Source organism: Eucyclogobius newberryi, unplaced genomic scaffold (assembly GCF_026437365.1).
Source record: "Eucyclogobius newberryi isolate DKJ021-1_F unplaced genomic scaffold, fEucNew1.0.hap1 SCAF_8, whole genome shotgun sequence".
Lineage (NCBI taxonomy): Eukaryota > Metazoa > Chordata > Actinopteri > Gobiiformes > Gobiidae > Eucyclogobius > Eucyclogobius newberryi.
In genome coordinates, this window is record NW_027316500.1 from 21590554 (window position 1) to 21721953 (window position 131400).

At 40.2% G+C, this 131400-nt stretch overlaps 9 protein-coding genes across 11 annotated transcripts; 4 read left to right on the forward strand and 5 right to left on the reverse strand.

Annotated features, from left to right (window-relative positions):
• Positions 1-3105: 3105 nt before the first annotated feature.
• dachc (dachshund c) lies at positions 3106-26909 on the reverse strand. 2 transcript variants are annotated; one of them, XM_072436733.1, is made up of 11 exons: positions 26300-26909; positions 18267-18376; positions 15405-15512; positions 11938-12116; positions 10783-10903; positions 10575-10697; positions 7324-7520; positions 6328-6475; positions 5022-5150; positions 4738-4842; positions 3106-3590 (listed from the first exon to the last, which is right to left on the reverse strand). In XM_072436733.1, exons 1-11 carry the CDS (start codon positions 26884-26886, stop codon positions 3553-3555), a joined length of 1845 nt encoding a protein of 614 aa, XP_072292834.1. In that variant the 5' UTR covers positions 26887-26909; the 3' UTR covers positions 3106-3552. The 2 variants fall into 2 exon arrangements, with proteins under 2 accessions (XP_072292834.1, XP_072292833.1); XM_072436732.1 differs by having other exon boundaries at positions 6328-6478.
• A 5715-nt stretch (positions 26910-32624) lies between these two features.
• On the reverse strand, positions 32625-34190 carry mzt1 (mitotic spindle organizing protein 1). The gene is made up of 3 exons (XM_072437437.1): positions 33885-34190; positions 33393-33538; positions 32625-32860 (listed from the first exon to the last, which is right to left on the reverse strand). The coding sequence occupies exons 1-3, from the start codon at positions 33934-33936 to the stop codon at positions 32837-32839; spliced, it is 222 nt and encodes a 73-aa protein (XP_072293538.1). The 5' UTR covers positions 33937-34190; the 3' UTR covers positions 32625-32836.
• Positions 34191-34250: 60 nt separating this feature from the next.
• On the forward strand, positions 34251-37050 carry bora (bora aurora kinase A activator). Its single transcript, XM_072437436.1, has 12 exons — positions 34251-34336; positions 34553-34696; positions 34781-34887; positions 34961-35006; positions 35080-35158; positions 35245-35289; positions 35387-35443; positions 35515-35789; positions 35879-36041; positions 36124-36656; positions 36773-36913; positions 36973-37050. Exons 2-12 carry the CDS (start codon positions 34553-34555, stop codon positions 36991-36993), a joined length of 1611 nt encoding a protein of 536 aa, XP_072293537.1. The 5' UTR covers positions 34251-34336; the 3' UTR covers positions 36994-37050.
• Positions 37051-38073: 1023 nt separating this feature from the next.
• Positions 38074-43107, reverse strand: dis3 (DIS3 exosome endoribonuclease and 3'-5' exoribonuclease). The gene is made up of 21 exons (XM_072436707.1): positions 42811-43107; positions 42092-42249; positions 41813-42009; positions 41667-41740; positions 41411-41575; positions 41167-41331; positions 40969-41082; positions 40764-40901; positions 40549-40695; positions 40358-40474; positions 40161-40262; positions 40020-40084; positions 39858-39942; positions 39620-39747; positions 39468-39554; positions 39207-39363; positions 38926-39140; positions 38682-38850; positions 38445-38603; positions 38252-38374; positions 38074-38181 (listed from the first exon to the last, which is right to left on the reverse strand). The coding sequence occupies exons 1-21, from the start codon at positions 43027-43029 to the stop codon at positions 38113-38115; spliced, it is 2853 nt and encodes a 950-aa protein (XP_072292808.1). The 5' UTR covers positions 43030-43107; the 3' UTR covers positions 38074-38112.
• A 571-nt stretch (positions 43108-43678) lies between these two features.
• Positions 43679-59305, forward strand: pibf1 (progesterone immunomodulatory binding factor 1). Of its 2 annotated transcripts, XM_072437044.1 has the most exons (18): positions 43679-44022; positions 44130-44230; positions 44352-44550; positions 44623-44742; positions 44819-44952; positions 45038-45146; positions 45224-45343; positions 45420-45481; positions 45786-45911; positions 48925-49023; positions 52176-52341; positions 52791-52941; positions 53053-53143; positions 53520-53622; positions 56611-56741; positions 57834-57918; positions 58642-58812; positions 59251-59305. In XM_072437044.1, the coding sequence occupies exons 1-18, from the start codon at positions 43756-43758 to the stop codon at positions 59302-59304; spliced, it is 2289 nt and encodes a 762-aa protein (XP_072293145.1). In that variant the 5' UTR covers positions 43679-43755; the 3' UTR covers position 59305. The 2 variants fall into 2 exon arrangements, with proteins under 2 accessions (XP_072293145.1, XP_072293146.1); XM_072437045.1 differs by lacking the exons at positions 56611-56741; positions 57834-57918; positions 58642-58812; positions 59251-59305 and adding an exon at positions 54675-54751.
• Positions 59306-60145: 840 nt separating this feature from the next.
• klf5a (Kruppel like factor 5a) lies at positions 60146-67875 on the forward strand. The gene is made up of 4 exons (XM_072436577.1): positions 60146-60578; positions 61635-62658; positions 63675-63734; positions 65934-67875. The coding sequence occupies exons 1-4, from the start codon at positions 60177-60179 to the stop codon at positions 66110-66112; spliced, it is 1665 nt and encodes a 554-aa protein (XP_072292678.1). The 5' UTR covers positions 60146-60176; the 3' UTR covers positions 66113-67875.
• Positions 67876-84805: 16930 nt separating this feature from the next.
• pgbd5 (piggyBac transposable element derived 5) lies at positions 84806-104581 on the reverse strand. The gene is made up of 7 exons (XM_072437075.1): positions 103998-104581; positions 96871-97301; positions 95054-95188; positions 88726-88900; positions 87081-87278; positions 85767-85872; positions 84806-85504 (listed from the first exon to the last, which is right to left on the reverse strand). The coding sequence occupies exons 1-7, from the start codon at positions 104323-104325 to the stop codon at positions 85309-85311; spliced, it is 1569 nt and encodes a 522-aa protein (XP_072293176.1). The 5' UTR covers positions 104326-104581; the 3' UTR covers positions 84806-85308.
• Positions 104582-105206: 625 nt separating this feature from the next.
• cog2 (component of oligomeric golgi complex 2) lies at positions 105207-110302 on the forward strand. Its single transcript, XM_072436932.1, has 18 exons — positions 105207-105378; positions 105765-105926; positions 106416-106481; positions 106555-106635; positions 106723-106826; positions 107095-107203; positions 107333-107512; positions 107586-107710; positions 107782-107908; positions 107991-108130; positions 108447-108508; positions 108584-108735; positions 108821-109006; positions 109099-109171; positions 109350-109492; positions 109608-109747; positions 109821-110004; positions 110102-110302. Exons 1-18 carry the CDS (start codon positions 105322-105324, stop codon positions 110195-110197), a joined length of 2187 nt encoding a protein of 728 aa, XP_072293033.1. The 5' UTR covers positions 105207-105321; the 3' UTR covers positions 110198-110302.
• A 567-nt stretch (positions 110303-110869) lies between these two features.
• On the reverse strand, positions 110870-113386 carry agt (angiotensinogen). The gene is made up of 6 exons (XM_072436656.1): positions 112943-113386; positions 112294-112657; positions 111795-111919; positions 111573-111721; positions 111333-111489; positions 110870-111265 (listed from the first exon to the last, which is right to left on the reverse strand). Exons 1-6 carry the CDS (start codon positions 113345-113347, stop codon positions 111089-111091), a joined length of 1377 nt encoding a protein of 458 aa, XP_072292757.1. The 5' UTR covers positions 113348-113386; the 3' UTR covers positions 110870-111088.
• Between the last annotated feature and the right edge of the window lie 18014 nt (positions 113387-131400).

The following is a 131400-nucleotide window of genomic DNA, read 5'->3' on the forward strand; positions in this document are numbered from 1 at the left end:
TGCACCTTCATTTTATGCACTTATTGTCCCTCCATCATGTTCCAACAAATTGCACAACTTGTCCCTCTTTTTCTCCTTTTTAATTAAAGTTGTAATTGCGTATAATTCTTGGCATGGCAGTCCCAAAACATTGGCTAAAATAAAAAAATAAAAAATGGTCGTAGTTATTTTTTAACTGAAACATGTGTCCTTATTGCCAGTGATGGAAAGTAATGAAGTCTCAAAGTAAAAGTACTGTACTTACAGTAGTAAAGTGTTAGTTATCTATAATCTTTACTCAAGGCAATTATACAGTAGATAAGTTTACTTCACAGCATTTTAGATGAGGTAGTACTTTCTACTCTACAACATTATAGTAATGTTTGACTTTTCAATCCGTTTCAAAAAAAAATTGAAAAGGATTGAAAAGTCAAACATGACTGTACTTTCTGTTTGGTTTGAGGGGTCTTTTTTCAGCATGTTTATGGCGGCATCCTCCATAAAAGTTTTGTGTTCAAGTCTTTGCTTTGAGCAAACAAATATATACACAGTACATATAGAGTCGAGAAACAATAAGAAATTGATCCAGTCCGGACAATTCTGCATCAAGATCTTCACAGATCAATCTTATCAAAAATCAGTTGTGGAAAGTAAGCAAAATTACTGTACTTCAAGTCCTGGCTTTGAGCAAACAAAAAGCTATACATAAAAATGACCAGGACAATGAAGCTATTGATTCAGTTGTTAATGAAAATATGTGTGATATGTGTAAAAGTATTTTCAAGTAGATTATTTTATGTTGTATTTTACCTAAGTATTTATTTGCTGCCGTATCTGCACTTTTACTTAAGTAACAAAATAGAGAACACCATCCACCCCTGTAAAAAATCTGCTTAAGTAGATTTGTATATGTCCATTCTACTTTTACTTTTGCTTGAGTCATTGTTGCTCCTGTATCTGTACAGCAACAACATTGAATACTCTTTCCACCCCAGCTTCCACAGTGGGCTTGCATCTCCACAAACCTGACTCTAACATGGCCTGCAGGAGCTTCTTGCTCGTTTCCATGGAAATGTTGTTCCCTTGGTTATAATATTCCACAGTATATAAGACATTCCATGGAGAAGGTGTTGGAAAGAATGTTACCAAGTAAGTATGGTTTTAACTTATGTGACAGCTTCAGGAAGTTAAATACAGTTCGGGCAGTACTTAGGAAATAGGAATGTTCAGTTCTCTTCCACCACTTAATATAACTCGCATTAATGGCAATAATGTAATGCAACAGTTAGACGTTTCTTATTCTTATTCTTTGTGAGCTCATATATATACTATAATAATAAACACTCGACGCACCCCTGGAATTAGGGTTTGTCTGGTGACTGCTGTAAAAATGATTTAAGATAAGTTCAAATGTGGTGTATTTTTGACAGTCACCCAGTCAACAGACAATCTCAAAAAGCGAAGCGTTTGTAAATTCTCAAAAGCCTATTAGGTCAATGTGTCATAAACAATCCAGTACATTCAACTTGTAAAAACTGGACCTGATAATTGTGCTTTGGACCTTGAGCAGGATGAGACTACACAAAGTCCAGATGAATGGGTTTTCACTGTGGTTCTTTGATATTATGCACACCGTGTCATATTTTGTCAATGTCCTGACCTCCTTTTCGGAGGCCTTGCTTTGTCCTACACCACAAGCTGCCAGCTTTAGTCACATCAAACCATGTGTATACCTTCCTCTCAGTGTGTTATTACTCTAGAGGCAATTGATCCAATGCTTATGTTACCACCAAATACATTTGAAAAGATATGGTGAACAGCTGCCTAATAGTGTTGCTTTTCCTCATCATGTAAGGATGCAGTGGTGTGTTAGTTCCCATTGGTTAGTTCCCAGCCATTAGGTCTATTTGGCCACCCGTGGTCAGATGTGACTGCAAAGCAGAACTCAGGAACAGCTTGCTAATTGTGTTTCAGACCATCTCTGTCACTGATGTAGGAGTAAGGTCTAAAAAGGTTGCTTTGCCCCTGTTCTCAATCAAAGATAATCAGATTAAACAGCACAAAGATGTGTGTGTGTGTGTGTGTGTACTTACCAATAAAGAGACTCCAGATTTGGAGACAGCCTTGACTCCTGCTGTTTGCTTTGTTCATTAAGAGGAGATGAGCAGATGGTTTGCTGGTCTGTTGTGCAGTGCACACATACGGGTTCACACAAATGCACATACACACATGCATGCTCCGTCCTGTCACCTTAGCTTTGTCCTCCATTTATCTTTTCCATTACACATCGCTCGGCAGGACAATGCAACTCTGTGAGTTGTGAGGCAAATGTGCGTGCGGGTGTGACAAGAGAAAGAAAGATACAAGCAAGCGTGAAAGAGTAGCACAGTGCTGAATGAAGTCACAAACCTTTTTAGTCGGGACAGCACTGAGGTGGTCATCTGAAAGCTGATGGCTCATTCTCACATTCATTTATGTGAATCATTGCTATTCAGGTGTCAGCCATCCTCAATTTCAGGAAGAATTGCATGCAACAAAGGTATTGTTTTATTCCTGCATCAATGCTTATCAGCCAGAGTCCAGGAAATGGCACATTGCATTTTTAGACAAGCTCCCATTCCAATCTGTCTATACAAATCACTCACTTTGGAAAATGTAATGCTTATTGAGAGTAAATAATATGTATAGACTTAACTAACCCACAAGTTTTGGTCCAATTATAACTTATATGTACAAATGGCATTTTATAATAATTTTGCACTAATGTACGTTTTCTTAACTGACCATTTGCATTTAGCTGTTTGTGAAATTGTGAAAAAGGGGCCACACACAGCAAAAAGAGCCCATCACACAGAGAGATAGTGCATTGTCAACATGTTTCTCTAAAGGACATCTAGCATGTGACCCTTCTGGCCTCCTCCTGTCTGTGTGTCAATACTTACGTGTATGCTTTGGAGATGCAGCTAGAATCAATGACACATCTCCCGCTACACTCACAAGTGTAGCCAGCGTGTGCGTAAACAGTCTTTCTCATCTCAAGAGATTTAATATTAAGCTAAACATTTAATAATGTTCTAAATAAACATATTAAACGATTTTGATGAATTAAAAAAGCACAGACACAAGTTCATAAAAAGGATTTGTATTTTTGTATTGTCAAACTGCACTACTGCATAACATTCACAATACAAGTCATTTACTGACTGTACAACATGCCGTTATATTCATGATAACAAAAATTGATGACTATATATGTACACGACTCTTGTTACAAGTTATATTTATTAACTGCGTCCAGATAAACAGCACTGACAGAAAACAACTATGTTCATCTTTTCTACTGTAGGATCAGAAAACGTGATTGAAAAGAAACACATTGACCCACATCAGAATACTGTTCTCACTACAGTAGAGATCCAGTGATAAATGTAATAAATTAAACAAGAAAAACAGGAATGTCACCCTTAAATTGTAGAGGATGAAAGTGGTCATCAAATGCCTGTCAAAGGTGTTTGCTTTGTAAAAGACTGTAAAAGTCTGCTGGATAGTCCTCTCCGTTCATCCACGAGGCGTTCAGTACATCGCAGTTGTCTGAAGGAACACTCTGCCTTCTGAAACACACAGAAAAAAGATCAGTTAAAAAGTGCGTCTATGTATAGAGTCTGTAAAAATCTGAGAGGTCAAGTTGAAGATGAAGTTGAACCATAGATCATACAGCCATGATTAGTGAAGAACTGGGAATTGTGCTTTGGGCTCAGATCCATGTTTTTTCGATAAAACTTCCTGGCACAAAGGAATTGCTTCCTGCCCTGCTGTCTGACAGACAATCCCCCTTTAAATGATTTATTACTGGGTGTTAATTATGCAAATGATGTCCAAACAAACTCGTCATGAGGACAATTAAGACAGCCGTTAATTAGTGGCCAGTTCTTTTCTTGCTTCACTGACATTCAATTAAAAATTGCCTTTGAACAAGCAAGCTCTCTGGTAAGGTGGTCCTGGAGCGGCGCAGAGCCGAGGAGGGGTTGGACTATGTACTCATTTAATGGAAGCGGGCGAGAGATCATGTGCATTTCTATTTTTGTCTATTAAAACATTTTACTCATTAATCTATCACTCTGAAGACAACATTGCTGGCAGAAATAAATAAATTAAATGCCCATCTCCATTAAAGCAGCAGCCTCACTGAACTGCATCACGCTTCATTTAATTTTGGTCAATTTCTGAGGTGCGGCCTCCCTGAGAAATCTTTGAAAACCCTTCCAGTACACTGGTCAGTTAAGCATCAAATGCAGAAAGCAGGTGAAATCCTCAAATGTGTTGTTAGAGCCCAGTTGATTAGAGCCAAATAAAAACCACTGAAAGATAAAAACACACCATGCTCTTAATTTAGGGAAAACCCCGTAACCTAAGCTGGTCATGTATTCACAAAAGCAAAGTTAATAAGTTAATAATTCCCAAAGTTCAGAGGGGAGGAAAGGCTGAGATTGCAGATGCTTTGAGAAATCTGCCAGAACCACAATTTCAGCAAATGCTGAAATTGCTAATCTTTTAAATCCGGTTTACAATGTCCAAGAGCACATAAAAATGTAAAATTGTCTCTATAACTTGGATTTGTCTTTTATTTTGCTCTAAACCAAATTGAATCCGAGAGTGCTTTTGCAGCAGCAGCGATTCCAGATTAGAAATAAAACACTACATTGAAAGTAAGTGCGGTTGTTGTGCTGTATGCTTTGTTAGTTGGCCAGACAGCTGTACCTTGTGCTGTTGCCTTAGTGTCCAGCCTGTTGTCATCATGTTTGCTCCCTTCCACGTCCTGGGTCACAGACTCTGAGTGGGGAGGGGCCGCTGATGATTGATGGCCTGTAGTTTGGTCATTAATTCATAAAGACACTTAATTAGAGGCTAATGGACAGTCGAGCCTGTGTTGTACTCAAGGCATGGTGACATTTAATATGAAAATGAGAATACCGCTTGTGCTTGGTGAGTTACGGCTGAAACAAATAAGTCTTGATGTGTTTACAAAGAGATGATGTGTGTACCTGAGAGTGTGGGGGCGCTGTGGAGCAGGCTGTGCTCCACCTGGTCCCGCAGTTTCACCTCCTCCTCCAAGGCTTCCTGTAGTCGCCTCTTACTCCTCTTCTCCTTCTTTAGACGCTTTTGAATCATGACTGGAAAGAGAAAAGACTTTTATGACTTCTCATGTTTGAAGTGGGCTTTGTCTGAACTGAAATAGCTTTTATTGTAAAAATCCTTGTAATGTATTTAAGTTGCCCATTCATCAGATCACTTTGTTTATTACATTTTCTTGGATACCCAAAGAGTAATCCAACACAATAATCCACAATCGTTTAATTTTGCATTCATATTTATTCATTTTAAAATATTCATTCTATTTTATTCAGGCTTCTTATTTTAAACATTTAGACAGACAGATAAATAAAACTTTAGGAATATCATAAAAAAATTACTTTAAATACAAATATTTGTATTGCTGTCTGGCTTGTATACCAAGCAAAAACACTACCATTAGAATTATTTGTACAGAAAAGTTATAGTCAATTACAGTCATAAGAATTGTATTATCATTTTAAATTTTAACAATATTTCAAATGCAAATATATAGATGTGTACAGTAGGAAATGGCGGAATGAGTTGGTCTATGACTCCATAAATACATTGCTTTGAACATTAGCACAAATTGAATGCTGCTAATAAATAAGTCATAGCAGATGTGAAGCTTAAACATCAGCGCTCTGTCGCCTCTGTCTAATGCAGAATGCCCTTCACAGAGACCTTGGAGAGTTTCCAAGTATTGATGCAGCCAACAGTGTGTAAAATCAGCATATTTCTTGAAAAGTAAAACTTGCCACATGCATAGATAATGTGCATTTCACATGAGCAGACATACATTTTTTATTTAGACTTTGATTTAAAATATCATAGAGGAATAACAGTAATGCTTATGTTACACATCCTATATGACACAAACTTGATTTACGTGGTACTACACTGCCAACTATGGTCTAATTCTCGCCTGCTAAAGCCTTTCAGGAATAATATACAGTAGTTGTCTTCACTTCCTTATCTGATTTTCTTGCTTTTAGAAGTCCTTGAAGCTTGATGGAGGATTAGGTGAAGCTATACAGCAAAAGTGTCAAGACTTTTTTATGTGAAAATCAATACAATGTCAGTGTGTATAGTAAGTCCACACCCATGAAGAGAAATCTAATGCCGTGGGTGGACTTGAATACAAGTTTTTTGTTATGTTTTTTTAAAAAAGAGGAAACAAATGAATGCAACAAAGCAATCAATAGATAAAATGAGTTGTGGTGTTGCGTCTGTTACCTCGGTTCTTTTGCTCGACGCTCAGCTGCCTCTCCAACGTCTCCCTCAGCTCTCGCTCTCGGACCAGCTCCATCTTCAGCTCTGTCCGCTCCAGCTGGTCCTGCTTCTCCTGCGCCCGGGCGTTCTCTATGGCAACCCTCAACAGACCCTGCTTGGAGACACACAGGCGGGCACACGTCAACAGGTCACACACCAGACCCAGGCTGGGCTCACGGGTCATGGTCATGGATACTGGACTGGACTGGAGTTCAAATTTGAAGTTTTTCAATGTTCACCACCATTTCAAAGCTGTGGTTCCATGTTTGATTCAAATGATAAATTAATTTAAATTGTATTTTTTGATATTTTATTTCTACTTTTACGACCTTTTGACGAAATTTCTACTAGCTTCTTTCATTATTGCGTAGCGCATTTAGAAAACGACTGCAAGTAAGGGCAGTTACTTTCTATTTTATTTTTATTTTATACATTTCTGTATTCAAACACACACACACAAATAAAACAATAAATAAAGAGAGAGTGAAAGGCAAAATCCAAAAGAAAATCAGCATCTTAAAGAAAAATACAAAAAAACTAAATGTAAGTCATAAGGCATATGTAAGACATATGTCTCGTCCTGTATCTGTCCCGTCTGTCTCAGTTTAATTGTCCATGTTCAGGTCCAAGGGGTTACTTTCTATATCAACACCAATTATCATTTTATGGCTGCATATTAAATTATGGAGTGACCCATAAAGAAGAAAACAAATCATTTGTTGGTAATTTATAGCAGCAAGGACATACAACTCCCTCTATTGAAAATAAAGCAGGGACTGGTTTCATTGTACCTAAAAAAAACAAAGACTAGATATACAATTTGAGAAGCAGGTCAGCACATACCCAGCCCAATTACTGCTTGTCCCTGACTGGTTTAATATTTACCATTTTGGGAATCCCATAGGGTGGTTTTCAGTTCACGTGGAGCATTATCAAAATAAAACCCTGGCAGAGACTCACCTGGATGTTGGTGAGCAGGGTCTCTATGGAGGACAGGCCTTCAGGGAAGATGAAGGGAGCGTGGTGGAACCCTGCAGAGAGCTTCTGTCCTGCAGGGTAAGAGAGGCGCTCACAGCCCTCCCTGCCCAATGGGGGTTTCTGGTACACTTGTCTGTCACAGACTTCCCTGGTCGTCTGAACAGCCAAGGAGCTGTTATCTGCAGGGTGTAGAAGACGACACATGGAGTGAAGCCAGTCAATATTCCCGGGGCCATATCGGTTTTAAAGGTCTACTTCCTCATCTGTCTGTTTTAATAAGCACAATGACGAGCAAAGACACAGAGCATAACTACAGCACACATTTTCGATCTTATACTTAAACCGGAAATGTAGGTGGTTAGTATTATAGTAGAATATTGACACCGGTTTAATTGTGCATTGAAAATGTAATACGTTTTGAGCGAATCGAAAACAATTCTACACAAGAGGTTATCAAAAGGACAGTGTTTTTCAGGTCAAGGCGTTTAGGGTTTCAGACACAAACCTGAGGGAATATACCAACAACCAAATCCAAAGAAACATAACGATGAAAGATTAGTACTGGGTGGTTATATGGTATGTAATAAATAATGAATTATCATAGTTTGGAATATTTATAAATCCAGAGAGGGAATGCTCATATATTTAGTGGTAGTGTGGACACAAACCTGTAAATTATTCTGGAAAATGCTTAATGAAGCAACACCAAAAGCAATTTTTATTTTTGATAGTGTACTAAAAATTTTGCACTGAGGCATTTTTTGTCATGCAGTCCATTGAGCACAAAACAAATAGATGTTAACACAAATTGTCCCACATGCCTGCGAGTGTACAAACACCAGACTTCTAGTTTGGGGCTCTGTAAATGTGGTTAGCCTTTATTAGATGGCACTTTGCCTATTGATAATGCATCACAGCTTGACATGTCCCATAAAAACAGCTAAGAAGCTGCATTATGGATGACCATCTGTTTGTAAACCTGAGAACTGTGTGTTCCTGCTTTGTGCCGGTGAGGCAGATGAAGATTAGCCGTTTTGTGCTTTTTTTTACTTCACCAAGCAGTTGCTCACTTTATGCGCTCACTGTCATCCGAGCCACTGAGGACGAAGATGTCCTGGGAGCCCGGTGGTTATTGGAGCAGAGACAACTGTGAACGTGCGATGTGATATCTGGCACTTTTCTCTGTCTGTGACAAATGACAGTGTTTTCTCTACTTAGCTGACCACAGCATCTTCTGCTCCAAATCCAGCCACCTCCCTTTTTCTGCCTCGGCCTCATGTCTTGGCAACTGTCACATTCAAGGTGTTTCACAGATGAGAAGCAATGCCCCCCTCTCCTCCACTTTCTCCCTCTTTCTTGCTAAAAGCATTGCTCTGTAGAGAAAGGTAATTAGCAGGTGCTGGCGAACTCAGCGGAGGGCATCCAACTACACTCCTGTGGCTCACATACAGATACACACACATCCACAGCCGTTAAAGTGCGCAGTCAGCAGCGTGGGCTCCCCAGGCTCCTTGGATGTGACTGATCCTTTATTGAGTTACTGTTTTACGCCTACTTTACCTCACATTCACACACACACACACATTTTGGCATGGGCACGCACACACATGGCTGCCAGCTTGTTTGATCATTTACCCATCTCCCTAACCAAGGTCACTGTCTGTTTTTCTCTTTTCTCCCAACTTCATCTCTCTTTTCCCTCTACCCCACGTCCCCAGGGCTAATGAACTTCACCATGTGAAGACTGCCAGTCAGCGGAAGAGGGGAGGAGGGAGAGAAATGGAGAGAGACAGAGGGAGAATAAAATTCTGCTGATGTTTGGTTAATGGGAGTGAGGTGTCAGGGATGGCCTCTGATCTCTGCTGCATGGATACATTGTTCAAAGACCACTGAAACAGCACACACAGCCAAAACGGCCTCACACACACGTACATGCACTTAGAGATTATCATACAACAGATTGACAGAATGACAGCGCTGAGGTCCTCTTTGAAACTCAGGGATGAACCTGAGCAACCGTGTTCTAGGTCAAACACAAAAGCAAGCAATCCAGCAAATGTACATGTATTTCATTTGCATGCAGGGAAATCAATTGGAAATCAATTGCATAAATGCAGTGTGTGATGCATGGCATTCACGTCGCCGATGCCATCACTGCTTTGTCAATATGTTCACAGATACCTGACAGCATCTGAAACTTTACCTGTGCTGCTTTGTGATTTTAGATTCGATTACTGAATAATGCCATTCAGTAGAAGAATACATTTACACACGCGCGTGCATATACATACAAACTCTCTCTTACTCGCTGCTCTCTCGTGCTGTAGATTTCTGCTGACTGTTTGTCCTTGAGCAGTCCTCATTAAGCTAATGCAAACCTCCCTGACAGAGAGAACCAAACAACTGACGTTGCAGCGCCGTGGCAACGCGGGCCCTAACGACAGGGAGGTGGTCGTTATGCAGATGAGGTCCAGCTGAGAGTGCGGGAGGCCGCCTGGCTCGTTAGGCCGCGGCCCGGCAAATGGCTCACTAATGTAACACTGCTTCCTGGTCTAATGGAGCCCTGTTTTCCAGAATTATTTGTTTTTGCTCACAGCGGGACACCGAGGGGAACACCTACAGCGAGCAGGAGTGAAAGAGCAGAACCGCCCGAGAAGTCGAATCCTTATCGACTTGTTACTGAATTATTTCTCTCTTGTCAACCTATTAGGAGCCCTTTCTCAACTACTACACAGTGTTAGTGAGACTGGAGCAGACTGAGACCTGAGGACAGCACTTCTCAGTTTGTCTGTTAGAGAGTCCCTTTTGGGTTGTAAATATATTGTACATAGGATCATAAACTGGATATGTTCTTGCACTGAAAATAGTTTATATACTAAGTGGGTGAGAAAGGAGAACAAAAGCCGAGACCTGCACTGTGCCCACTGCCATGAATATAGATGAATAAGAAATAACCATGAAAAGGTCTGTGTTACAACTATAACAATGAGTTGTAATTTAAAATTAAAATTACTTTTGGATGGAAGTCGAAGCGTCTGGATATTAACCCTTTTTACTTTGGGCCAGTCCTGGATGAATGAAGGATTACTCTGACTTGTAATTTAAGTATTTTTTAATAACATACATACTGTAACATGCTTGTTCTTGTACTGGTGAGCTTAATCCCCAGTAATGTAATTTATTATTAATTACTGACCAAAAGCCATGTTTGTTGAGCTGAGTGCACATCTCACCTCTGTCAATGTGGCTCCTCTTGTTCTCTTTGCTGTAATCCAGTGAAGAGTCCATGTCTCTAGTGCCCACACTGGGCGAATGTCCCAACACTCCATGACTTGATAAACCATCATGAAGTGAGTCTATAAATGGTATAAGGAATAAACAATTTGTTAAAATCACTATTATAAATTTACAACAAAGAACTCACTTGATTATTAGACATACGTGAGATTTCTAGATTGCGTTCTGTGTGACAGGGTGAACTTGACACACTGCTGCTGTGATTGGATGACATCTGACCTTCCTCCAATGAGGGGGAGGGAGAGGGGCTATCACGCATTCGCTCCTGTGAACCACAAGAAAAAACAAAAACAAACATTGAAGTCAACCGGATAAAAGCATTGTGGGGTGTGTTCCAGGGGAAATAATGCAAATAAAGTTTGTTCTGCAGTTCTAAGTCATGCATCCTAAAAACAATGGCCTGCATCGTTATTATTATGAAGCAGTTACCAGTAATTTCCGGTGCCAACTTTTGGCAAGACTACGCAGTGGAAATATACTTTGATCAAACATTTTCTTTTAAAGTAATAACCAATTAAAGGTGGTATGGACGATTTTTTTCAGCAAATTTTTTATCATATTTCCTCGTGGCGTGGAATCAATCATAAAACGCACCTACCGCTCACCTGCAGCCGCGTCAGGTTCGTCCCCACGATTCCGCGTGCCTAAGCGCATGGATCTATCATAATATAGTTCCCTCAGTGTACGGGGCAAAATGAAGACGGAGAAAGACAGTTCGAGCTGACGCAGAAGTGGACAGAAATCTACGGGAGACGAGCGATGCGCTCCGTTGCACTAATAAACAAACGCACGTGTGTGTTGTATCAGTCCGCACGGGGGAGTGCGCATGCGCACTTCCGCCTGCGTTCTCAAATCGCCGAAAAATCGTCCATACCGCCTTTAAGTTTATTTTAGTTAACCTGCTCTTTATTCTATCCATATGCTGCATTTTACATACAAATATTCATAGTCCATGTGTACATTAAGAAAATCAGAGCCACTTATTGTACATAATAGTGTAGTAGCCTTGCATTTTTGCTCTATTTTAAAGCGGCTACACTTGTTTTATATTTAGTTTTTCTGTTTTTCATAAAATTAAATAAAATCTGTACAGATATGTTGTAAAAGCAGTTCTTAGAGATGTTGCTCAGTGACATGATCTGTACAGACAGTTACTGTGAAAGTTTCAGGACATGTACAACCAATCAATCATATCTGTATAATGGTTGGCCCATTTTGGCCAATTAAAAATGTCAGACTTCTAGCCAAATCTTGTGGCCAGTGGTCAGCTCCCGTGGGCTGATGGGAGTCGGAGTTCACCTTAATGACAGAGGTGGGAGCCCTGTTTGGGGCCTTGGCATGGAGCTGTGCCACGTTGGCGATGCTGGCCAGAGTGCTCAGTCGGTTCATCTGGCCCATCGCCATGGAAACGGAGGCCGGCGCCAGGCTGGCAGGGATCAGAGGATGTGACATCATCATGAAAGGTAGCTGGTCAAGAACTAGAGGGAAACAGCATAAAAGTGGAGGTTAGAGTCAATAGAGTCAAAGGTCAGAGGAGCCACAGCAGGAGGATGCTAAACAGTGTATTCACGTTGAATTAATCCTCAGTCCCGCTGCTCTTTCGTGTGTGCTGAAATCAAGGCTGAGTCTCTCTTGACTAACCAGATATTGTGCATTAACAGGATTTCTCTGTGATGATGCTTGTTATCCAAAGCCCAAAAAATATTATAGAGTATATGCGAGTATGCAAGTTTATTAAAAGAAGCGATAGAAAGAGGACGTCACTGGTGGAGTTTTTTGAAGGTGGTGGTAATGAAAACTTTTAAAAGTGACTTCAAGTTTCAATTTAAAAAATGTGATTCTTTTTACCTGGCTCTCAAACCTGAGTTACTTCTCAGTGCCCTGGAGTTTCTGACAATAATCCAACACATTTTCTATCAAACCAAACCCTTATTATCTTGGACAATCTGTTGTTCTCACTACTATCTTAAGACATCCAACCACTATCTTTAAAGAAAATCCTTCCGCTCAACAGCACCCCAGTGGGTTGTTTCGGTCCCTCTATTCATGAAACAAACAATCCTGTTGAGGGGGGATAAAATGACATAAATATTTATCATTTAATAAAAGGAAAAACAAAAACAAAAGAAACACAGGGAGGAAGTGGAACAAAAGAAGCTGATGGCAGACCTGGTGCTGGGCCAGCAATGCATGCCGGGTAATTATAAACACAAAGGCAAAAATCTTGGACTCTATTCCGCACAATTGTCACATATAATAGCACGAGTGGATAGAAACAAAAAAGGCTATCCAACGAAAGGAGATTACGAAATAAACCAAATAAAGGAGGAAAGAAAAGAAAGAGAGACATTAAAAGGAGAGAGAAGTGTGAAATAAAGGGAGAGGCGTTGACTTTACGAGTTGGGTTCGCTGGACATATGTGCGGTGCTTTGTGCATTTGTCAGATTAGTCCCTCACTTGCCCAGAGCAGAAACCAATCCAAACAAAAGATCTGTGTGAATAGAGCTAAATAACCAGATGCTCCAACAATCAACTTGAGCCAACTCCAAATATTAAGCCTTGGTTGGGACCCAGCGCTCCATTTGTCACCGCCCCCACCTACCTCGTCCATAATTTCATTTTCTTGCTGATGTTCCTTAACCCCCCTCACCCTAGTTCTCACTTTCTCTGCCCTCCCATCACTCTCTCTTATATTTCATTAAAAACATCAAAAATCAAAGTGCCTCTCTTATGTTTATCCAAACAAACCATTACTGTAAACAAACAGTTACTGTAAATTTCCCAGAAGATCTTGTTAAATGCAGAAATGGCTGCTGCCCGCTCTTCCCCGGCCCATAAGGTGTCACACTCAGCATTTGTGAGTGTGTACGTGTGTGTAATCTGAGATTGTCTTTGTAGTGGTTAAAGCGCTGCTAGGCCCTATCCTTCCCATAAGGCTGTGGGTGGCAGTATGGAAAGAACTCATTGTGCATGTATGTGTATGGAGCTGATGCATGTGCACAGTGTGTGTGTGTGTGTGTGTGTGTGTGTGTGTGTGTATGTGTGTGTGTGTGTGTGTGTGTGGTTGTACGCCTGTGTGTGTGTGTTTCCACTTGACTCTATCATTAACAGTGATTAAGCTTTACAGGTTTATAATAGCTGGTGGTAACCATGCCACCTAACTGCACACAGATGCAGACAGTTGTAACTCAGTGCGCGGGATGGTAAACAGTGCTTGAAGCCATACTTTGGATGTAGTCAAATTAAGCAATAGTCTGTACAGTACACACATTGTCAAGAGAATTCCTCTACTTCAGAATAAATTAAGGATAATTAATATTACAAATAAGAGTGGAATCTTTTTAAAAGTAAAAAACAATTAGGCTACTGACAGAAACTGTTATCATGTTTAAATTAATTTAGCAACAAATTTAATTAGTTAGCATTTACAAATATTTGCATACCTTTGAAATTACAATGTTTACAATGTTTAAATGTATTAACATTACGGATGGCTTAGAAAAACATCATCTGTATTTACAAAAACATCATCTGTATTTACACATAAATAGGGCCACATCACACCAAAGAGCTTACCACATGCACCAGGACAGGTTTTGATTCCTGGCTCGCACTCCTTTGGTCCTTCCACTTCAAAAAATGATTTCAGTAGCAAACCAAAGAAGGAGGAGGAGGAGCTCTGCACTAAGGACAGTTTCTTCTCTTTCAACCTTGCGGTACATATAATGACTGTGTCCCAGGTTGATAGTGTATTCCGCCCAGACCTCCATAAGCCCTGTCATCTGTCTAAACACACTGATGTCGCTTTAACCTGTCGATAACAGTGGGGGTGGCGGTTCTCGTTTGTTTGTGTGGGTGTGTGCATGTGCATGTGTGCGTGTGTGCGTGTCCGTTCCGCCATCGATTGTCCGGCGTTTGTCGTTTGCATTCAGGATAGTGAATTAGAGAGAAGACTATTGATTTGGCTTTAGCCTCTCATCTTATTCATCTCTCTATCATCCCTGTACCCTTGCTTTTTGCCTACTGGTGCTCCACTTTTGCTGGCCAGGATCGTTGCAGTGAAGAAGAACAGTTTTTCGTTCCATATGACTACAAAACATTTTACCAAACGCCAAAGAGGATTCGGTTTCCAAATTAGGCGATTCTTTGCTTTCCAGGGACAGATTTTGGAAAAGTGATAATTGAAAGTTTGACAGCAAGGCATCTTCTCACTCCACTGCCCATTATTGGCTTTTTACTGACATTGAGAGCACATTAAACTCTACAACGCCGAGGTTCTCTTCCTGTAAATTCGGATCTCAGGTTACGCAGTATTACTACTTTATGATTTGTTGAACATGAGAAACAGAAGTGGATGGCATCTGGGCTATGTACGGCAATGTCAAATCCTTTTCAAAAGATGCAAATCACTACCGGCATGTTATAAAACGTTGCTTAGTTGCATGCTCCTGTCAGTAATTTCAATGATAATTAAATTGATGGTCCAAACATCCATGCTTAATTTGTTTTTGTAATCCAGTTGCTGTTAAAAATTCAAATGTGTATGTATTAATCTTTTGGAATGGCAAAGACACGTTAAAGCACAATGCAAAAAGCAACCAGGCCAGAAGAATTGAACAGAAGTGACATCATATCCTGGTTTGAATTGTTGTGGTTCAGCCAGGTGCTAGTATTGACACTGCATCAAGCAACAATTGTCAGTTCATTTTATATACCATTGGTGTGCATTTCCTTTTTTTTAGGACGCTTAATGGGCCGAGACTTACTCATTCCATGGTTGTGATCGCCGTTCTCCCCGTTTAGCCCGCCGTGCTGGTGGTTACTGTGGAAACCCATCGCTTCTAACTTGATCTTTTTGGCCAGGGCAGACAGATCTGAGGAGGACGGACACAGAAGAGTAAGTCGGACATAAAAAGACAAGAAAAATGAGAGGAAGGGAAAAAGAGAGAAAAGGAGGGATCAATAAGAGGCAGATCAATGGCCCCGGTGGAGGATTAGAGCAGTGGGTAGGCAGGAGGTTGTCATGGGAAGACAGAGGCCGGCCATTCATTCTGACTGCACCGCTGCACCGGCCATTTAGTCTGCCAGCGAATCAGCAGTGATAGGAACAAGCCAAGACATTCATCTCTCCCACACAGGGACATCGGAGCCCACAGCACAGCATGACACACACAGGCAGGCTCCACCTCGTACTCCTGAACCACTTCTGTATCGCTGCAAATTAAAAGACAAATACTCTCTAATGGAGGTTCTGCACTTTGAGAAATGTGATGTGTGCCCGATTTTCTATTAATTTGTGCCTTGAACCTGAGAAGGTAGTTTGACCCTCAGCGCAATCCTTAAAGCTCCCTCTTGCCTCAGAAAATTAAACTGATACAGACAAACACAGTGAATTATTAAAGTCTGACGGACTGAGCTCTTGAACAAACGCAGCGCAGGGAAAGCAAACAAACTCTCTTAATTTCCTGATAGTGGATCATAAACATTTGTGATTTTTTTTTGTATATATAACCTGCGAGTCTGGCCTGTCTGTAGCTGCCTGTGGCATAGACAACCACAACAAATTGTTTCTTTTCTTTCTCATCTTCTCAACTCCTCACTGCTGCTCTGCGCCCATCCCCTCTCCTTACTTTACCTTTTCAAATGTCAGCATCACAGCAGGACATAAGTCACCGCGTTGTGTGTGTGCGTGAGCTTGTGTGAGTGAAAAAGCGACTAAGGAGGATCACATCAAAGATTTTTCCTGCCTTTTACGCCCAAATGTCCTCCCTCTGCCTGTCTCTTCCTCTCCTCTCATGTGGCCAGTTCTAATCAGTGGCGCTGACATTGCCGCCGTGCCCTCTCCTTTGGTGGAAAAAGACTCTTTTCCCACTGAGAAAGATGCTCTTGAACGCACAACACACACGCATACGCACGCACTCAAGCACCTTTGAACAGTGAGAGGAAACGGAGGCTAATAGAAAATGGCTTCTTTTGAGGCGGGGAATGAAAAGATCAGGTTGCAGTGAAGAGCACAAAGCCAAGGGCAACTTTGAGAGCAGTAAGGTGCCAACAATTACTTTTCTCCCTTTTTTTTTTGAAACACACCCAAATCTAACACACACAAAACATGACAGGCACTCTGCTTACACCCGGGTACACTGCTGTTTGTGACACGGAAGAGCGGCCAGGGGGAGCGAGTGTTGCTACAAAGTCAAAATGTAAAAACTCAAATTACCAAAATAACAGGAAACTTTTCATGCACTTCATCTTTAGACTTTATACATCACCCCGGAGGTTTCAAAGGTCTCTGAAATCTGTTATTGATGCAACAGACCACTTTACATGAGTTCTTCAAGATAAAACCCCTAAGCTTGCAAGTTATGAGTAGTTTTGCATGTGTCAGCACTATGTATGCTAATTTTATTAATCAGCACGCAGGTTACCTCCCAGAACTACGCCTCCCTGTGCCTCCTTATATCGATGATGAGTAAAGATGCAGTTTCATGGAAATCAGGGGGAAAATGCCCAATCATGTACCTACAGTATTCAGGACGGGTGATCTATTATTTCAAAGAAGAATAGTGTGATTAAACTGCTTAGTTGGCAGTAAAGTTTATGAGTGTCGTTAAACTTAATTTTTTAGTGTTTTGGTCTAGCTGAGATTATGGTTTCAATCAAGCTCAAATCAAGATTTATTTGTAGAGCACCATTCATACAAAAGGTGCCTTCCAGCCATAAAAACACATAAAAACCAATGTACAAAATAACTCACGATACAAAGAATAAAAGCATAATTAGTCACATTAAAAAGTATTTGAAAGAGTAAAATGGTGATAACATTCCCTTAAGTAAATAAATAAATACATTTTGTGTGAACTTCATATTTATGATGTGTGCTTAGACAAGACAATTCACCTGCCTTGCTTGTGCATGACTGTGGTGTGAGTGGTTAGGGTGGTAAATGGTGTGGATTGGCAGTTTCTCTTCTGTCAGTCTACCTTAAGGCAGCAGTGGCGATGGAGCTCAACAGTGACCGCCCACAGCTTGGTTTCAGAAGTACATTTTCCATTCATTTTTCCCATAGGGATTAAAAAAGAAAATCATATTAAACGTTTGAAAGCTTGCTTGAGGCTAATCAGCTACGTAGTAAGTAATGAGCGCAAGACCTATCATTTTATATAAAATCTGTTTCTGAAACTTTATAAACCACAAAGTTATTTAAATATTTTGTTCAACAATTTTGCAGAAAAGTTGTACATGTATTTTTTTAAACAACCGCGTTATTGAAATTATTTACCACATTTCTGCTTAGACTCCATCATGCCTTTTAACTCTTAATATTTGAATTTTTATAAATCCCTATGGCAAAAACGAACGGGATATTGACTGACAGAACCACGTCATTTTACAAAATTATAAAATTCTTAGAATACAATACAATGTGTCCCGTTTTCATAAACCTTTGGCTTTCCCGTTGATTTTTATTAGGCCTTGTGAAAACTCCTGTAAATTCAGGAGATCAAAGAACAACAGAACTTTTTTTTTTTAAGTAAAATTTTATTAAGAGGCCTGCCTTCATGCATTTATTATCGCACGTATAAATATGGTATTGTTTTTTTCTGTACAGTTTAAGAGTGGGTGGTCACCTGCAGGAGGCATGATCCCCGCGTGCATCAGCCCACTGTGAGACAGCATGTGGTGGGTCCCGCCCTCTGTCACACTCTGGAGCCTCTTGGGCGGTCGTCCGGGCCTTGAGCTGCAAATCCAAACACAAACTTACAGTCATTAGGTGGTTTTATACTTGTCTCTCACGCTGCGACTCAAATGGGAGGCCTTTATAGTAGTCGCAGACCCCACTGTCCTTCACTTAGTAAAACCTCTGATCTTGCTCTGGCAAAACAGTGAAACCTGAGCGTCTCCGGGAAGGCTGCTGTAGTGCAAATCTGACCTCCCTGTGGATACGAGCAAGCAAAAAAGGAGTTTCCCTGTGGCATCAATAAAGCACCTCATTACTGTTCAGCTTACTCATTCATTTGTTTGCTTATTAAATGTGTTTGCCCTCCTCCCTTACCGCTCCAACTTCATCTGCTCATTCAATCCCCCCATTTTCCAGCCGTGTCACAAATGTCTCCCCCCGATAACGCCGGACGACTAGCAGGCAGACTCACATGGTTTGATTGAGGCGGGCACGCTCAATCAATCGTGTAGGAAGTATGTGAAAAGCTGTCAGACATCACATGGGCTCTGACTAAACGGTGTGAATGTCCTGACAGGGGGAATGACACGGGCCACATCAGGCTTAATGACAAGCAGCACCGCTCATCTCCAACTCCTACCACTCTGACATGGGAGATACAAGAGTGCGCGCTGTTCAAGTGTGGCAGAACGGAGTGAGGGCGTGGAGGAGAAGAAGTTGAGGGAAGGTAAAAGATACGGGGAAAAGTGTACAAAAAAAGAGGGGGAGATAGACTAGCAGTAGCAGCTTCCTAGCGTGGGGTGTCTTTGAGCAGATTTTAATTAGAATCTAATCCAGCCGTCATTAAGGCCCCATAAACGAAGCTGTCAGTCAGGAGATTAATGGCGCCTCATTTGCATATTGCATATAATTCATCAATTACCCAGCAGAAAGGACCAATCCCCTGTTGACACACCCACCGGCTGAGAGAGGGGGAAGATGGGAAGAGACAAAAAATAAGAGAGCGAGAGATTGTGTAGCGACTAACTGCGTGAGAAAAAACAGGTAGCGTCGTGAGCGTGTGTGTGTGTGTGTGTGTATGAAGTGTTCAAAGGTTAATTTGATGAGCCGATGAGCTCCACAGTTCCTGCCCTCGGTTTTAATGAGTTGTTATTATTGTCTCTTATTATGGGCCCAGACCGACTGGGATGTGACAGCTGACATCAGATATCACGCACACGCCGGCACACGCGCACAGGTAGGCTCACTCACCGACAGTGGGGAGTGAGGAGGGTTATGGTAAGGGGATTATACTATATGTGTGTGCAAGTCTGAGTGATGGAGAACATACTAAACATTTTTGTGATCCAAACAGCAGATGCATTTTTAAAAAACTGGTTAGAGATATTACTACACACACATGCAAGTTTTTTGACAAGGTCGGTTGTCAGTTGTCAAAAGTATTGGAAAACTAACATCGAAATCAGATACTAATTTGATCAAGTATCGACATTAACGGGACAAAATGACCTCAAAAAATGACCTTTTTTGAACAGTTGTGGAATGATTTTGATTACCATCTTATCAGAAAATACCTCAGACTTTAATAAAGAACGCATTATTATTTTGTGTTACAGAAATGTCAGCCAATTGTTAAAACCTTGACCTAAAAAGAAGCATTTTTATTCATTGTGGTATCGAAATTGGACTAAAGAATCGAGAATATTTCTTATTATCAAATAAGCAAAGGCGGTTAGCGCTCTTGCCTCCCAAGAAGGAGATCGTGGGTTCGATTCCCGGACCAGACCAACATCACATGATCTCTCTGGGTGGAGTTTGCATGTTCTCCCCGTGTTACCGTGGGTTCTCTCCGGGTTCTCCGGCTCTTCCCACCGTCCAAAGACCTGCATGTGTTAGGCAAAATTGGTGACTCTAAATTGGCCCTAGTGAATGAATGTGAGCGTGAACTGTCTGTAATGTCTATGTCTCTGTGTTGGCCCTGCGACAAGTTGGCCACTGTCCAGGGTGTACCCCGCCTAAGGCCCGAAGTCACTGGGATAGGCTCCAGTCACTCGCGACCCCGAAAGGGAACAAGCGGTAGAAAATGGATGGATGGATGGATCAAAATCAAGTTTGGAATTCTAGTATTGTGACAGCACTTGGGCTCTAAATAAAAACATTAAGAGATGACCTGGGTGAATCTTTGCCTTTTATTACAATAGATTGGGGCCTATTCTTGCATCTTGGAGCCTGAATCAAAGTCTAAAGTGAAGAATGGTCCGTTAGTTACCGGGCCAACTAAACATACATGCAGCAATCAACTCAAGCTAGGTTGAAAAAAGCAAAAGCTTGAACAATCCCCCAAAGAAGAACGCCTCGATTTAGGACTATCAAGAGTCGCACTAAGCAACAGCGAGTTAGAATGCCTTTCTTTTTGAGTTATAATTGAAGTCCAAGCAAAACAAATGCACAATTATTCACGGGAGGGTTGAGTAATGATTTGTAGACATGGTAAATTAGTTAAAATAGCATGTTACAAAATTTTACATAAAAAAATATGAATACTGTGTCTGCAATAAACAATTAACAATAATGATGTCATAATTTTACTTTTGTTGCAGAGCTGCCCGGTGGTGGAGTGTTTAAGGTGAGTGAGTTTGAATCCCAGCGCTGACAATTTGCTTTATGTCCTCCCTTCTCTTGCTTCCCCATTTCACGCTAAAAATCTGCCTTATCTAAGAAAACATGTGAGCAAAAAAAAAAATCCTTAAAGCAATAAATATTGTATGCATATATAGCAAATACAATTTTAAATGTAAAAACATTTACAAATAAAAATAAATATTTGTTCAATTAACAGAATTCAACCCTGAGTAAAAAATAAAACAAATCTTCAGTTTCCGTGTTTGGGCCCCTACCTCATGCCATTTACTGTAGCACCCTGCGCTTAACAAAAGCAGGAAATGTATTTTAGGCCTTGAACTTTGAAGATGAATTCCTTCGCAACTGATTTTGAAAGACATATTAACACAAATGGAAGAGCAAATAGCAGCAGGGGAAATAAAACACACAGAGACCAAAGAGCGTGGTCGCATTTTTCCCTTTTTTTTACTGCTGCCACTTCCCTTTTCCTCACTGCTGTTTATTTGCGCACACTAATTAATGGCCTATGTACGCACTTGTGTGTCTTAAACGATGTGCGCCTTTGTATGTGCTACATTTTAGGGGGCATTAAGATCTCAAACCCCATTTTGTGTTTAGTCTGCAAGTGTGTTGATACATCAAAGTGACCCATGGAGGGAGGTCCATGTGTGTTTTTGTGCATGTGAGCGCACTTTTGGCTTATGTGTGTACGTGCGTGTGTGTGTGTAAGTGTGTGTTTGTGTGTGTGTGTGTGTGTGTGTGTGTGTGTGTGTGCGAGGGGTTGGAGAGCACCGGTTCCCTGAGGTAGGATTAATGAAAAAGCCTTTCATGGAAAAGTCATCAAGCTGAGGGGATGGAATGAGGGAGAGGAGGGGGGAGAGAAAAAACAGTGCATTGTGTGTCTGTGTGTAAGGTGTGTGTAAGGGGGGGTGGCTTATGACCTCTTTGTCTCAAACTTTAATTAAAATCTCACCCAGACGTCCTCCCTCATGCCAACGCTTAGGCCACACAAACACTCACTCATACACACATCTTTTTTTTTTTTTTTTTTCTTTTTTTACGGAGAGGTACATTGCGTTCGGCCCCTACCACTTTTACCACTTACCTGAAACACAAAACGCTAAACACGGCAGCTGAAGCTTAGCGCAGGTGGAAGAGAAACAAAACAGAGCAAAGATGACAGATCTCTCTCTTGGCCGCTAACACACACGCACACAGGAGGGGAGCAGAAAAGTCATGAAAGAAGAGGAAGTGTTACAGTCAAAACAGTGGAACAGCTACTGGCTTGGAGGGACTGAGGTGCTGATAGGTAGCAGCTGTGTGTTTGTGTGCAAGAAGAGGAAAAAAAAATTAGAAGGGGGTTGTTTGGGAGACTAGCTCAAACAAGATTTTGTTTGGAATATATTAGCAGCGGTTTACAGCTCCCTCGCTCCCACCCTTTCAATCTGTGTTTATCAGCCGGGTTTGTATTCGCCGTCACGGTCCGGTTTGATAAATCATATGGCTGTTGCTTTAGCGCAGGGAAGACTTATGCTGCTGGTTACAAAAGTCAGGCAAAGATTGATGTTGTGATCTTCTCCTTAAATTGGGGGCTGAAAAAAACCTTCATGCAGCGTTTGTTACTAGAAGAGGCTTGCGTGATGTCATGACAGAAGAAGGCAGCTTGGACGCACACACTTTTCACACACGCACTTTCAAAGCCAGACTCTCAGACAGGACGTTTGATCATGGCAAGAATCTGATCTCCTCAACTGATACGGCCGCGCATTCCTCTCCCACATTCCAGGGTCAGGACGGTGTCTACACGCATGTAGGTGTGTGTGTGTGTGTGTTGTGTGTGCGGTGTGTGTGTGTTCCATTTGGACATGTCATAAAGGGGACAGGGAAGCCCGCACCATCTCATCGTTTCTCTATAAAACATCAAAAGAGAGCAAAGGTTAAAGTTGAGCTAATGACCCCACCCTTACAAAGCACTCCCCCCTCCCATCCCTAAATGCTTAACTTTGACAGTGACTTATGGTGCTTGCGGTGATGGGACATAGCTTTAGGGGAGTCTACCTTCCCACACAAGCAGACCACGGCCCACCGCTGCCAGCTTCCAAAACGTTGAAGGTTTGCCACAGAGAAAGACAAAGAGCGAGCTATGGTTGCACTCGGTGGGCCACTCGGTCTCATTTATCACTAACCAGTTGGAATCTGCAAAGTTTTTGTGTTTGTTTTACACCTGCTGTCATCTTGGCTTTGAAGTCTCATGACAAAAAGCTTTCTTGTGGAGTGTCTGAGGACGCAGGTGTAATTCTTCGAAAAAAGAGCTGTCTTAATATGATTGTAAGATAAAGAGATATAGCCAATGTATTGATGCAAATATCGTTATTGGCTGATATGGAAAATTCCCCTCTGCGCTGATGTTTTTTTTTTTTGTCATTCATATTTGTTAGTTTGTATTTATAAAATCCCTGATAAATAATGTTGACATTATTTCAAAAGTGAAAGCACTGATATAACGGCAAAAATCGGTTATCGGCCAAAACGAAAAGTCAGATATTATAGAAATTGGCGGCTTTTGTGCAACTTTCAAGAGAGAATTGTGCATTAACAAAATCCTTTTTTCAATAGTTTATTCAAGCTAACGAGGTCACAGTTCTGAGAGAGAAACGTTGCACCTGAATTTGCACGAAAAGAAGCCTCCTCTTTTATTGCAGGGTTTGGACCATTGCAATTGATAACGTTAAAACACAATACGCATTTATCCGTTAAAACAAGCGGTGTGCTACTTTTCAGTGCGGTCAAAGCAAACGCTATTCACAAGTGCAGACGTGCTTTGTCGTGCGGTAATGAGAGATGTTACCGCTATGCTACATTACACAGGTTTTGCGTAACACCCAGGTTGACATTTCTGAACTTGACACAAATAAATAAGTGCGTATAATGGGGATGTATGCGTTTGACCCAGGGACTTTTGATGTGTGTAACATTACATAAAATGAAACTGTTCCTTTGTGAGGGGGAAAGAAAAGGACAACGTATCAGGTTGCCTCCTACACGTCATGTTCTCTTTGTGAAACTAATGTCATTTTGAAGCAAAGGCAGAAACACACAGGCGTGACCAGGGAATCTTTCCGCCCAGTTGTCTGTGTGTGAGACTGTGTATTTGTAGTAAGTGTGTATGTACCAACACCTATGAATGAGTTATAACTAGGTTTGGCCAAAAGTCAGTGCTCTGTGTGACTTTGAAGGGCTAAGAGAAAGACAAAAGAAGAAAATATGTTGAACAAAGGCTGTTTATAAAAAAAATTCTACTGAAAATGGATGTACAATAGAAAACAATGAGAAACTTGTAAAGCGTCTTTTTGGTCATGTTAAAATAGTTGACAAGGCTGTTATTTCTGCTCTATCCTGTCTGTCTGACTGTACTGGGCTGGAAAATAATAAGTGATGGCTGTCTTAATGAGTAACAAAACCCTGAGTGGGCCTTGGTGCTGTCAAAGAGCTGCAACGTCATATTCTGGAGATGTTCTTGAAACTTTTATAGCTTTTGTTGTCCCCTGTTCCAAATTTAACCACTGCCATCTTGTAGTCCTGAGCCCGAGTATCAGTATGTTTTTGAACCCACAGACTTTTTTCAGAATTGAGCTGACAGTTAAGAATTGCAGTGAACTGGAAGTGCCTGAGCCACACATAAAGTGATGTTTTCAGATCTCATTAACTAAAGCTGTTTGTGTGTAGTGTGGATAATTAGAGGCGGCAGAGGCTGTGTATTTCTCTGGTTGTGTTACAACATTCCCATTAACACCTGATCACAAGAAATCCCCCAAGCTCCCAGAAGATGCATCTGGATTTCTTCTTGGTTAGAGGCTCTCAAGTGCTTGAGTGCAGGTGTTAATCCGTTCAACAACTTGATTCTAACAATAGCATGTTTCTCTATGCTGCAATTTAGCTTGTGACAGCTTTAAACACAGTCCCGCTTTTAGGATTTAAACGTAATGAAGCCAAACATTAAGGCTACAAGCAGTAAATGCATCAAGTCGTCTTGAAAAAGTTTCTATTGTTTTTTGTCTCAAGTTGTTTTGGGTAGACATCTTGACAAATCCTCTATCTGCGTTAAATGACAGGTGTAAATTGGATTATTCATGCTCTAAGGAGCAGGGATTAACTATCAAACAATAAATTCCCCAAACTGATGGGGCTAATCCACACTTGTTGTGTATTAAAACTCATGCTGTTCTGAGCATGTGGCTTGCACATCATTCGTCTGAAGCGCCAGGAAACCACATCCCCGCCAATTTAGCTCCTTTATCCAAACATCTATGGCGCATTGGATTGATGACCCATGTAGTTGGTCACCATCAGAGTGCTGCAAAACAGCTCATTTACATAATCGTATCATAAATACTGAGAATTCATTTAATCATCTTCTCTGTTCTGATGCTCAGGGCTAAAGAGTGTTGATATGATAAGACAGCGAGTTATTAAGGAAGGAGAGAGAGAAGAGAGTGCAAGGATCAGTGAGTGAGTGAGTGAGTGAGCTTGTCCTGATTTAAGCTGCCGCTTGGGGCCAAATGAAAATTAATTAATTTCTGTGAAGAATCAATTTCTCAGAATGACAGTGTCAGATTCAATGTGTGCCCACGAGTGTGTGTGTGTGACATCTACAGTGTGTAAGAGAAAGATATTAGAGCCTATGATAACATGACTAGCTTTGAAAAGAGCTTTTTATTGGGATTACTAAAATTCATTATCATCAACATCATCATAGCAATCCAATAATCACCATCTGATTAAATGGGAATTATCAGACCCTGATAAAAAATAATTGAATTAAAAACTGTGTTGGTGTTAGATGATTTACAGGAAGGCACTTTAGGCAGTAAAAGTCACAGTTCACTTCAGGAATTTTAGTTTGTCCACCATATGCAACTTTTGTCTATGCATTGCACTAATTGTCAAATAATTTATATTGACTAACTTCGGAGAAAAAAAGCTGATCCATAAAAGCTGTAGTAAATGCTAAATAACAAACCAAATATCATCACTTTTAAGATGCAAACTATATCAGGCAAGTTAGAAAGCCTGTATAAATAATTAATGCAAAACGTCTATAAGTAAGCTATAGCCTGTGGCCAAAGTAAATTGTAACTTTAAAAACTTTGGTGAGTAAGTACAGTTTACTTGCTATAGTGGCTCTAAGTGGCTCTACACACACACGCGTCTGTCTGCCCGGTACAGCGGCTGAGAGCGGCCCCGCTGCTCCCGCTGCCCCCGCTGTTCCCATCCGCAGCCAGCGCACAACAGCTGCACTTTCTGCAGCTGGACTCAAACTTTCCCGCCGCCTCTCGCGGCTCCGTCCCGCGCCGCACTCACCTGGCGTTAGTGCAGTCGTTGTAGAGCGTCTCGAAATCGTGTCTGGAGATGAGTTTGCAGCGGTTCACCCCGGGCTGAATTGCCCCGAGCCCCCGCAGCACCCGCACCTGCTCCACGTTGCACACCACGGGCGTGATGTCCAGTCTCTTCAGCTTCGTGTAGACGGTGTGGAGCCCGCCGACCAGGTGCTTGAGAAACACGTCAAACGCTTGTGGCAGACAAATGAGCTCCGTGTCTTTCACCGTAAAAGAGGCGATTTTGACCCCCTTCACCTCCACCAGTTTGCACTCGTTGTTCTGCGGCGTGCTCTCCACCGGCGAGGGGGTCGCGTACACCGGTTTGCCGCCGCTGGACAGGGACAGCCCCGCCGTTTTCAGCGCAGATCCATTCGGGAGTAAAAGCTCTGCTGCGCGGAAGGAGTGAAGAAGCGCCGGGTGAGGCACGGGAGGAGCCGGGGACGAGGCGGCAGAAGTGGCGGCAGGTGGCGGAGAGTTGGTGGCCGGAGACACTGAACTCGGTGTCGGGTGGTGACCGAGCGGTGCAGCCGGTAGAAGAGCCGGGGCCGCGGGAGAGGCCATGGTAGTCATAGTCAAAGAATAAGCTTTCAACAACAACAAAAACAAGTCAACTTTAGAGTCAACAGTGTCTAAAGTAAGTTTTCCTAACAAGTGTTGCTGTGTGGCCGGAATGAGCCGCGCATCGAGGAGGTGAAAGGAGACAAGGAGAAGACACGGATGGCGCGTGTGAGTGAGACACAGATCACATAGTTGGATGTGAATGAGAGAGGCTCCGGCTGGAGATGAGACTGTCACATTATCATAAGAGGAGGAGCCCGCCATGTTCCTGGAGAGAGAGGGGGAGAGAGTTCAGATTAGCCTATATAAAGTTTAGATAAGCCTATTTATGAACGCCTAACCAGATATACATGTTTCTTATAGTGTTGGTGTGGGGATAATCATGTCTTCTCCATAACACTCTTGATAAGTAGGCTGCTCAAATCCTACGACTTCTGCATAGACTTACTCAAATATGTCATTAATTCAGCATATTTAACACTTAATAAGTAGGCTGCTCAAATCCTACGACTTCTGCATAGACTTACTCAAATATGTCATTAATTCAGCATATTTAACACTTAATAAGTAGGCTGATAAAATCCTACAACTTCTACATAGACTTACTCAAATATTTCATTAATTCAGCATATTTAACTCTCTTAATAAGTAGGCTGCTAAAATCCTACGACTTCTGCATAGACTTACTCAAATATTTCATTAATTCAGCATATTTAATAACACTCTTGATAAGTAGGCTGCTAAAATCCTACAACTTTTACATAGACTTACTCAAATATTTCATTAATTCAGCATATTTAACACTTAATAAGTAGGCTGCTAAAATCCTACGACTTCTACATAGACTTACTCAAATATGTCATTACTTCAGCATATTTAACACTTAATAAGTAGGCTGCTAAAATCCTACAACCTTTACATAGACTTACTCAAATATTTAATTAATTCAGCATATTTAACTCTCTTAATAAGTAGGCTGCTAAAATCCTACAACTTCTACATTGACATAGTCAATTTTTTCATTAATTCAGCATTATTTGCTTCTTAATTACAAATGTGAAAATGGTTTCATTTTGTAATGCAGTTTCACAGAGCATGGAAATGAAACAGTGATTACCACAATAAGACCATATAAATAGGCGTATTGTTAACCATGCACTACTCAGCAGGATCAGTCACTGCAATGCAATCATTCTAGGCCATGGACTATTAAAGACACTCGGGGCAATAACCTTGGTTTGACAAATTGACCCCTTTACCTGTTCTGTGTAGCCCTTCTCACACTGCCACTGTCATTTACATATGGAGCTTGCAGTCCTCTCAAAGTGGCTTTCACGGAACATTGTGCTGATAATGATCTCGGTCATGAGGGAGAGAGAGACACAGATCTCCAGAGACCACCTCACCATAAGACAAGGGGGAAGAGGATAAAACTCAGACTGTACTTCAACTCAAAGACTTTAACACTCCCTGCCACCCCACCCCCTCGCCCCAATAAGCCCTCTTGTGTTTTTTAATTGGCAGAAATTAATCTTTAGGATGTAGATGGTAGATTTACATTCATTAAAAGTCAAGAGAGGAAGCCAGGCTTGATGCTAATCAAATCTGCTTAATTATGCTTAACATGAGTATCTCCAGGGGAAGAGAGAGAGGGGGAGAGAGATAGCTAACTCGAACTTTTTACTTTTTGCCTTTGATAACTCCTGCTGAGTATGGCCTTTTCCGTGCCAAAAAGAAATGTCACGACTCTCTTTGTACATCTGTGGAAAACACCCCAATAAAGCCATCAATGTTGACTAAAACCTATTGTTGCCAGGACACCGCTAAGTGTTTAGTGAATGTAAAATGTTTAGTGTTTGATCTAATAGATGGGTTAAAAATATGAAAGTGCACAAGAGCCAGTTTAGAAGTGTAGCAGGATACCCTGGTGGGAAGTGACTTTGTCTCACAACAGGAAGGTCACTGGTTTAATTCATATTGCAGCCATTGTACCTTTACTCCACTAAATGAAACAATGAGCTTCCCTCTATCATTAAGTATTAAAACATACACATGCAGCAGGAGAGAGGAAACCAGTTGAGGAGTTTAATTTCACAACATATTATGGTAGTCAAGCCTGTTGAAATGCTGGGCAGCTCAACAGTACTCTGCAAACATATGTTTTATATCTATTTTGATTCCTCTAAATGCCCCAGTACATGGTAATTCTTCAGTTTTAACCTCCAACATTTGCTTCATGTTGTTATCTCAGCCAGAAGTGATTTTTAGTAAGCTGTGGTGGACCGTGCTTGTCTTTCTGAACACTACATTTTCAACTGAAATACCAAACGAGCCTCTTTTCAAATGCTATTTTGCTGGGGTTGAATCTTTTTACAGTAATTTTGATTCTAATTGAACGTACTAAAAGAACAGACTGGCGCATTTGCAGTAGCAACATTTCTGGTGCAATCTTCCAATTTTAAAAGCTTGTCCTCCATATTAGCTGTTATGAGTCAATGAGACAAAGCTAATATGCATGTTGTGTTGTTGTTTGAAAGCCAAGATCTTGGTCCTTTCCACATGTCTCTTTTGGCCACAGAGCAGCAGAAGCATGAGGGGAATGTGTAGGTGGCTAGATCAGCCGATGAAGTGTAAATACCACTCAATCTGTTCTCATTAGAGGAGTAAAAACGAACGAATCACTTCGGCTCTATTAAAAATGCCCCAGGGCCTTAGTGGATTGTCCTTGTGTGTATTTGCATGTGTACAAGTCTGTGTGAGACAGAGAGAGGGGGTGACAGGATGATGTTTTGGCATTTGTGCCAGTGAATGGGATCTAAAATGCCACCACCATCATTGCTGCTTAATTCCCAGATACACACTGTTAATCTGAACAGACAATCCATTCCGACAGCCACTGTTATGATTCAAATCAACTCAGAGTGAAGTGTGTGCAGTGCTGAGTGAGAGAGGATGTCATTGTATTTTGGTTTGTGATTAGGTGTCTATGGATGTTTGACCAAGATATCACACATCCACTGCACATTCTCCTATGATAATGTGGATTGATTATGGATATGATAATGAGAGGCCGGCGCGGCGTCGCGACCTTCACAAGGTCTAATTGAAACAAGCGTTGGTCCTCCGAAGCACTTATCAAGTCACACAGCACATCATTAATCACTGAGAATACAAGCTGTCAGTGAACACACATGCAACACACACACACACACACACACACACACACACACACACACCATATTTTCAGTTTTTACAGCAAATACACACATACTGTCTCTCTCTCTTTCTCTTACATACACACACACACAATACAAGCTGTCACCGCAATATGCCTGGCATTGTCTTCTTTTAAAGAGAGTGGACAGCTAGTCCACCCTCTATCTCTATTTACTTCTTTAAGAAAAGTTGAGTAACAAACAGGCTATTGCAGTTTAAAGGGGGAACAAGAAAGGCAATGTTAAAAGAACTCAAACAAAAATGAACAGCTGTTCACTTTACACAAACCCATTTGAGATTGAATTAGTGCAAGTTGTTTTACTACCTGCTTTTATTAGAAGACAATTTAACACCCAAATTTGATTTCAGTGTCTGATTAAGGCAGCATATGGTCTGTACCTGTTAAACACAACATGTTCAACACCAACTTAACGCCTCACTGAACCACTCAAATAAACTAATAAGCACAATATCTTATTAGTCATTACATAGTCCAACACACAAAGGTCCAATCTGATAAAAGGTACCGGTACGTTCATTATCATCCAGGGGAAAGCACTAGGGAGAAGGCACACGCTCGGTCGATGCCATCAACAACTTTGTTAATTGTTATTCAATTAACTGCTTTTGTTAATGAAACCAATTAATATTTTCCATATATATCATTATTATGCATGCAGAAGATGGCTAATTACATCTGTAAATCAATCAATTCTAAATTAATCAGTTTGGAAAATGTCCAAAACCAACAAAGTCACTAAGACTTTGAAGACTTTTTTTTTGATTGCCAAACCATTATCTTGTCTAATGATTGTTAACGATCCTTTAAAGAGTTTACGATCCAATTTCCTTGCTATGAATTTAATTGGTACCTAAATAGTATAATCTTAAGTGTGATCTGTATTTAATCAAGGGTGCAATATTGCTGTAAACTCTAACAAGGTCATGTAACTCCTCTCAGGACAAATAGAGCCAGTGAAGCCTTACATTGATGCTGCTGATGAGGCCCAGATAACCTCAGTGTTAGAAATATGAAAACAAAAGTGTACTTCTTAAACAGTGCACAGGGAGGTTGAGGTACATGGTTATATACAGCTGTGCCCATAATTGGGTTACCTTCTTAGAATACACCAGTGCCCACTAATCAGTCTAATTATTTTAGTAAAGCGTATTCCTCACACCTGCAAAACAAGAACCTTTCACTTTTAAATGAGAATGCCCTCATTTATCAGAAAAATAATCCAGAGGCCGGATAATTATCAGACGTACAAACACAAACACCTTTAGAAGTTTGATGTGAGGATGTACTCCTTAAGTTGATACGGTCATGTGACCTGACCAGTGGCCTAGTTGAGCACTCTTAGATGTTTATGCATATGTGGACGCTAATCTCTCAGTCAGGACTATGGGATTTGGGAATATTTTGTTTAACAGAGATCAAAGTAACAGGGTAAGATCAGGAGAAACCCTTCAGACACATCAAACAGAGAGCAATACGTCCCACACCCACAGTAGCCAATCAAGCCATGCATAACTCTTGTTTTCTTTGTAACAGAAAAAAGATTCTCCATGTGGGTCTCTTTCCATCATCGTGTCAGTTCACCCCCCACATAGGGCCCAGAATTGTTTCGGCTTTACAGGCTATCAAGTAGAGCCACTGCTGCAGCGTGTCTGTATGCCTCTCATAGATGGAGAACATGATGCTGGTATTGAGGAACAGAAAGATAGTGTGTTAGGAGATCAAAGGAGCAGTACAGAGATTTCAACTCTGGATCTGTCAGTCAAGAAGTGGAAAGACAAAGCAGAGGAAGACAGAAGTGCTTACACACACATACCCTCCTGCTCACTTTGGGCTTTCTCTGTATCTCTGAGGGCGAGGTGTTGTTAAAGGGCTTAAGGGCTACTCATTTGCAGACATCTACACTGGCTTACACCTACATGCATTGAAGAGCAGGCACACAAACACTGACAGTCCACAGCACAAGATGAGAGGTCGTTTCAGGCCCGAGCAGAGGCCTATGGAGGGATGTTCTGTGCTCTCAGCATTTTGCCTCGTCTACAAGATGAATAGAGCCATTTTACAGACAGTGGAGAAACAAAACAATGTTCTGTGTGGTTGGATTTGTGATGAACGGTCTCCATTTCTGGTTGATCAAAGGCATACATTTTTTGGCAAGTGTGCAATATCATAAAAAATGGCAAATTATGTTCTATAAAATAAGGGGAAAAGTCTATGCTGAGAGGATACTGTGGGGGTTGTGGATCTTGCAAAGGGACATGTACCAACTGTTAATAAAGGAAAACCAATTCTGGTAATGACAATTCTCCGAGGCCATAACATTACATTAGTCATTTATGAGTGAAAATAGATTTAGTTAACTCATCATTTTTGATAAAATCTCATAATAAGTTCTATTTAATAATTAAAAGTACATCCACACAGGCAGATAGTTTGAAGGAAGAGCAGTTGATCAAAGAATGAAACAGCACCATCTTGTGGGCATTTACTGTTATGTTTTAATATGACAAAATAGTATTTTTTTTGTCAACTGAAAAATAGTAAACACACAATTTAAGATGAAAAGTCAGAGGCAGAATGTGATGCAACACCAATACAATTTGTCATAAGTAAATCCTGTATGTGGTCCAAGAATAAACCAAGGTTTTTACTCATAAGGGGGTCAAAATAAACATCATCTATAAAATATAGGTTCCATTTGAGATGAAAAGTAATCTCTTCTTTTCTTCAGCTTGCACAGTTTTCTGAAGTCTAAAACATAAAAACAATAATTAATACACAATAACAAATCAATATTTTCAGCTAAAATGGGTCTTGAGCAATGCATAAAACTTCATATAGCAAACATCAAGAAAACATTTACGCTGGAAGCTAAATGTCACGGGCACAACAGCATGTAATGCAGGAAATCAGGATTAAAGCATAAACAACCATCATAATCATTGATGGTATTGTGAAGCACTGGCTTCATGCACTTCAAAAATCTAAGTATCAGATCATTGAAATGGCATGTAAACAGCCACATCTGAGAGTGATCTGATTTCTTTCTAATTTTTGCACATTTTGTTCATATGTTTATTAGTAAAATAGAGAAAGGGCACTACTAAAGTGGCAAAGACAAGACAGATGAATTAAAGATAAAATGTAAATAATTTAAAGTATGTCGTAAAAACTTTACATTGACTTTCAAATGCTACTATAATGATTGACTTTGACCCTGATGTTCTTCTACTTTGGATGAAAACGATCTACCACCTTATTTTTAAATGCAGTGTCCATTCACCTTTAGAGATTCTGATGCTTTACGCAGTTCTTTTATCACCGAGGCCAGCGCTTCTGGGTTAATTCCCTGTTCACATAGACGAACACATATGGACAGAGACTCCATGTCCAAACCTGTGTTCAACAACCTGGACATCTCCAGTAGAACTGTAGGGGAAAATAGTACATTATTGATATTAACTGGTGAAGGAAAATAAACATTATTTTACCTTACACTTCACATAACAGGATTTTTCAGGGATGGGTGGCACTGAGTCATAAAGCTTGAGTTGTACTTAGTTATATCTCTATCTACACTAAAATGTACTATTTATTTTAAAGTCACAGAATAAGACTCTTATTTCAATGAAATAACTGGCTATTCTTTCCTCTCAAGTTTAGAGAGGGTAACATGTACCTAGTTCTACTTTGCATGCTATGGTCTATTCTGTCCTTTCCCATCTTTGGAAATGTCCACATTAAATAATAATAATAATATAGTAAGCTTGCTCACCATCCATGGTCTCTCGCACTGCGTTCAGGTTGGCATTGGCTGCACTTGCCATTGAAGAAGCTATGAGGCTAACGTTATATCGTTAGCTTTAACTATCTAAAGATGAATGCCTTAGAAATGGAGGAGAAAACCTGTACATTTAATCACATACAGAGTTTACTTGTCTTATTTGCTTTGCCGTTAATTTGTCATATTGCTAACCGACATTTTACAACATAATTTTGCTTAATTAACTGTTCTGTTCGCAAACCTTTTAGCTGCAAAACACAAAGCAGTTGCCATGCGCCGGATATTACGTAAGAGACGGGGCGTCATTTCTGATTGGCTTACGCACATTTCACGCGTCCATTTGATTGGCTGATCTGCGCTGTGGGCCAAATTGAATTGAACGTTTGCTTTTGCGGCTGCTCTGACTCTTTCTCTGACCAGTGTTTTAGCTCTACCAGGCAAATGTAAGTACAAGTTACACTCGTTACAACAACTTAAATTGTCATTGTCAAAATACGGCGCATTGTGTGTGGTTGCTTTGTCAAAGTATGTAGTATAACGTAAGTTGGGCCATTGCTTGCCGTGCGTCGTCAAGACAAGCCTCTCAAGCTAAACAAGGCGGAAGCCAAACAGCTCCTTTTTTATGTGGTTTATGTAGCTTAACGTTTTTGTGTGCTCAGATGGGGGACCATGTGCATATCACGCCAGAGACTCCGGGAAGACCCTCAATAAGAAATCCTTTTGAAAGTCCTAATGATTACCATCATCTCCGAGAACCCGTTGTTCCCAGCCCATCCGTGTTTCAATCTAAAACCTGTAAAGCCGTAAGTATGAACACACCTTTAACAGTATCCTTTCCCTCTGGCTTTTTCGTTGTTAAATGGTAGTACTTGCTTCCTCCTTTCTAGACGCCTCCCAAATTCACCTGGGCAATTGAAGATATGGCTAGTCTTTTTCCTGTTCATATAGACCAGGATGAAATTCAGAGGCAGTCTTTCTACCTCAGCCAGACAAGGTATGTCAATACACGAAATTACTTCAAGATCTCAATGTAATTGGTTGTAATGTTTCCATAATTTCCTTTCTAGGACGGACTCGGACATTGAGCAAAAGTGTCAAAATGCCATTGACCATGTATGTTTTATAATTACACCTTCTTAAATTATTTTGCTAGCATGCATTTTATATTTTTTCCCTTTCTCTCTAGTTTTTTACTAAAGGATCTATCGTTCCCTCACCCTGGGCTGCACCAGAATCACGAAAAGTCAGTCCCTTCTGTAAGAAAAGTAAGTTTGTTTCAATATTGTTCTCTGGCACACAACTTATTGGGGGCAAGTGGAATAAGTGTTTGTCACCGATTTTATGTTTGAAGGTACTGTGTCTCCTCTGATCGCTGAAAACCTAGGGAAGATATCAGGTTGATATACTTAAGTCATTTTTGCAATTTTAGTTTTCTTTGTTTACAGACTTCTGTTTACAGACTTCTGTTTATAACTTATCTTGGCTTTTTACAGTTGGATGCCAGACTATACTCTCATTGCCATTGGCCTTTGATTTGGAAAAAGTACTTGGTGAGTTTTGACAACCGAAATGGGGTCACCAATTATTTCAGTTGCATTACTTTACTTTTTACGTACCACAGGGGAATACTACCGATACGAAGAACCATCTGATACTGTACCGGAGAGCCTTAGTTCCTCATCTTTGAGACGAAAACTTTTTCTTGATGGCCAAGGCAGTGGCTCTGATAGCTCCACACCTCCAAGCCCTGTAAGAGGCTTTTCAGAGCACCACAGGCTACAGGCAGATGCCACAGGCGGAGCTACGGAGGACTTGCACATTCCTAAAAGAGAAACCACTTACTCCATTTTCTCTTCTCCCATGTCTTGTGGCATTCAATCTGCAACTCCCTCTACGGTAGAAAGCTACAGTGACATGTTTTTTTTTCTGTGGGTTCTGTTTTCTAAAAGTTGTCTGCTTGTTTTTTTTTTTTTTTTTTTTAATAGGGTCAGTTTTCGTCTAGCCCAATCCAAAATGGCTGTTTCCGAGACTGCAGTATTGGTAGCATGAATAGTCCTGTTTTCCCTGATAGATCTTCTTCAGCTCGCTTTGCTTCACCCATCATTTCCCCTATTTTTATACAAGCTTCATGCACACCGATTGCTTCAAGTAATTAATGCCTTTTGCATCCTTCAAAGATTGTACAAAACCGTTGGCAATGTGATATTTCTTCTTTGTTTCTTGTTTATAGAAAACAAGCTACCAACAAGTTTGACTCCACTAGATGTTCCTCTGGATGGTGATGTCACTTCAGGCATTGAAAGCCCGATTGTGGAGGGATGTTCCCCTATTCATAATGGTTCTCCACTCCAACTCAACTACCATGAGGCCAAAAACTATTCCAGATTGAAACTAAGAAATAAAGTTGGATTTTGGGCTTCACCTCCACCAATATCCCCTATCCTGAACCCGAGGCTCCAGGACGGCCAAGAGCTTGAGGACCTTCAACCCCTAACATCAATGGATTTGGATCCAGTGTCTCCACGGACTGCTTTTAAAGACTCTGAAGCAATTGATGATAATAATTTAAAGCCTTTGATGATGGAAGAGGTTGGAAGAAAAGACATTGAGGGGAGATTAGATAAAGAGGAACATGAATCCGAAGGGGCAGAAGAGCGCCTAACCAGCTCTCGTATGGGAAATGTGTCTGCAGGAGAGGGCTCGCAAACATTTATGTCCCTTTTGACAGAGGGAAGCAGCATACGCTATGAGTCAAGCATGCAGGTTAGTCATACTGTTGGTTCTGTAGTATTAGAACGTTTCTGTTTTTAAACAGGGCTTAAATGTGTCACTGCTCCACACTGCAAAAGAAAACTGTAAAATGAATTTGTCTATTGTAGGTGGACAGTGGTTACAACACTACTTCAGCTGGCACTGGCAGTTTTATAGATGGACTTGGTTCAGAGTGCAATGGCAAAGAGTCTTTCACCTCACATATGTCAGAAGATGCCTTTCAACTTACAAGACAAACTAAACCAAAGGTTAGTCCTCAACATTTTCTTTGTCATTTCTGTCATTAACTATTTACTGTTTTTTACAGATGTTTTATCCCTACCATTGACGTTTTTATGGACATAATTGTCAAAAGCTGACTGAACAAGATTATTATTTTTTTTGCATCAATCTAATTTTACTCAGTTTTTATGAACTTGAAACGGAGCAAGTGACAACTTGGCCAAACAAATATAATTGTGTATAATTATGTTAAATTTGTTATGATGTAAAAATCTTGTTTACACAATTTTTCTACTGTAATCGGTTTAAAACATACTTGAATATGGTATTTTGCTGTGGCATTAATTTTGAATTGATAGTTAAAACTTATCTAAATCATAATGTATTTATATTTTTTACACCTTTTATCATGATTTTGATTTCCTTATACTAATGTTTAAAGGTAGAATGGACGATTTTTTTTCTCAGTCTCATTTTCCCGTGGCGTGGACAGCCGATTAGTCCTACCACCTATCAATCATAGAACGCACCTACGGCTCACCTGATGCCTCGTTCTGGCTCATCCCCAGTAAAGCGGATCTATGGATTTATCATAATATAGTTCCCTCCGTGTACAGGACAAAATTAAGACAGAGAAAGACTGTTCGAGCTGGCTCAGAAGAGACGGAAATCTACAGAAATGGTTTTGTCTTTAGGATTTTTTGTTTATAAGAGATCTTCTGAGTGTTTTTCAAACTTCCTATAAGTTATGTTCTTTTCTTCTGTCGCTACCTCTGTATCTGCCTGCGTTGCATCAATGAAATTTCTTAAACACGTCCAGCTGCGAGGCGTTTTTGTGCGTCCGCACGGGGGGAGTGAGCATGCAAACTTCCGCTTGAGTGCTCAAATCGGCAAAAAATCGTCCATTACACCTTAAGAATTGCTCTGAAACTTTTTTGATGGTGATGGTTATTTATTCAAGTGGGGCGAGTGAATGCCACTTAATAAAAATGCTGATTGAGCCATTGTTATACATTTGTACTTTACTGTGAGCTGAATACTTGTCAGAATTAAAGTGACTTGGAAGGTTGAGTCTTGAATAAATTCAGTTATGCCTGATCCATTAGTGTAGTAAGAAAATCTGCACTACAAATATAGATATATAAAAAAAAAAAACGTATCTAAAACCAGTATCTTAAATGCATTGTCAAATAAAAAAACAAGAGGAATGTGGTGGGGGTTTTCTCTAGCAATCAATTTTAGATTTCTTGGCTAGTGGCTCAGGATCCTCAGCTAGAACGCTCACGCCAGGAATCTGAAGAAATACAGACGATAATTATAAATCAATGTTAAGTACATAAATTGGGTTAAGTTTTTAAACATACCACAGGATCTAACAGTGCCATTCGGATCTTTTGGTGCTGGATATTGGAAGCATCAAGGCTGATTGTCACCTTCACCTTATCGAAAATGTGAAATGTATGCTGCAACACTGTCAGAGTAGGACCCTAAAAAGAGGGACGTTATTACTCAAATACTACATTTGAAGGAATAAATTAATGCATTAAATATTCATACCTCTTCGTCAAAAACAAGGTTTGGACTGGTTTTGTTTCTACTCTCAAAGAAAACTGTTCCCTCTAATCCAAACTTGGGGATGAGTACAATGATTGCATTTTTTCTCACAAATAGAACAAAGCCCTCCTCGTTTAATACACCTCGACTTTTGAAGAACAGCTGAAAAAGGATCAATATAAGAATACCGTAGTCATTTTATTTGACATTAAAGACAAAAAGAAGCCTGATCATTGGTACCTGTGTGTGGAACGCCACTGAAGCCCTCTGTGCATACTGAGACATTTTGTGTCTGTAGTTGAGGTTGTTGCAAAGAGCTGACTGCTTATGCTTATCCATTAAATCCGAATAGGTGCTATCTGCTCCAATAGCCACAGCAAGAAGGCGGTGTACTATAATATCAGAGTACCTTGGTTTGTGGAGAATCTGATTATTATTAGCACACAAAAACACCACACAATAGATGTCTGTTGGTATGCGTTACCTTCTAATGGGAGATGTGAAGTGTGTGTAGATTGGTGAAGCAAGACCGTAGTGATGGAAATCACTGTCCATGCCGGAACAAAAATAGACAGCCTGCATCATACACCTGGTAGCCAAGATTCGCAACAGTGTGTTGAAGTATGGAAAGTTGTCCACTCGGGCTACATCAAGGGAGTCAGCCAATGCTTTTGCTGAATCTGTGTGGATATCAACATTCTGTGGAAGGAAAACCAAAAAAGTAAAGAGTGCTCATAAGCTTCATTGTGAGTAAGACTTGTTCACCTTCGACTTGGCTGCCTTTATGAGAATGTCATAGTTTGAAGGCGGGGGTGCAGGGTGCTTCCTCAGCAAGGCACACTCTGGAAACTCATCATAGATCTTTTGAGCAACCGAAATGTTAGCCAACAACATAAATTCTTCTACCATTGAATTGGTTTCCCTAATGAGAATATGAACAGATAAAAAGAAGACATACGGTTACATACAGCTTAGTGGTATGCAACAAATGGATGTATCGAAACGTAGTTATCAAAAGTTACTAACATTAGTTCTTTAGTCTGGAGATCAATAGGGTCATGAGTTTCACTGTCTATGTGGAAACGAACCTCCAATGATGACAGAGTAAGAGCCCTTTAAAACAAAACAAAAATTATAAGGTTATAGTTTTTATGACATGATACTATTAATATATTTACCCGTTATCTATTCTTTGTCGCTTTAAAATTTTGGCAAGTTTGTTGAGACCCCGCAGACTCTTAGTTATGTCATCATTCATAGTTGTATCATCGATCCTCATCTGGGCTTCTGCATATGTCAAAGATGCCTAAGTGAAAATGAAAGAAAAAACATTAAGCAATGAATTCACCTTAAATCATTTTCACATTGGGACATTTCATGTTTTATGTTGCATTCTTCGTTAATTGCACATTTTACCTTGGAGTTAATAATACTTTTTGTAAAGCGAGTCTTCACTATTTCAGCACTGTTGTTCATTTCCCATATGCAAGAAAATGCTAATCTAGAAACATAGGAACAAAAAAAGCTTAGTTTTGACATAGACCTACAGTAGACTAGAACGTGTGGTCAATACCCTACCTCTCAACATTTGAGCGCAAAGAACAAAGATTTGAACTCAGTAACTCAGGAACCATGTCTATTCTCTGTTGAAAAAAAGAACAGTAATATATTTCATTCAAAAGTAATATTTATTTTCAAGCTGAACTGTGAAGCTCCTACCTTTCCACACAAGTAGACAGTCGTCCCTCTGTTGGCTGCTTCTTGATCCATAGCATTGCCAGGTCTGATGAAGTGGCTCACATCAGCTATATGGACACCAACCTAAATGCACACGGGGAAAGAACATTTTAAATCCCAATGTGTAATCAGGACCTCAAATATGTAATGTCTAAACAAAAGCATGTTTGTGTTGACACCTCTAAGTTTCCATTGTCCAGTTCTCTGCAGTGAAGAGCATCATCAATGTCAGTACATCCAGGAGGATCCACACTGCACACAGTCAGCTCTCTTAGGTCTTCTCTCTTTGCTACATCCTACCATATACATGTGTATAAAAACAATTATCAGTCCAGAAATAAACACAACTGGCTTGTTGGTGGGGCCTTACCTCCGGTGTGATGCACCATGGCATCTTGGGAAGAAAACTGAGCACAGCTTGGGAAAAGGCCTGGTGTGGTACATCATGTTCAAGTAGAAGCACTTCTTGCTCAGTTTCCTTATCGCCTGCACCACCCAGGCTGCGTACAAAATGACCCTAGCACCAAGACATCGTAAGCTTAAGTGATCAGCACACCAATTAGTATTATACAGGGAATTACTTACATTTGGATATCTAGAGTCTTTGGGCCAGCCATCAATGGCAACCATGATTCTCTGCCCCGCCAGTGTGGATGATTGTCGTGTTTCTATGCGAATACGTGGAATACGTCTGTCAGCAGGAGTGAAAAGGTGTCTTGTTGACTAAATTGAAAATAGAGAATGTTATCCACAGTAACATATACAAGTAGGTATTATAACAGTGTTTTACCTCTTTTATTTGAGAAACATTAAGCATCCCACAGAAAGGCCTCCAGCTTCTTTTGATGATCCCAATCACTTTTCCAGTTGGTTTTTTGGCTGATTCAGCTGCTGATGTTTTCAACTATTCAAATGCATACTTTTAGCTTTAGTAACATTTAATAAAACATTTAATCTCAGTCCTTATTAAATCTGCAAGAAAACATACCGCTTTCTCTTCGTCCTCCTCTTCACCAGCCGCATCCTTTGCTGTGCCTTCATCTTGAAGCACAATTGAAGATGGAGCCACCCACTTGTCCCGTGGCAAAAGTTGCACAGCGACAACATCTTGGTGCACTGCTCTATTAAGATTTGTGAGGCCCTGGAGAAGAACCTGTAAGTGAATAGGTTAATATTTAAGCAGATTTCAACTATTTAATTAATTTAAAACGGCATGGATTTTGTGCACTTACCTCTGTACTTTCCTCTCCTTCTCCATGGACAAAGACTGTGCCCTCCAGGTAGTTGTCCCTACTGGCCCGAAAGGTTCCTTGAAGAAAGGCACCAGCCTTGATGCCTACTTGGATCTTGGACAGTGGAAGATGTTCGGGGAATAACACTTTCTTTGAGATGTCATTCTTGGATGATACAAATAATAATTAGCTGAATAATACCACCAAACCCATACAAACCATTTGTCCATTTGTGACACTAAATAAAAGTGTTTACCTTTTCATCGTTGGTCAATGCCAAGCGATCTACAAGCTCAGGATTTGCAATAAGACTCTTGATATAATCCTCACCTACATAATAAATCAGTCATTATAGGGTAGTGGTATGCATGCAGCATTTAAAAAACAACAACAACAACTTACATTTCAAAACTAGAAGTCCCATTTCTTTTGCCTTTTGCTTATTTCCCTGGTCGTCTGTGAGGAGGACCACCTCCAGTCCGTCCGAAGTAGACTTGAATGGCTTAAAGTGTTCACTGTACCATTTTGCAGCAACACGGATTGCCCTGTCATTTCGGTCATTTGCACTCTCTCCTGGCTCACGTTCAATAAATGTTTCCCTAGGAAAAGTAATAAATAGAATTTAACAAGTAGTGCGTTAGGTGAACTATGCACTTGATTCAGGAGGTCAGTTGTGTCTACCTGTGATGTTCATTAGTAAAAGTGTAGAAATGCTTCTCTTTCTCATGCATCATGTCCTTAACCCGTTTATAGATTGGAGCACTGCGGTGACGGACCTCCTGCAGTACAGTCTGTAGTATGATGACATTACGGATTATAGGATCCTCCAACACATCAATCTGCAAGAAAAATGTCACAGACTTCGATGTGGGAATGTGCCCTCTAACATTTACTCAAAGTTACATTTCCTTACTCTTACTAAAAGTTGTGGTCACTCTTCCTACTGGGAAGTGTCAAGTCTACAAATTATAGTGTATTTGGCACATTCCTTTAGAAAAGTATTAGTTTTAATCCTTTTTGTAATACAGCCTTTGAAATTGTAGTAGTTTCCCCAAATACAGCTCAACTTTTACTTACATAATATAAATATAATTATCAAAATGTTTAAGATAAGATAAGATAAGATAAGATATTCCTTTATTGTCCCACATGGGGAAATTTCATTGGTGCAACGCAGGTAGATACAGAGGTAGATACAGAAGAACAGATCACTTATAGGAAGTCTGAAAAACACTTTCAGTAGAAGATCTCCTATAAATAAATAAAAACTCCCATAGACAAATAAATAAATAAATACATAAATACCATTGCATGTGATCACGACAGTAATTGCACATGAATATGTGTCACGACAGCACATAGATTGCACATGAATTTTACATGAATTGCACATTACTTACTTGATGCAGTACCACATTGGTGTCAGGAATCAAATAGTGTGGGCATGAGCAAAGATTGCTCTCAATACAAACATCCCTCTGCAGTACTGTGGTCTCCTGTTTGCACTCGGAACATATTTCACTACCACACCAAATATCATCTCTCAAATAATGTTCACGCACTATTTTCACCACACCACCCGACCGCGTTTTCTTAACAAACGTTTTAGACTTCAGCATGTTGAAAACCAAATCGTAAGAAGTAAAATACAATGTCTGACTCTACATGTGCCAGAGTTAGCGGGGATCCATGTGTAAACTATAAGCGACTCCCGTTGGTCGAGAATTCTCTTTCACGGAGTTAAAAAAGAAAGCTTCCGATCAATGTGTCTATGGCATTAAGACAGATGTAACCCGCATACACAATGGATAAAACCTACATAGGTGCGAATTGATACCAAATAAAAAACTAAATGTATTGTAAAAAGAATATCTATTAAGGCAAATAGTGCTAAAGCAAAAGTTCAGCCCCGGAATAGTTTATGGTTGTCCATTCTTTCCTGCAGGGTTAAAATTATTTTGGAGGGCCATGTTAATTCTACACTGCCACCATGCGCCCGGGAGTTTAAACTACACCACTTTGTCATTTCTCACATGTTGAGATCATGGATATGTGAGCGGTGTAAGTGTAGTACCTCATCATTTCACCAGAGGCGCCCTAAAGGAAATCTTCACCTCTCCACTGCTTGTTGTTATCGCTACAGCGGCGGGCTGCTCGACCCTTGAAGCGGGACCCTCAAAAACCTCTTGCCTTCGTTGTGTTTTTGTCAGCGTAGTTGTGTTTGAATGCACATATTTTCTCCGCTCTCTGATGCGACGCTACTATTGACGCTTTCAGATACAGCCACGATAGAAACTAAACTACATCTAGCTGTGTAAAGGAGACTTGTGGATAAGGGGTTCAAGATGCCGCCTAAGAAGCATCACTTAAAGCCAAAAGGAGCGAATGCGTCCAGCTCGCTAGACCTGGAGTCGGAGGACATCAGCCTGGAGACCACCGTCCCTACAGCCGAGGAGGTGTCCTCCTCCGACGAGGTGCGTGACGGGTCTCAGAGGGTCACCCGTCAGCTGCTGGAGAGGAAGGAGCTCCTGCACAACCTCCAGCTGCTTAAGATAGAGCTGTCCCAGAAAAACCTGCTCCTGGACAACATGAAAGCTGACCACATGACTAAGGTAAGCAAAGCACAACTAATGGCTTGTCGTGACCTTTCCTTTTGGTCACGTTTCCATCGTCCATAGTCACAATTTGTATGGAAGTTGTGTTATTGTATTTTCCCTAGGTTGAAGAATTGGAGGAGAGACTCAATGACACGCTACATCAGAAACAAATGTTGACCCTTAGACTGGACAGTCAGCTGAAACTTGCTCAAGAGGAACGCAAGTAATATTATGACTGATTTGTTAAAATAATACATTACACCTAGTGCTTTATTATGTTCATTATTGTTCTGCAAGCAATGTAGAAATGAGTTTAAGTGCATTTATGTGACATTGTTTTCCAGGAAGCAGCAGGTTTTGCGTAAGCAGGAGATGGAGACCATCACGCTGAGGCAGAAGCAGCTGGAGGAGACCAACAGGCAGCTGTGTGACAAAGCTGGAGAGCTGCGTCGCTCTCTTAGAAGTCTGGATATTTCCCAGGACAGATACCAGGAGCTAAAGGATTTACCAGAAGACAAACTGACCATACAGGAATATGTTTCTGTAAGATCAACGTCCAGACATAGAATATAACCATTTTTAAATTCCCAACACTAAAACCACACTGTGCTTTAGGTTCTTTTCTATGAAGTGGTGAGTCCTCTGCGGACTCAGGTGACAGAGCTCACTTTAAAAAATACATCTTTAAGTGAAGAGCTTGATATACATCGAACACAGATGAAGTCAATGATGGAGGTAACAAACATTATTGAATGACTCCAAATTAACTGACTGAAAACATGTGCTTTGGGTTGTTTGTGATTGCACTTAGAGCTATGAAGAGGAACGACGTCTTCGAGCAGAGCTTGAGGTAAGATGCCAAAAACTCACTCTTGATTTGGCTGACACAAAACAACTCATTCAGGAAGGAGACTACCGCAGGGAAAACTACCCCACTATTAGACGGTGTGTGGATCTTCAAAGTAGATTTGTTAAGTTTCATGTGTTCATATTTTTTTTAATTATTTTTTTTTAATTTAAACTATTTTAGGGAGCGTGACCACTTGGATGTAGAGTTGAAAGAGTTGAAGAGAAGATATGAGAGCCTTGATTTAACGCATACTGCTCTTAACAGAGAGAGGAACACACTTGGCAAAGAGGTAGTACACTGATTAATGTGGTTTATTCATTTCAGTATAATGACCTTATTTTGTCTCTTATTTTCTTTTTCCTGCAGGTGGCGACATTGCAACAGTCAGTGACCCTGCTGCAGAAGGACAAAGAGTACTTACACAGGCAGAACATGGAGTTGAGTGTCCGCTGTGCGCATGAGGAGGATCGTCTGGAGAGGCTGCAGGTTTGATCAGACATAAATACAAGGCTTGCACTGATTGGCTTGATTACATATTCTAACATGACACTGTGAACTGCAGGTACAGTTGGAAGACTCGAAAAAGGCCAGAGAGGAGGCCTACGAGAAATATGTGACATCGAGGTTTGACTTCAAACTCTTGTATAACATTCACTCATAAAAAAAAAAAATAGAAACTTTTTCAAACTCAATATCACTAATTGAAACGGAAACATTTTACAAAAAACATCACCAAGCACCCTTTATAAAATGTAAATGTTTAGCATAAATATTCTACTCTATTGAATTGGGAAATAGCCGTCTTTCTCTCTGTCCAACTTGCTGTAGCTGATGAGACGTACAGCAGTGGACATAATGTGACTATTATGAAGTTTGCCAGCTATAATATTGTGTTCACTAACCCAATATGTGTATTTGTCTGTTCAAGAGACCATTACAAGTCTGAATATGAGACCAGATTGAGAGAAGAGCTGGAGAACATCAGGCTCAAAACTGGAAATGAAATAGATAATCTACAGAGAGCCTCCAGGGAGATGTATGAACGAGAGAACAGGTAACAACTAAATATTCAGTTTCATAAATATTTCTTTGGTGTGATCGCTCATTTGTCCTGGAGTGTTCCATTATAGAAATTCAGTAAAATGCAGTTGTATCGTCTGGACTCTGTTCCAAGAGTCATTCTCAATCTACAAATCGAGTCTGGGAACTATATCCTGCTTTTATATCCTACTCTGTGTAAACCCTGCCCATCGGGCGGGACCTCCTGATAAAGGGAGTTTTTAGTTTAACTTGAGAGGCTCTTTGTTTACTAACTGCCCTGTATTGGAATCTAAATCCTATTGTAACATGACATTCACTCCCTCCTGACGCTTTTCACTGAGTACCTGATTAGCATCAGAATGCGCTGGGTCTCTCCCGCTCCAGGGTTTCAAAACACTATTATATACAACCGGAAGGTTGAATCTTAAACCTCCATTTCGGATTAAAGAAGGATTCTTTTAGCAAAGATTGCCTCCTTAACTCCTTTCAAACCATCTTTTCTCCCTGCTTAGAATCTGCACTTAAATCTTCAGTTGATTGGTTTGTGGCTTTAGCCACGATGCACGGCGCTCTGTGGTCCTGAATTTGGATATCTTCTGTGCTGATGAAGCCTCTTGTGAAGTGGCTATCTCACTTATCTACCGCTCTTTACTGCATTGGATAGAATACACTACATTGCTCTGTTTTTGTGTCTGCATCTGGAACACTGGACCAGCTCTATACTCTCAATCGGGTGCTCGAGGGTTCATGGGAGTTTGCCCAACCAGTCCACATGTGCTGTGTGGATCTGGAGAAGGCTTTTGACCGTGTCCCGCGGGGTGTCCTTTGGGGGGTGCTCCGGGAGTACGGGGTCCGGGGCCCTTTGCTCTGGTATGACCGGAGCAGGAGCTGTGTTCGCATTGCCGGCAGTAAGTCAGAGGACATGGTTCCCAACCGGAAAAAAGTTGGCTTGCCCTCTCCAAGTTGGTGGGGAGTCGTTACTTCAAGTGGAGTAGTTCAAATATCTCAGGGTCTTGTTCACGAGTGAGGGAAGGATGGAGCGTGAGATTGACAGGCGGATCGGTGCAGCTGCTGCAGTGGACTGTTCTGGTAAAGAAGGAGCTGAGTCGAAAGACAAAGCTCTCGATTTACGAGATCTACGTTCCTACCCTCACCTATGGCCATGAGCTATGACCAAAAGTACAAGATTGCAGATACAAGCGGTCGAAATGAGTTTCCTCCGCAGGGTGGCTGGGCGTAGAGATGGGGTGAGGAGCTCAGTCACACAGGAGGCGCACGTAGTAGAGCCATTGCTCCTCCACGTCGAGATGAACCAGCTGACTTGGCTCGGGCATCTGTTCCGGATGCTTCTTGTTTCGGGCATGTCCCACCGGAAAGAGGGACTATGTTTCTCGGCTGGCCTGAGGAGGAGTTGGAAGAAGTGTCTGGGGAGGGGGAAGTCTGGGATGGATTCCCTGCTTAGACTTTTGTCTTAAGTGTTGCCTGGTTTGAAGTAAAAATGAATTTTTTGTTGCCTAAAACTTCTTTGCAGTTTATCCGACAGTCCTGAGACATGAGGGATAGAGACACCATTTCTTCTTAGTTCTGCTTCCCTTTTGTCCCCTTTGTCCTGCTTTTTGGTTCTCTCCACTTTGTTGGAATGCTCTCTCACAGGCTGACATTCCAAACGTGTTTTTCCTTTTTCTTCTTGCCCTCAGAGCTGGTGGGCACTTGTTGTAATGTCTTGATCACTCCCAGCTTATGCTACAGTGGGTGGTTTGAGCTAAAGAGCAGGTACTGATCAGTGTGTGTAGGTTTCCTACATACTTCTATTTGGAGTTCCTGATAGTGGAACAATCAAGAAAGGCCAAGTGGTATTTGGGTCCAACGCATTGATATGCTCTGAGAAAGTTTCCAGCTCTTGTTTCTTGATTGTCACAAATGTGTCATCCACTTAACGATACCAAAGACTTGGATCAATGCCTGAAAAGAAGGTCAGAATCAAAATCAGAAAAGGTTTATTCCCACTGCCAATGAACAGAATTCACAAACTTAGGAACTTGCTTTGGTAATTTGGTGCAACATAAAACAATGAACAATAATAAAACAACCTATATAAAGTCAAAAAGAAAAACAATTTATATCAGCTATAGGATAAAAATAGGCTTACCATGTACACAAAATCTACAGTTGAATTTACAGATGTAAATAAAGTGAACAGTGCAGTGAGCGATTGATTCAATTATAGTGAAAGGGGCAAGTGTTAAGAAGTGTTCATGAGTCCAACGGCAGAGGGAAAGAAACTGTTCTTGTGGCGGAAGGTTCTGGTCCGGATGGACCGTAGCCTCCTGCCTGAGGGGAGCGGCTCAAATAGTCAGTGTCCAGGGTGAGAAGGGCTCTGATCCGTGAGGATGGACTCAATGATGGTCATGTAGAACTCAGACCCAGTGCCTTCTTCTCAAAATTCTCCATGTACAAGTTGGCCACTATGGGAGAGCCCATGGCACAGCCGTGAATCTGTCTGTCCCCGGAATTAAAGTACCGGTAAGTGGTGTTAAGATGGATGTCTAGTAGTTTGCAGATATGTTCAGGTGTCAGTTTGGTCCTTTCCTGCAAGGAGTTTTCCTGCAGTCTGGTCCTCACCGCTGCTACTGCCTCAGAAGTCTGGATGCAGGTGAAAAGGGACACAACATCATATGAAACAATTAGGTCATCTGGGTCCATTTGGAGATGTTTCACTTCGCCCACAATATTCTGTGTGTTTTCCACATGATGTTCTGAGTTCCCCGTTAATGGTGCCAAGATGGTTGTTAAATGCTTGGCCACATTGTATGCGATGAATCTGTGCTGCACACAATGGGTCTGAGTAGAACATTCCCTTTGTGGATTTTAGGACGTTCCAGGAGTCCCCAGACTCAATTCGCAGATTGAGAATGACTTGGATAAGAGTCAAAACATTTTGCTTTTCTCAGAGTCCAGATGATGCAACTGAATTGTTTCTATAATAAATACTTCTTGTTATAATTTGAGGTATATGTTTTATATAGGAACCTGCGTGAAGCTAGGGACATTGCAGTGCTGGAGAGAGACCGAGCGATGGCAGCTGAGAGAGAAACCCAGTCCAGACACGACCAGCTGCTGGAGCAGTGAGTTTTGTTTATTAGAATAAAATGGCACACACATCTTCTCAATTCAGTTTACATACCACAATGACAGACACAGGAACCCAAGTTATGGTTATGTATTTTTTTCAGATTTAAGAATAATGAATGTTTTGTTGTCTGACAATAAATTTTAACACCTAAAACCATGATAAAAGAGAAGCTATGTTATCACCTCATGTTGATAAAAATAAATAATAAACTAAAACTTCTGCTTTGTGGGAAATGCCTGTAAAACCTTATTTACTAAGTCTGCTCTTGATTTGAAGAAGTGATTTTAACTCTCACTAGAGCATATCATAGACTGAGCTCCTCGTAAGTGTCTACTGAAGCAAATTTATTCCATATTCCACATAACAGCCATAACAGAATAAATATAGAAACACTTGTCAACACACTGCATAGCTCTAGACCGGACCTCTCATGCCTTTTCAACTCATATTAAAAATGTGCAACACAAGGTTTTTTCTTGATAATTAAGTCTAATGTTGTGATCATGATCCAGTTAATGGCAAACAGCCCCAGGAGCCGCATCGTTACCTGTTTAACCTGTATATTGAGTGCATACTGTTCTTTGCTTTGATGTGTGAGGACCAATGTTTCTGAAAGTGCACACTGTCACATGAGGTCCGGGTCATTTACGGTGGTCCAACAAACACCTTCAGGCTTTGGCATTTAGATACACCTACACATTCAGTCAAACTAGTTATTAGTGGTTTATTCTATCTTTTTAAAAGGATCACTTCCTGGTCTAGTTTAGATAGTTTGACATTGTGCAGTGAAAGTAATTGTAGCATCACCTTTCATCAACTCTGGATTTTCCTGTTATTGTAGATAAGTCTTTTTGTATATTCCTAAAATAATCTTTGAACTCCAGACCTTGCCCGATAAATAAATCACCGACGAGCGATGCCAAGCTTAAATGTTTAGATGCTTTGCTTGCACTTGTGGGGACACGAGTCTCACTATGTTGATTGAACACTTTATGGTTCATTCTGGGACATTTAATTTGGCCTAGAACTGTCCACGTTTTATTTATTATTCTTGTGAAATATACACGATACATTCTTGTAGCTGTGGTTTTGCACCCTTTACTGTGTTGTAATGAATGGGACAGGGGATTGCTTAAAGTTCAGAGGTCATGGGATCGGGTTAAAGGTTTGTTTGCAACCTGCTGGTGTCAATGACCCCTCTGGTTGCTTGAGTACAAAGAAATTGTAGGTATTTTAACACAAATCGAAACAAATGCAGTTAAAATGTTAACGTTTAGCTGCCAAAGTTTCTTGTCTATGCTCCAGGCTCTGAATATTGCCTGGAAATGTGCCTCTGGGTCACTCTATTAAATAAGTTTCACCTCTTGCTTAAAAATTGCAACAGAAATATCATAATGCTAAACTTTCTCTGGATACAACTAATTTAGAATCCCTTTTACCAGGTTGAACTTTTGCTAGGCTTTGTTTTTTTTTTACATAGAAAATATTTTAATTCCAACAATTGCATCGTTTTCACATACTATTCACATATTTTCAATCATTTTTCGGTGTCTGACCCCTCAGTTAGCAGCAGTATGTTCTTGTCCCGAGTTACTACTCACTTGACATGCCGGTCATTTCTCTAGATCCAAACCACCAGCTGTTGGTCTTTCCAGGCTGAATCTCCCTTGCACTCTCTCCACTGCGATCACATTCCCGCTCTGTGTCGCATCACAAGCCAGCAACGACAGATGCTAGCCACAAGCCCTTAACCCCTAACCCCATGTAGGTCCCTATTTTTGGGGCAAAGAATGAAGTGGACAAGCCTGAAATGGCGTCAGATTATTCCACCAATAAATGCCAAAATAAATTTCAGGACTTTGTTGGTTAAAATAAGACCTTTTTTTAACTATGTTTTGCATGAATTCAAACTATTCTGCGAAAATCTTTTTAGATCTCGCTGGTAAATAGAGCTAATGTATGTAATGTAATGTAAAGTAACCAAATGTATACGGAGTTCCTACTGATATCGTCACCCATTTTATGACTCTGAATGGGGGAAAAACTCAATGGTTTAAGTGTTAACACTGTAGTTTCTTGAGAACAGAAGCCCCTGCTAATAAAAGAGGGTCTAAACTGCGGCCCATGTGTACATGTCTATCACAGTGAGCGCACAGCTTAGGACTGCGCTCTATGGATGATGAAATCCTATCAGGTCAGTTGTAATCGAGAATTATTAATATTATCCAGCAATGTATCAGCTCCATCGAGTGTGTGTTTCTGTTTGTTCGCTTGCTTGAGAGCTGCCTGAGGAGGACCAGGAGATCATGAATAATTTGGCTTGTTAATTTCAGAAATCCTTCAATTATTAATAGACTTTTAAATGTGAGTATAGAGAATCTCAGATATCTAGTATATCTAGAATGTTGCATTGAATTCAAATAAAAAGCTATATTTCATGTGTGTCAAACTCACACTGGGACATATTTGTAATTTGTCATAGTGTTTTTATGTCACTGTGATTGTAAAACCAGACATTTAGACAAGTGACTAATGAAAGAAAACCAAAACTAAAGTAAATTCCTCCAGATGACAGTATATGCTAATGTTATTTAGGTTTGTGTTTTTTGTTCTCGTTCCCTTCTTCCCAAGACGTTTCGCTTTATGTGTACGCCTCTTCAATCTGACGTAGTGCTTTTATCTTTAATGACTTAATTCCTGAGGATGAACACTGTTCTCTAACTGCCAAATGGGATGATCTGAAGTTGCGCAGGAACGAACATTGCTATGAGCACCATTTGAAAATATTTAAGACTTGGCTTTCCTGCTCTTTCCTGCGCTGCGCTGTCACTAAACAAACCCTTAAATTGTTCATTGCACAATGTACACTCAATTATCACTTCCTAGTTTTTTTTGGCATGCAATTAACCACAAAATCAAATTTAATATGTTTGGGAAAAAATGTTGGAGCATTTATTGGAAACCGCCAAACATGCCTGAGCCCAACCAATGCCTAAAGCTGAGTTTAGGTTTTGTAAAGTTGAAGATCAGGATTTCTCAAGTGATAACATCACTCTAAACCATCACAGGCCCGGAGAAGTTTAACCTAATCATCAGTATCTGCTTAATATTTATTGAGCTGTGGCTTTGTTTTGATCTGTCCAGGTTCAGACAGTTGCAGCTGGGAACTGACAACCGAGTGGCAGAGCTGTCTAGTCAGGCCAAACTTCATTCCTTTGAGGCTGAGCGTGCTGAGATGGTCAAAGAGGAGACGGCAAAGGCCCTGGCCCAGTGTCAGGTGGAGTGTGAGAAACTGCAGAAGAAACTGGAGGTACGAAGAGCTTTACATCAGTAACAGATTTCATTATACAGAATTGGGGCTTGTTTACGCACATTACAGAAGGAGTTTGGCATGTATTTTGAGTGGGTTACTTGCAGATTACTTGTAACACCAACTGCGATGCTTATTTGACCACCGGATCGTAGGTTCCCACTGGTTCATGCTTTAGCACAGAGAAGTACTTGTTTGATTACTGGAAAACCACTCATGCTCACAACACGCCGAAACATGTGTTTTCGGTCACTTCTCTACGGCTGGGAAACAAACTTGGAGCACGTTACGTTCCCCGTTACTCGCATAAAGTAATTTGCATACTCTACGCTTGATCATCGATCATTTAACTTCGAGGCACCCCAGTATCATTTCAATAATTTAAAATGATGGATATAAAAAAAATATTGTGTGCTATTTTAATTGTATGCGGGTCACTCTCTGGTCAGGTCCTGACTCAGGAGTTTTACCGGCTGCAGACGTCCTCAGAGAAGCGGGTGACAGAGCTGCAGGCGCAGGCGACGGAGCAGGCCGCGAGGCTGGAGACCTACGAGAGGCTGGAGCAGGAGCTGGACCAGGTCACCATGCAGGCGGCTGAGAGTACGCATTGTTTCATCACAGCATCACACATTACCAAAGCGGCAAGCTGAACTCACTTTGAATCATTTTTATAATTATGATTAAGTATATGGATGATGATTGTGCTTCCAGTTGAGAATGAAGAAGAGGCTGAGAGAGTTCTATTTTCCTACGGCTACGGTGCCAATGTCCCCACAACAGCAAAGAGAAGGCTAAAACAGAGGTACGTTTTTATTTCCTTTAATTTTAACAATACCATACAGAGTAAACGGTGATTTAAATGCTTTATAGTTTGAACCTTTCCTCCAGCACATAATGTGTTGTCATGATCCAGACACCTATACCACCTGTACTGCTGGATTCTCTTCAAATACATTCATATAAAGCAAGCCAAAGTAAAGGTAGTACAGTAGTTTTCTCCATAAACATAAACTTATTTTGTAGATGGATGAGTTTATACATATGTGGTGCCAAAGTGTTACCTCAGCACATTCATATTGTGGAAACACGAGTGAAGAATTAACTTGTGTGCACTTGTTGATGTTACGGTGTTTTGGAAATCGTTGTTTTATTATTTTATTTATGTTGCTGTCGTGCAGCGTTCACTTAGCCCGCAGGGTGCTGCAGCTCGAGAGGCAGAACACTGCACTGAGAAGAGAGATGGACTCAAACAGGACACATGCGGGGCAAATGACTGACGAGGTAAACACAGACACATGGAGATGGGCAATATATGTCTGAATGATAATGTCAAAATAGTTGGTAGTAGTATTTTCTTTATAATGTGAAAACTGTTGATATTTCTCTGCTTTTGTGGTTTTCTCATTTACAATCACAATACTAGAACATCTCCTAAGACATTTACATGTAGCACATTTGGATGGCTTCTAAATGGATCTTTTTGGTATCGAGAGGAAGAAAAGATATTTAAATGTGTGTCAATACTGCATACTCCCACAGACAAACATACAATTAAGACCTGTAACACATACTGTGCAAGCCTTTTCTCGCCATAGAAAATCATAGGCTTCATTCATTGCAATTTCCAGATTTTATCATGGACTTTCATCCAGATGTCTCTTGACTCCATTTCTGCTGGTTTGGAACTGGCACGAGTACACCAGCCCCTTCAGGCTCAACTAAAATATTGCATGACTCAGTTAAGCTATAACATTTATCCACTATTTTAGCAGCACAGATTACAGTTATTTCCCAGCTTCTATCAGAGCTGATATGATATATTTCAACAAACACAAAAAAATATAATTACCACAGAGTCATGCTGCTCCTCCGTCACGAGCCACCCACCTTCTCACACAACATCTGGCTGCTACAACCATCTATTCAATTGTAGAGTTGTTGTTTTTTTTTTCTACTTCTTACATAATTTTATGTTGGTACAGTTTGTGAACACTTCATTAGAGACGCTTGAAGAATTGTTGCTGCAGGAATCACCAGCCATGGACGCTTTGTCTGTTTAACAATAATTCCGGCCTGGGCTTTTCACAGAATCTGACAGTTTGTTAGGAGTAGCCTGAAGAGAGTGAAGGCTTTACATGAGACGGAAGACAGGGTGCCCTCTCAGTACTTGTCACACATGTTGACACAGGAGATACAGTGCCAGAAACCGTGACGGCCATGCTCTTCAATCATCCCAACTGCTCGCTTCCACCAGTCGCCAAGCCTTTTGTTTTGTTGTCATACCACGTGCGCTCGCTGAGACTTCAATGATAGGAGTTCACGTTTTTCTCCAGTCACATGTACGGCACTCGTGTGAAAATCTGCCAGCGAGGATTCAGGTTGGATGACTGGCACGTCGGGCGGCCACTGTGTTTACTACTGCGACTACTACAGTGCATTGCAACGACAGTGATTGTGAAAGACCAGAGAAGGAAAAACTGGTCAGATCAAAGACCTCGTAAGCCAGGTATTCAACTGTCAGCTGTGATTGACTGGCACTTGTCTGAATTCCTCATGATTCACAGAGTATGAAAAGAAAAGGAGTGAAGAAAAAAAATAAAATACACATCCCATTCACAGAGGGCATGGGTGTTAACCACTTACACGCCCACGCAGATATTCTGACTAACTATTGTCCTGCAGCTCCCACCCAGCCGTGCGCGCTGCTTTGGAGCTGTAAAATGGGATTAATGTGTAACCGGCTCTTTTTATATATTATCCAACGATTCTAACATGATATTGTGCAACTGTACGGACGTCCGGTGTAAAATAAACTTAAAAACATTAATTCATAATTCAGATTAGCATATCATACAGCTTTCTTCATATTCAATGTAAAGAGAATGTAATTTATTTGTATGTTTAGTAAATTGATTTGAAAACAGAAGTTGATGCCATGCAATTTGTTCATGACATAATACTAATAATAATCTAACTATCATAACTACTATATAATCTTATTTGATTGTTATGATATATTCAGCCAAAATCAGATAATGTCCAAAGTCAAGAGATTTGTAGAAGTGTTGCAATACAATCATTACCTAGAAACATGGCAAAAATCATGATTACAATTACTTGGTTCCTAACTGAAATATATAAACATATAAACATCTAGACAGTCAGAATTTACCTGTAGAGAAAGTATAGCCCTACTATAATGTATTAGTAATATTTTGAGACATTGTGCCACTAGATATGAAAAGTGGCTTTGCTCCAGGTTTTGAGAGGCCGAGCGCACACACACACACACACACACACACACACACAGCATTGAACAGAAGCTATTTACATTTTGATTACAACATTTTGAGGCATCACTTGTAAACTGTATTCCTCAGTGTTGCTCTAGCTTACTTTTCTTCCACCCACTTGACATAGTTTGTTACTAGGGATGTCACAAAAGCAAATGTATTGTTACAATTAATGTGTGAAAAAATGTTATTATGATTAACAGTGAAATTGTTCATTTTATTGTATTGCTTTTGTCTAACAATACCATTCCTTTGAGTCCAGCTTTAAGAAATTTTACTTTATGAATGGAAAAAAAACGTATGACAAAACTAACCAAATAAAAAATGTAAATTAAACATTTTATAATGTATACTTTAATTTGAATTCATTTGAACAAGTCGTGCACATTTTTATCTCATCTCAGTCAGTCAAGTGTTATGTCATTTCAGCCACTGCTCTCTTTCTCAGTTGGTGAAAAATCTGCACATCTTCTTCTTTTTACGGGGACCAAAGAATAAGAGCACATGACCCTGATTTTAATATTGAGTTTAAGATATTAATGTTTGTTTTTAATTGTTTTCAATTTAACACACTTTTTACATCCATCACCTCATATTTTCATTTGAATTAGTTTTATTTATTTATTTTTACTTTATGGTTTAGCTTCATCTTTTTATTTGGCTGTTTTGTTGTTGTTTTAGGACTAGATTAAATTGGACACTTTTATAGTTTTTTTTTATTGTAACTTCTCTGTGCAGAACTTTGGAAACGTTTATTAAATGAAAAGGATTTGTATGTGAACATTTACCCCTCAGTGACGCAAACCAAGTTCACCTTAAACAAAAGCACATCAGGTCTCCTGCATGTGAGGCAGGAACTGTATGTCTGATTCTGAGCAGTTATTAAAATGTTTTGTGTGCTAGTGTTCTTAGTTGTTCAGGTATCATAATGACTAGTGTAATTGTTTGTGAACTGTGTGTACATTTTACATTTCAGCTTTTGGCAGCCAACCAGCTTTTAGAGCAGACGCAGCAGCCCTACAGCTACTTGATCGAGACGGTGAAACAGCGCGAGGCTCAAATCAGCACTTTGAAGGAACGCGTGGCGTCACTTGAAGACAATGTCAAGTACGAACACTAGAAATAAATCAGTTATGAGCGAACGCTGAACTTAAATGACATAGCAGTGCTTCTTGACTGGCATCCTGTCACGCATTGCAAAACCACCTCTGATTCAACTAAACATCAAGCAGAACACCCTGAGGCATCTTTGCCTTTACCTTATCTAACATAGTGGCAACCAAACTGTCAGCATAGTTCAGCGGGCTCAGTGTCCAGAGAGACTGAACCCTTCTAAATATATTTGTAAGAGAAACTGTATTGAAAGGGTGGGAAAATAAGCACATACGAGTTTTTCAATGCGTCACTTCTGTTTTTCAATGCTGACCTAAACCTCTGATTCCCACTTCAACTTACTCTGGGAAACTGACACATGGCAGGTTTTCTCTTGCTGCTCGGCACTCACCCGAGGCTTTTAAAATGTCATATTTTTCAAACTTGCCATCCGACTCTTCCACCAGCTAGAATGTGGACTGTCATGACTTACAATTCAGATACAACAAAGCTCAAAATATTGAAATTAGTTCTTCAATAGGTACAAAGACCCATAACAAGTATTTGGATACAGTAAATCGGAGGTGGTTGCTAGCATTAGACTTTTAAAGCTCTGATGCAATATTTACAGAATCATAATGAGCACCTGTGTCTAAGGTTACAAGACCCATGGGTTTATAGCCTTTTCTTGAGTGCTCAGTTAAATCTTAGATGACTACACAGCTGTTATTTTAAGATTTGCAAGACGATTTGCTTGTGAGAACCCCACTACACGCTCCTGCTTGTACTCCTGCTGCCTGTAAGAACAATACAGTGGAAGGAAGGAGTTACTAATCCGATTGATAAACATTTGGAAAGGTTGAATAGCTGTTTTTTATTTTAAAGTTACATAAACTATCTGCACTTTTGAGTCCACCAGGGGATCTGATATTAAACACACACACGTAAACTTGTGAACACGTATTTGCTGAAGCTTTTCTCTTCCACAGACAACAACAGAAAAATAAGCAGAACCTGTACTGTATTATTAAACTGGCTATTGTCCAAATTGAATATGTTTGTTAAACTTCTTATTTTAATTGTGTTCATGCTATTCTCTTCCTCTAGCTCTCTTCGGAAAGAAAGGTCTTCATTGCAACAGGTGAAAAACAACATGGCTGCTGATCTGGAGCGACTCCTCAATCATCGAGAGGTACATGTGCACGTGTTGGCAGGGCAATGTTTCTTTAGTTTCTGTTCCATTGTGTAGTATTATAGTCTCTGTTTTTAATACACCCTGACTGGCCCAGTCTGTTGGACTGTTTAAATGGTAAGAAGCCGGTACATCCAGCTCAGCCTGTCTAGAGAATTAAAAGATTAATTGGCAAAACCAACATGTCACAGCATATGTCCACAACTTTTGCTGTTCACCTACTCGTATCTAGTATTTTATATAGTGTTTGAATACCCACATTAGGTTATTGCACATGTGTTGCACTGTTTCCCTGAAGATTGTATGGGTGCATGCGTGCGTGAGTGAGTGTGTGTGTGTGTGTGTGTCCACGAGCCCCAGAGCCAGCCGTTTGCTGCATGAAGTATGTGTCCTGTCACAGACAGCTGTTGCTCAGCCTGGCTGGTTGAGATGCCAGGGCTGTGTGTGTGTGTGAGCTTAGGCGTGTGCGTGCCTGCGTGTGTGAGACATGCCGGGGCTCATGTCCTCAGGGCTGATAAATAGAACCGTGAAATGGCCCAGAGTCCTCTGCCCTGCTGCCACCCCAACAGACCCTGAGCTTGTCGAGCTCATCTGGAATCTCTTGAGCTGAAATGTAGAGCTATAACTTTGTAAATATTCTGGCATATTCATTTGCTTTCTAACTGTGTCATCCTGAGTGCAGTGGCATTCAGCAATAAAGTTTATGTTGTGGTTTTTCTGCAGGAGTTAGCTGTAATGAAGCAGGTCCTGATCAGCATGCAGTCTGGACAAAAAGAGGAGTTAAACATGTTGACAGCAGACAAAGCGGTCATCAGAAGTAAAGGTCCGCACCAGGCCAAAGACTTGAGCAGAACAGAGGACGAGTCGCCTCACAAACCCAAACCTACAGTCTTTGTAAGTGTGTCCTGACAACACCCTCACATGAGTCACTGCACTTGAACCTGCCTCCACCAAGTTTAGACAAAGAGCGCTTGGCAGGACATTCAGTGCAGTTGATAAATAGCTTTTTGTTGTTCCCTTTATTGGTTGCATGATATTAATTTCTACTGCAGCTAACAAAGCCCAAACATGAAGTTAACCCTGACCCTTTGGAGAATAATCATATTTTGTATTAATAATTGCATTCCTTGTGCTGCCTGGTGGTAGAGTTGTCTAAGCAGCAGCACTTATGCCAGGCGCTGTAAGTCTGCCCTCAGCGTTTTGTTTGGTTCCCTGATCTGACAATTTGCTGAATGTACTCCCTGCTCTCGCCCCTATTATACTCTATACTGTTGTGTTCAATAAAGCGTACAGTAAAAAATTAAATAATTGCATTCCTTTTTTTAATTTCAGACCAAGAAAGAAGCCCCTGGATGGTACGCCAAAACAAAGCAGAAACATAAATAATCTAATGTGTGCATTGTTTACATGAGATTCTTTTGACATTATTTATATTGTTTTGTACCTGTAAATGCATTTTGGGATGATAAAATGATAAACATACTTTAGTTGTTGAGTGATTTATATTTTTATTAAGTGAGAATGTTGAAATGAACTGGTCACAACACAAGGTACACAGTTTTCACTAACAAACAGCCCAAGAATTCCTGACTCTTGGCAGTTATGTCTTTTATTAGGCCTGTATCATTAGAATCTCATTTTGTACAAATTTACAAGTATGCTTTTGCCTGCAGACAAATGCTTGCACGCATCACAGACTCTTTGCACAAGTCAAAACTTGGCTTAGTAGTAGTCTTATCTTTATTTCTGTATTTTGCACTTTAATATCATTAGCAAAATATTCAATTAAATAATGTGTTTGATATTTGTACACCTTTGAGCGTGTATTTGCCTGGTTGTATGGTAATAAAAAAAGGAACCCTGCTGTGACATTTTACACACCACTGACTCCTCATTCAAACGAACTCCTGTTAAATGACTGAATTTATTTTTAGTGGCATTGGGGCAAATAGAGAGGATAGGAACGGGAGAAATATGTGACCAGTAGCTTGTTAAATCTTAAAGTTATGCTACACCTTGAAGCTATTGTCCATTCATTGAAACTGATTTGTAATTCAAACCTATGCTTTCACTGTCCAAACGAGTGTCTCTTTTACAGACAAAACCTTGATTAAAAAAAAAAAATATGAACGCAATAATGGACAAATATTCCCCATGCATCTTTATTAACCTTGACTGCGGTCTGCGTGCTTTGCGCACACTTCACGGCGCAGCTCGTGCGTTCAGATGGCGCGTAGGGCGGTGGCCGGGGTGAATGAATGATCAAAGGTTTTCAAGATTCAGGAGGCGGTGCGCGCGCTGTATTTACTCTGTCCCGCCCCGCCCTGCAACATGACATAGAAAACTGCAAGGAGCCAGTGGACGCTCATGAAACAAGTGGAAGGAGATGTAGCAGGCAGCCGCAGCCGCACGACCCGTCTCTGAGCGTTCACCTCTGCACCCGGAGCATCACCAATTCCCCCCCCCCCCAGACTCCCCGAGGCTCATTTGTGCTGCGTCGGAGCTTCATGGCCGCGACACTGACGATGAACGGCGGCGGGGGGCAGGAGGAGCCCTTCTACACGCTGCAAAAGTCCGGTCTCCCGGCGGGTTTTTCCCTGGAGGACTCGGCGCTGTTCGGCCTGGACGCGGACAAGAGCGGACACAACGACTACTCTCAGGTACGTGTGCGGGGGGATTGAGGGGTCTCCAGCGGGAGCCGGTGGTACACTGTGTATCTCTGTGTGAATGGGCGTGGCAGACGTGCTTGTTTTGGCCTTTTTAATCAATCGGTGAAAGATGCGTGATTACTACTTTGTCTTGAGATCGTATTGAAAGAAACGCGCGGGTGTTGGCGGCGGTGGCGCGCGCGGCTCAGCCCGTAGACGCATTCTTCAGCGCGTGTTTGCGTCCCGATGCCAGTTGCTCCAGCAGTTGTTGGGCTCTTTTTGGCGTCCGATCTGACTATCATACCATGCTGACAGCAACTGACTCCGCAGCCCCCGGATTCAAAGCTCCCTCCCTGGCTCAGTAGTCCAGAAAACTTGTCAAGTCCATGAGGAGGGAGGTCTAAACAGCTGTTCGGATCAGGAGGCTAGAAATAACCCGGGTCCCTCAGTGCTCCTGCTGCTGGTGCTGCTGCTGCTGCTGCTGCAGGCGGGAGGCAAGGGTGTTTCCCCACTGCCTTTCATGTTACACTGCCAGCCTCTGCTGCTGCTGCTGCTGGAGGCCTGAAAACTTTTGGTGCCCGGTCACGTCCCTGTTCTCTTCCTTTCCTACTATAAGTCTATCTCTAAAAAAAAATACACATGTTGTGAATGTTGCATGTTTGCATTTGGATTCTGTAGTCATAGTCATATCCTGTCAGAGCTTTCAGAGAGATGAAAGACTAGCACCGTTGCCATTGATACCAACAATTCAAAGCAAAATATTATTGAATGGGCAAAAGTTCTCAAAGAATCAACTATACTCAGGAAGCTGAAACCCATGAATAAGATACACCAACTCTCATTCAGTGTTTTTGTTTTTAATCATTTGCGGTTCATCCCTTGCTTCATGCTGGTTCTGAGATGACCTCGCAGTCAGAAAGGGAATGTGGCAAGGTCTTATCGATGACCACTCGATAAATGTTTGTGCGGTGACCGGATTATCAAACCTGTCTTCTTTAAACTGAGCTCTGAGCAGTTTGCTGGCTTGTGATGAAACATAAACTATTAAGAATGTGTTTTTATCCACAGACAAAGTGTGAACTGGACCGATATCTCGCCTTCCTTCAGCCGTCAGGAGAGAGCCAGCAAAAGCCCAACCGAGAGCCCATGTCTGGGATGGACCAGTTCTTCAGTGACGATCAGACCGGCGCTCCCTACACCCTCAACATGAATCTGTATCTCCAGGACGTTGCCTATTTGAGGATGGGCTTGTGTCAGCAGGTACGGCTGCCTCAGGACCACTCCACTGTGCCCCATATCAAAACGGAGCCCACCGCCCAGTGCTTCTCTGCCCACCTTCCACCTCAATGCTCCAGCGCCAATAGTAGCTGCAGCCCCGGACATGCTGGCAGCGGGATGACTATGGACATGTCAGGTTTACCGGACTTTAGTGTTTTTAACAACACTCGAAATGGTTGCAACAGTTCAGGCTCAGAGGTGTTTATTAAACAAGAAATGCCCCCTCAATTTGAACAACACGCACTTCACGACGGCGGCAGCTCCTTGTTTCAGCTTCTGAACACCGGCTTGGAACATCACCATGGAAACATTATGGATCATCATCATTCTCAGATGCCCACAGGACCATCACCTATTCAGACAGCTTACCATGAAGAGCAGACAACGAAGCCTGCCTATTGTGGCCTTAACAACGGGTCATACACATGTCCTGGCGCCCACACACACACCCGTTTTCTGCCACCGCAACCAGCCTACCTGCCCCCCTCCCCACCCAGCTCTGAGCCTGGCAGTCCTGACCGACAGAAAGAGTTGCTCCACACATTGTCTCCCCCTCCATCATACGCTGCCTCCATCGCCTCCAAATTGGCAGGAAGCAGCCCCGGCCTGGGCCACAGCCCCGGTCTGGGCCACAGCCCCGGCCCTAACCTGCCCCTGCCCCATCACTCTCCTGTCCCTGGGCCAGCTTCATCAGGAGTCCCCCAAGCCCCGCAAGCCACACCAGCGCCATCTCAGACCACCATGCCGGTCAGATATAACCGGCGGAACAACCCTGATCTTGAAAAAAGGAGAATTCACCATTGTGATTACCCAGGTATGCTCTAATAAAAATGTTCAGTGCAGTTCATTAAGTCACATTCTAACTCATCCACCTGTATCTAACACAAGAGACATTTATGGGTTTATTATGAGGAATTTTAGTAAATTCTATCAAATTTTGATAACGCATACATTTGATAGCACCTTCCTTATGTTTTTCAAATTAGAAGTTCTTTTTCGTTTTTCTCCAAACTGCATTATGTTGCGTGCCAGAGATATTGCTGAAGGTGGAACATGGCACATCCAACTTTATTTTGCCATTGGGAGATTGAGTCAATGCCTTAAAATTAAAACTCTGCTTGCAGAACGACATTGATATATTGCGTAAATGAGACCAATAGTTTTGGTTGGCACCACTTGTGTACGTGCATGCAATGTGTTTGTGTTAATTAGATAGTCCTGTATCTCAGCCCAAGCTTCGATACCTAGATACTTATTAGATGCGTTTAACCTGATTGTGACCGACTGAAATCAGAGACACTTTCTGCCGGAAGTCATTTGAGCGGTTTCCCACACACATTTGCAAAGGGCTCCCTTGAATTTGCATTTTTTTAAAGCAAATGAAAGGGTTTATTTTGCCAAGCTCGCTCAAAAGCTACAACTAAATCTCCTTTTTAGCATTATGATGTGCAGCTACTTGTAGGATATGTAATGTCAACTAGCCTGCAGCAGCGTGTAAACTGGGATTTAGTGGAGCCTCTTCCTACATGTCTGCACTTGCTAACCTTAGGATGTGTTCCCCAATTTAATATTTATTCAAAGCAATGACCTCATCAGAGCATGGTACATGTATTTGTTGAATTATTTGTCCCGAACACAAGCATTTTTACAAATATATGGAGCGTAGAATATTTAGAGGATCATTTTTCACTCGAAATGCAAAATGACCTCTGTTCTTCATTAGCCCACATTTCTCTCATTCCACAGCTCAGTGTCTTGGTTATTTCATATCTTGCACATAGATTATGAGTTACTCTCAGTAAGAATGTGTTTGTGTTTATCTGTCGTCAGGCTGCAAGAAGGTTTACACCAAGTCTTCTCATCTGAAAGCTCACCTCAGAACACACACAGGTAAGTAAGACACTGCAATTTGTGTCGCTTTTTAAAAATGGACTCGTTAAGAAACGTCCGCTAGACTTGTATTTCCATATCTGTACTGGCACTGTGTTGCTAGGCAGAGTGTTGTGTTCTTGGCATGTGTGTGTAAATGTATCCTACCTCATTCCCATCCTCTGCCCAATATACTATTCCATTAAAACAGGTGGAAGTAACACACTTCTGCCAGAGGGATGACTCTCTGGGTATGTGGTGACTGTGAGACGTGTGGCACCACCTCTCATGGGATAGTAGTTAACACTTTCCACATGAATGTTGAAATCTCCTCATTCTTTTCAATTACACACTTGTGCTACACCCATGTTTACAGACATGGGACCAATTCAGGTTTACTTTATTTCGATTTCTCTTTCTTTCTAAACGAGTCCTCGCTTAGAGCAGCTAACACAACAAAGATGGCGTTGATATCTCCACATTCCTCCCAACTTGCTCTTATTAGTCCACAACTTGGTGTCTTCAAGTGTGGGTGTGCGTGCTTAGCATCTATCTATTGAAAAACATGACATGCCAATTACAAATGGCGTCATCCATGCTGCAGGCTGATTGTGGTTATTGCAGTTATTACAGCCCACAAGACAAGAACATAACACGTAAAGAGATGTGAGCAGTGCAGGCATCAATATCAATCAGCTTGTTCTCTTGTATTGTTGTCTCCTTTCTCCCGGTGTGTCGTGTGCCCCCCACCTCGAGTCGCGCCCCGGTCCACTCTTTCTATCTTTGTCTGCTCCCGTCTTTCTCTTTTTCTTCACATTGAGCCGCTCAGAAGCACACACACACTCGTCCGCGCACACACACACACACGCACACTCTTCCGCGCACACACACACACACGCACACTCGTCCGCACACACACACTCGTCCGCACACACACACTCGTCCGCACACACACACTCGTCCGCACACACCCACTCGTCCGCACACACACACTCGTCCGCACACACACACTCGTCCGCACACACACACTCGTCCGCACACACCCACTCGTCCGCACACACACACTCGTCCGCACACACACACACTCGTCCGCACACACACACACTCGTCCGCACACACACACTCGTCCGCACACACACACTCGTCCGCACACACCCACTCGTCCGCACACACACACTCGTCCGCACACACACACTCGTCCGCACACACACACACTCGTCCGCACACACCCACTCGTCCGCACACACACACTCGTCTGCACACACCTGTCAGTAATCTGTGTGAGATGATTCCTAATGCATTTGCGCCCGGTGGGAGTTCCCACTCTAATCTCCATCAACATCCATTACCCTGATTATGTGTGTGCGGCGAGCGTGTGCCTACGCCACTTTGAGTGTGTTGTAAAAAAACAAGCACTCCTCCCTTTCATTCTTCAGTCTGCCCTCTTCTGTGTTGTTTGGTTTACCTCTTAATACTAAGAATTTGTCGCAACTTGATTTCTTTGTAACATTTACAAATTGTCATAGTTGTCCTATTTGCAAATAATTTGCTTTGGCAATGTTTGCATAGATCCTTCATCAAAGTAAGAGTAAATATTACTCATTATTCAAATAGTGTGCTTATTAAACAGCTAGAGGTGACATCGTCTTGTATATAGTGATAGGCTTCACTTTGTTTTCCAAAGTCAAAGTAATGAACTGTGCAAACTGTTTTTGACATATTTTTGTTGGCAGAAGTTTGACAAACATATTTCATAAATGACTAGATTCAGTTTGAAGGCTGCTTAGCAAAGCCCGTAGATGAGCAAGTCTTAAAGGCTGGAAACACTTTTTAGCTGGAGCTTCAGATTGCTGAGATGACAAAGTGACAGAGAAACATATTTCATCCGCTTTAAAAAATAATATTCTGGAAGACAAGACTGACATGCTTGACGAGTCGTTCGTGGGAACCTCTGTGCAGTGTTGCTGCATGTGCACAGGTTGACAGCCTGCGACGGCCTTTATGAATGTTGTTAATAGACTGGATCTTTCAGATAAGCCTGTTTTCCCTGTTCCTCCACCCAAATGTATGAATCATTGTTGACTTGAGGAGTTTGAGTGCTTTAATAATGATCTGCTGCTCATTGGCATTCCTCGTATCATTACTCCTGTCATTACAAATATAACAGTGTAACTGTTATTTGAGAATAATAGTCTCCTTGTTGTGTTTCTTGTTTTGCAGGTGAGAAGCCATACAGGTGCACATGGGACAGTTGTGACTGGCGCTTTGCTCGCTCGGACGAACTCACGCGCCATTACAGGAAACACACGGGCGCCAAACCCTTCCAGTGTGCCGTGTGCTCGCGCTCCTTCTCCCGCTCGGACCACCTCGCCCTCCACATGAAGAGGCACCAGAACTAGTGTTGTTCAGCGTACAAACACAATGTTACTGACAACACCACCTCTGGTGCTGCTATCATCATACTAGAACTGTTGATCTTAATCCAAAATGGAAGTTTAGAAACAACGATAATGGCCATATTGACTTGACTCGGCTATTAATTAATTTGTAGATGCATTTGCTTTCGCAATAGTACCAGAAAGACGAAGCAAACTGTATCACCAAATGTCTCCATAGACTGTTTTTTTATGACTGGAATAAAAGCACTTAGATTATTTGTATATTTTAATTTTGATCAGGCGTTTTTTATTTTTTTTATATATAAATATATTAAACTATCAAGACTAGCAAAACCAAATCTTTGTTTACTTCAGGTTTGTTAGTTTGTTTAAATAACTGGAAAATTCACATGTCTACATTTTCCTTTGGTTTGCACTAAAAATCTGTAATTACATAAGGCCTCGTTGATGAAAGATCATTATCACTACCGGACTGAATTTCACAAGAGCACTCAAATCACCCAACGGCAGAAATAAATCACTGTTCTCATATTAAAAATTTAAGGCTTAGATACTCAGGAGAGACGGGGAACGAGTCGGGAGAGGGGAGAGCTCCAAGTGGGAAAGATTTTTTTTATTTTAGATGGATCTGAGGATGACTGAGAAGCAAGTCTGAAAGCGAGGGAGAAGGTTGTTAAGAGCAGCAATTAGCAATTAATTATTTACTTTGTCTTGCAATGGATGTCCACGCAGGGAAAATGTTAGTGGAATCCATAAACATACAGACTTCCAACCATTGATATAATCATATCTCAAAAAATCACTCGGATATAATACATTTCTACATGACAATACTCTACAGTTCTTCGTTCTACCTACAGATTATGTCTGCATTTATTGCTGTTAATTGAATTGTTGAAGTTTAATGTGGTAAGTTGGTAATGATTATGTTTAATGCAATGTGGAAGTCTCTCTCCAATCTCCTGTTAATATGCAGAGTTCATTAAGAAATGGACTGTATTTAAAGAAAATACTAGTGTACCTTTTAATGTAATTTTTTTTTTTTCTTCTTTCTTTTAAACCAAAGTATCATCTCACGCATCAAGAATGTTAAGTGCCTCCCGTGTTTCTGTTGAGTCGTAGCAGATTTGAGAGGATTAAAAAAATGTGGTGCTGTAAAGTGGGGGCTATAGGTTATTCACTCATTCTGGTTCAGACGTGGCACAATTTGTTGACATTTCATTGCATTTCTTAGATAACGTAGAGAAAACTGACTCTGTCTACTAAGTTGTATTGGGTTTGTGTGGGCCAATCTGAAATGGACAGCTGATTGTGTTGTTTGGGTCCCCATTAAACTGTACATGTTCTTTCACTGCAGGTAGTATAAAGACAATATCGCACTGTAATGTTAAATGATAAATCTGATTATTTATTTGATAGTGTAGAAGTGGGGGTGCTTCAGTTCCACTGTCTTTCTCCCCAGCAAAAAATGCCTTAATGTAAATATATGCACTGTAAATACAAGTTTTTGTTCAAGCTCTTTTGTTATTTGATTTTGTAAACAAAAGGGCAAATGTTGAAACTGCCCTGCATCCAAAAATTTGAGCCCTATTTTGTCTTTTTCTTGTCTAAACTATTTTGATGCCATTGAATTGTTTTATATTGTCCTTAAAGCAATTTATTTTGTAGATTCTTCTCTTCTTCCATGGTAAACGTTCCAAAGACAAAAGTTGTTTTTCATCAACTGAGTGAATCTGATCCTAATAAAGTCAACTGACACTTTTTACATGTGTGTTATTTATGTTTTACGCTAACATTTAGATTTAAAATGTGGAAAAACAATCTATGCCAGTTTTAGCCACGTGGTAGCTGTACCTTTTTAGGTTTATTTGTTTCCAAGTTATTTTTAAAGCATCTTTTATCATTTCAATCCTGATCTGTGAATAAAAAGGAGCAGTAAAATAATACAACTTTACATTTCAAAATAATATGAAGAACCACAGCACTGTTCAACAAGTTTATTCACCTGCGAGTGCCCAGCCAAGTTGAAGTCCTGCTTTACATTAATTCCAGATGGCAGGTAATGCTGAGTGAAGGTATCAGCGCAGGGAACAGCTGGAAACAGTAGAACCATTTCAGCCAATCACAGTCACCGCTTAAATAAGAGCAGCTCCAGTTGAATACTTCATTTTTAGATACAAGAAATTTGTCTTGCAAGTAAGTATTTACTGTTCAGGGGTGGAAGAAGCACTTAATTCTGTTAAGTAGAAGTACACAAACAAGAGTGAAAAATAATAAATCCAGTGAAACTATAACAACAAATCTACTTAAGCAAAATGTAAAAAAATGAATATACTTTTATTTAATTTAAGTAATTCACATATAATTAGAACTACGGGTCATCAGAAGCAATTTGCATGATCATTTACATTATATTAGTATATAGCTTAATTTTGTTTGCTCATAAATGTGCAAAAAACATAAGAACAAATACTATTCAGTCCAGTTAAAAAATGTAGACGAGTAGAAAGTTCAGATACCTGCTCAAAAATATAGTGAAATTAAAGTAAAAGTATCCACTTTAAAAATGTAATTACAGATACCTACTAATTTGATTTTAGTAGAGCATTTTTTTATTTTTGTACTGTGTTTCTTTCCATATATACTATATAGATAATAAACAGTTAAATTATAATTACATGCAGTACATGCATCACACGTCATGAGAGAATCTGAATCAGAAGAGAAACCAATCTCAACATGGTTCTCATGGCATTTTTGTGGCTAGATGCTATTTCTCTACAATAAGGGAGGATGAATCAGTGTTGATGGCTGGAGAGTTAGGTAGAGAGGTGCTTGGGGCTAAGAACTCCCATCCGGGGCCAGCAAATAACCTGCAGCCCCCTCGCTGGTCAACAAACAATGTTCCTTTGATACGTCAGTGAGAGACAATGAACAAGAAAATAAATTTGACCGTCACAGTGGGACCAGCGGGGAATCCCAGAGCGGTGCAGTGGACATTCAGGCGCACTCACACTCACCATATGGTCCTGGTTTAAGTCATAACTGTGACCCATGCTCTCTGCTGTAATCTACCTCAGATGTCAGTGCGAGAAGGAGGCAGAAAGTGAAATGCAGAACAATCTAAACAAGAGAATCTCTAGAGAGCCTTAATCAACCACTTCCGCCCTCCTACGTCTCTCCCCGTGTCGTCCTCCTCCACTTTTCTGATTTAATTTAGCTTTTTCCTTCTTTGTCTTTCATTGGACCATATCCCTCTCTTTTTCTTGTTCCCGTTGGGGGGGATTGTATGAAAGTCCAGGGGCGCTGCTGCTCCAAAGGTCAGGGTGAAGTCTGTTCTCATAACCTGTCCGAAGCTCCAATTTTCTTGTCTATTTCTTTCATCCAGTTTTTGATTACAAAGTTCTTAAATGTGAACCAAGGTGGGTTAAACAACTGAATTTAATCAGCTGTAAAATGTCTGTATTAACCAGACAAAAGCTCACAAAAAGAGCACAAGCCCTCACAGTAATATGGAATTTAAAATGATAATGTTATTAGAGGATTGAAGACAGTAAGAAAGTATAATTCAGGTCATAAAAAACACATTGTACATCTTATGTCTTAAGGCAGGTAAAGTATTAATCCCACATGAGGGAAATTCATTCTCTGCATGTGACCCGTCTTTCAATGCAACCAGTCAGGCGCGGTGAGCTGCACCTGGGGACCGTTCTCCAGATCTTGGCTTGGTCAGGACCTTAGCTGGAAGAGTTGACCTATTGAGCACGTTTTGCGTTGATGGGGGGGAGTGGAGCACCTGGAGGAAACCCATCCAGACATGGGGAGAAACATGCAAACTCCAAGTTGAATCCCGTTGTGATTTTAACGCATATTTCCCTGTTGGGTGAAGCACTTTGAATTTCCTCTGTGTGCAAATTATGCTCTACAAATAAACGTGCCTTGCCACAACATTATTCCCTTTTTACCATCTTATACTATCGCATATATTATCTTTTGATCTTATCTGAAAATAATATCAACTAAAGGTGCTTTCACTATTACTTCCTGAGTATAAAATGTACGCAGATAATCTGTTAGTCAGAGCAATATATAGTGTAATATAGTGTGTACAGTTACTTATAGATGATGCAATACAAAACCACTGCAAAAACAAACCTCAATTGACTAGCGGATATAATATGTAAGTGAAAGCAAAAGTTAGTTCATATATCCACCCCTGAGCCTGTTCACGTGAGTGCAGTTCTGTTGATAGACGACTTATGCTTTGCCAACAACAAAAAGTAAAACAAATACATTCTATAGGAACAGTAGAGAAACTTCATACTCCACATTATATTTTTTAATGTCCCTCTCTATCCAAACATACTGCCTTCTTGGAAAGGATCTAATGTGTGTAATAGTTCTGCTGTGCTCCGATTTGCAAAGAGTGAGTGGGAGCTACTGGTTCATGTTTTGGATGGACTAATTTAATGTCACACATCTGGAAGGAGACTGCTGCTGCTGCCTGCTTAACCCTGCGCAGCGCTGCGTTGGTGTGAGTCCCAGTCCTCCCTTTGTCTCTCCCTCTCTTTCGTTCTGTCGTGTATATGTATGTGTGTAGGTGTATAAAGTTTCCAGAACTGCTCTCTTAGAAAAGACCACCCACTCGGAAGACCAATAGAAGGACCGCGGGGAGCCTGGATAGACACATACACACACTCACGTCCAAGTCCGGCTTCCAAAGTCAACCTGATCTCCTCTGTCTTCTCAGAATAGAACATGTTGTTATCAAAGATCTGACAGATAGCACAATGGCTGACAATAAAAGTGTTTCAACTGTACAAGAGTCGAGTCCAGACAATGGTGTGTTTGGACATGTCGCCTGAAGTGGTGCACTGCAAAAATGAATATAAAGCAAAATGGTTGTTGTAATCTTAATTTGAATAGTTTTGACAGGGTTGTATTGAATTACTTGTATGAAATATTGTATCTAAAAGAAAAGAATGTCAATCCAACTAAATTTTAAAAAATGTACCTGTTTAACAGATTGGACAAAATGGGGACTTAAATGTTGGATAATTTATGTTGTGAGTTTATCTTTCTTTTGTTTTAGATGTCTTGTACCATTATTACCCTGTTTAGTTTCTCTCTTTGTGTCATGTTTTATGTTCTGTTGTTTAAGGCAATAGGCCTTATCTGATTGGCTAGTAACGTTTGGCCTGAAATAACTATAAGATGAAAGTCAATGTATTGAGACAAGTCTGAAACACTACATAAATGAATATCAAAGGCCCAATATATAACCTTTTCTCAAAAATACTGTGAGGCAACACTTTGAACAGAGTCGCCTCACACAGATCTAACCAGTAAGTTTGCCTGGTGGTGTACCCAACTTGGAAATAAATAAGTTTAATCACTTTGGAACCAGCCATACAACAAAATAACAGCTTACATAAAGTTACATCGAACACCTTTATTGGTTCATCAAGATATTGTTTTTCGTAGCCCCTAAGTGGTTTAAATAGCTCCCTTTCATATCTGACATTATTCCAATTTCATAAGTATCTATAAAGCCATCATCACATGCAAACAAGTACTACACGCTGTCTGAACCGTCACATTCGTCACTCTAAATGCAGCTTGTCTCCTGTTGTCATTCACCCAGTTCAGAATTAACCTCAACCCAGCCTGGATCCCAGCCAGAAACACTGGCAGTTATTGTGTCTGCATCACTGATTAATGGTTCATTTACGCTGGGCTTTACTTTTAGGGCTTGACTTTCCCAAACAGAACAAATTAAGAGCTGCTGCTTCATTGGAGGACAGGTATAAATGGTTGATTTGTGAAGAGGTGTCCGACTGTGACCATTACTCACTGTGTTGGCGGAGCATCTGGTGGACAATGATTTTGCACTAATTCTTTTTTTACACAGTACTTTTGTGAATTGCATTCAGGCTAATTATATGAAAGATAACCCTGTGTCACAGGGAGTTTATTTTCAGTCAATATTTAGTTCTAACTAGAAAAAGATGTTGTCTGTAGGACTGCAACGATTAATCAGAATAGTTGTGACTAATAATTGTATAAATTGTAACATCGCTTATGGTCAGGCCGTTCCATTTCACAAGGAGAGTAGGACAGGCACATTGATGTCGAGTCCCTGGAGAAGCGGTCCCTACTCCATATGAACGGTTCTTCATCTGCCTCGAAGAACTGGTTCTCCATCTGCCTCGAAGAACTGGTTCTTCATCTGCCTCGAAGAACTGGTTCTCCATCTGCCTCGAAGAACTGGTTCTCCTCCTGAAGAACTGGTTCTCCTTCTGAAGAACTGGTTCTCCTCCCGAAGAACTGGTCCTCCTCCCGAAGAACTGGTTCTCCTCCTGAAGAACTGGTTCTCCTCCTGAAGAACTGGTTCTCCTCCTGAAGAACTGGTTCTCCTCCTGAGTGGGTCCAGCTCCAGTGTCTATCTCGCGTCCCTCTCTCGAGTCACTGTGGAACTCCTCCAGGTTTCTACTTTTTCCCAAAGAGGTTTTGGTAGTTTTTCCTGGCCGAGAAGGAGGTTCGAAGGACGGGATGCTGGGACATTACTTATTCCCTATGAACATTGTTTTATCTTTTTCCCACTGTCATGATTTCGGGCGTTACTAAAATAAATTGAATTGAATATATTAAAATAATTGTTGACTATTTTAATAACCATTACTCTCGTTAGTCTGGACTGTACAGACTCTAAAACGTGTAGATAGCAGCATTATTAACTCAGAATGTCATAAAAAGAATAAACAAATTATGTTTTTAATCTGCAATAAACTTTATTCGCATCGCTCTCACTAGCTAAACCTTTGTCTCTATCTGGTTAAAGATGTATTCAGAAAAGCCCGAAAAATTAATTGACTGTTAACATATTTGTTAGACATTATCAATGACCGATCTAAAAGGACTTTCCGGTCTTACAGAATGTAAATAAGTGTAAGGGATAAATGCCTCGTGTGATTTCTGCTGCAGGAGCAAAACCAACCCGATGTATGAGTAGAAGAGACCCAGAGCACCTTAATACAACTGTACGGTCTTTTCAGTAACCTATATAGTCTGATTTTAATCTCACCTTTCTTCATTTTAGTTTATGTTGACTTTGGTCAGGGCTGTTATGGTTCCACCTTGTCTGAGAGATGCTGAGTGTAGTAGGATGAAATCTAAATTAAAACTTTATTCTAATTGTAGTTTTTCCTGGTTTTGACAGTGTGTTCATGCTATCAAACCATAAAGAGAAATATACAAATAATAGAGATTCATGTTTTAGTATCTTATTTGCTTCCTTTGTGACCCCTTGACCTTTGATAAAAACATTTTTACAAGCCAATGACCTTTGACAAGACTAAATAAAGGTGCATTATGTAACTTTTTGGGTGGAGGCTCTACCAGTTTTCATGGAGACTTTATTGCTTTTCCTGAAATGTTCCACAGTCTGGCATTAAACTTTTCAATCTTCTCAAAGGTGTCACCCCTATGCCAAGTTACAGGTCAGATCTATGGCGAGGCGAGCCCACACACAATTGTCAGAATGCGTAGATACATTTAATACCATAGCATGGAAGGTTTATTTGTATTATTTATTTGTATTATTTGTGGATGGTGTAAATCTCCAAGGACAATATTGAGCTTAGCATTGTCACAATACTAATATTTTAATACTAAAGAATAGCGCGATACTCTATACCGATTTCAATAACACAATGATAGAAAAAGGCACATTTTTTTTGACAATAACCACCAAATAATAGTACCTTTTATGTTACAATGTGGTCTTATACTAATGCTGATAAAGCTCAAGAGCATTCTAAATCTGTACAGTAAAGATCCAAATTTGTCCAGTTTATGTGATTCTCTTTCTTATTTAATCAATATGAGTAATTACTTTTGATTCTAGTTTTAGCATCAATTCGTATCTGATTCTCTGTCTTTCTTTTTTTTTAATTGACAACCCTAATTGAGCTTCAAATCGTTCCATTACAGTGTATTATTATCTCGCAGCTTTTTCCATGGAAAGCAGTGACTAATCAGAAAGCAGCGAGACATCCTCCAAAACACACAGAAAAGGTTTGATATGAGAACACTTTTCATTTCCTATAGCCCTATTTACTGCAGCTGGTGCAGAAAACAATTAGCCACTCAGAAGGGTGGGGTTCTCTGCATGGTAAATATGTTAAAAGCATTAGCCTACACTTCCGATCAGGCACACAACGCCACACCTGCTAACCTTGGCTAACACCCCGAGTGGGCCGGGACCACAGAGGAGACAAGAACATAACTGCAGTTTCATTCTTCCTTATCAAGCCCAGGAAACAGTCTATAGTAGTCTATATACACACTACATCTTAGCCGTAAGTGCACGATATTGACCTTTTGAGCCCTGGATTGTTATGAACACCTCCCTAACCAAACACTTATTATTTTTTTCTCCTTGGTTCACATATTTTATGGTCAGCTAGATTGGAGTGAAATGCGATTAGTCACGCGGCTGTCATAGAAACTCATATTTTGCTTTGGCAATCATTTGAAAAAGCAAGTTTGCAGTATCAGAACATATGCAACTTGATATAGGTTTCACCCACCTGTGTTACGCTTTCAAAATCTATTTGTTCTGCTTCACTAGACTCGTAATTGCCTTGACAAAAGACCCTCTATCTGCCAGTGACACAAAGAAATTATTGTTAACATTTTAATGCATTGTTAATTTGTTTATGGACATAAGCTGCTTTCCGAAGTCTGAAGTCTCGTTGAATCCCATCATCAGACAATCTGGTGTGTTTCTAAACTTCAGACAGGACATAAATCAGCTTTTATTCACTATTGTCTCTTGTGCAAACGTCATCTCAGGGAATAAAGCAACGTTGATTGCTTGGGAGTTGTACATTTCTGTTAAAAGTATTCAACTCTTGAGACATCTATTATGAGGCAGAAAAACATATTGTCTGCCAGTATATACCATTGCACTTATGTAAAGCCAGGATTTTGTTTGGTTTGTCTTTTGCGTAAAGCCTGCCTTAATGACTCTGTTTGGTTTCTCAAGCTTACATTCGGACCCTAAATCACCTATGTTGTTATGCTGTAGGCTGTGGCTCCGTGCCAGACTTTAACTGCACAGATCATCAAATGTACCAATGTAAAGATTCATCATCCAAAAAAACTCGTACTGCAAGTCCTTTCATGTGGTGTAGCTTCAGGTCAAAACACCACGATTATCCGACCATAAAAGACAACTCATCACATTATATTTACACTTATGTAACACAGAGCTTGATGTGCCAAAACCAATTATTAACATGTTGACATTCTAAAATACTAAAGAAGAAAGAATATGGACTGATTTATGTCTGTGGCTTTATAAATTAGCTGAGAAGCACTGTCACTTCATCTACCTACAATTAAGATTTTTAGGATCTCACAGTGACAGTAGAGCTCTGACAACATTATTATTTTCTGTCAAATACGTTTGAAGCCCTGTCGACCTAATGGGTTCATTGCAGTTTAGTGTAGACTAGACTGAGTGTGTGTGTGGTGTGTGCGTGGACAGGTCTGTTACACACAGTCTACCCCAGGGCAGCTATGGCTAAAGACGTTTAGCTTAAAGGCGTAATGGACGATTTTTAGGCGATTTGAGAACTCAGGCGAAAGTGCGCATGCCACTCCCCCGTGCGGACTGATACAACACACACGTTTTTGGGCCAAAAAAATTGTCCATTCAACCTTTAAGACTACCACGGGTGAGAAGTGAATGAATAATAATAACTAAAGTGCAGCCCTTATAAAGCACAAACAATGCCATCACAACATAGACACAGAGAATTGTTTTGTGCTGTGAACTTGATGTTAGAGGCGGGCAATACTGACAAAAAGGAAAATCTAATATATGAGTATTCCGATAACAATATTCAGATAATATTATGTCAATCCAACATAAATGTTAAAACACGTCTTTAAACATATTAGTTGTAGTACCTTATGCTCCTGTTTGAAAGTTTACATAACTTAAGTCATTTTTATTTTTAATAAGCTCTTTTTGTAGCATCTTAACTATAAACTTTACCTATCACAACAACATTCATGATGTCATCTAAATATATATATATCCCACCTCTACTTGATGTATAACGTTTGTATAAAATTACATCACATACCATCAAATATATATATACCGATCACATAAATGTATTTATCAGAATATGTTTTCATGTTCCTAGAAGTTTCAGGGTGAAATGTACTAAAACAGCTAAACTGGTGCAAAAATGTTCTCCCATAACAGTTTGAAACACTATGGTTACCACATTCATTATCAAAGAGTGCAACCATTTAGCTTTAATGAATGACAGATTGTTTTATTTAAAATGATACAAAAACACTATCGTTAATACCATTATCTGGTGGTGGCACATGACCTAAACCAGAATATGTGTCTAAAGTGCATTTTTCAACATGGTTTTTAAACTTCAATGTCTCAAATCTGTGATACAGCTGAAACTGAGAAAAGTCTGATACCAAAATATGAAGTTTACACACAGAACTTTTCAAAAATCACTGATTATATCCAGCCATGAAGCCAAACTGTCATTTAATCTCATTAACATGTATAAAGATATTTTGTGTGCTAGAATCACTCATAAAACATCTTAGTGTGACCGTGGGTACTGTACAGACAGGCAGTTTTGTGTGCAGTTAAGTACATAATTCTCTTCATGAATACATGTCTCGTAATGAAAAGAAGTTCTCTCTGCTTGTTGGAACTTGTCAAACCAGTTGCAGATTTTAAATATGCGTGTGTACTTAAGCACAAGACAAACTGTTGTAAAGTTGTGTGGGTGCACATCCACGCCAGATCTTCTTTGTAATAATAATCTCCATTTCTTCCGCCATCCTATTTTACATCCAAGGCCTCTCATGCCTGTATTCCCTTGCTACAGCCAAAATATCCCCTCACACCTACACACTCACCCAACACATGGCTTGGTCCCACTTTCCCCCCTTCTCTCTTTCTTCTTTGGCAGCTGTGCGTCATTTTAACTGTGTTCTATAAAAACGTGTATTCATAACGGTTCCCCTTGGGTACAGCTAACATCATAATGGTAATAAGATGGTCGTGACCCCGTCCCGTTGTTTAGAGATGACCTGTGTGGGAGCAAAAATGGCTTACACACATACACCAAATACATGCTGCAGCTGGGAGTCATTCAGAGAGCACTACTCATTATCTTATCTGTTTGTATGAATGTACACTGGGACTTTTAAATGTACAGTCAAACCAAAGCAAATAGTGGGGAAATGTACTTCAGGATATACGTGTTTATTCTACAGTATTTAGTCGACTATTGGGAAGAATACTGTGTTAAGATGTCTTTAATTTGAATGCATTCTGTTACATGGGTCAATCAGAGTCTTGTATTCTTCTGAAATACTTAGAATTCTGTTGAAATGAAGTTTGATTATAAAGTAGTGTAAAAACGCAACAATGAAAATAACTTTATGTTATTTATCACTAATTATAGAAGGAAACAACACATAGACACGTGTTTTCTCACTAAGAGTCTGCAGTTTGAATCAATGTATTCCTTTGCCCTGAAAACTGCCTTCTGAATACATATTTTTGGTTATTGTATTTAGTTACTTCCCAACACTAAGTACATGTCCTAATAATAAGAAAATCAGCAGTAGGGATGATTTAATTGCGGTGTGTTATGTGGATAATTATTACACAGGTAAAATACAGTATTATCTCTCATTAAACCCTTTTAACGTGGAGCGGGCCAGTTTTCTGATTTGAGTAAAAATGATAAAAAATCTGTGATAGGTTACGAAACAAAGGCTTATCCAAAATCGGCTTCCCAGGTAAAAACAAAACAAATCAAGTATATGCATCAGTCATGAAAAAATCAATTGGCTAATATAATTAAATTGGGTGAAAAAAATCTATCACTGTCAAACTGTCTAATTAGAATTTTCTTTGGAGCGTGGCCATGTCTGTTGCCATATTTCTCCACACAACAAGCAGAAACAGACAATAACTACAAACCTGTTTCTAGTGTATCTGATCGGAACAGCTCCCCCAGGTCATGTGACAAGATTCATCACCGTGGTCTACAGTTTCTCCGAACATGTTTCTAGTGAGAATGATGAAACCTAAAATACAATGACTAATTGACTTGGAACTGGTTGTCGCAAGACAATCCTTGTTCCAGTAACTGACAGTTGGATTTTCCTTTACCACCCATTAATGATTTGACAAGATTAGATTTAATAACAGAGTATGAAAATTAAAATTAACAAAACATGACACAGACAATGCTGAGTATGTATTGAAAGCAAGAAAAAAAAAAACAGAATTAATTTAGGTTTAAAATGTTTCCATTGTATTTTCTAGCACAGTTTTTTTTTTATTCCTTTTTAAATGAACAAAACGATAAAATAAAATAAAAAAAATCATACAGTAAGCTTAATGCCTTTAAATATTTTAAGTCTAAAATGATTTATTTTAAGCTTTGTGAATTGCGAATCTGTGACATGGATGTAACTTTAGTAAATATAACATATAATATTAACAATAATATCCTCATAGTTGTGAGCAATATTGACAACAATTATTAACTTTTATTTGATCATTTTCACAATCCATTAAAAATTCGCTAAATGTGTAGCATTATAGCGTAGTTCAAAGTTTAGACCAATAGTTTCTGCTCTTCATCTCTCTTTTTGCAGATTTTTGAGAAGATACTTATCTATTTATATATTTATGCAGCTCTCTTTATGATCTTAGTATCCTGTCTTTTGGAATTGGTCATGTAGTATTTTAGTATTTATTAATTGCAGAGAAAGGATTATGAGTCACTGATGAGCAACTAGGAAGAATTCTGTCACAGCGCTGTTAGCTCACCTCTCCTCACCCTCTCACACACACACACACACACACACACACACCACAGGAACATACACACACACACACACACACACACCACAGACACACACACACACACACACACGAACACACACACACACACACACACACACCACACACACACACACACACGAACACACACACACACGCACACACACACCACACACACACACACACTTGCGTTCATTTTCTAAAGACTGATCCTAACATTACCATAGTCACTGCCTGAACCAAATTTAAAACCTGGCCTTAACCTACTTTAATCCATATCTTAACTTCAAATCATATTGTTGATCTAATATTAAACGATTTGCCTCTTGGGGACCTGATTATTGTCCTCATAAAGGAGGTAAATCCTGTGAATTGTGCACACATACAGATTTCAGCCCCCACAATGTGATAAATACCCGCACACACTGCACATGACTGGAAAAGGACCAACGGCTCTCTGTGTCTCTGCACGTCTGTGTGAAGAAGCCCTCATTAATATACCAGCCTGCTGAATTGAGTCTAGCTTGTCGGTGCCATGTCAAAGGTCATGCACTGTTATCTACCATAGAAAAACTCTGTGTATCAAACCATGTCTAAAAGAGTGCTTGACATTTACAAACAAATCCATCTTAAGGCTTGTGTAACAATGTCGCAACAGCGCGTGGTTAATCATTGTACATCATCTTAAATCAGTGCATATCGCTAAAATAAATATATAACCGCCAAAACAGAAAACAAGAGCACGAAAATAACCAAGCAAACTGTTTTTTGTTTTGTATTTTTTCAAATCACAAAACAGTTGGCATCAAATGTAGTTATGAGATTAACAGTGCAATGAAATGGTGATAATTACTGCGGTTAGGAAATGGCGTACGTGGTCACAAACAGGTGAACAGGGCTCGCACACACGGTGATGGGTGGAGACAGCAGACAAAGTGGAGTCAGGGGTTATAAACTTTCTCTTCAAACACCTCACAAACTGGTCTTTTATATTTCACATGACTAATGTTTGACCATATCTGTCTGAAATGTCTCTTTGAGTGTGAAGGCAACTACACACTACAATACCTGCACTGTGATGCCATCTGTGCAACAGGTTAAGGGACAGGGTGGAGACGATTACTTACTCACTAACAGAACAGAACAGTTTGTATGGTACATTGCAATTATCTGAAATGCACAATCCTAAAAAAAACATCACACGAACCACTTCTTGTCGAGCAACTTCTGATCCATAATAGAACATTAAATTAAGTGTGATGAGAATATAAAAGACTGCGGGCACTTTCACCTCAAAGAAAGCCAGTCCCAGATTGAATGCTTGTTTTCTCCATGTTTAGGTGGGTTTCCTCTGGGTATTCTTGTGTCTCCAGTCAATCCAAAACATTTGGAATATGGGTCTCAAAGCACTGCAGGAAGTGTTAATCTCATCTTGATATGTGATCAACACCAAAGATTAAAAAGGCATCATTATCTGTACATTAACACTGTTTTGGAGTGTCTGGAGAGCAAGATGTGGGACATGCACATGTTTATTTGGCAGTGCAGCAAATTGTGTGAAAAAATATTGGGGTACAAGTTTCCAGTACTGTATCACTATACCACTATTTGATTAAAATGACAACTGACCTTTTGCTCTGTATATTTCTATTTGTTATACTGTATTATACCGTATTTTCCAGACTATAAGTCTAGTTTTGGCCAGGGTGCAACTTATACTTATATTTAAACTTATAAACTTATACTCCGGGGCGACTTATGTGATATTATTTGTTATTTTCACACTTGCAACCGCATTTCATACTCCAGTGCAACTTATATATGTTTTTTTCTTTTCTATTATACATTTTTTGGCTGGTGCGACTTATAGTCCGGAAAATATGGTAATCATTATTATTATCTTTAGATAAATTTAAAGCTTTGAATACAATCATTCCAGACAAAGTAGTTACATCTTCAGCGAGACAGGCAGGTACACACCAGAAAAGTTACATAGTTCACCTTTAACCCCAACTAAGCTTAAATCACTCCTACTATTTATGACTTTCTTTAACTTTTCCTGGAGCATGTTTTACTTTCCACACTGATGTATTCTTGCCTTAAAGCACAGTTCATTTATTTATTGCCCAGCTTTTGTGTGGTTCTCTACTGAACATCAAATAGCGCAGCAGTGATGGAGTAAAAGCACAGAATCCCTGTCTGAAATGAGCCGTGGCAGGACTGTTTCTGCAGCAGTCCATCAGTGTTTCACAGCACAGTTGAACATGTGTTTTATTAGCAGGACGTAGAACTCCTTACACAGGCAGCAGGTGAACCTCAGAGGATCAGCCACGGCAGAACTTACCAGAGCCTGTCATGTGATCTCTCCATGTGTGTTTGTCCACCTCTGGGAACCGTTGGTGGTCGTGTGAACCCCAAAAAGAGCTTCTGATCTCCCCTCCATCCGCTCCCGTTGTTTAACTTCTCCACAGGCCTGTTTGGTAGAGACAATGTTTTGTGTTTTACCTTCAGGCATAAGAGAGGAACATGTTTGTCAGTCTTTCTTTATTCTTTTTTTTTTTTTTCATCTGTCCCACATGGAGGCTGAGATAATATTTTTAGTACAAGCTTCTCTAACCAATGGAAAAGCAAGCTAGTACATCCTTAAACTGACCAGTTATTTCTAAACACGAAAAGATGATGTCATATGAGGTTATGCTTGCTATTTGTGTTTACGCGATATGGTGGAAATGTAATGAAATCATGCAGTCCTGTCCGATTATAATCCAGTTACGCTCCCCAGTGCAACAGCTGAGAGCCAATTGGCCTTGAGCGATGGAGAGCTGTCAAACACTGACCTCTAGCGGTGATTTCATGTCTTGCAACACCGCCTGACGATTTTCTCAATTGATTCGATTAAAAGTTTCCTCACACGTATGGCAGTTTGCTGTAGTTATTTCCCAATACTCTGGCCCTATTCATGAACAGGCAAAACATGCATGTGTGACGTTTTAGTGTATAAGAATGCTGAAAGATTGGAAAATGTCGCCTATATGAACATGAGACTGTTGCGAACATTCTTATGTAGGTGTTTATATAGGCTACCTGCAGGCTACGTACCTGAGGTAACAGGGCTCGATTTCTTTCAGAGATGTGCAGATACATATTTAGGATGCTTTGCTTAATGTATAAAAAGAGAACGAAACTTTAGAAGCCGAGCTGAATACGTCAAACCTGCAAGTGTGTGGTTTGGCGCCCCCTCCTGTAAAATGCTGCTCCCTGCATCCATAATGCAAGAGTCAGACGTTCTTATCTTACATCTGACTCATTGTATCTCAGTGTCCAGCATCTGCAGTTACTTACTCATATTCTGTCAAATAAACATATCTTCAGCCAAACATCATGATTAGATCAATACCACCAACAGCCTGGAAAGTATATGATAGATAGAGCAGTAGTCAGGAAGGCCAATTCTGGTTTTGACACAACATAAGTGCACATAGAAACTTATTTATTTACAATTTCTGTAACCTTTTACAGTACAAATTTAAATCTTTAAACTTTCATGTATGTTTTCATTTGTGATGTAGCATGTGAAGATATAAAACTGATGAACACAATAACCAAATTGCACAGATTCAAAGTTTGGTCCAGCACATTGCACAAAGCCTATAAATCAAATGAATGTTCCGTTTACATGCACCACACTGCAGACATCACATACCACAAAATGTTCCATAGAGCAGAGATAAAATCATCCTTTTCTTAGGACCATGTGATATTTCACGTTGCTCTCAATTTAGAAAGAAAATCTTCCTGTACCACCTCATTTGATTGTTATTTAGGCCTATTCCTGTGTTATAGCACCTGTGAGGTCCAATAGGCTTTTACGCAGGAGCCTAGTGTCGAGTCATTATGCATACAGTTGCTATGACACCCTGAGGTCTGTCAATAATGTTCTATATTACATTTGAAGTCACGCATATTGTATTTAAGGACGACTGAGTCAATGTTTTGTGAACCAATTGCACATTGGCATTCACGTGACACACAGCACACCACAACAACACAGCCTGACAACACACACAAACGCAGGGGCTTCACACAGTTACATCATCCTTTTATCTTTTTTATAGAGAGTTTTTAAAAAGTATATCACTTTTCTACTCTGCAAATTTTGTTTTGGATACTTTATCGAGTCACATTTAATTAAAAACTTGTTGGATTGCTATATCATTACAGTCACAGTAGTGGTCCTGTAAAGTCCGCAAAACCGGCCACAACATTAAAGTTATAAAAGACCATTAGAACTTCATAGATGGAAGAGAAAAATACACTACAGTTAGACCATTTTCACTATCCTTAATTCAAAGTACAATGTACCAACATGTAATAGGGCCTAATCCTTATTACATGCTGTTATTTAGTACTGTAAAATAAAGTGACTTGCATTAAACCTCACTCTCCTTCTTGTCTTTTTTTTTTTTTTTTTTTACGTTAAAAGATAAGGTGACTTCACTTCCAGTATTTCATCACGATATGAGAAAAAAAAAAAAAACATCTTATGTTTTAGTAGACTGTGCAGTAATGCTTCAAGTGGTAAAGCCATTTTCTGCTCCATAACGAGACCTAGAGTCCAGCACCGAGAGTGATGGCTCTTACTCTCCTCAAAGCGGATCGAGTCAGGCTGATGGCACTGTCAAAGTCACATCTTATTTGAGTGATTATACCATTGAATCCTTTGGACAATATATAATTGCATGTTGTTATTAGATTATATAGAAGAACTTTAAAAGTGCACAAATGTGTTAGCAGTTTTCATTGTATAAATTGTTTTATATATTATGTGCACATGTGACTATTTTTCATATAATAGTGTTATTTATATGTAAAACATTGATTGTTATACCACAGAGTAGAACATGACAAAAGTCAAAGTGTTGTGTGACATATGCTAAAACACACAAAGAAATAAATAAACAAACAAACAAACAAAACAGCTATGCTTTGGATAAGTTAACAATTTCAAATCAAAATACCCAGTATGAAGTAAATGTGCAACCAATGACAAAAATAGATGGATATTTTTTTCTTCATATTTAATTTAAATCTACTTTCAATATTTTCTTTACCTAGTAAAACAAAAAATATCTCCACAAAGGGAAAGTGCATGGGACTTGCCATATGAAATCACACAATAACCATGCAATCACACAGCACACCTTCCATAGACATAGAATACAGCAAATACAGCGACGTGTTAGGCAAAGCAAACCTCAAGGCCTTCACTAAAGCTACAGACAGCAGCGAATCTTTACAATCACAAACAGAAAGTCTAAATTAGGTCCTTGGCAATAATATTTTGTGTTAGAACTTGTTATACAATAACACTTGTATCAGGATTGGAAGAAACTGACTATAAATCTATGTGACAAAAATAACTATTTATGCATCAAGAGAAGTTTATTTTTATCCCTGGTCATTAAGGCAAATGCATAGTTACTAGAATGGTTACTACATTTTGAACACATTTGAATTGTGTATTTACAACTGCATACATATATTATATTTACTTCATCTATATTATTGTCACGATACAGTAAATCAAGTTGTATTACAGTCTGTGTTGTGGACCATGTATTTGTATAAAACTGTCAATAAGTTGCGTTGAACATCATGTTTTGGCTGTGGGTCAGTCGCATTACACTGCTGCCTGTGGCTTGTTGTCACATGACCTTCTTCCAGCAAAAGTGCAGACCACATTTAAGTGGCAGAAGCTGTACACGTGTCCAGGCTTTGATTGCACTACATATGGCAGTTCCACTTCTTTAAGACACAAACACACACACTAACTCAATATTAAAAAATCTTTGTCACATCAAACAGAAGTACAGCACAATCAGTTGCTTTATGCATGCGGCGTGTCTACACACATAGTTCTGCTTTACTAAGCTCTTGTTAGCGGGCGCTGAGGCCACGTCTTTATGCCTGACATAGTACAGTCGCCAGAGTTAGCGCTGAGAGATGACATCTTCAGTGTTTCAGGCTTTCTGTGTTGACAAATCCTTATTAAAATGATGTTGTTTAACTTAATGGTTCATGGTGTAGATGAGGTGAGTTTGTGGATATTTACAGTAGCCTATCACAGAGTAGAACAAAAGAGTAAAGAAGTGGAAGGAAAAACACAGTCCACACTTGTCGTTTGACACTCCAGCTTGGCACTGCTTCACTCACTATCAGTCTGTACAGTCAGAGACGGTGGGAATGTGGCCTCCTGCTGGCCTCCTCTTCCTCTACCTCCTCCTCACTGCGTGGGGGAGCAGTCGTCTAAATCCAGCAGCTCGCGGACCAGTCTCTCTCCAAACTGCGCTCGGCTGTAGCGTTTGGCGGAGTAGGCGTCGGACATCTTGTAGAGAATGTACGCGTTATTGATGGCGATGCTGATGCTGAGCCAGAACACCTGCTGCCATGTTTTATTAGGCTTATGGAAGATGAAGTATCTGAGGGAAGAAAGAATATTAGTTTTTCCCACAATGAACGGTGCATATAACTTTAATAAATCAAATGCTCCAGGTATAAAAGTACTCAGGTGAGGCTTATAAACTATAAACTTTATAAAGTGGTTTAATTTTTAACTACAGACTGTCAAAGTAGGACAGTGTGAAACATGCACAAATATTTCACCTGCAGATGAAACATTAATATCGAAACCTATTTGCGAAAAGGTTTCAGATAAATTTGATATCTTGGCGTTGTACATACTTGCTGTACTTGTCGTCATATTTGCAGATGTAACTGAGGTGAGCAGCAAACGCCTCTACAGCGAGTGGACAAGGGACTTCCCCACTTTTCCTCTTGATGATCATTCCTGTCATGGACACACAAAAGTCCTTTAAATGAAAAAAATCAATCCCAGTGCAGAAAAAAGGTTTCGGGTGCTGTAAAATAAAGCTAAAACATCGCATTTACCACCATTTTAAGTTCATTCTAAAGGTGTCTCAACAGATTTGTCAACGAATTGGATAAGGATTAACCTCTGCAGATAGCATATAGATGTGTATAATTACAAATGATATGAGAGACATACATGCAGGTCTGATATTGACAGATATCTTCATCCCCTATAGAAATAAAGATCTCTGGTCTCCTTGATTCAGAAAGATGACAGAAAATCAATGTGAGATAATGATGTCTGCACTGCTCTGATGCCTCTTTAAAGCCTCTAACACACTGCAGGATTACAAATAACAGAATGAAGAGTGGTTAAGGCTGAGACAGGAGTGAAAATATCTCTGGAGAAGAAGAACTTCCTTTGATTTTTTCAGATTAAACAGTTCAATGAGCAGGAATTGTCAGTTAGAATCGACTGTTTAACTGTCACGTTACAGATGTGTTGACCTGGATTCATTACTGGGCCGATCCACGTGAAACAAAACCTGTCACACTTCAGCGTCATCTCTGTCAGTGTGAACAAACTAAAAGTTAAATCGTTTTTTCACAAAAACTCCACAAAGCGATGCTATGATTCAAATCCAAAGCCATGATTGTGACCATTGCATGTTTGTGAAGCCAATGCCAAACACACAATGGGAAGGTTCAACATTTGGGGATTTCTTTAAAAAACAGTAAATCCCTTTGCGCTCCATCTGAGATTACGACATCATCAAATGCTATATTGTCTTTGCAGAACACAAACAAGGATCGTGAGACAAGGAAAAATGGACAGCGTCTCATTTTTGGCCGACAAATACACTTCTTTCTCATAAAATACTGGAAGACACCGACCCTATTTGGATGAAGCTACGTTATGCCTCAAATAAAACCAAGAGAGGCATTAAATCCTTTGTCCCATGCATTATTAAGCTGCTCAAAAACCTCTAATCCCTGTACTACTAATAATACTTGCCCTGACACATGGACTGTATTCTATTGTCTGTTTTCTTCTGTTGCTTCTATGTCTTCCTTACCTTGTGAAAGTATTTGATGTGCAAGACAAATTTCCCTCAGCGCAATAAAGGCATCATTCATTCAACAAGTTCAATTCAGCAAAAGAAAACAGTCAAAAGCTGTATATACCTTGTTTGTTGGGCGAGTAGGCGTTAGTGAGGAACCTGAAGTGACCCTTGTTGTACCAGCTGATCAGAGACATGCCGCCCTTCATCATGACCCTGGACTGTCCGCGCTGGGCACTGGTGGAGGTGCACATTAGCATGCTCTGGGGAAGGCCGGTACAGTCGCTCTTCCTGGTGCTCAGAAGACCACAGCAGAAGATATCTACAAAAAGAAAAACATTCAAAACATGCAGCGACCTTGCAGAATTTAGAACAGTCGTGACACATATTCATGTGCAATTACTGTCGTGATCACATGCAATGGTATTTATGTATTTATGTATTTATTTGTCTATGGGAGTTTTTATTTATTTATAGGAGATCTTCTACTGAAAGTGTTTTTCAGACTTCCTATAAGTGATCTGTTCTTCTGTATCTACCTCTGTATCTACCTGCGTTGCACCAATGAAATTTCCCCATGTGGGACAATAAAGGAATATCTTATCTTATCTTATCTTAAAGCAAATACAAACATACCAAAACTATTCATACACAAAAATGGGGGTTGAATATGAAACAGGACTGTGCTCAAACTACACTCAAAGCAATGTGTGTTTCAATCTGTGGGATAATAAAGCAAGTTTAAGAAAAAGATAAAGAAAATGAAACAAAGAAACAGTCACTTTTGATGGATTTGAGTCATGCTATTCTTGGTTTTATATTGAATCAAATTACATCCATTAATATTCGACAAATGTTACTCCTTTTGATGTAATAATGTAGTGAATGAGATGGATAAAAATAAGGATTGTACTTCTTCCCACTGCTTCAAGAATACGGGAAAAATATATGTATTTGGGTATTTTGTGTTGGCGTGTAGTTTTGGCATATTCAAAATAAAATACTACTATCCTATATATATATTAATCACAATTTGATATGCACGGGCCTATATAACGGTTTGATAAATTCACTGGATGGAAACAACCAAACTGAAAATGAGTGGAAACTTTTGACTAAAAATCTGCAGGATCGCCCCTTTTGTCTTGGCTTTGCTTGAGCCGATATTGAACATAAAATATTAGCATTTTAACAAATTCTGCAACATAATCTTGACATGCCATCCAGCTGATTTAAATCTGCCGCTACCTAATTGTTTTTTTTTAATCGAGACTTTCTAATACCATGATTCAACAACTGGAGGCAACGAAATTTGAAACGATAAAACGAAGCACAGCGTGTGACGGCTGAACAATTACTCGCACCAAACTCTTTTCTGTAAAACAATCCTGTCGAATGAGTCTCATTTATGGCAGTGATTTCTATCTGCAAACCTAAACCAAGAGTGGAGCGCGGGGCAATTAACTTTCATAATTAATCTGAATGACAAATCTGAAACAAAACATTGTCTTCACCAGCTGTATGTATCTGACAGCCTCGAGGCATTGACAAAGAGATTAAATTTTAACTCTTGTCTTCCAAGCGTGTTGTCTTGTCAAGAGAATAACATTTATATATTTTCACCCAGGTCCCATTACTCAAATATAAGAGTGACTTTGCAAATTCTAAAGTGGCAAAAGCACTAATTTTAATCAAAGATAATTTAAAATTAGACTCTATGCAGATGAATAGGTTTGGCTTGCGTCTCGTTCTTCTGTGCGGTGTTGTACCTTGTTTGCTGAATTCCGTGAAGAGACTGAGGTTAGTGATGGATGGTCCGGTGAAGATTATGGTGCTCTTCCCGGAGATGTTTTGGCAGAGTTGCTTGGCCACCAGACTGTGGAGCTGGGGCTTGTTTTTGAGCGCGGACAAAGCGTCTGTGCCCTCCTTCAAATGCACGGAGATCTGCAGCGCACACAAAGAACACGTTATCACAAGGTTGTACTGTTTAAGTGTCATTAAGTTTATGTCAGTAATCAGTGCAATTTTAAGTGGGGGTACAAACGTAATTAAAGCCGCAAGCGGCATCCAACGGCCCTCGCGGGCCGCCGGCCTTCCGACTCTGCTCTCTGCATTTTACAGAGATGGTGCTAACGCGCCCTCATTGTCTAACTAACTAAGACAGCGACACATTGTACATGTACAATGCTGTTCTTAACCAGTGCAAATGAACACAAATATCGGTCGAATGTGCGGCTCCAGCGCACAGAGACCGTGACACTTGGAATAAAAAATATGGATACGTTTTGATGCCCCGCTTGTGTAGATGATTTTCCCCAAATATGAGCTTGATCGAGCTATTGCCCACAGAGGAGTTCATTAAAGTGTGAAGCGTAAATGTGAACATTTCAAGGATTTGGCGTTTTTCCCATTTGTGACAGTATATTTGCAGCTCCACGGCACAGAGACCGTAGCACTTAAAATCAAAATATGGATAACTTTTGATGCCCCGTTTGTGTAGATGATTTTCCCCAAATATGAGTTTGATCGGCCAATCGCCCTAGGAGGAGTTTGTTAAAGTGTGAAGCGTAAAAATGTGGTGATTTGAGCGATTCTACGATTTTCCCATAAGGATAACATGGGATGTTTCTGTCATCGCTACGGTTACGCCGTACAAAATATGACTTTGGCTCTCATATTTATATGATCAGGATGGCAAATTAGAATTTTGTTCAAAATATCATGTCATTTGGAAAAACTCTATTGTTTATAGGCCACTCTGAAGGCCAAATAGTCAGAATTCTGGGAAACGTTTGCGGCTCCGTCGCACAGAGACCGTAAAAGCTATCCTTAAAATTTGGATAACTTTAGATGCCCCACTTGTCTAGAGGACGTACACCAATTTTGAGGTCGGTGGGCAAAACGCACTAGGAGGAGTTCGTTAAAGTGTGAAACAGAAAAATGTGGATATTTGAGAGATTTAGCGGTTTTCCCATAGGGATAACATGGGAGGTTTATGTCATCGCTACGACTACGCCGTAAAAATTAAGGCATTTGTCTGATTGGCTTTTTTGATCGCGACGCCAAAATAGAATTTTGGGTAAAGTTTAGAAAATTTTGGTAAAACTAATTTTTGACCTTCAATGTTAATTTAAAGGTCACTCTGTAGGGGGCGCTATCGCGCCCATTTCAATTTTGTCATCATAAACTGGTCCAAACTAGAAAGTTGAACAACTGATTCAAATTTGGTCCTAATCGGACTTGTTTTGATCAAATGGGAACAATTTTTAGATCTGCAATATCCCAAAATAAGTTGTCCAACTTTGCGGCTGCGCCGCACACAGACCGTAAAAGGCATCTCAAAAAATTTGATAACTTTAGATGCCCCACTTGTCCAGAGGACGTCCGCCGATTTTGAAGTCAGTGGGCAAAACGCCCTAGGAGGAGTTCGTCAAAGTTTGACGTGAACAAAATGGCTAACACAGCGTGTTTTCATTTTCAAAGGAATATGGCGGCCATAGGGTAAGTCTGGGGGCGTGGCCAAAATAATATTTTTTTTTTGTCCTCACGAGAGGAATGCGTGTTCCGAATTTCGTAGCTTTACGCCAAAGTTGACCTCGGGGCATCTCCCATAGGCGCAATGTATTTTGACTTTTGTCGGTGGCGCTGTCACGCCATTTTTTAACAAAAAAAAAAATGGCCCAGAAAAAATCAAATTTTTCGCCGATTCTGAATTTTGGGCCAAGTTTGGTGAGTTTTTGAGCATGTTCAGGGGGTCAAATTAGAGTTCAAAAAGCAGAAGAACAAGAAAAATAAAAATAATTAAAGCCGCAAGCGGCATCCAACGGCCCTCGCCGGCCGCCGGCCTTCCGACTCTGCGCTTTCGACTTGATAAAGATGGCGCCCTTATTGTGTGTTGAATTAAAAAAGAACTTGACAGACGGACACACATTGGACATGGCCAATCCAGTGCAAATGAACACAAGTGTCAGTCAAATTTGCTGCTCCGCCGCACAGAGACCGTAGCACTTGGAATAAAAATATGGATAACTTTTGATGCCCCGCTTGTGTAGATGATATTCCCAAAAGTTAAGCTTGATCGAGCTATTGCCCACGGAGGAGTTTGTTAAAGTGTGAAGCATAAATGTGAACATTTTAGAGATTTCGCTGTTTTCCCATTTGTGACATCTATTTGCGGGTCCGCCACACAGAGACTGTACCACTTAGAATATAAATATGAATAACTTTTGATGCCCCGCTTGTGGAGATGATTTTCCCCAAATATGAGTTTGATCGGACAATCGCCCTAGGAGGAGTTTGTTAAAGTGTGAAGCATAAAAATGTGGTGATTTGAGCAATTTTGCGATTTTCCCATGAGGATAACATGGGATGTTTCTGTCATCGCTACGGCTACGCTTTACCAAATATGACTTTGGCTCCCATACTTTTAATTTGGGGATGGCAAATGAGAATTGTGTGCAAAATGTCATGTCATTTGGAAAAACTCTTGTTTATAGGCCACTCTGAAGGCCAAATAGTCCAAATTCTGCGAAAAGTTTGCGGCTCAGCTGCACAGAGACCGTAAATGTTATCCATAAAATTTGAATAACTTTTGATGCCCCACTTGTATAGAGGAGGTACACTGATTTTGAGATTGGTGGGCCAAACGCACTAGGAGGAGTTTGTTAAAGTGTGAAGCGTAAATGTGAACATTTCAAGGATTTGGCGTTTTTCCCATTTGTGACAGTATATTTGCAGCTCCACGGCACAGAGACCATACCACTTAAAATCAAAATATGGATAACTTTTGATGCCCCGTTTGTGTAGATGATTTTCCCCAAATATGAGCTTGATCGGGCAATCGCCCTGGGAGGAGTTCGTTAAAGTGTGAAGCGTAAAAATGTGGTCATTTTAGAGATTTCGCTGTTTTCCCATTTCTGACATATATTTGCGGGTCCGCCACACAGAGACCGTAGCACTTAGAATCAAAATATGGATACGTTTTGATGCCCCGCTTGTGTAGATGATATTCTCCAAATATGAACTTGATCGGACAATCGCCCTAGGAGGAGTTCGTTAAAGTGTGAAGCGTAAAAATGTGGTGATTTGAGCGATTCTACGATTTTCCCATAAGGATAACATGGGATGTTTCTGTCATTGCTACGGTTACGCCGTACAAAATATGACTTTGGCTCTCATACTTTCATGATCAGGATGGCAAATTAGAATTTTGTTCAAAATATCATGTCATGACGTTTGCGGCTCCGTCGCACAGAGACCGTAAAAGCTATCCTTAAAATGTGGATAACTTTAGATGCCCCACTTGTCTAGAGGACGTACACCGATTTTGAGGTTGGTGGGCAAAACGCACTAGGAGGAGTTCGTTAAAGTGTGAAACAGAAAAATGTTGATATTCGAGAGATTTAGCGGCATGGATTCTCGCGTACGGGACGATGCCAGGAGGGTTTTTGGAGGAATGCAGCGCTTCGCGCTGCTGTTGTCAACAATGAGTGAATGGGCGTAGCCCATTCACTAATTGTTGACTATTTCTGTCATAGCAGGAGTAAGTATGCATGATCCATGCCTTCGGCATGGGCTAGTTCACTGTACTTGCCAGGGGCGACGGGGTACCAAACATGCGGGCTGCGCCCGCATGTTTGGTCAGACAGTCTATTAGGCCCTCCGCCCTGCTGGGGCTCGGGCCTAATAATAATATTTTTAGCAAAAATAATATAGCCGTTTCCACTATAACAACAAATTATACATCGTTTGAAAGCTCTAAGCCTTCCCGATGCCGCCATGGGGTGGAATCATCATTACGAGCGCTTACGCGCTCGTCACTCCCTATTCTGTCGGGATGCCCCCACTCCCCATAGACTTCCATTGATTTGAGCAGATACAAGCATGGCCCATGCCTGCGGCATGGATTCTCGCGTACGGGACGATGCCAGGAGGGTTTTTGGAGGAATGCAGCGCTTCGCGCTGCTGTTGTCAACAATGAGTGAATGGGCTACGCCCATTCACTCATTGTTGACTATTTCTGTCATAGCAGGAGTAAGTATGCATGATCCATGCCTTCGGCATGGGCTAGTTCACTGTACTTGCCAGGGGCGACGGGGTACCAAACATGCGGGCTGCGCCCGCATGTTTGGTCAGACAGTTGCAACGCTGCCGAAGGCAGCGTTGCGGGAGCAATAGGCCCTCCGCCCTGCTGGGGCTCGGGCCTAATTATAATAACAGGTAATTGACTTTGTACTTGTGTAAACCTCTATATCCACAATGTGCCGTCGGCGTATTTGCAATTGGACGCCAATATTTACCCGACAAACAACCAGATATGCTGTTTTATCCTGCATAAAAACTGTTAACGCTATAGTTTAGATCTGCACAAACATGTTCTGAAATACATATCATGTTTCATTTATTGTTAGTCTATGTCAATTTTCCTGGAAGAGTTTGAAATTACATCTTTGCAATTAGATATTCTTCCCAAATCGTTCCGCCCTTATGTTTATCTTGCTTTTGAAAAATATTAAAGATGAAAACAAGACATTATTTCTTTCTTTAATAGACCAACCAGTTGATTCTTCTCAAGTTTTCAGTGTAATTGTTATGCACTTATAATAGGACAGAATTAATATCCTTTTGTTTACCGTAGTGCCCAGGCCCATAACCTTTGAAATGTGCAAACACTATCAGTGAGTGTGTGTCCCTGTTGTCTCTCTGATAACCTGGAATTAGCACGATTCGACCGGCTCTACGTCAGGCTTGTGGCTATTACACTAAAAGGCTAGTCAGCGCATGAGGGTGTGTGTGTGTGTGTGTGTGTGTGCATGTGTGTGACTGCAATGCCTAATGGAATCCCATTGATTCACTCCATTAACTCGCCGTATTTCTTGTATTTTTTCTTCTCTCCCTTGACACAATTCATTTGTAGTGATAAGATGGGAGAGCAGAGACACACTGACTGGTAAAAAGACAGAGTGGTTGTCAAATGGCACAGTCGATGTGAAGGGAAATGCTTAAATGGAAGCTTTTACCCAAGAACTTGAAGATTCTGGGTTTGAAAGCTGGCTCTTTTCCCCCTTCGGTTTTCAGTAAAAAAAACATTACATATGTAGATGATTGTGTAATGTGCAATTCTGAAGTAAAATTGCAGAAAAAATAGAAATGATCCATTGACATCCAGGTCAAATGCAAAACTAATTGCTGGCCCCACCTTTTCACAGTGAAATTACACGAATTTTACTACGTGTTTTTTTTCTTTTTCTTACGACCCCTAAATGTGAGCGAAGTCAGGCGATGGGGGCTGGGCTGGGGGTAGGTGAAAACATGAGTGCTGACATTTTCAGCACTCAAGCCTCAGATGCAAGACAATACAGGATTATATAATATAACTTCAAGTACTCTTAGGATGAGGAAACATTGTGATAACAATAGCTGATTTTATATATGTGTACTTTAAAGTTTTGAAAGGCCGAGGCAGCTCATGTGCTCGTGTAAATATGTAGTGTTATGTCGAACCAGTTGGAGTTTGCTTAGTGTTAGCTCGACCACAGGAGAAACAAGCATTTTCAGCACTTTTATGCAGCTTGTGTGTAGGCGGTTTGATAGAAAACCTGCACAAATGTCTCTCTCTCTTTTGGCAATACATTTTATACATTATTTTTCTCTTTAACCTGCTGGGCTCATGAGAAATCTGCTCACACAGACGGTTTGTGCTTCCAGTTTGAGTTAGATTGTAGCCTCAAGGACATGTCATTGATACAGCCTATGAAATAAGAAGTGCAGAGAATGTGGTCGAGTGAGTTATGGACTGCAGCATGCCTCTCTCACTAATGACGTCCGTAATGGTGCACGGCGGACAGCCCTGGCAGCCCTGCAGCTGGCCCCAAGTTAAATGGGTGTGTTATGTAAGAGAGCAGGTTTGTTTTAAGGGCAAAACTGTTAGTACGAGTAAAGTGGGACAAATGCATTCAATTGGAGTCTAAAAAGTCACAGTTTTGCCTTATTTCTAAACGAGGCTTCACAACAAAAAGATTCTAATCTCTTTTTTCTCATGAGCCACATGATGAAAGCGCAAAGTGTCTTTTTATGCTTTTGCTGGCGAGTTGGTACCTGACAAATAAAGCCTGTGGAGGTGCACTGTCGAACCCACAGACTGAACTTCCTCTTCTTTCTTTTCCTCAGCTCGCGCTCAGTGCAGGTGGTGATGAACACTGGGTCCTCATCTATCAAGGGCTCATGGAGAACCTGCAAAAACCAGCAAACAAAGCAAACAATGAACTCACAGTAAAGTACAAGTATGATGTAACGTCAAGGCGCCAGGGACAGAAAATCGACACTTGTTCAAGTTAGAAAAACTGTGTTATCTGCCAAAAAAAGAGGATTTTGTTGAGTGCAGAAATGCAATGCTTTTACAAAATAGGATTTTTAGCTTGATCTTTGACTACACTTTTCTTGACATGTTCTAATTGTAGTTTTAAAACCGCTGTGGACAGATAAAAACAGTCTAACACACATTGCTCGTGTTGCACTTCCCGTTTCTTGCTTTTTCCAAACAAGAGTGAATATTTGGGATAAGACAAAATATCGTGCAGCAAGATCTTGACTGAACAAAATGGCAAATTATTGTCCATTTGGAGTATATTCTCATTGTATATAAAAAATATATATGCCACCAATTTTGAACCAATATATAGAGATCAGGATTGTTTCATCCACATCATAATTAAGCTTAAGCAGTTTATGGGGTTGTTCCAGGGCTGATTTTGGTTAATATATCTATATGGCACCCTTTGCTAATAACATAAAGTTAGTGATCCAAAGCTCTATGGAACTCATCAGTCACCTCGAAGTTTGCAATGGTTCCATAAGTAAATTTCTCATTCATTTTTGCATTTTTAAATTTAAATTTAAATAAAATGATAGTTCTTCTGTTCATTACTCGACACAGCACACATACAGTGGCTGATTAGCCCTGAGCTTTTAATATAATTTTTTGGGGAAATCCCTATGTGAAAAATGAACGGAAAATTTTCATCCAGAACCAGGCAGTTGGCAGTCACAGTTAAGCTCCATAGTTTGGATTACGGGTGAAGAGTGCAACAGTCATAATTATATCGCCGAGGAACCTACGCTTTCACTGAATATAATGCAGACATTTGTTTTTTTGTGTAAATTCTCAACAAAATTAATGTTTGAATATTATTTATTCACGCCTGAATGTTGTAGTGGACTCAATATTGTGTCTATTGTCTCAAGTGAATTATATCCTGTTCGACCCCTGGACACTTTTACAAATCTGATGGTTTATATGTCTGGAATGAATATTTATCTAATTAGCCGCAGATATTTGCATTTCAAATATTTCCACCTCACTGATGACCTCTCTGTTCTGTCTGTCAATCTATTCAGAAAGATATTACTCCCAAATTCAGATAAATGCTCTTAATTTAGGAGATCAAACGAATAAATCCTGATTAACATCCCGTAAATCAAAACCTTTTATGAGAGAAACTTACCATTTATTCATTAATCCCTATCAATAACCCACTGCAAAAGAGCGAGACAGTTATAAATCGCTAACACATTATGAATTTATGTAGTCCAGTCACGTGCCTGCTCCGGATAGTTTGGGCGTGACCCTGGTGCATTTTTTATAGCTTTTGCGATAAACTGTTGATTTAACGTCTAAATTCAAGTTACCATAATAAGGATATATGATAATGCACTTTATTTATCTAATCCTAAAATGAATCCTCATGATAAACTGATATAAAACAAAACTTGTATTGCTGCCCTACTTATAAAACTGGCTGAAATAGCATCTGGCGCTCCACATAAAAGTGTCGAGCTTGATTTCTTGACCACTTATTAAAGTGTTTTCTTCTCCTTTGTATCATACTTGTGTGTCACTGATGTGTGCCATATACCTGTGTTTGTGAGGGCCTGAAGGTGCAGCTGAACGACTGCTGCAGTGAGTCCAGGAAAGGCTGGATCTTGTACAGTCCCTGGTTGCTCCCCTGCGATGGCCGGAAAGCCACGATGTGAAAGTATTTTAGGATTTTCTCAAAGCGTGACTGGCTCATCTTTAGTGCAATGCTGCGATTACTGAAGAAGCCCGAGCTCCAGATGCTCAGCACGGACTCACACCTCTGCACACTGGTGGAGATGACAAAACCCAGAAACGCCTTCATCTCCTGGGCAGTGACCGGACGCCAGCCCTCATCCGAGCCAAAACGCTCCTGGAACTTCTTGGCATACATGTTAGTCTGGGTGACCATGTTCTGAATGCAGTTGTCTGGGACGAAAAGCTGGAAGAAGTCCAAAGCAGAAGCACTGTCTGGCATTTTCTGAGCAGGGCCTGTTAGGGACAAAATAGATGGACAGAGGATATTATTAAGGGAGTCACGAGAGGGAAGTGTCTCTAAATCATAACAGGACCCACGCCTTCAGCTTGACAAGTAATGGAAAAGTTGGTGACAGTATCAAATTGGAGTTTGTTAAGTTGTCATTGTCAAGGCTGTGTGGGCTGATGATAAACTAAAATAGCTGCATCACAAAAATCGTTCAACAAAATGCTGGGCTTACAGTATTCAGTCAACAGTACACGCCTTCATGTTTCTCTCCACTAAGGAGCTCTGCACACATAAACCACAAATTGTGGGCTGTCACTTATACAGAACATTTTAACTTAAGTACTGGGAGGGTTTTGTAAATGGAAGATATTGAGGTTAAGGCTGCAACGATTATTTCTATTGTATACAGAAATACATTATCAACCAAATAGACTTCTAGATGGAGAATATTTATGGATAAAGTGTAGTAGTGATGAAAATCATCCATCCATTCATTTTCCGCTTATCAAGGGCCAAGGGAAGGGCCAAGGGAGTCTAAGCAGGGACTCCCTGACTTTCCCTTCCCAAGACACTTCCTCTAGCTCCTACGGGGGGATCCCAAGGTGTTCCCAGGCCAGCCTGTCCTGGGTCTTCACCCCGGGCCTCTTCCCGGTGGGACATGCACATCCAGGAGGCATCCAGAACAGATGCCCGAGCCTCCTCAGCTGGCTCCTCTCGACGTGGAGGGGCAGCAGTTCTATTCCGAGCTCCTCCCGTGTGACTGAGCTCAGCTACCCTGCGGAGGAAGCTCATTTTGACCGATTGTATCTGTGATCTTGTCTTTTCGGTCATTACCCAAAGCTCATGACCATAGGTGAGGGAAGGAACGACCGGTAAATCGAGAGCTTTGCCTTTCGACTCAGCTCCTTCTTCACCACAACAGTCCGGTGCAGCGACTGCATCACTGCAGACACTGCACCGATCCAACTGTCAATCTCACGTTCCATCCTTCCCTCACTCGTGAACAAGACCCCGAGATACTTGAACTCCTCCTGATGGAGGGTATAGAGCTGGTCCAGTGTTCCACGACCAGGACGAAAACCACTCTGCTCCTTCTGAATCCGAGGTTCGACTATCGGTCAGATTCTCCTCTCCAGTAAAGACCTTACCGGACAACATCCAGAGACTTATGGTACTCAGGGCGGATCTCATCCACCATCGCCATCATCCATGATGAAAGTCTGATATTGTTTATTCTTGATAGACATTTTGATTTTATAATATTGCAACTTTGTTATCAAATTGTCTTTTTGTATGTGTTTTACAGTGTATAGTCCACATAACAATCATCAAAATATGACAATGTCATTTTTTATAGTCAACTTGTCACATATAGTTGATTAATTGTTGCAGCCCTAATTGAGGCATTGTAATTTAACATCTTGCCAATACTTAATGTCCAGTTTTATTCTGTGCACATAGCTCTGCCATTCAGTGTTAGTTTCACAAGCCCAAGGCGACCATTACAGTGTTTACACAGAGTGACAGCAAACACATTGTCACCTCACTGACATGGCCTGGCATTTAAGCCCGCTTCACTCTCCTGTCACGTTCACTTCATGAAAGTGTTGAGGCAAAATCACTTCATATACAAAACAGTCATACATAGATCTGTCCGTACAAAGACCAACCAATATGAACTTTTTCAGTGTTCTACCTAATTTGACTTTTCTACACACCTTTGTAACCCCAAAGGAAATGTGCAACAGTTTTATCAATAAGCACAAATTATTGAAATTTCTTTCAAGCCAAAAACAAGAGTTGTGTCAAACCACTTCATGCTTAGCTAAACAACGCAATGACACTGCTCTCAGAAGAACACATTTATACTAATATTTTCCTGACTTCTGACCAACTGCAACACAACCAATCAACCCCTGTCACGAAAATATATGAAAAGTGTATCCAAGCGTAATCATGCACAAGTCCAAGATTTTATTATAATTACATCTAAGAGCAGTGCAAGATACGCCGAGCCAAGATGGAGAACAAGATGGCAGTTAAATGTACCCAGAAAGTCTCTGTTAGAGCCAAGTCAGACGCACTCATTTGCATTCCATTCCATTTTAAAAGCAGAGTAAAATCCTGCATGACTTCCTCAAAGAAGACCACTCTGAGATAAAATGAGTGTCCAAGGCAAAATGAGTCAGCAAAGCTTAAAAAGGAATTTAGGTTTGCTACAGGCTCATCATCTTATACATAATTCTCCATACAATTTATCTTAATTTACACATAGATTCATATGCAATACAATAATGCAGCAAATTTCATGCTTTGACTTTCTAAGTAAGTAGGCTTGAGCTCATGAATACTAACATACAATATTATTTTGTTATTTTGTTATAGGTTTTGCATACAATGTAATCATCATAGCACGAAAAGAATTCTGTAATACATTATGGCTTTTTTCAGCTACTGATATACAACTGCGTTCATTTTGAATACAAATAAATGTCCAGATGGATAAACAGATCCTGGTATTAATCTATCTGGGCACTCACTATGTGAAATAGTGCTGTAAATCCAGTCACCATTGCGAAAGTTACACAATCTGTATCGTGGATCTGCCCTGTAATCCTCAATGTGATCCTTGCCTTAGATTTTCACTGTGATGACAGGATTCAGACATGTCCTTTATCTAAACTTTATAATTATGTCTGTCAGTTTTGATTAGGAGATCTTCTACTGAGAATGTTTTTCAAACTTCCTATAAGTGATCTGTTCTTCTCTTCTGTATCTACCTCTGTATCTGCCTGCGTTGCATCAATGATATTTCCCCATGAGGGACAATAAAGGATTATTTTATCTTATCTTATTAAAAGAAATATGTTTGACCCGGTCCAATGTAAAGAGGATGGTCCAGTGGCCCCAAAAAACATCAGTAGAACATAATTGTGACACACGGCTAAAACAAAAAGTAAGTGTTTCCTCATTATTCGTTTACTTAACATTATATTTTCATTGATTCATGCATGTATGAATAATCCTATACTGTCATGAAATCTGAGGCTTGAGTACACAAATATTTCCTGTTTTCACCTTACAAAAAAGCATAGTTCATCTCCTTTAAGAATCTTGCCAGGATTATAGGGCACTGTATGTAAGTAAAGGGGTGTTTTCTCTCTCTCTATCTCCCACTCCTTCTGTCTTGTTCCATCTCCCTTTCTCTGTCTTTCTCTCTCTCATTCTCTCTCTACTTGTTTTTTGTTTGTTCTTTGAAGACGTACAACTACAGTAGGTGGCGGTAAATGCACATTTTCAATTTGCTCCAATAAAAGTAACACAACAACCACAACAACAACAACGATGACGACAACAACATGTAAGAAAAAGCTTGGAGAGTCGAACTTGAGTTCCGTTCAAAGTTTGTTAGTTTGACTTGATGTAAACTGACTGAAGCTGATGATTTATGTACGAGTTGCACTGTCTCAGAGGAGAGCAGCCATTACATCAGAGCTGAGCCAGAAAGTGAAGAGCCAAGATGGACGAGAGGGTAACTAAACTAGCAAACAGGGACAATGAACAAGTGACAGAGCACAAACATGCATAAGACATAAGAAAACAATATCCACTGCAGCAATGAAATAAATTCTTATCTTATACAACGATGAGAACATCATCTAAGGAATAACACATTTTAGTTTATGGTGAATGAATGCTATTACACCACCATAATGTCCTGTTTGTATTACCATAATGCACAGAGAGAGAAGGATTGGAATAATAGTATCTACACATTTTTTACAACCCAAAAAGTGTTTTCCTTTCCCTTCTTTTTTTGCAAGAAATATTTATTCATGTTTTGTATGTAAATCTCAAGTTTGTATTCAAGTAAAGTGGCATCCATGGAAAAGTTGGACAATCAAAAGAGGGACAGAGCCAGACTGAGGTGGAGATGGAGATGTAGGTTAGGTTTGGCCGCACAGATGCCAGGCTTACAGCGTTGTGACTGTCCTCCCTGCACTCAACCCCATTTCATGCTACACTCTCCTTCCTAATAAAGCCAACGGGCCAAAAAACCCTTATACAAATAAACATAAATTGCTTATATGGGTCAAAGGATGCTCCAATTTCAAGTAGCTCAAATGAATCTATGAATCTTAGTTTTATGTGAAATAGGAACCTTCATGGCGCCTTTCTGCGCTGAGTTTGCATCATGTTCTACCTGTGTCTGGGTGTTTTCTCTCTCTGGTTTCCTCCATCAACCCTAAACATGCCAGCTAAGGTACTCTTGTACCTCGTTGCACATTACTCTAGACAGGTTTCCTGAAAACAACGGTGAACGATGGGTCAAATTGATGGATTTCCTTATGGGAAATATACCTAAAAAGAGACTTACTACGGTAATCTAAATCAACTTAAATAAGCTCTTAACCATGTTACAACAATGTTTCCTCATCATTAGTGTACTCTGAGTTTTACTTAGATCGATTCATGCATGTTTGAGTTATACTGAATTGTCTTGCAACTGAAATTACCTGTTTTCAACTACCCCCTATACACGCCCACATTGCTGTAACTAGTTGCAATCATTTTTGAAATAATAAAAAGACTCCAAATGATACATGTAGGATTCTACAGTGTCATGTAGACACTTTTCAAAATAAAACACTATGTCACTATGAAGAGGCTTATTGGTTCTACAGTTTTAACAGGAAGTCAATGGACCCGTTTCTATTACTAAGCTGTTTTAGATCAATATTGTGGTTTACAAAGAACAAAATGTGAAATGATGACTTTAACGTTATAGTACAACATTAAGTACCTGAGTGTCTCCTTTAACTTAAGATGATTGTGATACTAAAAGACTGTGGATACTTCAAATAGATGATTTTTAATTTGAATCAAATAACATAGAATTTTTGAGGAATATGTAATCGGGATACATTTAGTCTTACAATAAGTCAGCAGCTATAAATGATTATTTCATTAGTGATTTTGCCTCTACCCTCCCTACATACGGATTAAGTGGAAAAATCTCGTGAACTCTTTCCTGTGCCATTACATCTGAAATATGAAGATAAGCTAATGCGTTGGAATGGAGTTTTAAGACGGATAAACAGTGGATTTGTGCAATATCGTGTCTATCAGATTACTGCTTTCAAAACAATGTCATCTCTGAAAGCAGATATCAGAGTTAGAATTATTGAGCAAACATTAACAATATAAACCCAGTGCACCAGTACAAGCAAGACCACACCTGTGTTTACTTGTTGAATATACAAAGCTCTAAAAGCAGAACGAATGAGCTACAAAGACAATTCCTCTTATGTTCCTAGAATTAATTGAAGTGATGATGCCTTTAAAGCTCCGATGTCCATTTCAGTTCCAGATAAAAGAAACAGCCAGCCACCTTTGTTACTGCACAATGTGGGGGAGACAATTTGTTTGATAATTGTGCTGAGTAAAAAGAGGTCTACTTTCAATATGGACAGAGATAAAGGGCTTCAGATTATGGTCTTTGTATCAGGGTAATTCTACACCATCAGTTCCAAATTTCACAGCACTATCCAAAGGCCACTTATCATAAGCAGTGTATTTGTAGAATGGTAACGTCTTATGCGCCGACACCCTCAATCCTGCCAATTCCTTTCATACAAGTTTGTTTGAGCAAACTTTTCTGGCACTATGAAGAAAAAGAGAAAATTCTGTTCGACTGCAAAGTGTACATCTCAAACAACACCTGACATCACTCACATAGTACAGTGTATATAACTACTTGAGTTAAGAAATACAAATAAGAATAGATAAAGTAATACTACTTACTACAATACCACTTCCCCAAACATCACAACAGACTGTACTAGCTATAACAAGTGAATACTGTGCACTGAATAAAAACAATATTTGCAGGTGAAATCTCAAACATGTTTAGCAAAATTGCTATTTGTCATGTAGCATGATTTGCACAAATTCTCCAAATAGTATATGTCAGAATGTACTGGGGTCTGTCCATATCTGCTGTGACCATGTTGGTCTCTCTCTGAGGGTGAAAGATGCCACACACAGTGGATGCAGGATGCCAGTGGCACAGGAGGAAACCTAATCCAAATGAGCTCCGAAAGCATGAGTTGCACTAACAGCTCTTAGACCAACGATGACTGCAGTACACAATGTATCATGCAGGACTGAGCCTAAATATTACCACAGACAAGAAACAAATTAGAGTTTGTGTGCTTGTGTTGAACAGTCACGATCTACACACACACACACACACACACAATTCACTTGTTAACACTTATGGTTCGGTTAATTGACTTGCAGGAGGACAATTTTCAGTAGCTGAGCCTGTTGAATTGAATTGTGCCTGTGAGTAAAAATATAGAAACATGAAAGAGACATCAAGCTGTTCCCTTAAACTACCCTGAACGTCTCCCACCTCTGAAACACAAGCTTTTATCACAATCACCCAGGGCACTGCACCAGTATCAAAGCACAACCATAATAAACAGTGCAGTGTCATGCTACACTGTCACTGTCACTACTTCACTCAGGCACAGACGGACAGCCCCTGCACGCGCATAAAGTAGTCTACAATGTTTTATGACAGTGGACATTATTTTGCAGAGATGGTTAAACTAGGACCTACAGCTTGACTCCAGCCTGTTCATCCCACGGCTCAGTGTTGGAGGCACACATGACCTTACTGATCAGTGTCTCACCGTATGTGTCTTTATACGGCGGCACGGTGACGTCCTGCAGCGCTCCGGTCCAGCCCTCCTCCTCAGCCTGACTGTGGGACAGTGAACCCGGAGGACCGCTGTGTCCACTCTCTTTCTCAGCTCGTCTCTGCTGGTTCTGTGGCTGCTCCTCTTCGCCTGTCTCTGCGATGTAGTGGTCTGAGTCCGACTCCCCCGAGGTGCTGTAGAAGAGGTTGTCGCTGCTGTCGTCCCCGGACTCGCCAAAAACGTCGTCGGATATCTGCAGGCTCTCGTACCGGGAACGGGCCGCTTCCAGGAGAGACAGCGCCTTCCGCCCGCACTCCGCCATCTCTCTTCTCTGATGCTCTGCTCCTTCTGATCGCAGTGGTCACGGTCCGCGTTTACTACACCTCTTCCCTTGTCTTGTGATGCAGGAGCAAAACTGGAAGACTAAAAAATGGTGGTGCCCCCAAAACCCGCCGGTTCAAAACACGCCGGTCAAAATCTTAAGGGGATCAATGAGCGCTGTCCTCTCCAAGGGTACTGAAATATCACCGCCCGCTGCTCTGCCACGGCGCATGCTACAGCGCTGCTTTCCATGTAGTTGTAGTAGGATAGAGAGATTTTCCTCTCACACTAGAAGAGAGAGGAGAGAGAGGCTGCGCCAGCATCACCTGACTCTGGTCCTGCCCTGCCGTCCAATAAGCTCCAGGGAGGAGAGACTGGCTGCAGGGGACAACCTCGGACTCGAACATGTGGTAAAATAAGGGGGTATTTACTCATATATAGGCTACAGTCAGTGGTTTACACCAAAAACACATAATTTAATTCATTATGTGGATTTTTAGAGCAACTTATATTATCATACTTATATTATATTATATTATTATAGCCCAAGTATAACGATTATATTATTATAGCCAAAGTATAACGATTTAAAAAAAATTGCTCTTTCAACATATTTTTGTCTTTGTCACCGTAGATTTGTCGTTTTTTTTGTGTGTGCATTTTCCATGTCCAAACCTGCACTGGTGTGAACAATTAGGGGGGGAAATCTGATAATGATCCGATTTTTGGTCCATGGTCAAAAAAAAATCTTCTGTGTTACCTGCCAAATAAAATCAATCAATCAATCAATCAATCAATCTGCTGGATATCCAATGCAAAAAGTGAAGCACTACTGTTGGATGTACAGCAGAGGACGCTGTTTGCTACAGTGCGTCTTGTTTCTTGTTCGTGGCTGATCTTGCCATGTTTGCGGAAGTAAAAGATTTAGCAGAAGAGCAGAAGCCGCAAACTGCAAACCGCTTTTTTGTTGTATATTTTCCTTTTTGTGGAAATTAAAATGAATCTTCCTAAAGCACCAGACTCTTTATGCTTCGATAAAGACGTTTTTATGAAGGTATGACATTTTAGATCTTAAAACATAACTATATATTTGAATACTACCGTGCAGCTAGCTTTAAATGTCACTTGACGTTTAGACCTTCAACTCCGTGAAATACTTTATCGATGAAAATCAGAACAATTATTAATACAGAGTGTAATACAAATGATATATATATATATAATATATATATATATATATATATATATATATATATATATATATATATATATATAATAATGTAGACTAGACGAACGTAGACTAGCTACAATAAATAACTTTATTCAGTCAGTTTGGTTGTTGCAACTACATGCAATTAAGTTATTACTTTATCACTTTATATATAATGTGTACTTCCTCGTGTGCATCATTTATATTGGGTCTGTCATTGTGTTTTGCAGGATGATTTTGACGTTGACCAGTTTGTGTCAGAGTGCAGGAAGCAGGTCCAGCTGGAGGAGATGCGAGAGGACCTGGAGCTTTACTACAAGCTACTTAAAACTGCAATGGTGGAGCTCATAAACAAAGACTATGCAGACTTTGTCAACCTGTCCACCAATCTGGTCAGTTGTCATTCTGTAGCCTAAGCATAGCTGATCGGATTACATTCATAAAAATGTTCTGTTACATAGGTTATAGTCACAATAATTACTTTTGAATAAATAACAGCTCGGAACAATATTTTTTGGGGCTCAGTATTTATCGTGTTTATATTTTCTTGTTATCATTTGAGCTGTAAAGGGTAAAATAAGTACCTTCTATGACACATTATATATATTAGTAGTAGTATTTCATTTGGCTTTGCATTTTTTTGCTGCTAATGTATTTATTGTACATGTAGAAACAGTTTTTTACTGGGATGTATCTTGCTTTAGAGTTATTATGTCGGTAGCTAAGGTTGTTTTCAGTATTCTCATTTAGCATGATCTTTTTCTATAGCAATATTTCACAAAGTGCTATCGTGACAGACCTGCTGTTACATCTTGCTATACATGTTAAAATCCTGAGCTGATAATAATAGATTCTTGACTTGTTTTTCATCTCTTTAACAGGTTGGGATGGACAAGGCCCTCAACCAACTGTCAGTTCCTTTAGGACAGTTGCGTGAAGAGGTGATGGTGAGTGTTAATGTTGAGGTCTTCAATTATAATGCACATATTCACTTTATTATGTTATGCATTGTTTTTGCAGAGTTTGAGGTCTTGTGTGAGTGAAGTAATTCAAGCTATAGACAACCAGCTATCCAAACAAGAAGATCTACAAAACAAAAAGGTTGTTGATGAACGATCACGAATAGAAATACTTAAGTTTGGCACTATATTCAATCAGCCGTTATGAATAAATGTTTTATTCTTTTAGGTGTGTGTTTTAAGACTTATTCAGGTGGTGAGATCTGTAGAGAAGATTGAGAAGATCCTAAATTCACAAAATTCCAAAGTGTCAAATTCCTTGGAGCCCAGCAGGTAGGCTTATGGCTAATGGATATTTGAATGTATTCAGAAGTGCGCCTTAGGACTGAATAGTAATATGTACTATTAGAATTATTGGTTGTTTAATGTAAAAGTGAAAAAGACATGTAGTACTCATAAAGCAAACTAGTCCACACATTTGGAGCTAACTTAATCATATAAGCATGCCATATTTGCAACGCGCTCTATTTGCATACACATTTTATGTACTAGTATTATTATCGTGTGAATGACTATAAATAAATATAACTTCTGTCTGTAGTCCTTTGTTAGCAGGTCAGATCCTGGAGAGAATAGCCACAGAGTTCAACCAGTTGCAGTTTCACGCTGTACAGAGCAAAGGCATGCCCCTCCTGGATAAAGTCAGACCTGTAAGTGGAATTTCATGACTAAAAATGTTCTCAACCATCTGCACTTAACAGTAGCTTTTTTATGTTGTATTTCTAAAATGATGAATAGCTACAATTGAACCCTTTTTAAGTACAATGTTTGGTATGTAGCGTATTGCAGGTATCACTTCAATGCTCCAACAATCTCTGGAGGGGCTGCTGATTGAGGGGCTGCAGACGTCTAATGTGGACATGGTGCGTCACTGCCTAAGGACCTATGCAACTATTGATAAGACCAGAGATGCAGAGACACTGGTGGGTCAGGTCCTGGTCAAACCCTACATGGATCAGGTAAACAGACTGCTACTATACATCAAATGCAAGTTCTCTTTAAAAATAAACTTCTATTCTGATGTACTTTTAGGTCATATTGGAAGAAGTGGTGAAGTCCAGCCCCAATGGTCTTCAAGTGATGTATTCTAGACTGTTGGACTTTGTGCCTCATCACTGCAGATTGCTTCGAGAGGTGACTGGAGGCGCCATCTCTAGGTATTATATATTGTTTAAAGATTGCTCACTACTACGGTTCATGCCTAGTATAATAAAGTGTTGTTTTCCAGTGACAATGCTGACACAGTGCCTGGCTATGACTTCCTTGTAAATTCTGTGTGGCCTGAGACTGTCAAAGGAATAGAAGAGCGGTTGTCTTATCTTTTCAATCCTGGAAATCCTAACATGTTTTATGAGGTAAAACTGATTCAAATCTGATAACTGTTTTAAGTAGAATAAATACATGTTTACTTAATTTATTCATCTTTGTATTTTTTAGCGATATAGTACAAGTATGGAGTTTGTACGGAAATTTGAACGACAGTGCAGCTCACAGGCCAGTGTGAAGAGGCTGAGAGTCCATCCTGCTTACATTAGCTTCCAAAACAAGTGGAACCTTCCTGTCTACTTTCAGCTACGGTACACGACATTTTCATGTGCACTTTAGTTACGGACTAATTCCAGCAATTTCTGAACCGCTGTGTGTTGTTAGTAAAGAATGACTTGAATTGAACATCAAACACGTCAGTATCTTGAAACTGGACCTTGCTACTCACTTATTGATTTTTGTAAAACTGTAGAGAAGAGAAAATCTCTGTCCACCCACTAAATACACAAAGAGCAGGTTGTTTGCTGCACGTAAACGCAGGAGTAAGGTTCAGATAAATTGCTAATGGAAATTACCCTGCTTTGTGTGATAACAAATAAGGATTTCCTGTGCTTCATTGTATCCCAGATACAAGGAAATAGCAGGAAGTCTTGAAAACTCCATTAGTGATGGTTTGGAGGCTGCGCCAGGTATAACAAACACTTTATCTCAAAAGCTGTGTACAAATGTGAACAGTTTCTGAAAATAACTTGTGTTATATCTAGTTGGTAGTGCTTTCCACCTAAAGGTGTCGGAGGTCTTGTGGTCCTGTCTAGTGAGGTGTTGGTCTGACAAGATCTATCTGTCACCTCTGACTCATCGCTTCTGGAAGCTCATGCTGCAGCTTTATTCAAGATATGCAAAGTTCCTTGAAGAGGTTAGATATATATAATTATACTTTATACATGTATGCTCTATACTTTGCAGTATATAAAACAAATCACTGTGATCTGTTTCTCCAGGTTCTAACTAAACCTTCAGCCCCAGAAGTTCCCAAAGAGCCAGCCAGGCCTTTGCCAAGCTCTGCCTCCTCTACCTCCAGTCGGACCTCTCTGGAGGATGGGGGCAGTGAGAGTGGCGGTCCTACATCCTTGTCCACTAAGCAGCTGGTCTACATTGCAGCCGATGTTCAAAAGCTGCAGGAGCAGGTATGTATAAATGATTTGTGTTTATTTGAATAACTACTTGGAGTTTGTCGATTAATGAAACAAAACCTACAACATTTCATTTATTTTTCTAGATACCACAAATGTCAGAGATGGTCAGACAAAGATTGGATGCGCTCAATTTTACAAATGTCTCAATAGTGGAAGGTAAGCAATTTTACCACATATCCATAATGATAATAGTACAGTATATAACTGTAGTGTTTGTTATTTGTTTTGTTATTATACTAACCAATATGTTACATGCAAATGGAACCCATGACAGTAGTTTTGAAAGATCACTGGCTTGTTGAAGCTTTTGACATCAGTCTATGTAATGTTTCAGATGCTCTTGAGGATTCTAAGGCTTGTCTCTCCAGTAGCATTCCCAGTCTCAACACTCGTATGACACAACACCTCACAGAACGATGCTGCCGCTTTTTGAAAAGTGCCTCAGAGGTTCCTCGACTCTATCGCAGAACAAACAAGGTTGGATTTTATATAACTCACTTAGACGGGCACATTGTTGACTACTGTGTTGTAGATAAGAAAAGATCAGTCACGCTCTTCAGATTTGTTGTAAGAAATGTTCTTGTCTATGCAGGACCTGCCTTTTCGAGCCTCTGCATACATGGACAATGCTCTGCGTCCTTTACACCAGGTGCTCACTGACTCAACAGGATTGATTAGTCCCTCCACAGCTCACCAGTGGTTAAGAGTTATACTGTGTGACTGCACACAGAGGTAAGATAAGAAGTGATCTCTGGAATACTAAGTTAGAAGCTTATGTTTACTGATAATTGTCTTTATTTTTCAGGTACTATGAAACCATCTCAGAGGTGCTGAGCTCAGTAAAAAAGATGGAGGACAGCCTTAAACGCCTAAAGCAAGCTAGGAAAGGACCGAGTGCAGCTGCTACAACAGGAGTCAATGGCGGACCCACGGATGACAGCAAGATCCGTCTTCAGCTGGCCCTGGATGTCGAATACCTCGGGGAACAGGTAGATAGCACACAATATGAACCATACAAACATTTAAAACACATTCATTCTTTTTGTATTACTGTATCTTCTATATTATGCTCTGTCGGTTTTCCAGATCGAAAAGATGGGTCTGCAGCCAAGTGACATCACAATGTTCTCTGCTCTCCATGAGCTGGTTAAAGAAGCCAAAGAGCTCGCTGAGCACAGCTAGTAGTCAGTGGTCAGTTTTTCTGGACTTGCTGCATCATTAATACTGACAATTTGACCTTTGGTATTTGTTTCATGTTTTAAAATCATCAATCCGAACAGACATCTTCTTTTCTTGTTAATTCTTCAGTTCTTCTTACAGAGTTAACAAAAAGTTTTTTGTTTTTGTTTTTACATAATTTATCCAGTATTTATTGTCTGATTTTGTCCGGGCAAAAATCAGTCTTTAGTGTCTGATCCTAGTTGTTATCAGATTTGCTCATTTTTACTGTACTTATTTTTTATTTGGGGTAATTCAACAACAACAAAATTATGATTATTCCATTTGATTAAAAATAGCAAGTCTGGTGCTTTGGAGATTATTGTGTAGATCTAAATCTAATCTAAGATTGTCAGCTCTGTTTTCTATGCCAGGGTGAAGGATTTATTTGAAACAAAGAAGACATATTGTAAAAGAATGTGTGTTGAAATGATATATGTGTCAATAAATTTTGTTTATTGGAATATTCGTCACTCAGAATTTAAAGACATTTTCGTTTATTCTACGTTTTGCTTTTCAATAGTAACCTTTATGCAATTTTAATGACCAGTTTTGAATAGTTTAGAATAATTATTGTGATGTGTAGTGCTGAAGCTGTGTTGAATGTACATGATCAAATATTGCTGCCGATTCCAGTTTCTTTTAGAAAGTTTATTTTAGAAATCACACATCATCGAGAGCAGACATGTATGCAGTAAGCACTAGTACAAAACCATAGTCACAGTATCAGAACATCGCTGTCATACATAAAATACAAACCACTTACATTTAGTAGTATTTATAAATACTAAGGAAGACAGGAAGGACATTGTAAAAAAATACTCCTGCAAGTCCTATTTAACATGTATAGTTCATTTAGAGGGTGGGATTTGTGACCTTTCCCACCATCAGTATTGCACCAGAGTCTCCCTCTACAATCGAGAAGAAGAAAGGACGGTTGATGGTAAGTTTCAGAGGTATGCCACCTTCCTGGGTCTTGGCTTGAGCTTCATTGCCCTCGTCTGACATTACAAACATCACCTTGTTGAGGGCCTGACAGATGGGTGAATTACTTCCACAAATCAAGATTTTTATACATGTGCATGGCAATTCTGCTTACCTTATCTACAGTGAAGGGTTTGGTGTTGCTGAGTTGGCTGAACTCGGCCTGAGCACCCAAAAGTTTGGCCTCAATCTCTGGATCCATGTTGATCAGAAGGTCACGCAGATTATTCACAGCAGACATGGAAAACTTTGGTATTGACAGCTCTAGCAGACTGGATGAGAAGGCAAAATAACAAGTTAAGCATTTTGACTGTATCAAATACAAACTATTAAATTTGTTTTTAACAAATCTCACCCCTCCTGTAGGTTCTCATTCCAGGAAGATATATCATCTGTGCGCAGTTTGGACTCAATTTCTCTCAGACCGGTCCCTTCATGGGGCAGGACCAGTAACATGTAGGATCTCTTGCTCAGAGACAGCTTTACCACTGTGCAACGCCGAACCTAAATGGTGGAAGGAGAATGGATTCAATGTGAGTTAAAATAGTTTTCTTCCTCTTTTGTTGTTGAACATTACCTTATCATTTAGATAATGGTAAGGACCCGTGTGAGTCATCAGAGGAGCCATGACAGTGGTCGTCTCATCCACATAAAATTCTTGCTGTGAGGTTTTTTCAGGCTGGAAGACTGTTTTCCAGTTACCTGGAAAGGATTGGAAAACATGTATTTAAAGGATTTGCTGTCTTGGCAGGCAAATGTGGCCCAATTTTTATTAACCCTAAAGCTTTCGGCTGAATTGGCTTTACTATGAGAAATGCTTTATACTGGACATTTAAAATCTAATAAGCCTATAACCTCAATAACAAACACTTTGTTTGGAGACAGACTCAAAGTTAAGGTTCCAAGCCTGATTAAGGGTGTGGTGGCATTTTTAAATGATTCACTATTCCTGAACCAGACAATAACCCTCAAACGTGTTTCATATGTGACCCATATGTGACCTTTGATGAATTTAGACTATTTATGCCTTTGTTTATTCATAGTTTTTTGTCTAAATTATAAATCTCTTAACTTGCCTTGAAAATTGAAGGAGCTGAGAAACAGCAGGTTGCTGGTGGTGTTTAATTCAGTGAAGATGCTTTTCACTTTGCCTCCTGATGTCTTCCCTACAAAGCTGTTGACCTGCTGCTCTGCCTCTTCTGTGTTGAAGTCCAGACTGCGGATGAAGGAGGAGTCTGAGAAGTCCTGTGTGCCGTGAACAAAGTCCCCTGACAGCTGCGTGTGCGCTGGAGTGAACGCCCACACCAGAGTGGTGATCTCGTCCTTAGGCCCATCGTCCACCAGAGAGTTGATACTCTGCAAGGTCCTCAACACTTTATGTCCATCCACCAGAGACACACAGTCCTCACGGTCAGTGCCACTGCTCAGCCCCAGGAGGAGCTGGGAGACAAAAGCACAAAACATGTTTGCTACAAAGAGTAGAAGCTGCCAGAGTACCAGTCTAAAGTAGTAATATTATTATTACTTTTAAACTTAGGATACATAAATATACTGTTAACACACCTACTTTAAGTTCTGCACTATGACAACTATTTTGGTGAAGGTATTTGTTTTTCAAAACTATATTGAAGCAATTATACGGTTTTGTAAATTTAAGACAGAAAATACATCATTATGATCTGCAGTGATTGATTTCAGTAATAGTACCAAATCAAGTATAAAGACCTGGTAAGAGCTGGCTGTTTTCTTGGACGCTCCTAGATAGAATGTGAAAAGGGATCCATATGTGTTAACTGGAGACAAGAGCGTGTTGCTGCTCTGCTGTTTCCCACTAAGTGCCTGGTACATCCTCAGGCCCAGTGAGTTCAAGAGCTCTGCTAACACTGCCGTCCTCTCGGTGATGTTCTGTCTCTGAGTGTCCACTTGGGACATATCCCTTGTGTCTGGGGTCAGGACGTTCATATCAAGGGGCGCAACTGCGAACGTCTCCAGGGGCTTGGTTTGGGTCTGCAAAGTCTCACAGCTGACATTTTCAGCAGCAAACAAGTTAAAAGGGTGAACATAGACTCGGTTTGCTTTGCTCCCAGTAAATATACAACAGCAGAGGAGGAAGACAAGGAATCTCTTCATTTTACAGCTTGTGTGGTTCTGTGAAGAGAACAAATATATTTTTAAAAGCAATATGAATTAAGTTGAGTTTCCTTCTGGTGCAATCTAAATAGTGTGTCATTGATAAATTGACTTGTCTTTGTGTGGCTTTTCTTTTGCAGTTCAGTGAATGTGAGCTGGCAGTAGCCTTAGCAACAGAGGTCACAGAGCTAATGAGAAGTATGCAACAGCATCTGCTGGACTATTGAGATTAATACTCAATGGGTTATTTCTTATAAAACAATCTAAGTAAAATAATTCATGTTTGATTTTAACCTTCAGCAGCCAATAAGAAATAATAGTCCTGATGACATTGTTACGTAAAATCATTTATCTTGTGAGTTGAACGAACAGTGGTGGACTGCTGGACTTTTGGAAGACATGAGCAAACAGAGATATTCCTCTGTTTTGGCTTGTAGCACAGGACGTGGCCTTGGTGCTTGATCAATAAAGTTTGAATGGTTCTGAACTATCTTCTGAAAATCTATACATAACCATATTTCTAAATGAATTAAAGTGCTCAATGTCATGGATAACTTTATTGTCATGGTTTAGACATGGTTAAAAACAAACATACAATGAATTATTCCTTTTCAGTGCCTATACTACTATTACTATATAATAAATCCAAGTACACATTTAGTTAAATAGTTAATACATTCAATAAATTAGTTTATAGTTTTTATTAAAGTAAACACATTGTTTAATGTGTCTTATCTCACAACTCAATTAGAAATATAAAATTAAACTTTGCTCTTACCTTGCGCTGCTGGCTAGTTCTCGGGGGCTGAATGAGCCCTGTCTGGCCTGAACCCACTTTTAAAGCTTGCCTTTGCAGTTACTCATTAACCAAAAATCGGATTTGGGGCTGAAACAGCAGTGACTCATAGGCTGCTTTATACTCCCCAACTTCCAATCAATGCATCCGGGTGAAAGCTTAAAAGACCACCCAACGCCTGTTCCCCTGTTGACGCGCAGGCCGTGCTGGTGACCCGACAGCTCTGTGACAAATGTGTGGGAGTGGAGTGACTCATGCCGTAGATGGACAGCTTGTTTGCAAAAAAGGCCTCCTGATTGATTATGTGTGTTCTTTTGTCATTTTGCTCAAACTTAGTGAACAAATTGTGAACAAACAACTCAAGTACTGAGTTTGGATCTGATTTATGGTTGTTGAATTAATGTAATCTGACATTAAAAAAAAAATATATATATATATATATATATATATATATATATAATGGTTAGCAAAAAATAGTAATTTACAAAAATCATATCCATAGGTATTTTGCAAGAATGCAAATCGTTTATGCTTAAATTAGAAGCTATACATTCCTTTTCCTGAGATGGAGTTACTTCAAGAAGATCTTTACTGTTAAACCATTTAGTTCACAAGTAATTCACTCTATGATGCCCCAAAATGAGAAAAGCACTCCTGCTTCTGAAGAGTTCAGACGCTTTCCATACTTGCGTCAGCTTGCTACTGCTGATTCCTTATTTAATCTGCTTTTTAATTTGTTTTTGTTTTCCATACATTTTGAATTAGGACTTTTTTAAGTGTAGCACTTGTTGTCGGATAAAGGAGCTTAAGAGAGTGATATTTTCTGCCATTTATTGCCATATGCACTGAAATACAAGAAACACATGTATGACCAGACCAAATAAGGTACTGAAAGATTCTTATACTCTAATAGGCTGTTACCTAAACACATGTGTTTTGCTTGTGTATACCGTACTATAAGTCGCACCTTTTTTCATAGTTTTGGCCGGGGTGTGACTTATACTCCAGAGCGACTTATATGTGATATTATTTGTTATTTTCACACCGGCAACCGCATTTCACATGTTGATTATTTTCATTCTGACAACTGCAAAAGGGCGCTCAAGGCTCTAAGCGACAAAGAAGAAGAATCTGCACTTCCTCGACATCCAGAGTTTGCAGAGTATTTTGAAGTGACACAGAGGAAGAACAATTCAATACATTTTGTGATTTTGGGTAATACTGATGCTTTGGTAAACTTGTTAGCATGTTCTTTATGCTATAGTTACTGTTAATATGTTATGTTAACATACCAGAAACTTACGGTAGCTCTTTGTCTATGCATCATGTAGCTGAAGGTGGTGCGTTAACATACGTTCATCTATTCACCATGTTCTCTAATCTGTAATTATTTTAAATTGCCAATTACCAATTTTTTGGCTGGTGCGACTTAAACTCTGGTTAGACTTATAGTCCGGAAAATACGGTACTCAAACTTGAACACTATTGTGTCTTGAAGTATTTAAGTAGCAAATTTGTGGTCTTCTTATCTTATCTTATCTTATCTTATGTGCATACGATGAAACATAACACTTAAAATATAGCCGCAAGCGGCAATGATCGGCCCTCGCCACACCGCTGCCACGCCGCAAGAGGAGGGGGCGCTAACGCGCCCCAATTGTCCTTTTATTACGCCTACTGCTGAATCTGTGACGCTGTCACATCTTCTCCCCTTTGTTTTACCATTCAAAAAGCAATTTTATTTTGAATTCTTGGCAAAATGTGCGGCAGACACCGTGACTCTTTGAATAAAAATGTGGATATCTTTTGATGGTCCACCCCTGAAGATGAGTCTCACCAAATTTCAGGTTGATAGGGCTAAAGCCCTGGGAGGAGTTCGTGAAAGTCTAAGGTGTAAACATGTTCTGGCGATTTCCCCATTGGAATAACATGGGAGGTTTCGGTCATCGCTACGGCAACGCCATAACAATTATGACATGGGTCTCATTGACTTTTTTGATGGGGATGCCAAAATTGAGTTGTGTGTCAAATTTCATATAATTTCGCAAAACTAAACATTTAACCTCCATATAAAATCTGTAGGGGGCGCTGTGGCGCCAAATTAATTTATTTCACCTCAAGTAGGTTTAGGGCAAAGAGTTTAACAACTGATTCTAATTTGACGCAATTTGGACTTTATCTGTGCAAACGGCAGAATTGTTAAATTTGGGAGATTTCTGAAATTCTAGCTAAAGTTTGCGGCTTCGCCGCACAGAGACCGTGACAGGTATCAATGTAATTTGAATAACTTTTGATGTCCCACTCCTCAGTAGCATTTTCACCAAATTTCAGTAAAAGTACGACGTTTGGAAAAACTCCTGAGTCATGCTTGGCCATTTGTAATTTTGAAGCAATATGGCCGACATTTGGTTGGGCGGACGGCGTTGCCTTAATAATATTTTTTACTTCTCTTGTCACCATCTACCTCTGCGCCAAATTTCATGATTCTACGATCAGATTTTTTTGGGGTCATTTCCTATCTCTCAATGCATTTTTGGTACATTTGGGGGGCGCTGACGCGCCAATTTTTTTTTATTTTAGAAAAGGGAAATAGCCAGAATGTAGAGAGGCACGATTTTTAGAGATGTGAACATTTTTGTGACTTTTCGTCAATGTTCACTGGGTGAAAAATAGGGGGGTTGGTCCCGAGAAGAAGGAAAGAAAGAAAGAAAGAAAGAATAATATTCCGATGCGAAAACAATGTTTCCCATTTTTCAAATTTCATAAACTATACATTTTCGGAAAGCGCTCGCGCTTTCCTACCTCATGGTGTGGGTCCCTGGTCACTGACGGGTACTTTCGTTAATTTTGTGTGGGCTCCGCCCACTTTGTGTTTTTGGCCCTCTATACAGTAATAATGTTCAATTTTTGCATTACATGCTTATATGCACGGAACATGCAAGAGATGGGGAACGTATTCGTGAGCTACTTAGCGCAAATGAGTGCTTTATATGGGGATGATGGCTTCCTGCATGGCTTTCTGCATGTCGTCCTGCATGGCTTCCTGCATGGCTTCCTGCATGGCTTCCTGCATGGCTTCCTGCATGGCTTCCTGCATGGCTTTCTGCATGGCTTCCTGCATGGCTTCCTGTATGGCTTTCTGCATGGCTTCCTGCATGGCTTCCTGCATGGCTTCCTGCATGGCTTTCTTCATGGCTTTCTGCATGGCTTCCTGCATGGCTTCCTGTATGGCTTCCTGCATGGCTTCCTGTATGGCTTCCTGCATGGCTTCCTGTATGGCTTTCTGCATGGCTTCCTGCATGGCTTCCTGTATGGCTTTCTGCATGGCTTCCTGCATGGCTTCCTGCATGGCTTCCTGCATGGCTTTCTGCATGGCTGGCTCATCTGCCTCATCAGATTAAGTTGCTGGGCTCTCATCTGCTGCAGGGCCGTCATCACGTGCTGCCGCCTCCTCCAGCTCGATCCTTGCATTGTTATCCCCCCTCAGCTGACCTGATGCCCTCCCGGCATTCATCCAAACTCATTTTGGGCCGCGGGCCGAATTTCGACACTCAGGCTGGGTCGCGGGCCGAACATAATGTAAAACATAAAACAATAAAAAATATAAGAAATAAAGAGCTTTATATAGCCTATGCTGTTTTTGAAGCAATTACTGGATTGATTAAAAGAAATTACAAACACATTTGTTCTCTTAAACTGGGTCTAATTTCACCAATACTGTGCTTCAGTTTATGTGCATTACAACTTCAGAATTGATCTACAGAGATAAACATTTAGTCTATTGTTACATAGATTGTTAAATAGATTGTTAAATAGGTATTTGGAACTGAAAAATATTCTATTTGACTTAACAAAATTCAAACAAAACTTCTCAAGATCTAAAAAACCTTTTAAATGTACTAACCAACATTTCCACGTCTGTGTAGTTATCTGTAATTATCTGTAGTTCTCTGTAGTTATCTCTTCACCTGAACTGACTCACCACTAAATACAAACAAACGTGGGAGCGTCTAAGTAAGGAGGTTAAGTGAGCCATAGTGTTCCATCAAACCAAACTCTTTTGACAAATCGTGACCCGAACATGATATACAAAATAAAACAATAAAAAAATATAAGAAATACATATCTTTTTTACAGTCTAGTAATAGTTGTGGAGACTGTTGCACAAATGTGCAGCAGGTGAAAGACTGAGTCCATATTCATGCAGCAGCAGGAACAGGAACATGGACTTATGATGTGATTTATGATATGAAATGTTCATATCACAGACAAGTTTCTGCTCAAACTCAATATGAGCTTCTATTTTCATAGTTTAAGCTGATCTCAGTGACAAAATGAATCATGTAGTGACTCAAATGAGTGCATTGTGTCACATTAGTGTGGACACAGTCATTTTCATACTTTATTACACTCTGACCTGTGTTTTTACCTGTGGCTCCTGATCTGTCCAGGTTTGTAGAGGATGTTTTCCTCACAGAGCATCATCACAGAAATTTGTTTTCTTGTTAGCTCCACATTAGCTCCACTTTTAGCAAAGCTCCACAGAACCATCTTCTTTCTTTCTTCCACGTGTTTCCCAAACCACACGTCTCTTTCCTCGCTCAGACCTCTGCTCTGAGGTGCGTAAAAGTGCTGTAAAGTGCGCAAACGCGTGTCTTACTTCTCTCTGCACTTCTCCCTGGCAGTACACACAGTGAAGAGCCGCACGGGGGAGGGGCGGCCACCCACCAGCGGCATTGTGGGATGTGTAGTTTTAGTGATAAAAACGGATACTGATGTAACTACGGTTCTATGAACAAAAAAGTTTGGTTCTATGAACAAAAAACGTTTGGCGGGCTGGATGCGGCCCGCGGGCTGTATGTTTGACACAGCTAGACTCTAACGCCTCTTGTTCGGATCTCTTCAGTATTGCCACCACGTGTCAGGCCAAAGATGATGTCAATGGGCAGCCTTGGGCTCCTACCAAAGAGCAAATAATTGTACAATTGTACGCATGCACTACCTTATCCAATGACCTTTTCCAGTCAGCTTTAGCATTTTCAGTTGTCTTAGCATGGGGAGCAATGTTTGATTAATTCTTTCTACCTGGCCATTTTCAGCAGGGTTACAGTATGGTGTTGTGTGCAAGACCTAAATGCCACAGTATTATTTTAGTTTGTAAAACAGCTTGTTTTTAAACTCCCTGCCATGATTGGGGTTCAGCTTGAGAACAAAAAAGCTTATCAGCTGCGACCTTGACTGACTTGTTGCTGCATGCGTGGGCCTGGGCGAACCTTGTAAAATGGTCCATGACTACAAATATGTACTCATGCCAAGTAAGTAGCTCTTTATACACAATGGGTGGAATACTTTTGGTAGGAGCAGTTGGAAGCCAACAGCGGTACTTCTGTAGATGAGACCATTCTTTTCTATGTATTTTTTTTTCTTTTCCTTTTGTAGCTGAATTAAAGGTTGAATGGACGATTTTTTTTGACTCAAATCTGAGTCTTATTTCCTCGTGGCGTGGACTGCCGATTAGTCCTGCCACGTATTAATCATAAAACGCACCTACCGCTCACCTGCAGCTGCGTGTGGCTCGTCCCACGTTTCCACGTGTCTAAGCGCATTGATCTATCATAATATAGTTCCCTCAGTGTACGGGACAAAATGAAGACGGAGAAAGACTGTTCGAGCTGACTCAGAAGTAGACGGAAATCTACGGGAGATGAGAGATGTGATGCAATCCGTCGCGCTAATAAACAAACGCACGTGTGTGTTGTATCAGTCCGCACTTCCGCCTGCGTTCTCAAATCGCCGAAAAATCGTCCATTGCGCCTTTAAGTCATAATGGAACTCATGTGTCCTGTTTGCCACAGTAAACAGAATAACAAACCCTCCAGTTCAGCTGCCGTTAGAACTAATTTCCACATCCAAGTGTAATGAGTTTGTATTATTACAAAGTTCAGGGCCTTAAAAATGCTATAAATTCCACAAGGCATATAATAACCCTAAAATCATCTAGACACTTAGAGCTGACTCACTTTGCACCTATAACTGACAAAACTCTCCAGAAGATCATCACCAGTCTGAGTTCATCTACATATTGGCTCGATTTACCAGATTTCTAAATTATGTGCTCAACAGTTCGTTAACAATACTCACTTACATAGTTAACATTTTGCTTTACATTCCCAAGGGTTTTGAAAACTGCAGTCATAAAGCCTCTCCTAAAGAACAGCAGTCTGGATGCTACAGTGCTGAGTAATTACCGGCCCATCTCTAATCTGCCATTTTGGTGCAAAGTCCTTGAAAATGGTTGCTCAACATGTTATGGGAAATTAATTAATTAATGAAGCTTTTTGCTTTGTGAGACCTTGAGATATTGCTATCATAACAGAGTTTCACTTAGTACAAACTGGTTTCATTGTCTCCCCTCCTTGCCCAAACTTTCCTGTGTGATGTGAAGGCCTATGTATGAATACTGTTACCAGGACAGCCCCTTTGGAGAAGATTGTTACTCTGCACCTGATGTCTTTCCCTCTTTACTGTAAATATTTTGTTCATCAAAGATAACACACAAAAGACATTCTGTTTTCTTAGGATTACTTCATTCATTTTTAATTAATTTCCAAAACAACCAACAGCTCACTGATTTCCTCTTAATAAACAATTGATTTGATGTTGTCAGGTTTAGACCTCATCACAGCACTGAGACTGCTCTTGTCAAGGTGACAAATGACATCCGCTTGAACACTGACACGGGCAAAGCCTCAGTCTTAATTCTGTTAGATCTGAGTTCTGCTTTTGACACTGTCGATCATGGATCCTCTTACAGAGACTAGAGGACTGGGTGAGCCTCACTGGCACTGCCCTACATCAGTGAAAATCCTGTCAGGAAGTATGTTGGGTTCATTGCAGCGTTTCGCTCAGCTTGTGCACTCTCTCCCGTGTCATGCCGAATACTCAGTCTTAGTACACCAGGTATATAATGCAGGACAGGAGACACGTGTGTCGTTTTCATCGGTAGCCGCACTGTTCACTGCTCCAGTTTCGTGAGAGAAGTGAACAGGAGGTTCCGCCTTTATTAATTGAACAGAGCGTATCCCAACGCCGAACAATATAGTGCTTACATTTAGTGGAACACATAGCTCTCTAACAAAGTACTTTTTTGAAATTGGTTATTGTTTCTCAGACCATAATGCCCTTGACCTGTGGGGTGCCCAAAGGGACCCGTTCTGTTCAACCTCTACATTCTGCCTTTAGTTCATTTAATATGCAGGAAAAATGTGTCCTATCACAATTAGGCAGACAACACTCAGATCTATATGTTTTACTGTCGCAGGTGACTATGGACCAGTAGATTCACTCTGTCACTGCATCCAACAGATCAGTGTGTGGATGCAAAATAACATTCTCCAGCTGAACTCAGACAAGACTGAAATCATCGTCGAGAGATATATAAATAAAGAAATAACGAGAAAGTGTTAGCAGTCACCTCCAGAGTATCGGTCTAAAACCTACAAATCAATTTAGAAATCTGGGGGTAATAATGGACTCAGACTTGAACTTTAACAGCCACATCAAATCAATAACATCCGTAGGTTTTTATCATATAAACAACATTGTATAATATAGATTTATCCATGCGTTTGTCTCCAGTAGATTAGACTACTGTAATGACCTGCTCACTGGCCTCTCCAAACGAGCTGTAAAACAGCTGCAGTACATCCAGAACGCTGCTGCTCGGGTCCTGACTAGAACCAGGAAGTATGATCACATTAGTCCTGTTCTCAGGTCTCTGCACTGGCTCCTGTGGCTCAGAGAAGAGACTTTAAAGCAGCTCTGCTTGTGTACAAGTCTCTCCATGGCCTAGCACCAAAGTACATCTTGGGCATGTTAGTGCCATATGAACCATCTCGGACTCTGAGGACCTCAGGGACCGGCCTCCTGCTGGTGCCAGAGTCAGGACTAAACATGGGGAATCTGCGTTTCAGTTTTATACAGCTAAAATTTAGTACAGTCTTCTTAAAGATGTGACGCAGGCAAAGATGTTTTGTTTAACTGAGAATATGACTAAAATTATTTTCTTTGCACACTTCTCTTTTATATCTTAAACTGTTTTTTGTGACATTTCTGTCAAGTCTTTGTGATTTTATTTATTTTTTCTTGGTGTGTGAAGCACTTTGAATTGCCCTGTGTACAAATTGTGCTCAACAAATAAACTTGCCTTGCCTTGGCATTAATCACTGTCTGCTGGGTAATGAGCAGATCCTGTTTGCCCTGAGATCACAGACTGTCCTACAGTCAGTTTTGTTTACTCTTGCAAATTAAACATCTGCAAATTTCAAAATGTGTATATTTTTAACCTGACTCAACAGATTTTCCCTGTGTTATTGTCAACTTTACAACAAGGGGTTATGAACCATGATAAATTGAATGGAATATGTTGGGAAAGGGCATCCATCTGGCTGACGAAGGATTTTTCGACGTTCCTATATATTTTGGCATATTATAATTATTATAGTTGTGATCTTGGTCCTGTTGTCCTGTATACTCCCTTGTTTATTCAAAGTGATTGGTAAGATGGTATCTTCTCAATAATGTGTCTGTTCAAGTGACAGGGCCAGATAAAGACAAGGAACACAGACTACATTAAACTACACATTAGAGAAGTAAAACCTTCGAAATTTAAAATGTCCTAAATTTTACTATTTTAACTATTTTATAGATTAAATAGAAATGACTGATTTAAGAGAATGATTTTCAAAAAATGTATTGGGCAAAATAGAGATTTGATTATGTCAATTTAGCATGTAGCTTAGCTCAACAATCGGGTGTTGAGACACACAAAACAGCAGCATGAGCACACTTGATGTTGTCATTGTTTGAAGATAATATGATAACATGGGTTCCTGATAAAGATGGTCCAGAGCCTCTGTATCGTGCCAGTCATGCCTCAGGACATGGCTCGGTGGTTAGGTCACTTCCGAATGAGATAGCTCAAATCTTTGGACCTTGATGGTTCTATCTTTTTCAGAGCTGATTTGATTGTGATGAATTGTGTATGTGTCAGTTTATGTAACTGCCTTTGAAAGGACGTGTGTTGTCATTGTTCGGGAAGATGACGCACTGACACGGATTATTTACTGTGCACGAGAAAATAAAGATTTGAGAAAGACAAACTGTTCAATTTCATTATTTCTCGGTAATTGAAATTCCACAACAGTTCCACCACATGAATGTGAAATTGTAAACGGCCCAGATATAGCAGGCCAGTAAGTATAATCTTCACCTAATCTTACCAAACCCATTCCACACCTTTCTCTGCAAACACAAGTTGTAGCCCCGCCACATGTGTGTTTATCTCAGTTCTCTTTTGTTTATTTTACCACTGTTTCGTCATGACGATATCAAAGCATGAAAGGTACAGTATATAAGCTGTCTCTTATTGCGGTGGTGACAAGTTGAGGGGAAAGAGGCTCCATCATGTTGACTCCACTGCTTCTCTGCGCTCTCATACTCGCTCACGGGGCACAAGGTAAGATACTGCAACTGTGGCTTTAGTTAGTGCTAATTCAAAGGTGCGATTGTGAGCCACCTCATGATGTTTCTTTTATGTTTACAGGTTGGGGAACAACAGGTAAAACATTTCTACTCTTTTCTTTGAATTCATATTTTGATTATTTACTATTGTAGACAGATTGGTAATCATCAGTGGCAACACACTTTCTGTCCCCCGGAGCTATGCTGATAGGTGTAATACTATTTTGTAGCTCCTTGAAATGCAAAGTTATTCCAATTATTATGAATATCTCACACTGTCCATTATCCTTATTCTTTTAGATATCCCTACAACGACACCAACTACAGAATTGACAAGTCCCATCATATATATAGGTTGGACAGACTCATTCTTGTTTTAATTATAATTTTTGAGGAAATTAATGTCAGTGGCCCTTCATCCAGATCGTGGCTCGTGTGATAACTTATGTGGGCAACAGCTGGAACTCTGTGACTGCAGAAGCTCCTGTCAAACCTATGGAGGCTGTTGCCCCGACTACCACAGTAAGCCAACATACTATAGCAAATACATTGTTTTTTTTAGAATAACATTGTCCCCTTTAACCTTGTAACTGTTTTAATTACTTACAGCTTACTGTGAGAGTACAACCATCCCAACAACCACCCCAACCACAGGTATAGAATATTCCCAAAACGATAATAAACTACGGTATATGAAATATGTTTATTTGGAGCTATGCTGATAGGTGTAATACTATTTTGAAGCTCCTTGAAATGCAAAGTTATTCCAATTATTACGAATATCTCACACTGTCCATTATCCTTCTTCTTTTAGATATCCCTACAACGACACCAACTACAGAATTGACAACAAGTGACATAATTATAGGTTGGACAGACTCATTCTTGTTTTAATTTTTATTTTTGAGGAAATTAATGTCAGTGGCCCTTCATCCAGATCATAATTCTTGTCATAATTTATGTGGAAATGTGCTGCCAATCTGCTCCTGCAGTAGCTCCTGTAAAAACTATGGAAACTGTTGCCCCGACTACCACAGTAAGCCAACATACTATAGCAAATACATTGTTTTTTTTAGAATAACATCGTCCCCTTTAACCTTGTAACTGTTTTAATTACTTACAGTTTACTGTGAGAGTACAACCATCCCAACAACCACCCCAACCACAGGTACAGAATATTCTCAAAATGATAATAAACTACGGTATATAAAATATGTTTATTTGGAGCTATGCTGATAGGTGTAATACTATTTTGTAGCTCCGTGAAATGCAAAGTTATTCTAATTATTATGAATGAGGAAATTAATGTCAGTGGCCCTTCTCACAGATTATAGACATGATCATCCTCATTGTTATAACATATGTGGGCAACAGCATGAACACTGCTCCTGCAGCAGCTCCTGTGAAAACGAGGGAAACTGTTGCCCCGACTACCACTGTAAGCCAAGATACTATAGCAAATACATTGGGTTTTTTAGAATAACACTGTAACCTTAAACCTTGTAATTGTTTTACTTACTTACAGTTTACTGTGGTAAGTATAACCACCCCAACCACAGGTACCGAATATTCTCAAAACGATAATAAACTACTGTATATGAAATATGTTTATTTGGAGCTATGCTGATAGGTGTAATACTATTTTGTAGCTCCTTGAAATGCAAAGTTATTCCAATTATTATGAATATCTCACACTGTCCATTATCCTTCTTCTTTTAGATATCCCTACAACGACACCAACTACAGAATTGACAACAAGTGACATAATTATAGGTTGGACAGACTCATTCTTGTTTTAATTTTTATTTTTGAGGAAATTAATGTCAGTGGCCCTTCTCACAGATCATAATTCTTGTCATAACTTATGTGGAAATGTGCTGCCAATCTGCTCCTGCAGTAGCTCCTGTAAAAACTATGGAAACTGTTGCCCCGACTACCACAGTAAGCCAACAAACTATAGCAAATACATTGTTTTTTTTAGAATAACATCGTCCCCTTTAACCTTGTAACTGTTTTAATTACTTACAGTTTACTGTGAGAGTACAACCATCCCAACAACCATCCCAACCACAGGTACAGAATATTCCCAAAACGATAATAAACTACGGTATATGAAATATGTTTATTTGGAGCTATGCTGATAGGTGTAATACTATTTTGAAGCTCCTTGAAATGCAAAGTTATTCCAATTATTACGAATATCTCACACTGTCCATTATCCTTCTTCTTTTAGATATCCCTACAACGACACCAACTACAGAATTGACAACAAGTGACATAATTATAGGTTGGACAGACTCATTCTTGTTTTAATTTTTATTTTTGAGGAAATTAATGTCAGTGGCCCTTCATCCAGATCATAATTCTTGTCATAACTTATGTGGAAATGTGCTGCCAATCTGCTCCTGCAGTAGCTCCTGTAAAAACTATGGAAACTGTTGCCCCGACTACCACTGTAAGCCAACATACTATAGCAAATACATTGTTTTTTTTAGAATAACATCGTCCCCTTTAACCTTGTAACTGTTTTAATTACTTACAGTTTACTGTGAGAGTACAACCATCCCAACAACCATCCCAACCACAGGTACAGAATATTCTCAAAACGATAATAAACTACGGTATATGAAATATGTTTATTTGGAGCTATGCTGATAGGTGTAATACTATTTTGTAGCTCCGTGAAATGCAAAGTTGTTCCAATTATTATGAATATCTCACGGTGTCCATTATCCTTCTTAACATAATTATAGGTTGGACAGACTCATTCTTGTTTTAATTTTATTTTTGAGGAAATTAATGTCAGTGGCCCTTCTCACAGATCCAACACATAGTCATCCTTATTGTCATAACTTATGTGGGCATCAGCATGAACACTGCTCCTGCAGCAGCTCTTGTGAAAAAGATGGAAACTGTTGCCACGACTACTACAGTAAGCCAAGATACTATAGCAAATACATTGTTTTTTTTAGAATAACACTGTCCCCTTTAGCCTTGTAATTGTTTTACTTACTTACAGTGTACTGTGGGAGTATAACCACCCCGAGACACACCACAGGTACTAATGCTAGTACCTCTGAATCAGGCAGATTCAGCATCTCCGGGGCCTTCTACAAATCTAAAAGATTCCACTACCAGGTACAAATTGGAAGTGCTAAACGATCACCTTTTTAATCCAGAATATGAATTAATTGTCTTTCTGTTAGATTACCCAAGTGCCATATCTGGTGAGGCTCAAGCAATACTTGTATGTCCAAGTGAGCCTGAGGCGTGGCGATAGCACCCTGGTGGTCTTTCTGGATACTTGTGTGGCCTCACCCTCGCCCCATGATTTTCAGACCAGATCCTATGACTTGATTCGCAGCGGGTGAGGAAATAATGAAAGCATAATTGTTTTTCATTCCATTCATAAGGTTGGTTATAAGACAAGTGTAGTATATGGTGTGAATAAATGCAACCATTTTGTTTGCATATAAATCCTTTATTATAATTATTCACGTAAAGTCTTTATTTAAAAGATAAATAACTAATAAGCAAATATTTTAATAAACAACAATTTATTATCCATCTTCCTCTGCTTATCCGAGCCCGGGTCGCGGGGGCAGTAGTCTAAGCAGGGACTCTCAGACACTTCTTCCAACTCCTCCCGGGGGATCCCGAGGCGTTCCCAGGCCAGCCGAGAGACATAGTCCCTCGCATCACCGCAGATGCTGCACCTCTCTTCCTGTCAATCTCACGTTCCATCCTTCCCTCACTCGTGAACTAGACCCCAAGATACTTGAACTCCCCACCCACCCGGAGAGGGCAAGCCACATTTTTCCGGTTGAGAACCATGTCCTCTTATTTGGAGGTGCTGATTCTCATCCCAGCCGCTTCACACTCGACAGAGAAACAGTCCCAGTGCATGTTGCAGGTCCGGGTTTGATGGAGCCATCAGGACAACATCGTCTGCAAACAGCAGATAAGATCCTGTGGTCCCCAAACCGGACACCCTCCGACCCCTGATTGCGCCTGAAAATTATGTCCATAAAAACAATGAACAGAACCGGTGACAAAGGGCAGCCAACACGCACTGAGAACAGGTCTGACTTACTGTCTGCAATGCAAACACAGCTCCTGCTCCGGTCATACAGGGACCAGACAGACCTTAGAAAAGGGCCCCGGACCCCATACTCCCGGAGCACCCCCCAAAGGACACCTCAAGTTCACCAGTCCCCTTACGGATCCTCCTGCAGGTGGTGGGTCCATGGGAGGACGGCCCCAAGCCACTCGTTTGGGCTGTGCCTGGCCGGGTCCCGTGGGGAAAGGCCCAGACGCTCGCCGCCACCCCAGACCTAGATCCAGGATGGGGCCCCGGTAACACCAATCTGGGCGACATAACTGACCTTGATTTTTGTCTGTTCATAAGGGGCTCCTGAACCGCTCTTGGTCTGACCCATCACCTAGGATCTGTTTGCCTTGGGAGACCCAACCAGGGGCTTGAAGCAACAACATAGCTTCTGGGATCATTCAGGCTTTCAACCCCTCCACCGGTTAAGGTGTCGGTTCAAGGAGGAGAAACTAATTATTAACTTAAAATATAATATAATAATAACTTTTCAAATTATCAAGTTAAAATAACGTAAAAAGGCAAAACAAAAGGGAAGAGTTAAACCATTGTTTATTTTATATTTTGACCTTATGTAAGAAGGATGTGCATTGAGATATTCAATTTTGATTCTGTAAAATGTAATTAATAATTACACATTAACTGATGCTAATGATAATTATGTTATATTTAGCCATATTTTAATTTTTTCCTTTTGTTTTTCCACAATACCTATTACTAACAAATTTGACCTATAGGTGCCCTGTAGACTCCACCTTCTACTCGTACTCCTCAGGAACCAGCCCCTATGCAAGATTCAGATTCAAGTCTTTCTGGTCTCGGTGTGCCACTGACCACATGTACATTCAGTGTAAAGTGCTCATCTGTCCAGCCTCTGACAACAACTCCCGTTGTCGCCGTGGCTGCAGCAAACAAGTGGGCGGAGAATCGAGCTCTAAACATGAGAGTCAAACAGTGGTCCTGGGGCCCATTCAGTTAAAAAGTGAGTATTTTATACACATTTCTTTTTTAAACAGAGATCTTTTTTTTAAAATTTTTGGGTTCACTTTTCAGAGCCAGTGAAAAAGGCAGAAGAGGCTCAACAGAAGACCAAGGCTTAACTTGGGACGCACAAAAACACCAAACTATTTTAGTAACTTACAGTAATCATCACTATTCTTGAAGCATAATTTTATCACCTGATTAAAAGCATCATAAAAACACAGCATTTGTGATATTCTATTTCATTAAAGGTGGATTAACACATCTTTAAATATTTCAGATTATGTAGTAACTTTCCATATTCTAGTTTGTCGTCTAAACCTATGTACTGTTTGCCTGACCAGCCATTCCCAACACGTTTTGACAGACTGCTTTACAAAACCTGAAGGTCTGGGATCCAACCCAGTCGTTCCAATTTCCAAAGGGAGTGATTGACAGGCGGATTAACCAATCAGACAAACGCATTGTCCGTTCGTGTCTAAAAAAAACATGGTGGATTACGAGCAAAAAATAAAAATAACACAAACTGAGAAACGTTGCCGACTTCTGCCGAGTCAACAAGCGACTCACTAAACTCTGTAAATCTGAGGTAAATGAAGTTATATATTTTGTTCTGAATTTTACCAATATATTTGTTGTTGTTGTTGTTGTTGTTTTATGGCGGTTGGCATCCAATTGTTGCATTACCGCCAGACTTTATTCCTCAGACTTTTATCCAAGTGTTGCATTACCACTAGACTTTATTCCTTAGACTACCAATATATTTGAGAGACGTCTTCTGCATTTGAGAGACACGTGACACAAAGTCTTCTGCATTTGAGAGACACGTGACACAAAGTCTTCTGCATTTGAGAGACACGTGACACAAAGTCTTCTGCATGTGAGAGACACGTGATACAAAGTCTTCCGCATTTGAGAGACACGTGATACAAAGTCTTCTGCATTTGAGAGACACGTGACACAAAGTCTTCCGCATTTGAGAGACACGTGACACAAAGTCTTCTGCATTTGAGAGACACGTGACACAAAGTCTTCTGCATGTGAGAGACACGTGACACAAAGTCTTCCGCATTTGAGAGACACGTGACACAAAGTCTTCTGCATGTGAGAGACACGTGACACAAAGTCTTCCGCATTTGAGAGACACGGGACACAAAGTCTTCCGCATTTGAGAGACACGTGACACAAAGTCTTCTACATGTGAGAGACACGTGACACAAAGTCTTCTGCATTTGAGAGACACGTGACACAAAGTCTTCTGCATGTGAGAGACACGTGACACAAAGTCTTCCGCATTTGAGAGACACGTGACACAAAGTCTTCCGCATTTGAGAGACACGTGACACAAAGTCTTCTACATGTGAGAGACACGTGACACAAAGTCTTCTGCATTTGAGAGACACGTGACACAAAGTCTTCTGCATTTGAGAGACACGTGACACAAAGTCTTCCGCATTTGAGAGACACGTGACACAAAGTCTTCTACATGTGAGAGACACGTGACACAAAGTCTTCTGCATTTGAGAGACACGTGACACAAAGTCTTCTGCATTTGAGAGACACGTGACACAAAGTCTTCTGCATTTGAGAGACACGTGACACAAAGTCTTCTACATGTGAGAGACACGTGACACAAAGTCTTCTGCATTTGAGAGACACGTGACACAAAGTCTTCTGCATTTGAGAGAGACGTGACACAAAGTCTTCTGCATTTGAGAGACACGTGACACAAAGTCTTCCGCATTTGAGAGACACGTGACACAAAGTCTTCTGCATGTGAGAGACACGTGACACAAAGTCTTCTGCATTTGAGAGACACGTGACACAAAGTCTTCTACATGTGAGAGACACGTGACACAAAGTCTTCTGCATTTGAGAGACACGTGACACAAAGTCTTCTGCATTTGAGAGACACGTGACACAAATTAGCGGCGGTGGTTGGACCGGTTCATGCTGGAGAGTGTTTTTGACGCCCTCCAATGGTCCGAATCCAGACCCTCACGCATTCGAATGTGGGCGGGGCTGGCGGGTCAGGCAAATGTACTGTACTCTTTCTGCCTATTCTGTTCTAAATGTACAAAAGAAGAACCAGCAGCAATGGGTTAAAAACACTTTACTTATAAATTAGGTTTGTCTGTCCCACAATACAATGATTTTCAGTTTCAACAGAGGGATAGAGGATAGCCAAAAGGCATCAACATTCAGTTTGATCAAGTAGTCAACTACGACACAATCTGCGAACATAAGGCAGTCTTTATGGGATGTCCCTACCGTTGGTTGCCTTACCAGCCAGTCCCTCCTACGTTATGTTCAAATGTAAGAGGGACTGGCTGGTCAGGCAATACCATTGGTTGGCTTTGAGAAGAACATCTGGTCCTTTAGTATCGAGTGTTTTATAGATGTTATCACAATTTATGTACACCAAGTAACACTAGCGACTGAGCGATTAGATCACAATGACATTTCTATAGCTATATTGCCTTACTGTGGACCATTCACATATTGAGTGTATTGTTATATTAAGCATGTGGCCCTATCATGGCCCCTCTGGTTAAGAATCACTACTTTAGTATGTTGTTAAATGCACACAACAGTTTTAAAGACACTCTGTGAATTAACAATCTCACTGCAACATGTTTTGACACA

What these genes read in the sequence shown, in the direction of transcription:
- klf5a (XM_072436577.1), top strand. Translation starts at nt 60,177, where the DNA reads ATGATCAAAGGTTTTCAAGATTCAGGAGGCGGTGCGCGCGCTGTATTT. An exon ending in TCACCATTGTGATTACCCAG is followed by an intron (nt 62,659 to 63,674) that starts GTATGCTCTAAT and finishes ATCTGTCGTCAG; the next exon opens with GCTGCAAGAAGGTTTACACC. An exon ending in TCACCTCAGAACACACACAG is followed by an intron (nt 63,735 to 65,933) that starts GTAAGTAAGACA and finishes CTTGTTTTGCAG; the next exon opens with GTGAGAAGCCATACAGGTGC.
- mzt1 (XM_072437437.1), bottom strand. Translation starts at nt 33,936, where the DNA reads ATGGCAAGTGCAGCCAATGCCAACCTGAACGCAGTGCGAGAGACCATG. An exon ending in AGTGCGAGAGACCATGGATG is followed by an intron (nt 33,539 to 33,884) that starts GTGAGCAAGCTT and finishes TTTCCCCTACAG; the next exon opens with TTCTACTGGAGATGTCCAGG. An exon ending in AAGCATCAGAATCTCTAAAG is followed by an intron (nt 32,861 to 33,392) that starts GTGAATGGACAC and finishes TTTATGTTTTAG; the next exon opens with ACTTCAGAAAACTGTGCAAG.
- agt (XM_072436656.1), bottom strand. Translation starts at nt 113,347, where the DNA reads ATGAAGAGATTCCTTGTCTTCCTCCTCTGCTGTTGTATATTTACTGGG. An exon ending in AAACAGCCAGCTCTTACCAG is followed by an intron (nt 112,658 to 112,942) that starts GTCTTTATACTT and finishes TTTGTCTCCCAG; the next exon opens with CTCCTCCTGGGGCTGAGCAG. An exon ending in CAGCTCCTTCAATTTTCAAG is followed by an intron (nt 111,920 to 112,293) that starts GCAAGTTAAGAG and finishes AATCCTTTCCAG; the next exon opens with GTAACTGGAAAACAGTCTTC.
- pgbd5 (XM_072437075.1), bottom strand. Translation starts at nt 104,325, where the DNA reads ATGGCGGAGTGCGGGCGGAAGGCGCTGTCTCTCCTGGAAGCGGCCCGT. An exon ending in CCACAGGCTTTATTTGTCAG is followed by an intron (nt 88,901 to 95,053) that starts GTACCAACTCGC and finishes TGTGCGCTGCAG; the next exon opens with ATCTCCGTGCATTTGAAGGA. An exon ending in CACGGAATTCAGCAAACAAG is followed by an intron (nt 87,279 to 88,725) that starts GTACAACACCGC and finishes TTCTTTTTGTAG; the next exon opens with ATATCTTCTGCTGTGGTCTT.
- pibf1 (XM_072437044.1), top strand. Translation starts at nt 43,756, where the DNA reads ATGCCGCCTAAGAAGCATCACTTAAAGCCAAAAGGAGCGAATGCGTCC. An exon ending in AACTACCCCACTATTAGACG is followed by an intron (nt 44,953 to 45,037) that starts GTGTGTGGATCT and finishes AAACTATTTTAG; the next exon opens with GGAGCGTGACCACTTGGATG. An exon ending in ATGTATGAACGAGAGAACAG is followed by an intron (nt 45,912 to 48,924) that starts GTAACAACTAAA and finishes TGTTTTATATAG; the next exon opens with GAACCTGCGTGAAGCTAGGG.
- bora (XM_072437436.1), top strand. Translation starts at nt 34,553, where the DNA reads ATGGGGGACCATGTGCATATCACGCCAGAGACTCCGGGAAGACCCTCA. An exon ending in AATCTAAAACCTGTAAAGCC is followed by an intron (nt 34,697 to 34,780) that starts GTAAGTATGAAC and finishes CCTCCTTTCTAG; the next exon opens with ACGCCTCCCAAATTCACCTG. An exon ending in TTCTACCTCAGCCAGACAAG is followed by an intron (nt 34,888 to 34,960) that starts GTATGTCAATAC and finishes TTTCCTTTCTAG; the next exon opens with GACGGACTCGGACATTGAGC.
- dis3 (XM_072436707.1), bottom strand. Translation starts at nt 43,029, where the DNA reads ATGCTGAAGTCTAAAACGTTTGTTAAGAAAACGCGGTCGGGTGGTGTG. An exon ending in GGGACTTCTAGTTTTGAAAT is followed by an intron (nt 41,741 to 41,812) that starts GTAAGTTGTTGT and finishes TTTATTATGTAG; the next exon opens with GTGAGGATTATATCAAGAGT. An exon ending in ATGTTTCTCAAATAAAAGAG is followed by an intron (nt 40,902 to 40,968) that starts GTAAAACACTGT and finishes TTTTCAATTTAG; the next exon opens with TCAACAAGACACCTTTTCAC.
- dachc (XM_072436732.1), bottom strand. Translation starts at nt 26,886, where the DNA reads ATGACTACCATGGCCTCTCCCGCGGCCCCGGCTCTTCTACCGGCTGCA. An exon ending in AACGACTGCACTAACGCCAG is followed by an intron (nt 18,377 to 26,299) that starts GTGAGTGCGGCG and finishes TTGGATTTGCAG; the next exon opens with CTCAAGGCCCGGACGACCGC. An exon ending in CACTAAGGCAACAGCACAAG is followed by an intron (nt 3,591 to 4,737) that starts GTACAGCTGTCT and finishes TGTGTGTTTCAG; the next exon opens with AAGGCAGAGTGTTCCTTCAG.
- cog2 (XM_072436932.1), top strand. Translation starts at nt 105,322, where the DNA reads ATGAATCTTCCTAAAGCACCAGACTCTTTATGCTTCGATAAAGACGTT. An exon ending in TCAAACCCTACATGGATCAG is followed by an intron (nt 107,513 to 107,585) that starts GTAAACAGACTG and finishes ATGTACTTTTAG; the next exon opens with GTCATATTGGAAGAAGTGGT. An exon ending in TTCAAAAGCTGCAGGAGCAG is followed by an intron (nt 109,007 to 109,098) that starts GTATGTATAAAT and finishes TTATTTTTCTAG; the next exon opens with ATACCACAAATGTCAGAGAT.